The sequence below is a fragment of the Homarus americanus genome, unplaced genomic scaffold, assembly GCF_018991925.1.
Source record: "Homarus americanus isolate GMGI-L3 unplaced genomic scaffold, GMGI_Hamer_2.0 scaffold46583, whole genome shotgun sequence".
Lineage (NCBI taxonomy): Eukaryota > Metazoa > Arthropoda > Malacostraca > Decapoda > Nephropidae > Homarus > Homarus americanus.
Window position 1 is genome coordinate 714,122 of NW_024731675.1, and position 135,025 is coordinate 849,146.

At 43.5% G+C, this 135,025-nt stretch overlaps 5 protein-coding genes and 2 long non-coding RNA genes across 16 annotated transcripts in view; 1 reads left to right on the plus strand and 6 right to left on the minus strand.

Annotated features, from left to right (window-relative positions):
- Positions 1-13,174, minus strand: part of LOC121867702 — a 74,094-nt gene extending 60,920 nt beyond the window's left edge. Inside the window, exons 1-2 of one of the 2 annotated variants that reach the window (XM_042367731.1) lie at positions 13,158-13,174; positions 11,575-11,668 (exon numbers count right to left, since the gene is read on the minus strand). The gene's annotated coding sequence lies outside the window, so the exon portion shown is untranslated. Of the gene's footprint in view, positions 1-11,574; positions 11,669-13,157 lie in introns of those variants that run through there. The other variant, XM_042367729.1, reaches the window with a different exon arrangement.
- A 4,751-nt stretch (positions 13,175-17,925) lies between these two features.
- Positions 17,926-26,444, minus strand: LOC121867703. Of its 2 annotated transcripts, XR_006089222.1 has the most exons (5): positions 23,260-26,444; positions 21,488-21,568; positions 20,791-20,905; positions 19,810-19,867; positions 17,926-19,379 (listed from the first exon to the last, which is right to left on the minus strand). It is a non-coding gene; the product is annotated as an uncharacterized LOC121867703 (long non-coding RNA). The 2 variants fall into 2 exon arrangements; XR_006089223.1 differs by lacking the exon at positions 21,488-21,568 and having other exon boundaries at positions 23,260-26,439.
- A 10,847-nt stretch (positions 26,445-37,291) lies between these two features.
- On the plus strand, positions 37,292-87,084 carry LOC121867704 (centrosomin-like). Of its 5 annotated transcripts, none has more exons than XM_042367732.1 (14): positions 37,292-38,034; positions 63,109-63,173; positions 67,054-67,253; positions 68,649-68,822; positions 70,049-70,247; positions 71,159-71,391; positions 72,028-72,183; positions 73,775-74,002; positions 74,625-74,822; positions 75,539-78,415; positions 78,965-79,949; positions 80,262-80,768; positions 82,834-82,851; positions 85,318-87,084. In XM_042367732.1, the coding sequence occupies exons 1-14, from the start codon at positions 37,835-37,837 to the stop codon at positions 85,548-85,550; spliced, it is 6,273 nt and encodes a 2,090-aa protein (XP_042223666.1). In that variant the 5' UTR covers positions 37,292-37,834; the 3' UTR covers positions 85,551-87,084. The 5 variants fall into 5 exon arrangements, with proteins under 5 accessions (XP_042223666.1, XP_042223669.1, XP_042223667.1 ...); XM_042367735.1 differs by having other exon boundaries at positions 37,292-37,825; XM_042367734.1 differs by lacking the exon at positions 37,292-38,034 and adding an exon at positions 60,695-60,824.
- LOC121867707 lies at positions 82,979-85,168 on the minus strand. Its single transcript, XR_006089224.1, has 2 exons — positions 85,134-85,168; positions 82,979-85,046 (listed from the first exon to the last, which is right to left on the minus strand). It is a non-coding gene; the product is annotated as an uncharacterized LOC121867707 (long non-coding RNA).
- Positions 86,931-98,334, minus strand: LOC121867706 (cytochrome P450 302a1, mitochondrial-like). Its single transcript, XM_042367738.1, has 10 exons — positions 97,725-98,334; positions 95,808-96,045; positions 94,833-94,926; positions 94,374-94,473; positions 93,623-93,830; positions 92,601-92,790; positions 92,150-92,257; positions 89,975-90,115; positions 88,111-88,305; positions 86,931-87,378 (listed from the first exon to the last, which is right to left on the minus strand). The coding sequence occupies exons 1-10, from the start codon at positions 98,002-98,004 to the stop codon at positions 87,244-87,246; spliced, it is 1,689 nt and encodes a 562-aa protein (XP_042223672.1). The 5' UTR covers positions 98,005-98,334; the 3' UTR covers positions 86,931-87,243.
- A 4,750-nt stretch (positions 98,335-103,084) lies between these two features.
- LOC121867709 lies at positions 103,085-108,517 on the minus strand. Its single transcript, XM_042367743.1, has 5 exons — positions 108,477-108,517; positions 107,267-107,383; positions 106,603-106,723; positions 105,490-105,645; positions 103,085-105,016 (listed from the first exon to the last, which is right to left on the minus strand). The coding sequence occupies exons 2-5, from the start codon at positions 107,273-107,275 to the stop codon at positions 104,922-104,924; spliced, it is 381 nt and encodes a 126-aa protein (XP_042223677.1). The 5' UTR covers positions 107,276-107,383; positions 108,477-108,517; the 3' UTR covers positions 103,085-104,921.
- Positions 108,518-109,345: 828 nt separating this feature from the next.
- Positions 109,346-114,753, minus strand: LOC121867708. 4 transcript variants are annotated; one of them, XM_042367742.1, is made up of 4 exons: positions 113,718-114,753; positions 111,995-112,159; positions 109,897-110,007; positions 109,346-109,854 (listed from the first exon to the last, which is right to left on the minus strand). In XM_042367742.1, the coding sequence occupies exons 1-4, from the start codon at positions 114,421-114,423 to the stop codon at positions 109,685-109,687; spliced, it is 1,152 nt and encodes a 383-aa protein (XP_042223676.1). In that variant the 5' UTR covers positions 114,424-114,753; the 3' UTR covers positions 109,346-109,684. The 4 variants fall into 4 exon arrangements, with proteins under 4 accessions (XP_042223676.1, XP_042223675.1, XP_042223673.1 ...); XM_042367741.1 differs by having other exon boundaries at positions 109,346-109,833; positions 109,876-110,007; XM_042367739.1 differs by having other exon boundaries at positions 109,346-110,007.
- Positions 114,754-135,025: the final 20,272 nt, after the last annotated feature.

The window sequence follows — 135,025 nt, forward strand, 5'->3', positions numbered from 1 at the left end:
CGCGGTTTAAACTGTCCTACCGCGGTTTAAACTGTCCTACCGCGGTTTAAACTCTCCTACCATCGGTTTAAACTCTCCTACCGCGGTTTAAACTCTCCTACCGCGGTTTAAACTCAAGAGTCTAGGTAATAAAAGCAAGTGATGGAGGACAAATCCATTGAGGCGCGTGGTGTAGTGTATCAAGGGTCTGTGTGGCGGTTAATGGCGTGGTAGTGGTGTTTTAAGGTGGTTTGTACTGCTCTAAGGCGGTTTATATCGGTTTAACACGGTTTATACTGATCTAAGGCGGTTTATACTGTTTTAAGACGGTTTATACTGTTTTATTACGGTTTATACTGTTTAACACGGTTTATACTGCTCTAAGGCGGTTTATACTGTTTTAAGACGGTTTATGCTGCTTAAGGCGGTTTATACTGTTTAACACGGTTTATACTGATCTAAGGGGGTTTATACTGTTTTAACACGGTTTATTTACGGTTCATACTGTTTTAACATGGCTTATTCTGTTTTAAGGCTGTTTATACTGTTTTAACACGGTTTATACTGCTCTAAGGCGGTTTATACTGTTTTAACAAGGCTTATTCTGTTTTAAGACGGTTTATACAGCTTAAAGGCAGTTTATACACGGCATACAACACACTAGTCAACTGCACTGGCTAACCATTACCCCGGAACACGATCTACAAATCGATTAACACCCGGGTCCCCAATTACTGCTGGGTAGACAGAGGCAAATGGCGTAAAGAAACTTGACCATTGATAACAGTCATGTAACTCACACACACACACACACACACACACACACAAACCAACACACCACAGTCTCAAGATGTTATGGTCTTCCTCTCTGTGTGAAGGTCAAGATGGATTTGCTTCACTAACCTAACCTAACCTAACCTAACACTAACCTAACCTAACCTAACCTAACACTAACCTAACCTAACACTAACACTAACCTAACCTAACCTAACCTAACCTAACCCAACCTAACCCTAACCTAACCTAACCTAACCCTAACCTTAACCTAACCTGTGTAACGTGTTAGCTTGCATATTAAACTAACCTGTTAAGCTGGCGGTCGTGACTCCCTCAGTAGCAAGACAGACTTGATCCATCCCCAGAGTAACTTAACACGCACATGTACAATAAAACAGAATGTGTGTGTTTGTGTGTTTATCATTTTAATATAATTTACTCGTATTTCATCACGTCTAAGAAAACATTAGACTATTGACAAGAATAAAGCGCAAACAACTTAGCTGTACCTGAGAGAGAGAGAGAGAGGGGTAGGTCTAACACGAGACTGAACTCATTAATACGCAACCTTGATTCAAGATCACGTGTGTGTGTGTGTGTGTGTGTGTGTGTGTGTGTGTGTGTGTGTGTGTGTGTGAGTTACATGACTGTAAACTATGGTCCAGTTTCTTTACGCCATTTGCCTCTGTCTACCCAGCAGTAATTGGGGACCTGGATGTTAATCGATTTGCTGATTGTGTTCCTGGGTAATGGTTAGCCAGTGCAGTTGGTGAGTTGTCCGGTCTTCTCGGACTATTCCTTGACACTGGGTCATGCAGCTCGTTAACTCAGGGTGTGGTTGTTGTGTTGGTGACAGCTTCTACATTAAACAATGGGTCATGCAGCTCGTTTACTCAGGCTGTGGTTGTGGTGTTGGTGACAGCTTCACACCTTAAACACTGGGTCATGCAGCTCGTTAACTCAGGGTTTGGTTGTTGTATTGACGACAGCTTCACCTTAAACACTGGGTCATGCAGCTCGTTAACTCAGGGGTGGTGGTTGTTGACGACAGCTTCTACACCTTAAACACTGGGTCATGCAGCTCGTTTACTAGGCTGTGGTTGTTGTGTTGGCGACAGCTTCTACACCTTAAACACTGGGTCATGCAGCTTGTTAACTCAGGGTGTGGTTGTTGTGTTGGTGACAGCTTCTACACCTTAAACACTGGGTCATGCAGCTCGTTAACTCAGGTGTGGTTGTTGTGTTGGTGACAGCTTCTACACCTTAAACACTGGGTCATGCAGCTCGTTAACTCAGGGTGTGGTTGTTGTGTTGACGACAGCTTCTACACCTTAAACACTGGGTCATGCAGCTCGTTAACTCAGGGGTGGTTGTTGTGGGTGACAGCTTCACACCTAAACACTGGGTCATGCAGCTCGTTAACTCAGGGTGTGGTTGTTGTGTTGGTGACAGCTTCTACACCTTAAACATGGGTCATGCAGCTCGTTAACTCAGGGGTGGTTATTGTGTTGACGACAGCTTCTACACCTATGCACTGGGTCATGCAGCTCGTTAACTCAGGGTGTGGTGGTTGTGTTGACGACAGCTTCACACCTTAAACACTGGGTCATACAGCTCGTTAACTCAGGGTGTGGTGGTTGTGTTGACGACAGCTTCTACACCTTAAACACTGGGTCATGCAGCTCGTTAACTCGTGTGGGTTGTTGTGCTGGCGACAGCTTCTACACCTTAAACACTGGGTCATGCAGCTCGTTAACTCAGGGTGTGGTTGTTGTGCTGGCGACAGCTTTACACCTAAACACTGGGTCATGCAGCTCGTTAACTCAGGGGGTGTTGTGTTGGTGACAGCTTCTACACCTTAAACACTGGGTCATGCAGCTCGTTAACTCAGGGTGTGGTTGTTGTGTTGGTGACAGCTTCTACACATTAAACAATGGGTCATGCAGCTCGTTTACTCAGGCTGTGGTTGTTGTGTTGGTGACAGCTTCTACACCTTAAACACTGGGTCATGCAGCTCGTTTACTCAGGCTGTGGTTGTTGTGTTGGCGACAGCTTCTACACCTTAAACACTGGGTCATGCAGCTCGTTAACTCAGGGTGTGGTTGTTGTGTTGGTGACAGCTTCTACCTTAAACACTGGGTCATGCAGCTCGTTAACTCAGGAGTGTGGTTGTTGTGTTGGTGACGCTTCTACGCTTAAACACTGGGTCATGCAGCTCGTTAACTTGGGGTGTGGTTGTTGTGTTGGCGACAGCTTCTACACCTTAAACACTGGGTCATGCAGCTCGTTAACTCAGAGTGTGGTTGTTGAGTTGGTGACAGCTTCTACACCTTAAACACTGGGTCATGCAGCTCGTTAACTCAGGGTGAGGTGGTTGTGTTGGGGACAGCTTCTACACTTTAAACACTGGGTCATGCAGCTCGTTAACTCAGGGTGTGGTTGTTGTGTTGGTGACAGCTTCTACACCTTAAACATTGGGTCATGCAGCTCGTTAACTCAGGGTGTGGTGGTTGTGTTGACGACAGCTTCACCTTAAACACTGGGTCATGCAGCTCGTTAACTCAGGGTGTGGTGGTTGTGTGTCTGACGACAGCTTCTACACCTTAAACACTGGGTCATGCAGCTCGTTAACTCAGGGTGTGGTTGTTGTGCTGGCGACAGCTTCTACACCTTAAACACTGGGTCATGCAGCTCGTTAACTCAGGGTGTGGTTGTTGTGCTGGCGACAGCTTCTACACCTTAAACACTGGGTCATGCAGCTCGTTAACTCAGTGTGTGGTTGTTGTGTTGGTGACAGCTTCTACACCTTAAACAAATTCACGCCTAGGTGGCCCTTGGGTTAGGTTAGGTTAGGTAAAGTTAGGTTTGGTTAATGATAGGTTAGGTTAATGTTAGGTTAGGTTAAAGAATCTTGGAAATATAAGCAGGAAAAACGATTCTAAAAATAGCTTGAGTGTTTACAAACATCAGCGAGTGTTTCTGTGCGACTCGCCTGCTGGCGTAAGGAAGCCGTGACGTCATCAATGTAAACAAACCGCCATCTTGGATTTGTAGCGCTTGGAGCCAGTTTTTATTTCAGTGGAACCTCGATATAACGGACGTCTCTCTCCATATAAGCCGTTAAATAAAGGTCTCACTGTATCATTATATCGGAACATCGAGAGGTGATGTATGGGTGGCCGGTAATAAAGTCACAGGAAAAAAGTCACAATTAATTTATGGTGGCCGGTAATAAAGGCTAGGTTAGGTTAGGTTAGGTTAGGTTAGGTTAGGTTAGGTTAAGTTGACATATTAACCTTAAAAAATGTGAGAATTCTATAGTTAACTTTTCTTTTTTTCCTGCGACTTTTTTCCTGCGACTTTTTTTCCTGACTTTTTTACCTGTGACTTTTTTACCTGGATTCGATGTATGTATGTATGTATGTATGTGTATATATGTATGTATGTATGTAATAATATTAAAATAATAATAATTAACGGTTTATTGAAAAAGTTCGGTAGCAGGAAGGCTGAAAATATACATTGGACAAAAATGACTTATACATACAAAAGACACTTGTAGAATTGGGTGGGTCGTTTAACATGGGGTGGAGTGGGTCGTTTAACATGGGGTGGGTGGGTCGTTTAACATGGGGGTGGGTGGGTCGTTTAACATGGGGTGGGTGGGTCGTTTAACATGGGGTGGGTGGGTCGTTTTAACATATAGAATTGGGTGGGTCGTTTAACATGGGGAACTGGGTGGGTCGTTTAACGTAAATTCGTTGGGTCGTTTAACATGGGGTGAATTGGGTCGTTTAACATGGTAGGTGGGTCGTTTAACATGGGCTGGGTGGGTCGTTTAACATGGGCTGGGTGGGTCGTTTAACATGGGCTGGGTGGGTCGTTTAACATGGGCTGGGTGGGTCGTTTAACATGGAGCTGGAGTGGGTCGTTTAACATGGGCTGGGTGGGTCGTTTAACATAGAATTGGGTGGGTCGTTTAACATGGGCTGGGTGGGTCGTTAACATGGGCTGGGTGGGTCGTTTAACATGGGGTGGGTGGGTCGTTTAACATGGGCTGGGTGGGTCGTTTAACATGGGATGGTGGGTCATTTAACATGGGCTGGGTGGGTCGTTTTAACATGGTGGGTGGGTCGTTTAACATAGAATTGGGTGGGTCGTTAACATAGAATTGGGTGGGCCGTTTAACATAAATTGGGTGGGTCGTTTAACATATGGGGTGGGTGGGTCGTTTAACATAGGGGTGGGTGGGTCGTTTAACATAGGCTGGAGTGGGTCGTTTAACATGGGCTGGGTGGGGTCGTTTAACATGGGGAATTGGGTGGATAGTTTAACAAGCTTTCATTGCACTGAAAGGAGAAGGAACAATATGAGGTGTGTGTGTGTGTGTGTGTGTGTGTGTGTGTGTGTGTGTGTGTGTGTGTGTGTGTGTGTGTGTGTGTGTGTGTGTGTGCGAAACAATAGCACAAGTGTGGAGGGAAGTTAAATCATCATACTCAAGGTGTTAAATCATCATACTCAAGGTGTTAAATCATCATACTCAAGGGGTTAAATCATCATACTCAAGGGGTTAAATCACACTCAAGAGGTTAAGTCATCATACTCAAGGGGTCAAATTATCATACTCAAGGGGTCAAATTATCATACTCAAGGGGTCAAATCATCATACTCAAGGTGTTAAATCATCATACTCAAGGGGTCAAATTATCATACTCAAGGGGTCAAATAATCATACTCAAGGGGTCAAATCATCATACTCAAGGTGTTAAATCATCATACTCAAGGTGTTAAGTCATCATACTCAAGGGGTCAAATTATCATACTCAAGGGGTCAAATTATCATACTCAAGGGGTCAAATTATCATACTCAAGGGGTCAAATTATCATACTCAAGGGGTCAAATCATCATACTCAAGGGGTCAAATCATCATACTCAAGGTGTTAAATCATCATACACTCTATTATTTAATAACAATAAGACTAAAGCATTAAGGTTGGTAGGCAGGGAGGTACTGGGAAGATATTGGAAGCATAATGTGTTGTGTAATGGTAGACCCTGCTGCCATATGTGACCAGGTTGATGATCTGACTTTCTGCCTCATTTACACACAGGGTCTCAATTGTTTCTCTTACTATTGACAACACAATATTCATATATCGTTTCTCGCTATTGATCTTTTTCATTTATTTATTCTTTATTTATGATTATGATTATTATTATTATGATTATTATTATATTTTCGCCCCCCAGTCCCTCATGTGGGTCATTGAGTTGTAACCTGGTGGGCTAATCCCGTAAAAAAAAAGACAGGAAAATTATTATGGTGTCTATACTTACTGAAAACAAAAGAGGAGTGGAATAAGTAACAGAACAATTATTATGGTGTCTATACTCAATTAAAACAAAAGAGGAGTGGAATAAGTAACAGAACAATTATTATGGTGTCTATACTCACTGAAAACAAAAGAGGAGTGGAATAAGTAACAGAACAATTATTATGGTGTCTATACTCAATGAAAACAAAAGACGAGTGGAATAAGTAACATAACAATTATTATGGTGTCTATACTCAATTAAAACAAAAGACGAGTGGAATAAGTAACAGAACAATTATTATGGTGTCTATACTCAATTAAAACAAAAGAACATCGCCGATCACAAAGGATCTTGGGAATACCACGACACTGTAATTTTTACGACCTGGATTTCGTAATGTTTTGGTGATGTAACAATTTTTGAGGAGTGATATAGCAATCTTTGTTTGTTTGTTTTCTCTCTCTCTCTCTCTCTCTCTCTCTCTCTCTCTCTCTCTCTCTCTCTCTCTATATTTCCTTCATTTTCTTCCAGTTTATCCTATTTTTTCATTCCCTTTCTGTCAACCTTTCAACTTTTTTTCTTCATATTCCCTTCACTCTCTCTCTCTCTCTCTCCACACACACACACACACCATGATAAAACCACCACATGGATGGAATTTCCCAAGACTTCCCCCCTACTTACCCCCACCTCATACCCCCTCTTCCCTTCCTCTCCCCCCCTTCCCTCCTCCTCTCTCCTCCCTGTCCCCTGCTCACCCTGAACCTTTCGTCCCCCTGATAAAACACAGAGATGGGGAGGAAGTGGGGAAAAAGACAACCTCTACACCTACCCTGGCCTCCTTACCTCCCTCTCTCTCTTCCCTCTCAAGCTGGTTATTCCCCTCTCATCGACCCTCTCCTTGTGTGTCCTACCTGCCCACTCATCGCTAAATACACCTGACCCAGCCTAGGAATTAACCTAACCTAATCCTAACGTAACGTAACCTAGTCTAACCTAACCTAGTCTAACCTAACCTCACTTACCATCACCTAACGCCCCCAGGTAGGTTAGGTGTGTGTGTGTGTGTGTGTGTGTGTGTGTGTGTGTGTGTGTGTGTGTGTGTGTGTGTGCTCCTGCCACAACATAAATCAACTCACACACAGTCATCAAAGACCCTATACCCCTAGAGTCCTACGGTGACGGGGACAGGCAGAGATGACTGCCGGGAGTCTCTCGTCACAACTCTACAGCCCCCTCCGCTCATCCAACAGTAACTCCCGAATTAAAGACGAAGAAGGCCTCCTTCAGTGCTGGTCTCTCAGCATCCAGAGCTGATCCACCTCAGCTATCCTCTATCCCTGCATGAGGTAGCTACTGCCATCAAACAGATGAAAAATAACAAAGCCTCAGGGCCTGATGATATCCCAGCCGAGGTGTATAAAGCAGGAGGACCTCTGCTTACCAGCCGTCTCCACTCTCTCCTGAAGAATATGTGGGAATATTTATAAGAACAAGGGAGACCGGTCAGACTGTGGCAACTACCGTGGGATCTCACTGCTGTCTGTAGCTGGCAAGATTATCGCCCGAGTCCTCCTAGACAGACTTCTTCCTGAGGAGGAAAACTTTCTCCCAAAATCTCAATGTGCCTTTAGACCATCACGTGGCACCACTGACATAATCTTTGCTGCCCGCCAGATACAGGAAAAGTGCAGAGAACAGCATCGTGACCTGTATATGGCTTTCATCGACCTAACCAAGGCCTTCGACTCGGTCAGCACTGAAGCCCTCTGGTGGACCCTCAGCCGTTTTGGCTGCCCACAAAAATTCATCGCCATTGTGAGGCAACTCCACGATGGCATGAACAGCAGTGTCCTGCACAATGGCACCCAGTTAGAGTTCTTCCCCATCCAAACAGCGGTTAAACAAAGATGTGTACTGGCACCAACTCTCTTTTCCATCTTCCTGGCTGCCTTCCTTACTCGTGCCAGTGCCAATTTAGCCGGCGGAGTGGACATATAGTACCAGATGAAGGGTCATTTTAACATAAGACGACTCCAGGCAGGAACAAAGGTGTCGGCAGCTTCTATTACTGAACTTCAGTGTGCAGACGACCTCACCCTTGTTGCTCACACTGAACACGACCTACAGGAGATCCTGAACACCTATACTGATGCATATGCACACTTCGGCCTTGAGGTGAATGTATGTGAGACTCAGATTCTCTTTCCACCTGCCCCTGGTTCAGCCACACCTCCACCTTCCATCCAGCTTAACAGTACTACCCTCTCTAATGTTGCCCACTTTCAGTATCTCGGCTCCCACCTGTCCACCACCGCGGACACCGATGAAGAGATTCAGCACAGGATCGGATGTGCATCTCAAGCCTTTGGCAGACTCCGTACCCGTGTCTTCAGCTGCAGGGAGCTGAAATTATCTACAAAGTTACACATATATCGAGCAGTGGTCCTCCCCACCCTGCTATATGGCAGTGAGACATGGGTCACATACAGGAGGCACCTCATGGCACTTGAAAACTTTCACCAACGTTGTCTACGTTCCATCCTCCGAGTTCGCCGGGAAGACAAGAGAACAAATGCCAGTATTCTTGCTGACACCAACTGTAGGAGCATCGAGGCTACCATTATCCATGAACTACGCTGGACTGGCCATGTTGCCCACATGGACGGCAGTAGACTGCCAAAGCAGCTACTTTACAGTCACCTAACGAATAGTAAACGTAACGCTGGCGGCCAACTGAAAAGGTATAAGGATAGTCTTAAGACAAACCTGAAAAGGTGCCAAATGGACCCCCTCATCTGGGAGACGATTACTGCACACTGTAACGCTTGGAGGAGCACCACACGAGGTGTCAATACTTTCGTGTTAACCCGACTGTATACCGAGGCAGACAAGTGCCAACGCCAGAAAGACGCTGCCGCCGTCCCTCCCGCACTAGATGTAGCCCCCCACATGTGCAACATCTGTGGACGACTCTGCCGGTCCCGTATCGGCCTCTTTAGTCACCCCAGAACTCACCAACCTACTGTAGGTGACATCCTTAATAACTCATATCATTGTATCATAGCTGGATGATCGTCAGCCTCGATTACCAGTGACGGCAAAGTAGTAGTGTGTGTGTGTGTGTGTGTGTGTGTGTGTGTGTGTGTGTAATAAAATAATAATAAACGGTTTATTAATAGAGTTGCAGCCTGTGTGTGTGTTTATATATGTATGTATGTATGTATGTATGTATGTATGTATGTGTGTGTGTGCGTATGTATGTATGTATGTATGAGTGTATGTGCTTGTTAACAATTCCATTCACGTCAATACAGGCAGACATGAAGGAATTCAGTGTACACTTGTGAGTCATGCTGTAATGTAGTAGTACAGTACTGTAATAGTGTTGGATATTCTGTAACTCTCTGTAACTGTACTTGTATCTGTAACGTTAAATCAGTACAGTACAGCTCAGCTCAGCACAGTACAGTACAGTACAGTACAGTACAGTACAGTACAGTACAGCTCAGTACAGTACAGCTCAGTACAGTACAGTACAGCTCAACACAGTACAGTACAGCTCAGTACAGTACAGCTCAACACAGTACAGTACAGCTCAGTACAGTACAGTACAGTACAGTACAGCTCAGTACAGTACAGTACAGCTCAGCACAGTACAGCTCAGTACAGTACAGCTCAGTACAGTACAGTACAGCTCAACACAGTACAGTACAGCTCAGCACAGTACAGTACAGCACAGCACAGTACAGCTCAGTACAGTACAGTACAGCTCAGCACAGTACAGCTCAGCACAGTACAGTACAGCTCAGTACAGTACAGTACAGCTCAGTACAGTACAGCTCAGCACAGTACAGTACAGCTCAGTACAGTACAGCTTAGCACAGTACAGTACAGCTCAGTACAGTACAGCTCAGCACAGTACAGTACAGCTCAGAACAGTACAGCTCAGCTCAGCACAGTACAGTACAGTACAGTACAGCACAGTACAGTACACTACAGCACAGTACAGTACAGTACACTACAGCACAGTACAGTACAGTACACTATCGTTGCCAGAAGCGTCTGTGTGAACGTGGAAACTCCCGCGACCTGAGTGGAAAGTTCCCAGCTTTCGGCCAATCACAGGAGAGCGATGGTGTGTGTGTGTGTGTGTGGCTATAAATGGCTATTCTAAAGTCAATTTTGTTAATGTTTAAATACAACCTTTCGCCTTTTAGTGTTAAATTATTGTTATTTGTGTTATAGACAGACAGACAGGAAGTGACACGTCTTCATTACTTGTGTCTGTCTGTCTGTCTGAAGCGTGTTTATGTTTCGTAGCACCTTCTTCCCCACCACAACCCTTAAGTCGATTTATGTCTATATTTAACATCTTGGGTTTAGTCCTTATTAACAATGTCTGGTGTGAATTTGGTATTTACGATGTCTAATGGGTGTATGGTGGTCTTCTCATGCCTCACATCACACCATACACCACACCCCACCACATCACACCATACACCACACCCCATCACACCACACCATACACCACACACCCCACCACACATCACACCATACATCACACCACCACACCCCACCACCACATCACACCACACACCACACACCATACACTAATGTAAAATAATACCTAATACAATTAAATAATCATCAACATACACACAACAAAATAAACTACTACATATATTGAATTATGCCTACAAAACAAATACCAATTCTATACAGCATTACTTCTACTCCAAATTCCGGTCTTTTTTTTATTAATTCTCAAAGATAAAATAACTAATTCAACTTGATAGTGAGGCAGTAATTACCTATTTTACAAGAACTAAATTATAAAATACCAAAATGCTACAATAGTTAAGTTATTTAGATCATATACAAGTATTATTTTCCCTATAAGACTTCTGTTAATAAATATAAATAATATAGTATAATATTACTCCTATGAGCGTACACATTGTAGGCCTATGTACCAGACCCTATGTAGGCCTATGTACCAGACCCTATGTAGGCCTACTGTATGTATCAAACCTTGTGTAGGCCTATGTACCATATATTTTATAGGCCTATGTTCATATATTGCGTAGGCCTATTTACCAGACATTGTGTAGGCCTATGTACCAGATCTTGTGTAGGCCGTCTACTAAGTAAGACATGGAGAGAGAGAGAGAGAGGCGGGGGGGGGAGCACAGCGGATGTCATTGGCGGGAATTCTACATCAACTCACCACAATAGTACCATCAACACCCGCTACGAGGCGCCACCTTACTGTACGCTGCTTAGATTGATAGATAGATAGATAGATAGATAGATAGATAGATAGATAGATAGATAGATAGATATGGATATTATGTAAGTATATAGCTGCGATATACAAGTGGTTAGGTTAGGGTGTCTAATCTTCAGGTGAAATAAACTAGGGTGTCTAATCTTCAGGTAATCATGTTTTCTCTTATGTCAAACACCGTAAAGAAGCATTATACCTGGCTAAGACTTACCTTTAAACGGCGTCATTAATTATCTTATGCAAATTAACCCTTTGATGACGACAACTTCAATCATCGTTAAAGAACCGGACATTATTAAGCGAATCTGTAATATTAAAACAAAATAAAAAAAGTTATTAATTTAATTTCAGTTGTTAGTTAGAAAGATTTGGTTTGGTTAGGTTTGGACAGGTGATTCAACATAATTACCAAAAAATAGTTTAACCAGGAATGGCTCTATCAAATTTAACTAACTAATAAGAATTAAAAGAAAAATGACCAAACGAACTACAAAATTTCCTTTATTGAATATTTAATTAGACATTAATATAGAAATTCAAATACAGTCAGGAGTATTAAGTTGTTCATATTAAACTTCAATAATAATTCTCCTACTTTGAAGACAAGAGTAAGATTATGCAACTGTTTTCCTGAGGGTCTCTTTCACTGGGATGTCTTCAAAAGCTAAAACCAGCTAAAAAAACCTTTCAATGTTATATACTGAAGGTGGACCTCTTAATACCCTGAAAGCTTTTAAAACATTAGCAAAATATTTGAATAAAGATGTTAAATATTTTTACATTTTGAAGTCAACACAGAAATCATCGTATCGAAAACTGCATTTATTTCCTTACAATAATATGAATACAAATTATACCTAGAGCTAGAGGCTGTTTCTTTGGACGGTGAATTCTCTTAAACTCTTCTTCAATATCAATATTTTCTTTACAAAGTTTAATGCAGCCTCCACAAATATTTTTCTAAGTTGTTAGCATCACCACGTATTGACTGAAGTATTTTCAATGTCCACCTCTCAACCAATCACACTACAGCCTTCATTAATACATATTTTACCCCAAGATCTTTATACATTTATTGTGTTTTACCTTAAAATAATAATAATAATTCAAAACCAAGAAGCTGATGTAAAAATTTAGGGGACACAGCCAGTGGATATTTTGCCATGATCGGCTAAGTTCCTACTAAGGCTATTTAACCGTGAACACACTCTGATTGGCCAAAGAACCCAATAGAAACTGACCTAACCAACCAAAGAACCCAATAGAAACTGACTTAACCAACCAAAGAACCCAATAGAAACTGACCTAACCAACCAAAGAACCCAATAGAAACTGACCTAACCAACCAAAGAACCCAATAGAAACTGACCTAACCAACCAAAGAACCCAATAGAAACTGACCTAACCAACCAAAGAACCCAATAGAAACTGACCTAACCAACCAAAGAACCCAATAGAAACTGACCTAACCAACCAAAGAACCCAATAGAAACTGACCTAACCAACCAAAGAAACCTAACCTAACCTTATCTAGCCAATCAGAACACACTCACGGTAAAATAGCCTTAGTAGGAACTTAGCCAATCACGGTAAAATATCCACTACGAGTAATACGAAATAAATAAATTTCTTGAATGTTACGAAATATTTCTCATCATAATTCTTTATAGACTTTATTTAACACCAGAATATATCGTAGTAGAGACTTAGGAGAGTGTGAGGTCTAACAAGGGCAGGATATAGTTTAGAATGACCTCACTAGTCGTAAAATAAGAGTAATTAAGAAATATCTACCTTGTTGCCTCTATGGGTGTTTACCTGTTGCTACATGATGGACGATGTTAAAAAAAATTATACAAAATTTTTTTACGGAAAACATGTTTTTAAAGGATAAAACTATTCCAAAAATAACCTAACTCATTTTGAAAATATAATTATTAGTTAGATAAGGTAATAGTTTACTTTTTATCTACTTTGATAGTAAAAATATTAATAATGAGTCAGGAATATTGTTCGTGGTATTTATCAAGCATTAGTCATCTTACAGCATGACGTAACGTTATACATGATGGTAAACTTAACTATTTATCTTTATCTCTATATACTGTACTTTGAATAATTTGTTTCCGGTTAAGTTAATAAATGCCCCTCCAACTACCTGTCTATCTAACTATCCGTTTATCTCAACCCATCTTTCTATACCCATATATCTATCTTGTCAATCACTCTAACTGTAAATCAATATACAGTATGTTATCTGTCTAACTTTGGAATCAATATAGGGAGAATATTTTAATCACGTTAATTAATATTACAAAAGGTCTGGTTAAAGTCTCCCTTACGCCCTTGTCATTTTTTACGACTAAGAGATATGTAAGTTTACTGTAAATATCTATATCCATTGATGCAGTCAAAGCTATTCAATACTTCACCTTGTTCACTCAATAGATCATAAAACATAAAAAAATTAGTTATGGATTTACCGAATTTTTTAGTATATTGTGATTTACAGATAAATAACATTGTAGTGGATTTCTCCCCTACAAATTTTTTTTGAAATCTGAACACTTCTTTGGAGAATTCTGAAGCCATATGCAGTTATATTGAGGAAATTAGAACATTGAAAATTTTTAATTAACTGTATATTTATTGACAGTGTACAAATTCCCAACACACACACAAAAGTGAGACATGACTGGAGTCATTCATGTGGTTTCAAGTCGACCAGCCCTGATATGTGGAGGCCCCTGGGCAGCTGCCCACTTTGCCCACTCCTGAATCCGGCCCTGGTGTGACCCACTTGTATTATGGGAGGGTGGGGGGTGCCTCGCTCCCCACAGATACTTCAATATGTCATAAATGGTAACTACATCAATCAGAATGTAAAATTCCACTAAAAGTGACTGAATTAAGGTTGTAATAATGTCCGTGACTCTTCCTCCAGGCGCTGTCTGTGTTGTCACCACTACCAAGGTTCGGTAGCCATCTATGGGCAAGATGGTCTTTGAAGGGTGTTTTTAATATGGCGAGATTAGAATGTGAGGACAGGAACACCGTGCTAAGACGCGCTGCATCGAGTCTACCCCGGGCACTACCATGTAACTAAGTTATATGTGATTGGGGATAATTAGCAGAAACATAATTGTCCCAAGTTAAGTATTGAAATCAAACACTTGGCTGTTGCCAGTGTTAATACCTGTTATATGTCATGCCCAAGGTGAAATGTGGAAAAGTTTTATCCTCTTCACCACTGATCGGCTCGTTAGCCGCTTGGTCACGTCTCTGTCGCACACTGTTGGCAAGTACTGGGCATGTACTGGCTCCTGAATGTACCTGAACCTGCTCCAGTGTTGGTCAAGTCTGGTCTTGAAACAGCTCACACTCGGTGCCGTCACAACACTCTCTGGCAGGTTGTTCCAACAGTTCACAATTCTTACTCCAAAAAAGTTTGCCCTCACAGTTTTCTGGACTTGTGGCTTCTTCAACCTTGAGCCGTGACCCCTTGTGGGGCGAGCGTCCGCCAGCTCCAAGTAAAGATGCCAGGTTGCTCATTCTCAATGACATGATGTTGTAACAAATGATTATATGTCCCTAAGATATCAATACTTCACAGAGGAGAAATATAGGATAGTTATTAGGACTCACCGTATAATACCAAGACACTTATAACACATCAACCTTTCTTAATAAGGGACGGATGAATTAGAACTCTTATTAACGGTTACTGTATTTATTGAGTTAAGGTTTAACAGCTACACTTCAAAATAATAAACCAATGTTCCTAGCTAGTTAAACGGGGACCATGTATCTCACAACAAATGGGAACTTAAGGATTTACCAAATAGAATACACCCAAATAGCTGCCATGTAGCCACCACAGACATCCCACACCTCACTACAGCACAGCCCTAAGGCTTTCACACTATTGGCTAGAAATTGGCGGGAACTCCCGGGTGGCGGGAAACTCACGACATTGTTACAATGTAATTAATGTGGAAATATCTATGATATTGACAAGAGTGTAAAATAACCATCTTGTTTGTCAAAGAAATAATTTTACAGTTGTTTAATATTATAACAAGTAAGTGAAGATCTATTTTGTCAATTGTAAAAGAAAACCTTAAGTGGTCCAGTCTTGTCTGAGTGTATTTAATTAACATCTTGTTCACTCCTAAATTTAATAAATATTGAATTAATAAACTACGAGTATTACCGCTCATTACCTCAGAAAGTAACTACTGTACCTCATGTGCCTAAGCTGCCCTACAGTGGATAATAGTCTAACAAAAGCCTGGGTGGTGGCAGTCTTCCTCTCAACATGTCACCTCATAGCCAGTGGAAAGTTACAGAGGGTGACAAATCAAATGTAATTAACCCATTTATATAATACTTCTGCCTATAAGACTAGGGCTATATATACAGTACATAGAAAAGAAACAACACAGAACATAATATAAATAGAAAATTATAGAGAAATCTAAAATATAATATAGAGAGAAGATAAATAAAAGCACATGTATAGTTTGACCAGAACATCACAACCCAAAGCCACATTTTGGGTAGTATCCCCTAGTTAAGACGTCGTCCCCACCCTCTCCCTCCTGAAGCCACACCACACAGAGTCCTCCACCGCCACCCGTCCTGTGGACCGTCAGTGACTAAGTGTGTTAACCTGGGTTGTTAGCCCCGTGGAAATATCATGTGTGGATGCCTGGTTGCAACAAGAGCAATCCAGGCTGGCCTATCAAACCTACAGTAAATGGTTAATCAAGTCACGCTTAGAGTTCTCCTGCACGACACCCGTCTACAGTGACCGTGATCGACACGAGACTAAGTGTGTTAACCTAGGTTTGTTATCCCCGTGGAAATATCACGTGTGGAAGCCTGGTTGCGACAAAAGCAATCCAGGCTGGTCTATTGAACCTATGTGGTTAATCAAGTCTCACTTACCAGTTCCCCTTGCTGCGACAACCGTCTACAGAGACTGTCAATGACGAGAGACTATGTGTGGTAACCCAAGAGTTCCTTTTTGTTGTTATTCCCTGTGAAAGAAGTTCTTGTGTGGATGCCTGGTTGTGACAAGAGCAATCCAGGCTGGCAGTAAATGTATCACTTGAAGAATTAAGGATCTGTTAAGTCATACCCATAGTAGAGTAATCACATGTGTTCCCAAGTTGAAAATTCCCTCTTTTAGAAGATGAATTTTATTACAGCGTGAACGTGAGTGACTCATATATCCATGCAAATTGTAAATCATTGTATGGAAGCTTGACAAATAAATTTAAGTGCAATTATCTGCCCGTATCTGTGATCCTATCTTATTATTACTAAAGGTAATGACTGATTGGTTATGACAAAGTATAACCAATAACTTAGATGGATGTTGGAAATTAATGGAACTCACTAAATCATCATTTATTAAGTATAAATCATGGAATGTCGGGCGGTGGAGTGAACTTCTACGTAGATACACCATAACCTCCTGTAAGTAACCAGTGTGAAGGTGTCCAACTCTACGGTAAGAAATATAAGAAACACAATATATTATAATCTTTATATAATATAATCCACACTTAGACCATTACCATAAGGCATAAGGACACAATAGATAGGAAAATTGAGATGTGAAAACCATAAGAATTCAAAGTGAAAATAAAAAATTGGAAACTATAGGCCTAACCTCAGTGCGAGAGGCGAGGCGCTAGGCCCCAGTCGTGCCCCGCTCTTCAACCAAACAGGTCAGTGAACTCCATCGTGCTCTATCCAGCCCTAAATAAAGACTTATTTAGCAGTTTTTACATCTTAAAACCTTGCCTGATGTTATAAAGTGAAGTAATAGTTGTACTAGTGTGTGGTGATAATAGCCCATTATACTTAGTCGTGCCTCGCTCTTTGGTACCAGGCGTTCAGAGCGTCGGCACTGTGAGGGATGCACCGGGTGTGGTGTGTCTACTTACGGCCATTATGCTCCTCCACTGTGAACCTGTGCATACCCTACATATCACCACCCAGGATAGGAGAAGATAATTGCGTGTTTGAGAAGTTTCGCGGTCGCTACTTGGGGTGACCTAAGGATACCAGACGTGGAAACAGTACTGGTATGATTGCTTGGGAAGTATCCCATCAACTCAGCAAAAGTAGAGTGTACCCGGGATGTGGTGCTGTAATGTAACATGTGGTGGTTTACTCTAACAGGTGGAGCAGCCTGATGTGTTGGGCGTTATGGATGACCGAGGTAAGGAGGTCAGTGAATGTTATGAAGATGGAAATAGTGCTTAGTTGACGTGTATTGAGGTGAAGTGTAATGAACATAATAGTGGTTCTCCTGAGGACGGCCAACTCTTCTTGTATTGTGACGGGATGCCATATGTTTTATAAGGAATAAATTAGTTAAGTCATGATTGATGTTTCACCCTTCTTCCCACTATCAATTTGGTCAATGAAAAACCCAACCCAATGCCTAGCTTACTCTGCCCACTACCTAACGAGCTACATACTGCCCAGAGGGGGACTGGTGGCAGCGACCTTAAATTTAAGACTATAGCTACGTTATCCCCTTAGACTTAGTGACCCCAGAATCTGGCAGTATACTACAACCCTAACGTAAACAGCTGCAACTTCTCTGGCATCTTCAATGTTTCCTTTGATAAATGCTTCCCCCTCAAGACTAAGGTATTAAAAACTGCCCAAACCCTACAGTACATTAACAGTGAAATAAAGGCAATTATAAAATAAAAACACAAACTCCAAAGGAAATTTGCAAAAGACCCATAACTTTAGGTGATGCTTATCAAGGTAGCAGAAATAGAGTAACTCAAGCAGTTATAAATGTTAGGCATAGTTATTATACAGAAAACCTGTAGTATCATCAGTTCTCTTCACTCACCTCTTACAATAAATGATTCCCATATATATATCGTGTCTCACTAGTATTGATTTTTCTTAATTTATGGTTCTTTATTATTATATTTTTATAATTTTTAATTTATCTATTTTATTAATTATTATTATTATTATTTTTATTATTATATTTTTGCCCCCAGACATTGGTGTGGGTCACTGACCTGTGCTCTGGTGGGCTAATCCTGTAATAAAAGTGACCACATTAAAGGGTAGTACAGTATAATAGTACAGTTGTGTAAAAGAGTAACTTACTTGTTGAGTGATCAGAGAAATCCCAGGTGATAACAGACGAAGGTTGTCAACCATCAGCATTACACACAAAGGTTACTGGTACACCATCTTTCACTTCCCCACAACCATTGTTCAACTGGTCTTTAACCCTGATCTTAACATCCACTGGAGGCCCTGAAGAAAACTCTTCATTAATGCACAATAATAATAATGGGTGGCCCTCGCAGCCCTACTGTCACCAGGGCATGATTTTTTTTTTTTTGAAGGTACAGAAACTTTCATCAACCTCAGCCAATGTTAGCAAGCTGTGAACCCAGTGTCGGGGAATAATCCAAGAGGACTGGACAACTCACAATTACCCCACAACACAATCCACAAATCTATTAACATCCAGGTTTCCATTTACTGCTGGGCAGACAGAGTCCTTGAAGGAAACAACTTACCTATAGATCTGACCCGCCCGGGGATCACTTCCTCTGAGGCTGACCTTTACACCACAGGTTGCCACAACACACACATGCAGTTTCATAAACAATATCGTACCATCTTTCAACCCCAGAAACAACCTCTTAACCCTCCCCGCTGTACATTGTCCCGCAAAGTCATTAATGTTTACTTTCTTCTGCCACGCCACACCACACCACATCTAGGTCTGGTTTGGTTAGGCACTACTCAGAGTACAATACTGTCCCGTACTCACATATCATATCAAGTGTGATGGTCTTGCTCTGTTTACCGACGGCTTCTGTGCAGGTGAATTTACGGTGGAAGTCATCTCGGGTCAGACCAGATAACCAGAGTAGCCGTCAACACAAGTCTGCGTCTGCTCCTCCGGCACTTATCTTGACCCTTCATACCAGGTGAGGTCTGGCACATTCTGACCTTTTAAAATGATGATGAGGTTATGAACAACAAACTACAATAGTAAATCAATAGTAAAGGGACATCTTAGCCCCGTTAAAGCATCTCTCTCTAAAGGTTCTCGGGTACTTAAGTCCTGTCCAATATTATACACACACTACCTGTATACTGACTGTTTGACTCTATTATGGTGGGCAAAATAATAATGAAAACACATTAGTAGGTTTCCTATAGATACTGAACTTAAAGATGTTACCTACTCTGGATCAGACAGTCTAGTAATGGTAATTTATAGTTTAATCTTACATCAAAAGAGGCCAAGACCCAAAAACAGTGCAATTATGTTTTCCAGAACCCTTCATAAGGTAAATTGTTTCTCCCAAACCAATTATAGTGTACAGAGCAGCACAGAATATACCTACGACAACAAACAGGATATTAGTCCACTTACCACTCAATCTTGGCTCACATCTCATGATGCATGGTGTCCATCATGTTGTAAGCAGCATCTTTTGGGTTAAGACATTAATTAATAAGCTATTAAATTAGTCAACTAAGTCTACATTATTTAAAAAAAACAGAATTTGATATGTTGGCATGTACACAGTTTAGTGAAGCATCAACTACTGTATTTAGACAGTTAATTCCTATAATGGTTCCTGCTGGGTTACTTGGCTTGTTAGTGCAGCATTAATGAGACCAAGCATGAAGGGCCATTAATGAGGACAGGCATGCAGCATTATTGAGACCAAGCATGAGGGGCCATTAATGAGGACAGGCATGAGGGGCCATAAAATCATAGATCATATATTGAAAGCACAACACCAGGAAGCATTTCAACTACAGGTACAACACCACAGACACATTTCACTAAGAACAATTAAGCCAAAAGGGAATACAAGTATATGACAACATCAACATAGATCTGAGACTACTGTTTGATGAATATTTCTGAAGAGTTTTCATCTTTTCATGGCTCTGCCCTGTGAACTACTGAACACCTCAACAAGAAGCATCTGACCTTTCTCACATTTACCCAAGTGACAGAGTGGAGTTTACATCTCAAAATTAACAATTCAAGAGTCAGGCAAATGCACTGATGCCACATTTATCAGAAACTACTCCAATGGATCTTTTGAACATCATTTACACATATTTTGAACAATATAAAACTGATGTAGCTCTGAAGATTTACTCAAACTAACTACAGTACAAATGACCTGCGTTCACCACTCTAACACGGCTATTATATACATACCGTACAATAGAAAATAACAAACTCTCTGGACCAAGACACTGATATTGACCATTTAAGAAGCATCTATAATAAACAGAGTAACTCATGTCCACGAGCAAATTCCAAGTAGTATCATGATAACTTGTTAGTAAAATGCAATATACTGTACTGTAGTGAAGAGAGTGTTATACTTACATCCTGGTACTGTACTTTAATGTTGCAGGAGAGGTTAACATTATCATCAATGGTCGGGTCTTATCCTTAATCTCCATGTCACTGTCACTTTCTGAGATGAAGACACTGCCAGCCCCTGTAGTGAACGACAAGTAAACAAAATACTGTATTAAACTGTAAATATTTGACCCCTCATCAGAAATAACCCCATAAATAATGACAGATAACAGTAATAATGATAGTACTGTACAACATCAATAATTATATGGTTAACAGTAAAGGTCATTTGAGTTGATGGCGGCGAACCAACAAATGTCGGCTAAATCACATTCTCGTCTCAACAGGATTCCCGACTCTTTCTCTACCCAATAGAGGAGCCGTTGGTCACTATCTATGGGAGCACCTCATCTGTAGTACTTACTCTGGGGGTTAATGTGGGAATGGTTGGTGTAATATACAGAGTATATGATAATATAAAAACAGAAAATATTACTGTATCAATTATATCATTTACTAAAATATAAGAAGCATTTGCAAGAACATTTTATGCAAAGTAAAATAGGTTTTAAAACTGTTAATATATTTATCACACTTATGTACTGTATATTGTTTTTCATGGACTTTGAGCTTCATAAAATACTAAACCTAAAATTTGTGGTAGCTCAATATGCAAATCATCATACAGTATTTAAAAATGTATAAACAAACAAACACTTACAGATAGATTATGAGATAGACAGATACTGTAGATAGATAATGGTTGTCCCCCGGGTACGAGGATGGCCGGTCCAAGGGCTACCTAGGGGTGAATTTGTTTAAGGTGTAGAAGCTGTCACCAACACAACAACCACACCCTGAGTTAACGAGCTGCATGACCCAGTGTTTAAGGTGTAGAAGCTGTCGCCAACACAACAACCACACCCTGTCACCAACACAACAACCACCCCCTGAGTTAACGAGCTGCATGACCCAGTGTTTAAGGTGTAGAAGCGAGCTGCATGACCCAGTGTTTAAGGTGTAGAAGCTGTCACCAACAACAACCACACCCTGAGTTAACGAGCTGCATGACCCAGTGTTTAAGGTGTAGAAGCTGTCACCAACACAACCACCACACCCTGAGTTAATGAGCTGCATGACCCAGTGTTTAAGGTGTAGAAGCTGTCGTCAACACAACAACCACACACTGAGTTAACGAGCTGCATGACCCAGTGTCAAGGAATAGTCCGAGAAGACCGGACAACTCGCCAACTGCACTGGCTAACCATTACCCCGGGACACAATCAGCAAATCGATTAACATCCAGGTCCCCAATTACTGCTGGGTAGACAGAGGCAAATGGCGTAAAGAAACTTGACCATAGTTTCACCCTGTCCGGGGACCGAACCTGGGACCAGTCACTTGTGAGGCGAGCATGCTGACCACTACACTACAGGCCGCCACGAGATACATAAATAGGTAGATAGACAGATCATAATATTTACTAAGTTACAGTAAACAGAACCATAATACAGTAGCTGAAATACAACAAACCTTTCACTATTTTATGCCAATTATTTCACACTAAACAAAACTTGAAATACAATCAAATTAGGCTCAATATGTCACTCATGTAAATAGTATCCATTAAATTGGTGAAGTTTCTCTGTACTAATAATAAATGTAAGTGTTATTAAACCTCATTGATGATCTACAGGTATACTCCTTGACTCCTCCTATATACAAAGGTGATATACTGTACACAATAAAACTGGTCTCTTTCAAATGGATAAATGTTGACCAGCTTATAATAAAAGGCTATATACTGTACAATTTGTCCCAAGTTTCATTAATTCTTGGCCAAATATATATAACTATTTATATTATTTCATGCTTATTTCATCAAAGCTCGACGCATCTCCTACAAAGTTATAATAATGCCCAACACTATAAGATGCATTTTCGGGGCATATATTCTTATGCCGCTGACCAACACCTCCCGATACACATCATTGTGCATTTTCAATTTTACACTTGTGATACATTAATATGCCACTAACTACAGTCATCCTTCTGCACCATTTCATATACCGTGATAGTTTTATAGCATGTTTATTAGGGCTATGAAACACTATAGTCACCCACATAGTGACAGTATTATCACCGATCATAACACGAGTTTACTTACACGTACGGTATATAATTACGGCAGGGATTGATAATTAGTTTACGCATCTATTACAATCTTTTCAATACATATACAGTATCATCAGCAAGTGTCATCAGTTATAAACTTCTAATTTATTACTATTCTATCACTCAAAAATCAGACACTCACTCCAAGCTGAAAGACAGGGAACAAACGCCCGTCTCCTGTGAAGTACTTTGACCAGTAGCATCAGACTTATGTCATCAAGAACCAATCACAGCTCGAAAAGTCTTCTATTTGGCAACACCTAGGAGGGAATACTCTCTTGCCCAGGGCAGAATAACATAAAATAATCTATACTGTACCTGAGCTAATTCCTGGATCATTTATTTCCTTAGTTAATGCACCGGGAACCAACACAGACCTGTAGACAAGGCTCAGCCACAGTCAGACCTGGGGAAAATAAACAAAGTGTAAAGGAGGGAGTTATTTGATGTATTTTCTTATTAATTTATCCCATTATGGTTAACTTTTAAACTCTTCAAACTTTTTCCTTCTTTCTTTTTCTTATTTCATAAAGTATAGAAAGTAGTTATAGCTTAGTTTTGTTACTTCATACAGTTACTCCATAACTGAGGGTTATGACACGTGGGTATACTGTACTGTACTGTATCAACCAATGGAAAAGAATGACGGTAAAATAGTACGTTACTGTACACTTGGATGTGTCAAACTGAGACTACCAACTCATTTCCATTTCCTAAGGTTTGCTTCTCAAACTACACTCTGACTGAGCTGTTGAAGACAAGAATTAAATTGATTTCAAGGTTGAGGATGGTAGTCCCTGGTGGGCGGAGCCTAAGAAAAGCAGTATCGGGTTACACCCGTTAGATTCTCAAAGATGCCTGGTCTGACAGTTCCTTTCAGGTTAATTAATTACTTTCATAATTAACATCCTGACAACAATTTCACCATGAACATCAGGTTCTCTGATGTTCATGTGTGTAAAAGAGGTAACGTCAGCCTAGGTCAACAATCACTGGCATCTCTAGGGCCGACGTCAACGATACCTTACTCTCACTGCCGACTCTACCCTGACTTATATTGACAATTACGTTAACAGTAAACACAATTGAAGCTTTAAACATCAGTCACAACGGATCTTGAATGCTTCATTTGTAATTAGACATCTCTAAGTTGACGCAAAGCAAGGGTGTTCCCTCACCAATTCAAATTTCATGAACACCCCGTGTGGTATTTTGGATTACCTGAGTCTTTCCGGTAATGCGACACAGAAAACAGAGGACTCGGGTCTCCTGAAGTGATTAGAGAACAAATGTTTCAACTGGGAGACTCAAAAGGTTTACAGGTTTGGTGGGCATGGAGCGTGATATGAATTATTAGGTTTTAACAGACCAGCCATGTCATTATGACCACGACACTGCTCCTCCCTTCCCCAAGATTCATATTAAGCAGTAAAGTTCACAAAACATGTACTGTAATTACATTGATTCCTTAAATAACTGTTATTTTCTGTTATTGGTTTCACGATATGGTGCACACACTGTGAGACGTTACAGATACAACATACTGTACCATACAATAAATCATGTTACATATTACAGAATACACTTTAATATTGGAAGATAAAATGCACAACCAAATACATTAAATTACAGAACACACATTTCAATGTTCACAAGCACAGGAAAGTTTCTCTTAGGCGTTGGTCAAATGCTTACTGAACACCCTGAGATTTAACATAGATTTCTCAAACTAGGACATAGATGACCGGACCCCATCGAGCCGGAGGAATGATTTGTTTTACTCTATTACGAAGAGTCATGTCACACTCACGAGATGGAGCAACATCGAGGGAGCCCGAACGAGCGGAGATATTCCCAGGAATCCTACGCAAAATGAAACCGTCCTTATGGGAACCCAACCAAACCAAGGAGTGTCTGTTACTTATAGCATTAACCATGTAGCGGTATCAGTGCCGAGCTTCCATACCCGGTACTACTGACAAGCCACAAACACCACACCTACAGTATACACCAACAACAGGACTTGAGATCTCACACCTGGTATCTTTACTCACTCCAGTAACAGATACCCTTCAGATGATTGTACACTTATGCCAATCCATCGTACAATCTCTATGTCCTTACTGCATCCTTGACAATCCCTCTACAAAATACTTAAAACAATTCTCAATTCTCTCACTTTCTTCTAAAAATCACCAAAAGCCACGTACAACACAACAAGATCGTGCACTTCACCATGGCACATCAACAACCAAGAAGGTCCAGTTTAAAGCTCTACAACCCTTTGAAGATATCTCGACAACACTGATGCCGGTGTCTCTCATTAACTAGTACAAGAGGCATTCCTTACTCTTCTTCCCTCCTACACCTTCCTGTCCATCAGACCGTTCTCCTGATGAGACAACTGGTGGCTGCCCTGAACTGTCCCCTTGTGACGGCCATCATGCCTGGAGGTCACAACTCACTGTAACTACACAACACAACACAGTGGACGCCTTCAAATACATAAAAACACCTGAAATACTGCTCAAATTATCCATCACCACCACTAGTGATAATACTGGATGTGAGAACTTTTACTTTAAGGCTTCACAGGTGAATACATGAGGAAAATGTATCACTGTATTCTTTTGTCACTTATCAGGACACACTTACTGTACACACTCAAAAACAATGGTAGTAACAATGGTGCAACACTGTGTGAACCATTACTCTGTGCTGTACTCACACAATTGATCGTCCTTACATGTAATTTCAACAATCCATTTTCAAAGATTGTATTCTTTTGAAGGTGTCCATTTCACTAAAGAGTCTCCAACCCAATCAATGCAATTGCTGATATTATACATGTATTAGTTCTCAAATAATATAGTACACTTACTGACAATGCCTGGAAGTCTATACTGCTGGAAACTCACGCCCTATGCATTAAAATTATTAGCTAATAGAAACAACACAAAAATACAATAATACCAAATATAAAACTAAACTCGTGTTATATTGATAAATTAAATTGTCATAAACTGACGTCGACCGAGAGCTAAAACACTTTCTACTTAGTTCACGATTACGGTCACCAGCACTGAAAAAGTAATGAAATAAACACAAAATTATATAACACTCAACTCGGGTTATACAAAGTAAATTCAATACAGTAATATGAAAAAAAATACATCGTGAGAATTTCAACACTTCATATTGAATTAACAACAAAGACATCAAATAAATGTACCAGTCACAAATAAGATTATATTACATAACCTTGATACGTATAATACTTCTGGCGATACTCCGTAATGAACCACTGGGCATTACTCTCGTGTCTTGGCTCGAACATATACCCACTGTCTGTAGTAAGTAATAACACAAGCTGGGATAAACACATTGGGGCAGATTGTCACTCATAAAAGAACTTCAAGTATTAATGAACCTTATCTAAACTTGTTAAATTCACAGGCCAATAATGTTGTTAAGCAATGGTTAGGCAGTTGGTGTTAATTTTTCAGACAACTATCATTACTCTGAATATTTCATGTTTCCACACAACAGCATTACAAGTACAATTTATTTTAAAAAAGATTTATATTTTTCTTTGAGGCAATTATTCTAAACTAACTTCAAGTGGACCGGTATTTACTTTAAACTGTTAATTCATTTTATCTATAAAACCACAAAAAGAAAAATTCTGTACATTTCCTTAACACTGTGTCCACTATACAAAATTGGGACCAAATGAAATAATTAGTCCCTACTTAATTAGCACAGAATTACATACTATACTGTACACTGAAAAATATGGTACAAATTATTAGGAATCTGAAATAATCATTTGTTACAGATAAATGGTCATTAAGTACCTGTACAGATAAATGGTCATTAGGTACCTGTACAGATAAATGGTCATTAGGTACCTGTACAGATAAATGGTCATTAAGTACCTGTACAGATAAATGGTCATTAGGTACCTATACAGATAAATGGTCATTAGGTACCTGTACAGATAAATGGTCATTAGGTACCTGTACAGATAAATGGTCATTAAGTACCTGTACAGATAAATGGTCATTAGGTACCTGTACAGATAAATGGTCATTAGGTACCTGTACAGATAAATGGTCATTAAGTACCTATACAGATAAATGGTCATTAAGTACCTGTACAGATAAATGGTCATTAGGTACCTGTACAGATAAATGGTCATTAAGTACCTATACAGATAAATGGTCATTAGGTACCTGTACAGATAAATGGTCATTAAGTACCTGTACAGATAAATGGTCATTAAGTACCTGTACAGATAAATGGTCATTAAGTACCTATACAGATAAATGGTCATTAAGTACCTGTACAGATAAATGGTCATTAAGTACCTATACAGATAAATGGTCATTAGGTACCTGTACAGATAAATGGTCATTAGGTACCTGTACAGATAAATGGTCATTAAGTACCTATACAGATAAATGGTCATTAGGTACCTGTACAGATAAATGGTCATTAGGTACCTATACAGATAAATGGTCATTAAGTACCTGTACAGATAAATGGTCATTAAGTACCTATACAGATAAATGGTCATTAGGTACCTGTACAGATAAATGGTCATTAGGTACCTGTACAGATAAATGGTCATTAAGTACCTATACAGATAAATGGTCATTAGGTACCTGTACAGATAAATGGTCATTAGGTACCTATACAGATAAATGGTCATTAAGTACCTGTACAGATAAATGGTCATTAAGTACCTATACAGATAAATGGTCATTAGGTACCTGTACAGATAAATGGTCATTAAGTACCTGTACAGATAAATGGTCATTAAGTACCTATACAGATAAATGGTCATTAAGTACCTGTACAGATAAATGGTCATTAGGTACCTGTACAGATAAATGGTCATTAGGTACCTGTACAGATAAATGGTCATTAGGTACCTGTACAGATAAATGGTCATTAAGTACCTGTACAGATAAATGGTCATTAAGTACCTATACAGATAAATGAATATTAAGTACCTGTACAGATAAATGGTCATTAGGGGTACCTGTACGAATAAATGGTCATTAGGTACCTATACAGATAAATGGTCATTAGGTACCTGTACAGATAAATGGTCATTAAGTACCTATACAGATAAATGGTCATTAGGTACCTGTACAGATAAATGGTCATTAGGTACCTGTACAGATACCGGTAAATGGTCATTAGGTACCTGTACAGATAAATGGTCATTAAGTACCTGTACAGATAAATGGTCATTAGGTACCTATACAGATAAATGGTCATTAGGTACCTGTACAGATAAATGGTCATTAAGTACCTATACAGATAAATGGTCATTAGGTACCTGTACAGATAAATGGTCATTAGGTACCTGTACAGACTTAGATAGAGACTGAAGAAGCCATAGGTGGGTGGAGGGGCCTCTGCTGTACCAAGATATATATTAAACAAACCATAGATAACATTTCTATAATTTTCTTCATTAATTAAGGAAATATAAGAAAAATTATAAACCTCTATGACTTTAAATAACAATTAATAGGTTAATTATATCACAGTTTATACACATACTCTCTGGACCAATCAGAGTTTATACACACTCTCTGGACCAATCACAGTTTATACACAAACTCTCTGGACCAATCACAATTTATACATACAAACTCTCTGGACCAATCACAGTTTATACACACACTCTCTGGACCAATCACAGTTTATACACAAACTCTCTGGACCAATCAGCGAACAGTATCATTCGAACCGCTGTGTTTACAAACTCATCAGGGTGGTGAAGGTCTCGACTCTCCTCATCATTATCATCATTATTAACCTCTTCTGAGTGTTAATCTGACTTAATTAACCATGACAGATAAACACCATGACTTTGATGTTAATAGAGCTTTAATTATGCTGATTTAATAAGGAGATTATCGATAAATCAAGAGAATTATCAGACTCACTCCCCGTCTTCCAGGCCATAATGAAGAACCTCCAGCTCACAGGTACTAATATATCACTTTATTATTATTATCTCTACTTTAACCTCTATAACACCAGCCATTAACACTCTATGACACTTAACACGAGCCATTAACACTCTATGACACTTAACACGAGCATTAACTATACTAACACGAGCCATTAACACTCTATGACACTTAACACGAGTCATTAACCTCTATGACCTTAACACGAGTCATTAACACTCTATGACACTTAACACGAGTCATTAACACTCTATGACACTTAACACGAGTCATTAACACTCTATGACACTTAACACGAGCCATTAACACTCTATGACACTTAACACGAGCCATTAACACTCTATGACACTTAACACGAGTCATTAACACTCTATGACACTTAACACGAGCCATTAACACTCTATGACACTTAACACGAGTCATTAACACTCTATGACACTTAACACCAGCCATTAACACTCTATGACACTTTTGGGTTATATTACGTTAACCACAAAATTCTGTTAATTCACTACATTAAGGTGAAAGAATTATTTATGATATGAATTTCTTTGTATTATGTTAGGAGAGGTAAGACATTTTGTATTAGATTATGTTATTGATGTAATCTGTAACATTACAGTATAGTACAGTACAGTCTAGTACAGTGCAGTAAAATACAGTATAGTACAGTACAATACAGTATAGTACAGTACAATACAGTATAGTACAGTACAATATAGTATAGTACAGTACAATACGGTATAGTACAGTACAACACAGTACAGTGCAGTCCAGTACAATACAGTGCAGTGCATTGTAGTACAGTGCAATACAGTATAGTGCAGTGCAATACAGTATAGTACAGTCCAGTACAATACAGTGCAGTGTAGTACAGTGCAATACAGTACAGTACAGTGCAGTGCAATACAGTATAGTACAGTACAATATAGTATAGTACAGTACAATACGGTATAGTACAGTACAACACAGTACAGTGCAGTCCAGTACAATACAGTGCAGTGCATTGTAGTACAGTGCAATACAGTATAGTACAGTGCAGTACAATATAGTATAGTACAGTAAAATGCAGTATAGTACAGTATATTACAGTACAATACAGTACAGTGCAGTACAATACAGTATAGTACAGTACAATACGGTATAGTACAGTACAACACAGTACAGTGCAGTCCAGTACAATACAGTGCAGTGCATTGTAGTACAGTGCAATACAGTATAGTACAGTGCAGTACAATATAGTATAGTACAGTAAAATGCAGTATAGTACAGTATATTACAGTACAATACAGTACAGTGCAGTACAATACAGTATAGTACAGTACAATACGGTATAGTACAGTACAACACAGTACAGTGCAGTCCAGTACAATACAGTGCAGTGCATTGTAGTACAGTGCAATACAGTATAGTACAGTGCAGTACAATATAGTATAGTACAGTAAAATGCAGTATAGTACAGTATATTACAGTACAATACAGTACAGTGCAGTACAATACAGTATAATGCAGTACAATATAGTACAGTGCAATCCCAGTACAATACCAGTGCAGGTACGCCAGTACATTGCAATACAGTACCAGTACAGTGCAATACAGTATAGTACAGCACAGTGTGGCTCCCTGTACACTGCACGGTGGATCAATACGAATGCAGCACAGTGTGGCTCCTGTACACACTACACTGGTGGATCAATACTGTACAACACTCACTGCTGGTTAATATAGTCCTCACTTAATGTCGTGGTTACGTTCTTGAAAAACACAACGTTAACGGAAACTATAACAGAATAAATTTTCCCCATAAGAAATAGATAAAATACGCTAGTTACGTTCCCCAGCCTCCCTTTGACCCATAAAATACATTACATATATAGAAATTCAATGTCATTTTTATAGAGAATAGTGTATATAAATAAACAAAGTCATTTAGTATTGTACTCAGTGATGGACGGAGCGAGTGTGTGGTGGGCGGCGGCGAGTCACCCAGACCTGGCTCCTCCTCCCGGCTTAAAACCTCCATTTTCGTAGGAAGGCTAATGGTCTTAGGTTGATTCTTCACAACACTAGGATCAGTATCATTGATGGTGTCTTGGAAGCTATTTTGATTGGTTAGAGTAAAGTATTAAGAGCAAAATTACTTCAACACACACCAACTCTATGGAAGCCTAACAAAGACCAACGACGCTAGAGAGGCAAGACGAGAGGGTGATGCGGCGTAAAATGTCGTCCGCGGTGACGCTAAAAACGACGTTATCTCGAGTCGTCGCCACGTTAACCGACTAAGTATCTAAAGAGTAGCGTAGCTATAACAAAACACCGTTATCGGGGCAACGTAACGAGGATAATAACATAAACCCTCTTACTGTAGCTTTATCTGGTATGTGTTTTATTGTTTTAACTTTGAATTATTTAATACTATTACTGTGGTAACTTGTTCCAGTAAAGAAGAAAGTGTTTATCAGTTGACACCAGGTATGTTGACTCCCTCTAGTAACCCGTACAAAGTTTATTGTTAGACCTCTGGGCACAGTCAGTTGCTTCACTCTATCTGCCACACTTAACATGTTCACTGATTGGCCAACGTGATCTCCTGCTATCATGTCCTCGCCGCCTGGTTTGTAGCTTGTGTGTTAGGGCTGAGTGCTGTACCATGATGAGTAGGAATAGTCCCAAGTGACACTGTGAGTGCCAACCAAAGGGTTATTGATCAAAGTCATGTAGCAAGACTAGAAACATTTGATCCTAGCATTACTTTTATTAATTCACCAGACCAACAAGAGTCAAGAGTTAGTCCCAGGTATGTCACTGAGCCTACAGGTGAGATGGTTCATCCACACACACACAGTACAGTGAATTCATTAACCTTTGAGTTTTGTTTCTGATCATAATAATATTGTTTCAGTGTTAACCAGATGTAGGGATAATTTGTTGTCTTTGAGCCACTGTTTACATAAGAACATAAGAACATAAGAAATAAAGGAGTCTGCAATAGGCCGGTTGGCCTGTGCATGGCAGCTCCTGTCGAGAGTTACTACCACTCTCTATCATCCATGAATCTATCTAGCCTCCTTTTGAAACTTTCCAGAGTTCCCGCACTTACTACAAAGTTGCTAAGCTTGTTCCTCGTCCACCACCTATTTGTGAACCAGTTTCTTCCTATCTCCCTCTAAACCTAAACTTATCAACTTGAATCCGTTGCTCAAGGTCCTATCCTGCTCGGATATTATAGAACTTTATCTATATCCTTTATTGATTCCTTTCACACTTAAATACTTCTATCATATCTCCCGCACTCTTCGTCTTTCTAGGGAATGCAAGTTAAGTTTCTTTAACCTATCCTGATATGGAAGGTTTCTAAGTCGAATCATTTTTGTCATTCTTCGCTGCCGACTCTAGTGAATTTATATCCATTCTATAATAGGGCACCAGAACTGAACACATGTCGAGGTGCGGCCTAACTAGCGCAGATATAGTTGCAATAAGACCTCTACTCTTGTTACTTACATTCTAGATATAAAACCCAATACAGTGACCCTAGTTTAACGAACACCTCGTTAACGTAATTTCGATTAACGAACTGCCTTCCATAGGGATCTTCAATTCGGTTAACGAAAAATTCGGTTAACGGTTCTCCTGAACCAACCTCAAAATTTTTTTCGCTTGCACTGACGAGCAACCAGCTTTAGTATCAGTCCGCCAATACATTAATCGGGTTCTAGGGCTTAAATTCCTTACTATTTTAGTAAATATCAAGAAGTTTATACTATTCAATAATTTTAAAAGTTTAATATTCAATTTTAGTCATTTTAACAATTATTGAACATAATTGAGTAAAGTGACAAGTTTAATGCACGGCATCCAGCCTCTTAACACAGCAAACAGGAGTTAGTCTCTCTCTGTTTTTCACTGGAGGTAACATCTTGCTTGAGACTCTCTTCAACTAAACGCTTTTCTGTGTTTCCAAGCAAATTATGGTCATTTTGAAATATATTTACATATTGACAATATATAATGCAGCGCCGTGTTGATATAAAAGAAAATAATCTTGAAATACACCAAGAGAACTAAAATTTTATGGATGAAATGGTGCCATGGGGTGACTTCTCTACTCAATGCCTTCTTCTTCCTTCTCCTCCACGCCATTCTAATTCCATCATCATCATCATCATCATCATCATCATCATCATCTCATCATCATCATCATCATCATCCAGGGCCTTCTACATACACACCTCAAATTAAGTGAACTTTTCTACCATTTTTGTTGAATTTAGGAAATTTTCGGTGAGCTGGAACCAATTACCCAAAAACCCATTGAAACAATGGTTTCGGTTAACGAACTTTTCGGTTAACGAACGACCTTCTGGAACGGATTGAGTTCGTTAATGGAGGGGTCACTGTACTCTGTTTGCCTTATTTCGAACATTAACGCACTGTTTTCTAGGCTGTAGGTCCGGGCTTACAAGTACCCCTAGGTTCTCTTTCTCATCGACTTCTCTAGGTTGATGTTGTTAAGGCTGTATACATTATAAGCATTATAAGTTTGCAGGACTCCACTTCAGGTGATAACTTATCACCTGTATAATTTACCTGACACTGTATTTGACACTACCTGACACTGTACCTGACACTGTAATTGACTCTACCTGACACTGTACCTGACACTACCTGACACTGTACCTGACACTAATTGACACTACCTGACACTGTACCTGACATTACTCAACACTACCTGATGCTGTACCTGACACTGTAATTGACTCTACCTGACACTGTACCTGACACTAATTGACACTACCTGACACTAATTGACACTACCTGACACTGTACCTGACACTAATTGACACTACCTGACACTGTAATTGGCTCTACACCTGACACTGTACCTGACACTACCTGACACTGTACCTGACACTAATTGACACTACCTGACACTGTACCTGACATTACTCAACACTACCTGATGCTGTACCCTGCACTGTAATTGACTCTACCTGACACTGTACCACCTGACACTACCTGACACTGTACCTGACACTAATTGACACTACCTGACACTGTACCTGACGCTAATTGACACTACGGACACTGTAATTGACTCTACCTGACACTGTACCTGACACTAATTGACACTACCTGACACTGTACCTGACGCTAATTGACACTACCGGACACTGTACCTGACACTACCTGACACTGTACCTGACACTAATTGACACTACCTGACACTGTACCTGACATTACTCAACACTACCTGATGCTGCCTGACACTGTAATTGACTCTACCTGACACTGTACCTGACATTACTCAACACTACCTGATGCTGTACCTGACACTGTAATTGACTCTACCTGACACTGTACCTGACTACTCAACTGCAGTACTGACATTGTAATTGACTCTACCTGACACTGTACCTGACACTAATTGACACTACCTGACACTGTAGGACACTGTAATTGACTCTACCTGACACTGTACCTGACACTAATTGACACTACCTGACACTGTAATTGACTCTACCTGACACTGTACCTGACACTAATTGACCTGTACTGTACTAATTGACACTACCTGGCCTGTAATTGACTCTACCTGACCTGTACCTGACACTAATTGACGCTGTACCTGCACTAATTGTCTACCTGACACTGTACCTGACATTACTCATCACTACCTGATGCTGTACCTGACACTGTAATTGACTACCTGACACTGTACCTGACACTAATTGACACTACCTGACATTGTACCTGACACTGTAATTGACTCTACCTGACACTGTACCTGACACTGTAATTGACTCTACCTGACACTGTACCTGACACTGTACCTGACACTACCTGACATTACTCAACACTACCTGATGCTGTACCTGATTCTGTAATATCAGGTCTCATCCCGGCTTTTATTAGTTTATGAAAGGGTTCCAGGTCTGCAAACTTCCTGGTAACTCAAAGTTCTCATAAATCCAGCCTTGGTAACTCAAAGTTCTCATAAATCCAGCCTTGGTAACTCAAAGTTCTCAAATCCAGCCTTGGTAACTCAAAGTTCTCATAAATCCAGCCTTGGTAACTCAAAGTTCTCATAAATCCAGCCTTGGTAACTCAAAGTTCTCATAAATCCAGCCTTGGTAACTCAAAGTTCTCAAATCGGCCTTGGTAACTCAAAGTTCTCATAAATCCAGCCTTGGTAACTCAAGTTCTCATAAATCCAGCCTTGGTAACTCAAAGTTCTCATAAATCCTGCCTTGGTAACTCAAAGTTCTCATAAATCCAGCCTTGGTAACTCAAAGTTCTCATAAATCCTGCCTTGGTAACTCAAAGTTCTCATAAATCCTGCCTTGGTACTCAAAGTTCTCATAAATCAGCCTTGGTAACTCAAAGTTCTCATAAATCTGCCTTGCAACTCAAGTTCTCATAAATCCAGGGAACTCAAAGTTCTATAAATCCAGCCTTGGTAACTCAAAGTTCTCATATCCAGCCTTGGTAACTCAAAGTTCTCAATCCAGCCTTGGTAACTCAAAGTTCTCATAAATCCAGCCTTGGTAACTCAAAATTCTCATAAATCCAGCCTTGGGAACTCAAAGTTCTCAAATCCAGCCTTGGTAACTCAAAGTTCTCATAAATCCAGCCTTGGTAACTCAAAGTTCTCATAATCCTGCCTTGGTAACTCAAAGTTCTCATAAATCCAGCCTTGGTAACTCAAGTTCTCATAATCCTGCCTTGGTAACTCAAAGTTCTATAATCCTGCCTTGTGGTAATCAAATTTCTCATAAATCCTGCCTTGGTAACTCAAAGTTCTCAAATCCAGCCTTGGTAACTCAAAGTTCTCATAAATCCAGCCTTGACTCAAAGTTCTCATAAATCCTTGCCTTGGTAACTCAAATTTCTCTAAATCCTGCCTTGGTAACTCAAATTTTCTACTCAGCCTTGGTAACTCAAATCCATAGGAATATATGTATTTATTTATTTATTTATTTATTTTGAGTTTTGGGTAGGTTAGGTTAGCATTAGGGTTGGTAATCTTCAGGTGAAATAAGCTGGGAGGTTATCTTCAGGTATATAAGCTGGGAGGGTTAATCTTCAGGTGAAATAAGCTGGGAGGGGTTAATCTTCAGGTGAAATAAGCTGGAGGGTTAATCTTCGGGTGAAATAAGCTGGAGGTTAATCTTCGGTGAAATAAGCTGGGAGGGTTAATCTTCAGGTGAAATAAGCTGGGAGGGTTAATCTTCAGGTGAAATAAGCTGGGGAGGTTAATCTTCAGGTGAAATAAGCTGGGAGGGTTAATCTTCAGGTGAAATAAGCTGGGAGGGGTTAATCTTCAGGTGAAATAAGCTGGGAGGGGTTAATCTTCAGGTGAAATAAGCTGGGAGGGTTAATCTTCAGGTGAAATAAGCTGGGAGGGGTTAATCTTCAGGTGAAATAAGCTGGGAGGGTTAATCTTCAGGTGGCAATGGGGGATATAATTGATTATCTTGAAACAATTCCATGATTTAAGTGTGTGTGTTGTGTGTGTGTGTGTGTGTGTGTGTGTGTGTGTGTGTGCGTGTGTGTGTGCGTGTGTGTGTGTGTGTGTGTGTGTGTGTGTGTGTGTGTGTGGTACAGGGCTGCGGCGACAGAACAGTCATCTAATTTTATCCCAACTCTCACACACATGGCCTTGGGGGTGAGGGAGGGAGGTGTACCTTATGCTCACTCCAGCGCCTTCACCACCTCACTCTAACGTTCCATATACATTAACCTTTATTTAAATGTTTATATAATACAGAACTATATATTATACTTAAGGTAATTAACCCTCCATCATCTGGTTAATGTTTGAGGTTAATTTAGATAGATATTGGATGTATAATTTATTCAGTTAGGGGTTTATTCTATGTTGGGCCCCGTCAGGAGCTTAACAGTGTTGTTTCTCGCTAACGCTCAATCGGTGGCCTCAGTTTCCTATACATTTCAGGGACTTTGTTTTGTAATTCTTCTGTAATAAATTATCGTGTTTCTGTAATTTACTGATAATTGTGAATTATTTTAATATTTACATGTTTTAAATTAGCAATACTAGTTTAATAAATTCGCTCTATATCAGAATTTATTATAAAAACTCTAATAATCCTTTAAAATAATTATTATAATCCTAAATTATATATAAATTATCGATAGATTATAGAAATTATTAGATTTTTCGAGTAATGTTGAACGCTAGTGGAGAGAGAGAGGGAGGAGGGGCCCTAGAGTGAGCATAAGGGGAAGTGAGGGACGACGCCATTGATTGTGTGGGGGGAGGGGGAAGGGGGAGGAGGAGAGAGATGGGATGCTGTGAGGGGAAAAGGAGGAGGTGTCGCCTTAGTGTTGAGTTGAGTGCCGTGGGTGGTGGATGTCGATTACTTTTTTTGGGAGTCGTTCACCACCACCGCCTTATATTTTTTTTATTGTGTTGTGTCGTAGTTAACTTTTATTGATGTTTTAAAAAGTTGATTGGTGATGCGTTTACGAATTTATTTGTTGTTTTAATTGTAACTATCTACTCTTTGTATGGTGACCTGACCTGGCCTGACCTGACCTGGCCATTAGTTTCCGTGAGGCGAGTTTGTGTTTAAATGGTTCTTAAATTGATGTGGATATTTTAATAGTTTGTGAAATTTTGTGCCTCGTCAGCTTGAGTTCAGCAATTAGGTTTTTGCCACGGGTCAAACCAGCTCAAGTTCTCTTCAGGCAACAAGTTAAGCTAAGTTTACTCAGCTTTGTCCACCTATCATGTGGGTCAGCTTAACTCCCGCTTAGTCAAGAATAACCTGGATTTCATCACCCTGAGAAATTAAGCTTCACCGCCGCCATGATGCTGGTCAGCTTAACGCCAGCTTGACACCCGCCGTTCCCCTTCCTGGGTAAACAAGATGACGGTCTCACTGTTAAGCTTAGTGTTTTGGTCTGTAGTTCTTGCACTTGATCACTGCACCATAGCACTGTCGTTGCATCGCCTCTGCACGCCCGCCCACACGCCCATCACAGCATGTATGGCTTCCAGAGTGGGCGGCTGGTTACCACCCTCTGGACCAGCGCCGCCCACACCAATTGGTTACTCATTCTCTTTCAGGTAAGTTCTTTGGAGCACCTCACGCCCACAACCCTCACGCCCACAACACTCACGCCCACAACCCTCGCCCAAACCGCCCCCAACCCTCCGCCCACAACCCTCACGCCCTCAACCCTCACGCCCACAGCCACCACGCCCACAACCCTCCGCCCACAACCCTCCGCCTCAACCTCCGCCCTGCCCTCACCCCCACAACCCTCACGCCTCAACCTCACGCCCACAACCTCACGCCCACAACCCTCCGCCCACAACCCTCACGCTCAAAACACTCACGCCCCAACCCACCAAGCTCCTCGTCTTTGAGAGAGACGCACACACACAGACGTACACAGTTACACACACACACAGACGTACACAGTTACACACACAGACATACACAGTTACACACACACAGACGACACACAGTTACACACAGACGTACACAGTTTTACACAGGCGTACACATTAACACCAGACGTACACTGTACAGATGTACACAGTTACACACACACATACACAGTTACACACACACACGACGTACACAGTTACACACACACAGACGTACACAGTTACACACACACATACAGTTACTCACAGGGCCTTTTGTTACTCACACACACAGACGTACACAGTTAACACACACACAGACGTACACAGTTACTTACACACAGACGTACATAGTTACACACACACAGACGTACACACACACGAGAGCGTACACAGTTCACACAGACGTACAGTTACACACACACACACACAGACGTACACAGTTACACACACACACACACACACAGAGACGTACACAGTTACACACACACACAGACGTACGTTACACACACACACACACACACACGAGGCGTACACAGTTACACACACACACAGACGTACACAGTTACACACACAGACGTACACAGTTACACAGACGTACACAGTTACACACACAGACGTACACAGTTACACACACACACACACACAGACGTACACATTAACACGCACAGGCGTACACTGTTACACACACACACAGACGTACACAGTTACACACACATACACAGTTACACGCGCACACACACAGACGTACACAGTTACACACACACATACACAGTTACACGCACACACACACAGACGTACACAGTTACACACAGACGTACAGTTACACACACACACAGACGTACACAGTTACACACACAGACGTACACAGTTACACACACACATACACAGTTACGCACACACACACAGACGTACACAGTTACACACACAAAGACGTACACAGATACACACACACGACATACACAGTTACACACACACACACAGACGTACACAGTTACACACACAGACATACACAGTTACACACACACACACAGACGTACACAGTTACACACACAGACGTACACGTTACACACAGACGTACAGTTACACACACACAGCATTGCAGTTACACACAGATGTACACATTAACACACAGACGTACACTGTTACACACACAAAGACGTACACAGCTACACACACACAGACATACACAGTTACACACACACACACAGACGTACACAGTTACACACAGACATACACAGTTACACACACACAGACATACACAGTTACACACACACAGGCGTACACAGTTACACACACACAGACGTACACAGTTACACACACACACAGACGTAAACAGTTACACACACAGACGTACACAGTTACACACACACACACAGCCGTACACAGTTACACACACACACATCGGACGTACACAGTTACACACACACAGCCGTACACATTTACACACACACACAGACGTACACAGTTACACACACAGACATACACGTTACACACACAGACATACACAGTTACACACACAGACGTACACACTTACACACAGACACGTACACAGTCACACACACAGACGTACACAGTCACACACACACAGACGTACACAGTCACACACACACACAGCCGTACACACTTACACACACAGACGTACACAGTCACACACACAGACCTACACACTTACACACAGACTTAAACACACACGCAGACGTACACACTTACACACACAGACGTGCACACTTACACACACAGACGTACACACTTACACACACACACACAAACGTACACACTTACACACACAGACGTACACACTTACACACACAGACGTACACACTTACACACACACACAGACGTACACACTTACACACACACAGACGTACACAGTTACACACACACACAGACGTACACACACACACAAACGTACACTGTAATCTCTCATAGGAGTCATTTTGGTTTGTGCAGGACAATAAGACCCTTGTCGTTGACCCGATGAGTATAGTTGGGTCAAAAGCTGTTAAGGAACATATAACAACTGCTGGTACATGAGGTCACAGTTTGTAATATACAGAACATAATTACACTTATTAAAGTTGTCAGAGGATTGAACAGGTCACTGGGTCTAATATAATGTGTTGCCAGAGATAGGCTGTCCCTCACACAGCTCCGCCTTGTAAACAGCTTCTTCACTTAACATGTGTGGTCATAACATACACACACAGTCACACACACACAGACGTACACACTTACACACAGACACGTACACAGTCACACACACAGACGTACACAGTCACACACACACAGACGTACACAGTCACACACACACACAGCCGTACACACTTACACACACAGACGTACACAGTCACACACACAGACCTACACACTTACACACAGACTTAAACACACACGCAGACGTACACACTTACACACACAGACGTGCACACTTACACACACAGACGTACACACTTACACACACACACAGAAACGTACACATACACACACACACAGACGTACACACTTACACACACAGACGTACACTTACACACACACACAGACGTACACACTTACACACACACACAGACGTACACAGTTACACACACACACACACACACACACAGAAGTACACAGTTACACACACACACACAGACGCGTACACACTTACACACACAGACGTACACACTTACACACACACACAGACGTACACACTTACACACACACACAGACGTACACACTTTACACACACACACAGACGTACACACTTACACACACACAGACGTACACACTTACACACACACAGACGTACACACTTACACGGAACGTACACACTTACACACACACACAGACACGTACACACTTACACACACAGACGGCGCACGTTACTGAACGTACACACTTACACACACAGACGTACACAGTCACACAGACGTACACACTTACACACACAGACGTACACACACACAATATACGTCAGTTAGTGTCTCCTTGGTTGGTCTTTGTGCGTCGTTTGAGACTACTGAATGACCTTGTTAACATCTGACCAGCTACCAGATGGTTGGCTGGTCAGTTGGGCCCTAACCTAACTACCACCATCACCACTGGCCTACACCATGGAGCACCACTAACACCGCCACCACTACCCACCACCACCCGCCACCACCACCCACTACCACTACCACCATCGACACCACTAACACCACCACCACCACCACCGCCACTAGCACCAACCACCACTACCACTTACCACCGCTACCGCACCACCACCACCACTAAACCACCACCACCACCACCACCACTAACACAACCACCACCACTACCACCACCGCTACCACCACCACCACCACCACCACCACTATCATCACAGCATGGTGTGTGTAGGTAGGGGGTGACTCAGCATTCCTATATTAAAGGTGAATCGCCCATCAGGTGTCCAGCCTTACTGAACCTAACCTAACCCGCCTGTCGGAGCTGCCTTGTTCCCGCTCTTATTCTACATACATACATACATACATACATACATACAGTACATTACATACATACATACATACATACATACATACATACATACATACATACATACATTCATACATACATACACAGTTGTGGTAAATCTTTCAAAGCTGATAACTCTCTCTCTCTCAGCATTATCATATGGTCAGAAGTTAAGCTGAGAGAGAGAGAGAGAGAGAGAGAGAGAGAGAGCCACAAGGCCAGTGCCACAGTGCCAATAGTCACCCAACAGGCTTGTGAAGGTAATGAAAGGTTCTGGCACTCTTAGACACGACTCGACCTGTTTGGCGGTGTCTTGGTAGTGCCAGATGCGGTTAAAGGTTAGGCTGTGTGGTGTAATGGTTAGCATGTTCGCCTCTCAAGTGACTGGTCCCAGGTTCGGTCCCCGGACAGGGTGAAACTATGGTCAAGTTTCTTTACGCCATTTGCCTCTGTCTACCCAGCAGTAATTGGGGACCTGGATGTTAATCGATTTGCTGATTGTGTTCCGGGGTAATGGTTAGCCAGTGCAGTTGGCGAGTTGTCCGGTCTTCTCGGACTATTCCTTGACACTGGGTCATGCAGCTCGTTAACTCAGGGTGTGGTTGTTGTGTTGGTGACAGCTTCTACACCTTAAACACCGGGTCATGCAGCTCGTTAACTCAGGGTGTGGTTGTTGTGTTGGTGACAGTTTCTACACCTTAAACACTGGGTCATGCAGCTCATTAACTCAGGGTGTGGTTGTTGTGTTGGTGACAGCTTCTACACCTTAAACACTGGGTCATGCAGCTCTGTTAACTCAGGGTGTGGTTGTTGTGGCGACAGCTTCTACACCTTAAACACTGGGCCGCGCAGCCTGTTAACTCAGGGTGTGGTTGTTGTGTTGGCGACAGCTTCTACACCTTAAACACTGGATCATGCAGCTCGTTAACTCAGGGTGTGGTTGTTGTGTTGGCGACAGCTTCTACACCTTAAACACTGGGTCATGCAGCTCGTTAACTCAGGGTGTGGTTGTTGTGTTGGCGACAGCTTCTACACCTTAAACACTGGGTCATGCAGCTCGTTAACTCAGGGTGTGGTTGTTGTGTTGGCGACAGCTTCTACACCTTAAACACTGGGTCATGCAGCTCGTTAACTCAGGGTGTGGTTGTTGTGTTGGCGACAGCTTCTACACCTTAAACACTGGTCATGCAGCTGTTAACTCAGGTGTGGTTGTTGTGTTGGCGACAGCTTCTACACTATAAACACTGGGTCATGCAGCTCGTTAACTCAGGATGTGGTTGTTGTGTTGGCGACAGCTTCTACACCTTAAACACTGGGTCATGCAGCTCGTTAACTCAGGGAGTGGTAGTTGTGTTGGTGACAGCTTCTACACCTTAAACACTGGGTCATGCAGCTCGTTAACTCAGGGAGTGGTTGTTGTGTTGGTAACAGCTTCTACACCTTAAACACTGGGTCATGCAGCTCGTTAACTCAGGGAGTGGTTGTTGTGTTGGTGACAGCTTCTACATCTTAAACACGGGGTCATGCAGCTCGTTAACTCAGGGTGTGGTTTTTGTGTTGGCGACAGCTTCTACACTATAAACACTGGGTCATGCAGCTCGTTAACTCAGGATGTGGTTGTTGTGTTGGCGACAGCTTCTACACCTTAAACACTGGGTCATGCAGCTCGTTAACTCAGGGTATGGTTGTTGTGTTGGTGACAGCTTCTACACCTTAAACACTGGGTCATGCAGCTCGTTAACTCAGGGTTAACTCAGGGTGTGGTTGTTGTGTTGGTGACAGCTTCTACACCTTAAACACTGGGTCATACAGCTCGTTAACTCAGGGTGTGGTTGTTGTGTAGGTGACAGCTTCTACACCTTAAACACTGGGTCATGCAGCTCGTTAACCCAGGGTGTGGTTGTTGTGTAGGTGACAGCTTCTACACCTTAAACACTGGGTCATACAGCTCGTTAACTTAGGGTGTGGTTGTTGTGTTGGTGACAGCTTCTACACCTTAAACAGTGGGTCATACAGCTCGTTAACTCAGTGTGGTTGTTGTGTTGGTGTGCTGGCAATACTAGGTGTACAGCTCGTTAACTCAGTTATTGGTTGTTTGTGTTGGTGACAGCCACTAAACACTGGGTCATGCAGCTCGTTAACTCAGGGTGTGGTTATTGTGTTGGTGACAGCTTCTACACCTTAAACACTAGGTCATGCAGTTTGTTAATTTAGGGTGTGGTTGTTGTGTTGACGACAGCTTCTACACCTTAAACACTGGGTCATGCAGCTCGTTAACTCAGGGTGTGGTTGTTGTGTTGGTGACAGCTTCTACACCTTAAACACTGGGTCATGCAGCTCGTTAACTCAGTGTGTGGTTGTTGTGTTGGCGACAGCTTCTACACCTTAAACACTGGGATTTACACACATACACAGACTCTTGTATAATAGAGAGAAAGAGAGTGAGAGAGAGATTTAACTGACGGAGGACTGCTAAGCTGGTTTGACTCCCTCCTCACACACACACATTGTTAAAACCTTCTCTATGTGTGTGGACGGAGACTATTATTATTTACCTTTATTACTCTTGTATAATCTCATAACTACAATAAAAAAAACTCACTAAAATTGGGTTTATTAAGAAATTATTTTGCTTACAATATTTCACCTTGGCTGCCATTTTAGATAAGGTTAAATATATGTGTTTTGGCGCGATATTGGACTGGTGGTGACATCTGACAGACCAAGACGGATACATCCTCAAATACCAGCTCTAATAGTCATAATTCTCTCATTATCTCCTCTAATTGATGTTGAGGTGAGACGTTTTGACGATAGTAACACGTGATAAGAGTGAGGGAAAGACGCGCCAGGATATATTATAATGGTATTTGATAAGGTTAAACGAGACCCCGTCATGATTTAGGGTTTAAATATTTCATCTAACTATTTCAATTATATTACAATCCAAATAGCAGACAGATATTGATTATTTTGTTGTATTTATTGTTATTATTTTATTACCTATGTTTGGACGCAGCTCTCAAGGTGACAACTATCCTCGAATTTTGCAAGGGTTGTAGGGAGGGGGTGACGGTGTGGCAGTCTCAATACGTTATAATTTTCTCTTTCACTGTTATTATGGCATTTAGTGAATTAGCTCTTATTTTTATTGGTATTATTATTATTATTGTTGTTGTTGTTACTATTATTATTATATTAATTGTTTTTTCCTTTCTCTCACAGGTAAGGTGGAGGTATAATCAGAGCTGGTAATTAAGGTAACTCTTCAATACCATAAGTGTGTGCGTGTGTTGTTACAAGTTAGCTAGTTAACTTAATATAAGGTCCACCCATAGAGGCCAACTCGTAACAAAGGTAGGGTAATATAAGGAAAATTCCAGGGGTGGACATTATACAAAGGATGAGTTTTTTTTTTTTAATATTTAATAACAATAATGACTAATAATAAATACAATCCTAACCGCTAGCCTTACTCCAGTGCCTTAGCTAAACATATAAATATCTTTACTATATACAATTAAAATATCTGGGACAAGAATAAAGAGGAACCAGAGAAAAACTTAGGCCATCTACTTCTCTCCGGGATGAATGTTATGGTACGTGGCTGGGGTGAATGTTATGGTACGTGGCTCTGGGATGAATGTTATGGTACGTGGCTCTGGGATGAATGTTATGGTACGTGGCTCTGGGATGAATGTTATGGAACATGGCTCTGGGATGAATGTTATGGTGGCTCTGGGGACTGGAGTTAAGGCCGTCACTTGAAACACAGGGCAGGAAGGTAGAGTCATAGGGAGCAGAGTCACTGTTCCAGAGGATGAGAGTAAACTAACTGCCTTGCTGGAATACTAAGACTAGAGGTGACGTGGCTGTGTTGTCATTGGTGGTTCACAGGGGCTAAATTGATGTGTGTTGTGTTAATTTGGTTCTGAGGCCCCGAGGTGATATTAATGGTTGTCATTGGTGGTTCTGAGGCTAGGGTGACGTGGCGTGTTGTCATTGGTGGTTCACAGGGAGAGGCTAGGGTGACGTGGCGTGTTGTCATTGGTGGTTCACAGGGAGAGACTAGGGTGACGTGGCGTGTTGTCATTGGGGCTTCTGATCTTGCAGGAAGGTAGTGGTGTTAATTTGCCGACCACCAGATGGCGTTGACCCAGGGGGAGGGACGTGACAGTGTGTTCTGACCTTGCAAGAGGAAAGGTGACGTCAGACTTAGCTCCCGGGGATTAATTCTCACAGTTACCAACACCTCTTCCCTCCCTGACCAGATATCCCTGCTCCTAGTGACAGGCCTGGCATTAGGGACCTGCCACACTTTGCGATAAACAGATGAACTGTACCGAGAACTTTCCCTCAACACACTCATCATTCTGTCACTTTATGTAACTTGCTGACAAAACCCATGACCCTTCAGGCTTTTACGCCCTTAATGCATGAGTCATAAAGGCAAGCATGAACTACGCATGCTTCCCAGATGGGCGCTGTAAACGCTTCTGCGCTTCACCTTGCACAGGATGTAAGGGGGTGCCCAATAAACTAGACCCCTCGGGGGTAATAAATAAATAATTATCAGTAATGGCCAGTGTTACTTGTGAGCAGGACTGTTCCCTTCTGAGGGCCGAGTTAGAGAGGCTGAAGGAAGAAGACACGAGACAAGGAAAGACCGTGTGTGACGAAAACTGAGGTGAAGGTGAGGAGACGGACGACCATAATGGTGGTGAGAAAAGACATCAAGGAAACGACAACAGCAGCCAACTGTAAAAACTTTTCAGTCCTTTGATAGACGAATTGGACGTTACCATAGTCAGGGACAGGGCTGACAAGGAAGGTACGCAAACCTTAATTGTTGGCGACTCCCAGGTACGGTACCTGGACAGGGCCTTTTGTGGTAAAAATAAAAATAGGATGAGGGTGTGTTTGGCAGGAGCTGGGGTGGGGGATATAGTTGACAGGATGGACAATATCTTGTCTGGTAATGGGAACAAACCCATTATCTGCCTCAGTGCAGGAGCGAGGAGCTTCTTGATAAGTTCAAGACAGCTATAGAACGTGTTAGGTCTAAGAGAGGGATCCCTATCATATGTGGTGTCCTGCCTAGAAGGGGAGTTGGCAAGGGCAGTTGGTGTCAACGGCCATCTTGACAGATATTGCAAGTCAATATCAGTCCCATTCATTGACAACTGGGACAACTTCTACGGCAGAAGGGACCTTTATGCTAGGGATGGAGTGGCTACCCTGGCTGGGGCTCTAGAGGGGGCAGTTCAAAAGATGTCGAAGTCTTTAAACTGCTTGGGGAACATATTGACACAGGGGTGGAGGAGACTGCAGTGAGAGCGGGTAAACAAAGTGAAAAGTTACAGGGAAATAGTGTTAGGAATGATGACAAAACTAAATTAAACAGGGAGTTTAAAACTAAACGCGGTAAAGAGAGGACTCAGATCACGACTAACTTAAATGTATACTACGCGAACAGTAGAAGTATGAGAAACAAAATGGATGATATTAGGGCCTTGGTATGTACCGAAAAAATCGATATAATAGCATTCACTGAAACATGGATCAACGTAGACTCGTGAGTTACCGGTCGAATACCAAATTGCGGGTTGCAAATTGTTCCATACCGATAGGCAGACCAGGAAAGGAGGCGGAGTAGCAATCTATGTTAGGGATAATCTGAAGTGTGAAATAAATAAGGAAATAAAAACTGATCTAAATGAAGAAACAACTTGGATAGAATTAATCGATGGTAGGGAAAAATTAATCACAGGAGTAATATATAGACCTCCTATTCTTGATAGAGTTAATGAGCGACTTATCTGGGATGAAATGCGCAGGGCTTCCAGACAAAGCAAAGTCTGTATAGTAGGCGACTTTAACCTTGGCCAAATAGATTGGATTGACCTTACAGGTAACTCAGAATCAAAGGATTTTCTTGAAACAGTTCAGGACTGTTTCCTAAGCCAACACATAACCGAACCCACCCGGGGTAATAATATACTCGATTTAGTTCTGTCAAACAGAGAAAACCTCATTAGTAATGTCGAGGTAGGGAACGAACTTGCTAACAGTGATCACAAAGAAAGAAGATTTCAATTGGAATTTAATGGCAGCCGCAAGGAAAATAACATTAAAGTCCCAGATTTCAGAAGGGCAAACTTTGATAGGTTGAAAAGGCAGCTGAGAGAAGCGGTATCACGTTTGGGGGTGAATTACATGACCTCACACAATGTACCCGCAGAGGGCGACCTCACCTTGCCTGGAGACCTGACGGTTAAGGATGACCTGATCACGAGAGCTGAGGTTGATGAGTTTCACAACAATGTAAATAATGAGTTACTTAAAGCACAAAGGCAGAACATACCACACAGAAAACTCAGATCAAACAACAATGACCCTAAATGGGTAAACAATTATTTAAAGAACGTTTGGCTTAAAAATAAAGCATGTGAAGCACGAAAACTTACAGATCAACACAAGATGCGCGAATATTTCATTTCCACTAAAACATTTTATGGGCCAGTCACTCGTGGCGCAGCCCCCCTCCGCTCATCTGACGGTAACCTCATAATTAAAGACGGTGGAGGCCTCATTCAGTGCTGGAAGGAGCACTACCATTCATTGCCCAACTGAAACACTGCTGTGGATGTCCTGACTACCCAGCAGGTCCCTCAGCATCCAGAGCTGACCCACCTCAGCTATCCTCCGTCCCTGGATGAGGCAGCTACTGCTATCAAACAGATGAAAAATAACAAAGCCTCAGGGCCTGATGGAATCCCAGCCGAGGTGTATAAAACAGGAGGACCTCTGCTTACCAGCTGTCTCCACTCTCTCCTGGAGAATATATGGGAAAAGGAGGAAATCCCCCAAGCTCTTAAAGACGCCGTGGGATCTCGCTGCTCTCTGTAGCTGGCAAGATTATCGCCCGAGTCCTCCAAAACAAGCTTCTTCCTGAGGCGGAAAACTTCCTCCCAGAATGTCAATGTGACTTTAGACCATCACGTGGCACCACTGACGTGATCTTGTCTGCCCGCCAGATACAGGAAAAGTGCATAGAGAACAGCGTTGTGACCTGTACATGGCCTTCATCGACCTAACCAAGGCCTTCGACTTGGTCAACAGGGAAGCCCTCTGGTGGACCCTCAGCCGTTTTGGCTGCCCACCAAAATTCATGAACGGCAGTGTCCTGCACAACGGCACCCAGTCTGAGTTCTTCCCCATCCAAACAGGGGTTAAACAAGGGTGTGTACTGGCACCAACTCTCTCTTCCAAGTTCTTGGCTGCCTTCCTTACTCGTGCCAGGGCCAATTTAGCCAACGGGGTGAACATCCAGTACCGGGTGAAGGGTCTTTTCAACATAGACGACTCCGGGTAAGAACAAAGGTGTCGGCAGTTTCCATTACTGAACTTCAGTATGCAGACGACCTCACCCTTGTTGCTCACACTAAACACCTAGGCAGACTCATATGCACACTTCGACCTAGAGGTAAATGCACATATAAGACTCTGATTCTCTTTCCACCTGCCCCTGGTTCAGCCACACCTCCACCACCCATCCAGCTTAACGGTACTACCCTCTCTAATGTTGCCCACTTTCAGTATCTCGGCTCCCACCTGTCCACCACCGCGGACATCGATGAAGAGATTCAGCACAGGATCAGATGTGCATCTGAAGCCTTTGGCAGACTCCGTACCCGTGTCTTCAGCTGTAGGGAGCTGAAATTATCTACAGAGTTACACGTATATCAAGCAGTGGTCCCGCCCACCCTGCTATATGGCAGTGAGACATGGGTCACATACAGGAGGCACCTCATGGCACTTGAAAACTTTCACCAACGTAGTCTACGTTCCATCCTCCGAGTTCGCTAGAATGAAACTGTGCCGTGTGCTTGCTGGGCTGTGTATACCCACATGGACGACAGTAGATTGCCAAAGCAGCTACTTTACAGTCACCTAACGAATAGTAAACGTAACGCTGGCGGCCAACTGAAAAGGTGTTAGGATAGTCTTAAGACAAACCTGAAAAGGTGCCAAATGGACCCCCCTCACCTGGGAGACGATTACTGCACACTGTAACGCTTGGAGGAGCACCACACGAGAAGGTGTCAATACTTTCGAGTTAACCCGACTGTATACCGAGGCAGACAAGCGTCAGCGCCGGAAAGACGCTGCCGCCGCCCCTCCCGCACTAGATGTAGCCCCCCACACGTGCAACATCTGTGGACGACTCTGCCGGTCCCGTATCGGCCTCTTTAGTCACCTCAGAACTCACCAACCTACTGTAGGTGACATCCTTAATAACTCATATCATTGTATCATAGCTGGATGATCGTCAGCCTCGATTACCAGTGACAGCAAAGTAGTGTGTGTGTGTGTGTGTGTGTGTGTGTGTGTGTGTGTGTGTGTGTGTGTGTGTGTGTGTGTGTGTGTGTGTGTGTGTGTGTTGGCACTGACCCATCACCAACACGGAAACGTACCACACCACTCCTCCACTGATGGACCCCTCGAGAACAACACCTGTTATCTACCACATTTGAAACCTTCTGAAAACGCCACACCGACCATTGAGAACCAAAAGGTAGAAAAACACTGAGAATTAGAAACCGGTTTTTTTTTAGTTTTCTAACTTAACCTAACTTAACACTAACATAACACTATCCTAACACTAACCGAACCTAACACTAACCGAACTACTACTACCTAAACCTAACACTTACCTCCTAACACTCATAACACTAACATAACTAACCTAACACTAACCTAACCTAACATTAACCTAACACTAACCTATCACTAACCTAACACTAATACAACACTAACCTAACATACAACCTAACATTAACTAACACTAACTAACACTAACCTAACCTAACTAACATCAACATTAACCTAACACTAACCGCACTTACATTCTACCTCCACTAACAACTCATTAACCTACACTCTCATTAACCTAACCTACCTACTAACTAACCTAACCACTACCTCACTAACCAACAACATTCCTTTTACCTAACACTAACCCAACCTAACCTCCTACTCCCAACACTAACTCTACAACACTAACCTAACACTAACCTAACCTAACGCTAACCTAACATTAACCTAACACTAACCTAACACTAACCTAACACTAACCTAACCTAACACTAACTAACATTAATCTAACACTAACTAACACTAACCTAACCTAACACAAACCTAACACTAACCTAACAGCTGAACATTTAGCTGAAGAAGTTATCGACTCAAGACCTTTGGATCGATACTCTCTCAGTTAAATCTATCCTTCGCCGACCCTCATCCTCCCTCACCACGCCCACACGCCCACGTCCTCTATACCACGTCTGCGCCCCACGTCCTCTATGCCCCTACGCCCCACGTCCTCTATACCCACCACGCGTCTCTATCCCGCCCATACGCCCACGTCCTCTATACCACGCCTACACGCCCACGTCCTCTATACCACGTCTGTACGCCCACGTCCTCTATGCCGCCCACGCCCACGTCCTCTATACCGCCTACGCCCCGTCCTCCCGCCACGCCCATCGCCTCTGCGCCCACGTCCTCTATACCACGCCCACGTCCTCTATACCACGCCCACGCCCACGTCCTCTATACCACGCCCACATCCTCTGTCCGCCTCTATGCCACGCCTACACGCCCACGTCCCTATGCCGCCCTACACGCCCACGTCCTCTATGCCACGCACACGCCCACGTCCTCTATGCCACGCCTACACGCCCACGTCCTCAGCCACGCCTACACGCCCACGTCCCCATGCCACGCCTACACGCCCACGTCCTCTGTGCCACGCCCACACGCCCACGTCCTCTATGCACGCCACACGCCCACGTCCTCTATGCCACGCCTACACGCCCACGTCCTCTATGCCACGCCTACACGCCCACGTCCTCTATGCCACGCCTACACGCCCACGTCCCACGCCTACACGCGCCCACCTCGACCTACTTAGGAGTAGGTAAGGGCGTGCGGGCGTGAGAGAGGGCACGTGTTAAACTGAGGAGGTACCGTTGGCTCCTCTTCCTCCTTCTTCTCTCCTCCTCTTCTTCTTCTCTTCCTCCTCTTTTCCTCTCTTTCTTTCCTCTCCCTCCTCCTTGCTCTCTCTTACCCCCTCTCTCAGTGTGATGGAGGGAGATGAGGGGGTAGGGGGAGGTATAAGGGGGGAGGGGGGGTAGGAAGGAGGAGGGTAAGGAAGAGGGAGGGGTGATGACGTTGAGGTTGACGGGATAAAGCAGTTGTTTACACCAATGGTAAACACACGCTCACCGGTCAACGGGAATAAAGTAACAGGAAAAAGGTAAAAAAAAAAAATTGGCTAGGAAAAAAAGTCAGGAAAAAAATGGCTAGGAAAAAAGTCAGGAAAAAAATGGCTAGGGAAAAAAGTCACAGGAAGAAAATGGATAGGAAAAAAGTCACAGGAAGAAAATGGATAGGAAAAAAGTCACAGGAAATAGGTAAAAAAAGGTCAGGAAAAAAGTCGTATTTGATTTGAATATCATTAATAGTTAAAGTAATAAAAAAAATAGTTAAGGTCACTCATTAGGGTAAATTCTTTTTTTTTCTGACTTTTTTCCCCCTTGATTCCACACACCCGCCACCACCCACTAACGCTCCCCACCACCGCCCACCACCACCCACCACCGCCCACTCCTACCAACATAACTTTATTTGTTGGGTCGTCATGGCGAGTCGTCACTCCACCGGAGGGCGTGACGTCATGGGTCTTACTCGGTATTCTAATAACTAACTGCCGCTGTGTGTGAGGCAGGGTCAGGGTGCAGCTGTGTGTGTGAGGCAGGGTCAGGGTGCAGCTGTGTGTGTGAGGCAGGGTCAGGGTGCAGCTGTGTGTGTGTGAGGCAGGGTCAGAGATGCAGCTGTGTGTGTATGAGGCAGAGGTCAGGGGTGCCTTTAAGGTGAGGCAGGGGTCAGAGGAGTGCAACTGGCTGTGTGTGTGAGGCAGGGTCAGGGTGCAGCTGTGTGTGTGTGAGGCAGGGTCAGGGTGCAGCTGTGTGTGTGTGAGGCAGGGTCAGGGTGCAGAGGTCTGGGGGTAAGCGTCCTGGAAGCCGCTCTGCCCGGGACTGCTGCAGGTGTTCCCATTACAGCCTCCAACAGGGACCTACTGGCGTTAAAGCTCACAGTGACTCGCCTTAACCTTCTCAACACCCGTGTATGGGATAGGGTCGGCTGTCTAGTGCCTGTGTCGACACAATCCTAACACAACAGTAGCTTCCTTCCTTCCTTCACCTGTAATCTTCCTTCACCTCTCCTTGCTATAGCTTCCTTCCCTCACCTGTAATCAGTACCAGGTGTTTGACGGGTCATACTTGTCATCAATATTAGTCGAGCACATATTGACCCTTGTTGGGTAATGCTATGCCGTTTAGAGGCTTTCGTACTAACACTTTATGTATTCCCGTTTATTATCAGTTAAATACTACACGTGGCTACAGAAAACAGCATTACTTTTTCTCACACACAGAGGGGTACCAACCACGTAATCCCGGCTTCTGTACCAGTGATCGTTACGGGGGTGTATCAGAGCCAAGGGTGCCTAATTATTTTTTAGCGGCTGTACAAAGACAAAAATCGTATCGCAGGTTTATCTTAAGATTAAATATAACTGGTGAAACATTATAAGAGCCCCCTACCACACTCATTATAATAGGCACGGTACAGGGAGAGACACACACAACAGAATTAAAGAACAAACCTTTAAGTGTGAGTGTGGTAATCCTGTGTTGTAGCGACGAGGAGGAGGTCCAGAGGTCCTTCTTGGTGGAGGTTCGTACTCTGGCGTCCCGGTGAGGTGAGGTCATGTGTTAGGGAAAGTGTAAGAACCACGACTTCTCTCTCTCATTCACTTAATAATATTTATACACCACAAAAATCTCACCTTCCTCCCTCCTCCTCCTCCTCACCCTCCCTCCTCCCCTCCCTCCTCCTCCCCTCCCTCCCTCCCTCCTCTCTCTCTCCTTCCTTCCTTCCTCCTCCCTCCCTCCCTCCTCCTCCTCCCTTCCTTCCCTCCTTCCTTCCTTCCTCCCTTCCTTCCTCCCTTCCTTCCTTCCTTCCTTGTTCTCTCCCTCCCTTCCTTCCTTCCCTCCTTCCTTCCTTGTTCTCTCACATCATCTCTTCTCTCCTTATCCCTCCCTCCCCACTTCTCCATTCACTCAGGAAATATTAGTAAATGCTGTGACTTTTGATATACTGATGGAAACACAACCATAAACACGCTCTGTGTGTGTGTGTGTGTGTGTGTGTGTGTCTGTGTGTGTGTGTGTGTGTGTGTGTGTGTGTGTGTGTGTGTGTGTGTGTGTGTGTGTGTGTGTGTGTGTGTGTGGAGTGTGTGTGTGTGTGTGTGTGTGTGTGTGTGTGTGTGTGTGTGTGTGTGTGTGTGGTGTGTGTGTGTGTGTGTGTGGGTGTGCGTGTGTGTGTGTGTATGGGTGTGTGGGTGTGCGTGTGTGTGTGTGTATGGGTGTGTGGGTGTGTGTGTGTGTGTGTGTGTGTATGGGTGTGTGTGTGTGTGTGTGTGTATGGGTGTGTGGGGTGTGTGTGTGTGTGTGTGTGTGGGGTGTGTGGGTGTGTGTGTGTGTGTGTGTATGGGTGTGTGGGTGTGCGTGTGTGTGTGTGTATGGGTGTGTGGGTGTGCGTGTGTGTGTGTGTATGGGTGTGTGGGTGTGTGTGTGTGTGTGTATGGGTGTGTGGGTGTGTGTGTGTGTGTGTATGGGTGTGTGGGTGTGTGTGTGTGTGTGGGTGTGTGGGTGTGTTGTGTGTGTGTGTGTGTGGGTGTGTGGGTGTGTGTGTGTGTGTGTGGTGTGTGTGGGTGTGCGTGTGTGTGTGTATGGGTGTGTGGGTGTGCGTGTGTGTGTGTATGGGTGTAATAATAATAATAATAATAATTAACGGTTTATTGAAAGAGCTTGGCAGCCAGAAGGCTGAAAATATACAGTTACATATTTGGGGAATGGGTTACGAATTACAAATAATATACAAGTAACATAAGTGACACAAATAAGATATATATTAACTAGATGTGGAAAAGCTCAAACTACAGTTCATTTCAACATTGTGACAGTGTAAGGAGTAGTGTTTACTGGGAGTGAATACACTGATTTATTACAAGTTATTGATAATTTTTACAATGGTTGGGACTGGGCTGTTCTTATAGCGATCAGTTCGTGCACGTATGGGCTGGATGCGGTTGTGGTGTCGAACAGCAATTCTCGGGCTAGGGATCTCAGGTGGTAGTAGGAGCCGGTGTCGAGGATGGTGTAGAAGCTTCTTCCCAAATTTGCAGATGAGGTCGTGGTGATGGTCAGTGAGAGTCGAAAGGGTCAGTGTGTTGAGCGCTTCTTGATATGTGGAGTAGGAAGGGGAGAGAATAATCTTGCATGCCCTCTTTTGCACTTTTTCTAGGTGTTTACGTTGTGTGGCAATTAGGGAGGAAGACCAGGTGGGGGAGGCATAGGTGAGCTTGGGAAGTATGAATGTTGTGTAAACACTGAGGAGCTCGGGGGCAGGAACTCTGAGGGACTTGAGTCGGCGGAGGAGGTGGAGACGGAAACTGGAGGATTTGACAACTTCACTGACGTGTGGCTTAATTTAGTCTGTTATCTATAGTGACGCCGAGGAGCTTAGTGGAATCTACAACCTGGGTGTGTTGGGGCCTAGGTAATGGAAGGGGGTGGGACAACGTCGGAGGGTTGATGAGCATAACCATGGTTTTGGTATGGTTGATGGTGACGTGGTTGTTGGTGGCCCAGTTTTGGAGACTGTTCAATAAATCCTGAAGGGCGGTATAGTCGGGAGCAGAATTATTGACGCTGATCCCAATAGTGGAGTCGTCGACATATTTCCAGCGAGCAGGGGTTTCTCTTAGGGCATCATTGATAAGCATAAGGAAGCAGAGTGTGTGTGTCTCAGTAGTAGCACACGTCAGACACACCACCTCTCTTATCTCTCACCAGTTCCTTCTCAACCTTATGTCTCTCAAGGGCCAACACACCATAACACATACTTGGCACTCAGGACAAGACAGTGCCATCTGCCCTGGTTGGCACCCCCTCACGCCCTCACAGTGTTTATCCACCAAAAAATATCTCCACACATCCCCTGGTGGGTCTTTACTTCTTCAGGTGGGTCTTTACTTCTTCAGGTGGGTCTTTACTTCGTCAGGTGGGTCTTTACTTCGTCAGGTGGGTCTTTACTTCTTCAGGTGGGTCTTTACTTCGTCGGGTGGGTCTTTACTTCGTCAGGTGGGTCTTTACTTCGTCAGGTGGATCTTTACTTCGTCAGGTGGGTCTACTTCAGGTGGGTCTTTACTTCGTCAGGTGGGTCTTTACTTCGTCAGGTGGGTCTTTACTTCATCAGGTGGGTCTTTACTTCATCAGGTGGGTCTTTACTTCGTCAGGTGGGTCTTTACTTCGTCAGGTGGGTCTTTACTTCGTCAGGTGGGTCTTTACTTCGTCAGGTAATTGAGTTCCGCCACGTGTAATTAGCGCCCTGAGGTTTACACACACACACACACACTAAAATACAAATAAATTTATTATTATAACCAAAAGAAACAACCTAACCTAACAAAGGAAGTTAACAACAGCTAGAGTGTGGGGGTGTGGCAGACTAGTGTGGGGGTGTGGCAGACTAGTGTGGGGGTATACCCGAGGCGTTACCTTATTAAAGATGGTGTTTTGTACTTCGGTAAAGGTAACTCCACCTTGATATAGCTGCGGTAATTACACCAAACATTATCATAACAAGCCAAGGACATGATATAGAGAGGCTAACATTGACACAGGACATGATGGTGGTAGATGGTAGTAGTGGTGGTAGATGGTAGTAGTGGTGGTAGATGGTAGTAGTGGTGGTAGATGGTAGTAGTGGTGGTAGATGGTAGTAGTGGTGGTAGATGGTAGTAGTGGTGGTAGATGGTAGTAGTGGTGGTGAGATGGTAGTAGTGGTGGTAGATGGTAATAGTGGTGTAGATGGTAGTAATTGGTAGATGGTAGTAGTGGTGGTAGATGGTAGTAGTGGTGGTAGATGGTAGTAGTGGTGGTAGATGGTAGTAGTGGTGGTAGATGGTAGTAGTGGTGGTAGATGGTAGTAGTGGTGGTGAATGGTAGTGAGTGGTGGTGGATGGTAGTAGTGGTGGTAGATGGTAATGGTGGTGGTAGATGGTAGTATGGTGGTAGATGGTAGTAGTGGTGGTGGTAGATGGTAGTAGTGGTGGTAGATGGTAGTAGTGGTGGTAGATGGTAAGTAGTGGTGGATGGTAGTAGTGGTGGTAGATGGTAGTAGTGGTGAATGGTAGTAGTGGTGGTAGATGGTAGCAGTAGTGGTGGTAGATGGTAGTAGTGGTGGTAGATGGTAATAGTGGTGGTAGATGGTAGTGGTGGTGGTAGATGGTAGTGGTGGAGGTTGATGGTGGTAGTGGTGGTAGATGGTGGTGGTGAAGGTAGATGGTAGTAGTGGTGGTAGATGGTAGTAGTTGTTGGTAGATGGTCAGTAGTGGTGGTAGATGGTGGTAGTGGTGGTAGATGGTACTAGTGGTGGTAGATGGTGGTATGTGGTAGATGGTATGGTGGTGGTAGATGGTAGTAGTGGTGGTAGATGGTAGTGGTGGTGGTAGATGGTGGCAGTGGTGGTAGATGGTAGTAGTGATGGATGGTGAGGTGGTGGTGGTGGATGGTGGTGGTGGTGGTGGATGGTGGTGGTGGTGGTGGATGGTGGTGGTGGTGGTGGTTGGTGGTGGTGGTGGTGGATGGTGTGGTGGTGGTAGATGGTTGGTGGTGGTTGGTGGATGGTGGTGGTGGTTGGTGGATGTGGTGGTGGTTGGTGTGGATGGTGGTGGTTGGTGGATGGTTGGTGGTGGTTGGATGGTTGGTGGTGGTTGGTTGGATGGTGGTGGTGGTTGGATGTGGTGGTGGTGGATGGTGTGGTGGTGGTGATGGTTGGTGGTTGGTGGTTGGATGGTGGTTGGTTGGTGGTGGATGGTGGTGGTGGTTGGATGGTGGTGGTGGGGTGGATGGGTGGTGGTGGTGGTGGATGGTGGTGGTGGTGGTAGATGGTGGTGGTGGTGGTGGATGGTGGTGGTGGTGGTAGATGGTGGTGGTGGTGGATGGTGATGGTGGTGGTAGATGGTGTTGGTGGTTGGTGGATGGTGGTGGTGGTTGGTGGATGGTGGTGGTGGTGGTGGATGGTGGTGGTGGTGGATGGTTGGTGGTGGTGGTTGGATGGTGGTGGTGGTTGGTGGATGGTGTGGTGGTTGGTTGGATGTGGTGGTGGTTGGTAGGATGGTGGTGGTAGATGGTGTGGTGGTGGTTGGTAGGATGGTGTAGTGGTGGTGGATGGTTGGTGGTGGTTGGTAGATGGTGGTGGTGGTTGGTAGATGGTAGTAGTGGTGGTAGATGGTAATAGTGGTGGTGGTGGTGGTACAGGCAGAGGGGTTGCCAGCTTCCTGCTAATTTTACCACCACCAGCACTCTCTCTCTCTCAATTGTAAACATGAGGAAAGAGCTCTGACTGCCCTCCCTATCTGAGAGGATAGCTCTACTTAACACCATGTTTTGTCCAAGTTTTGATGAACAATGGTCATCAAACTGAGTTGATGTTCTGTCTAGGTAATCCCGACCATCTCGCCAACCTTCACAAAAGACTCTTTGGGCGTGGCTTCATAAGTGTTGCAGATCTCTTGAAACTGAATGACCCAATCACCCCAGACGAAGCTATTAATGCCATTCCTCCTTGGCTGGATATATCAGTTCCTATTAATTACACTCCTGTTGGTAGTAAGCAAATGTTAAACACCGATGTGGTGAGATGCGTCACACTATTAACAGCCACATAGAGAGTATTAAGTCAAGTGAATGTTATGCTTTTACTGATGGTTCTGTGCAGACAAACTACCACCACTACTACCATCTACCACCATCATGTCCTGTGTCAATGTTAGCTTCTCTATATCATGTCCTGTGTCAATGTTAAAGAAAAACAGATGATAGTGTCAAACAAGCAAAGGCTGAACAACTGGGCCAGCACAACACAAACTGAACTAACTGGAATCAACTTAGCCACAGACTACCTTAAAGAAAATGGAGATGGGATGATATTCTGTGACTCTCAAAGTGCTCTATGTCTAAAGTTCCATGTGATAACTGCCAATGAGAACAACTTTAGTATCGAATATTGTGTGGATTCCGTCCCATGTTGGCATTAGGTATCATGACCGTGCTGATAGACTGGCCAATGAGACATGTAAGAAAGAAAATATTGACCGTGACCTTGACCTGTCCAATGCTGTAATTAAAAACATTCAAGTCAGAATCATGAACTCTGATCTAAAAGAAGTGAGAAATGCAGAGACCTGACAGTTGTAGCATTAGTAAATATGACAGATTTCGTGACAAGAGGTACCGGTGTGGCCAGCATAAGGACAGAACCAGACAATGTGATGTAGTCGTGGCCAGAATTAGTCTAGGATACAGACACCGGAACACTCAACATGTAAACTTGGTGATAAACATTTAAAGAATACACTTGAACACTATATTATTGAATGTCACACTACGCATAAATGTTTTGGTATGTATGAATTATTTATCCTTCCTTCCTTCCTTCCTTCCTTCCTTCCTTCCTTCCTTCCTTCCTTCCTTCCTTCCTTCCTTCCTTCCTTCCTTCCTCTCTCCTCTCTTTCCCTCCTCCTCACTACTACGTGTCAGAATTAAGTAGAAGAAAACGGGACTTACTTGGCCTCCATATTTCAGGGGAGACTTCAAGAAATTCACTTTAAATGGGGGGTGGGGGTAGGTTAGGTTACATTACATTGGAGTTACGTTAGGTTAGGTTAGGTTAGATTAGGTTTGTGTTAGGTTAGGTTGGAATTGTGTAAGGTTAGATTAGGTTTGTGTAAGGTTAGATTAGGTTTGTGTAAGGTTAGATTAGGTTTGTGTAAGGTTAGGTTAGGTTAGATTTGTGTAAGGTTAGATTAGGTTTGTGTAAGGTTAGGTTAGGTTAGATTTGTGTAAGGTTAGCATAAGAATGTTTAATTATCAGGTGAGATACATGGGGGGAGGGGTTAATGAGGAGAGAGACACGTGTACAGGTGGTGATAGTGTGTGTGTGTGTGTGTGTGTGTGTGTGTGATGACTGCCTTCACCTGCAGACAGCTTGGCACCCTACACAAGGTGCCACCCGAGTCTTGAGTGCCAGCATACTGTACTAGCCTTTGTCAACCCACCCACTCCCCTCACCCTCTCTCCTCACCACTCCCTCCCTCCCTCCCCCTCACCCCCTCCCTCCCTCCCTCCCTCCTCCCTCCTCTTACCCCCCACCCTTCACCTCCTCACACTCCCTCCCTCCCTCCCCTCCCTCACCCTCCCTCACCTCTCCCCTTCCCCTACCCCCCACCCTTCACCTCCTCACCACCCTCCCCTCACCCTCTCCTCACCACCTCCCCTCACTCCCTCCTCACCCTCCCTCACACCTTGGTGGCGGGTGCTGGAGGTGTTTGTTTCTCTACATCACCTGGTCACCTGGTTCACACTACCTCATTACCTGTGTCCGCTTACCTGTCTCTACCGCCTTATTGTCCTCACCCTTACTGTCCACCCTTAACTCCCTTATTGTCCTCACCTAACCTAACCTTAATCTTACCTGCGACACTCTTGAACTATTGGTGGCACTGATTGACCGAGGGAGTGTCATTCAGTGCCAAGGTGTTAAAAATACAAGGTGGTGGGTGGGTGGTGGGTATAAGGGTGGGTAATAGGGTGGGTGGGTGGGTGGGTGAGCCAGACTGGGTGGGTGGTGGTGGTGGGGGGGGTACACTACACTATATATACAGGGGCCAGGACGCCAAGTGCCTCAGAACGACAATAACACGACACCACCGCCACCACCACCACCTCCTGAAGCTGTGCCCTCTACGCCATCATAGTGACCATTATGTGCCGGACTTGTGGTCGTCGACATAATTCATTCGTGCAGGCGTGAGTAGATGGTCTTAATTACTGCTGACCTGACCTGACCTTACCTATCCTAAACTATCCTGACCTTACCTGACCTAACCTAATCACGTAATAGTCAGGTTGTTCTGTAATTGACTGGGTGGTTGAAATTACAGCCAATGGGAGATGGATGGTGGTAGTTGTTGTTGTTGTTGTTGTGGTAGTTGTTGTTGTGGTGGTTGTTGTAGTGGTGGTGGTGGTAGTTGTTGTTGTTGTGGTTGTTGTAGTGGTGATGGTTGTGATTGTTGTTGTTATTGTTGCGTCACGTGAATATAACAATGCCTTGGGTAGAGTTCCGTGGGCACTGGAGGGTATGACAGGAGGGTAACAACCTTGGGAGACACTTACAGCTAGTTAAGGCGTGTGTGTATGTGCGCGCGTGTGTGTGTGTGTGTGCGTGTATGTGTGTGTATGTGCGCGCGTGTGTGTGTGCGCGCGTGTGTGTGTGTGCGGGTATGTATGTGTATGTGTTTACCAAAATAGAAAATGGAGATATAAACTTTAAATACAATGTAATAATCTTTAATATAGACATAAGTTATATTTAATTATATTCCATTCATAAAATATGTTAAATAAATTCCTCATTGTATTTTTATTTATTTATTTATTTATTTATTTATTATTTTTGCGCGGGAGAGAACAGGGAATGGTCTGCTTCCACCAATCACCAACCGTTTTATGTCCCGGGGTGAGAAACAACCAATCAGATGGGAGGTTACAAATATCCCCAACAACTTTGTAAACACTAAAAAAAAAAAGTCGATTATTTTAGTCTTTATTGCTTGTTATAAAGGACAAAACTTACATATGTATTTTATTTTTAATTTACGTAATTTTTTTCGTGTAAACCATATTTTTTGAGGTTTTAATTATGAAATATGGGAAATAATTACTGGCCGGTATGACGAATAGGTATATAAACTCGCCTCTGATTGGTCACTAGAAATTTTTTATAAAACGTTTCCTGATTGGTTGATACAATGTTGATGGCTGCGGCTTAAGGATCACATGAAGATTAGCCCTCCTTAATATCTTCAGCTGATGATTAAACACCTAACCAAATCGTCTAATTGGGCTGTTTATGTAAGGGTGGTTTGGCTTGTCCTGGTGTTGGCATCTGTCTCGTGCTCATAGCCAGACCCGACACCGAAATAACGCCAGGATAGTGGTATGGTGCCAGCAGGAGAGGAGGGGGCAGGGGGAGGAGGGGGGCAGGGGAGGGGAGGGGGGCAGCTGAGGGAGGGGGTCAGCAGAGGGAGAGAGAGGGGGCAGCAGAGGAGAGAGAGAGAGAGAGAGGGAGTCAGCAGGGGGAGAGAGAGAGAGGGCCAGCAGGAGAGAGAGAGAGGGGGGGTGTCAGCAGGGGAGAGAGAGAGGGGTGTCAGCAGAGGGAGAGAGAGAGGGGGGAGGGGTCAGCAGGGGGAGAAAGAGAGAGGGGGGTGTCAGCAGAGGGAGAGAGGGGGGGTTACAGCAGGGGGAAGAGAGACAGTTGGCAGGGCAGGGGGTGCCCTGGCAGCTTCCTCACACATGCTGACGTCTTTTCACCTTGGCTCACGTGGGACACATTACCCATACTTACACAACCTCCCACGTCATTCAATCTGTGTGTACATGTATGTGTGTATGTATGTATGTTTGTGTGTGTGTATGTGTGTGTGTGTGTATGTATGTATGTGTGTGTGTATGTATGTGTGTGTATGTATGTATGTGTGTCTAATCTTCAGGTAAAATAAGCTTGGGGTGTCTAATATTCAGGTAAACAAGCTTGGGGTGTCAAATCATCTGGTAAAACAAGCTTGGGGTGTCTAATCTTCAGGTAAAATGCTTACGGTGTCTAATCTTCAGGTAAAACAAGCTTGGGGTATCTAATCTTCAGGTAAAATAAGCTTGGGGTATCAAATCTTCAGGTAAAATAAGCTTGGGGTGTCTAATCTTCAGGTAAACAAGCTTGGGGTATCAAATCATCTGGTAAAATAAGCTTGGGGTATCAAATCTTCATGTAAAATAAGCTTGGGGTATCAAATCTTCAGGTAAAATAAGCTTGGGGTGTCAAATCTTCAGGTAAAACAAGCTTGGGGGTCAAATCTTCAGGTAAACAAGCTTGGGGTGTCTAATCTTCAGGTAAAACAAGCTTGGGGTGTCTAATCTTCAGGTAAAACAAGCTTAGGGTGTCAAATTTGTCATATTTTCTGCTGTAACAAAAATTTTAGTTGATGTGTTTGGAATGTTTTTGTTGTTGACGTCACCATCTTCTTTCTTTCCACAGTGGAAGTCCAGCACAAGTCCAGGATGCCAACAGTCTGGACTCTTCTGGTAGCAGCTCCATCCCCTGTAAGTACGGCTACATTAAACCTGACCTGACCTGACCTGACCTGACCTGACCTGACCTGACCTGACCTAACCTAACCTAACCTTACCTTACCTTACCTAACCTAACCTTACCTTACCGAACCTGACTTTACCTGACTTGACCTTACCTAACCTAACTTAACCTAACCTGACCCTACCTGACCTTACCTGACCTAACCTAACCTTACCTTACCTCAACAGCCTGAACCAACACACTCCCCTCACCAAAGCCTGGAAAGACATAAACACAATCAGAGGTAAAAACAGAAGACACGTCTCCCATCCAAACCCTCTGCAAAAGGCGAATGAGCTAATAACAAAGTGGGCTCATGTGTCGAGCTATGACATGTTACCAGCTGGGACTCGGGGACTCCTTGATGCGAAGTCTGTAGAGAGAAGTAATCTTATTAACTTTATGATGGGCAAACAGCACGATGAGTGTGATGTTCCATATACTGAGTGGGAGCTTGACGCCGCCCTCGCCAGGGGTACAGTGGGTCTACTGCCCCTGGAGAGGACGGAGGTACACCACATTTCTTGACCTAAAAGCTGTTTTTGATATTGCCAGTAGGTGGAGTACTTAGCCCCAATTTGTTCTATGTTCTTATGAATGAATTATTAAATCCAACACCAGACAACCCCAGCAATATCACAATCAGCTGTGCTGGTGATGTTCTTATAGTCCAGTACATACTGAAACTCATTGTGAAATGCAAGCCACCCTGAACCATGTATAATGAAAAACAAAAGCCGTGTCGGGAAATTTGGTGAAAACATATGCCAAAGGTCTAAACTTTTGGTCCGCTCTGCCTTGTGGTAGGGCTCTTATAATGTTTCACGAGTTATATTTAATCTTAAGATAAACCCGCGACACGACTTTTGTCTTTGATTGTACACACAGCCTGTGAGAACTCGGTCTTATTGTCTCCACTGAGAAAACTAAGGTGTTCAACACACAAGCTGGTAAACGGCCCTGCCAAGAGGTAACAACATTATTGACTATGTTCCTTCTTTTAAATATCTTGGTGTCTCCGTCCCTTACCTGCCATACAACAGCTAACTCACCATGTACTGACAGACTGAGACCTCTTACAAGTGTAGCGGGGTACAGCCCACACTATGGTGCTAATATTAGAATTGTTAAAACAATGTACCTAGGCTATATAAGATCTCTGATAGATTACCACGCACCAGTCCTGGTCCTTCGTGACAGGAGAGGCGTTGACAAGCTCAAGAAAATGAAAAATAAAGCCCTCAGAATTATCCTAGGATGTCCCATGAGCACTAAAGTACTTAATATGAGGAAAGAACTAGGTATACCGAGTGTCAAAGATAGAATAATTGAAGTCAACCTCATGATAGCCCTGAGGCTTCTGCGTGGTGATCCAGGTAACATTGTTTCCTTAAAATTGCTAGAATGTATGAATCAAGGGACTACTGAGTCTAAATGGATCCAAACTACAGCTACACATATGAAGATGTTTGGACTAGACCATCTGTACAAAGTTGAGACACAACAGCGCTTCCTGCCACCCTGGCGGACAGTTCCCTTCGATATCACAATACCAACATATCCGCTTCAAAAATTAATTGTACAAAGCATTTATCTCCAACACACTGCCAAATTGAGAGCTCTTGAACACATACACACTCTACAGACTGATGATAATATCACACAGACCATCTACACTGATGGATCTCTTAACACCGCCTGTGGGAGGGCTGGAAGTGCTATTGTTGTGACTCAACCTGACGGTAATATAATTGAGAAAGGAGTTAGAATTAACAAATGGGCATCCACTCTACAAACTGAATTAGTTGCCATACTCACAGCTATTAGATTCTTTGAAACCACTGTTACTGACAGTCTCATCATCACTGACTCTATCCTCACTACTTGCCCTTGACACCCTTAACTCAAGTTGTCACGAGCTTGTCTCTGAAGCCAGACACAAATACTGTACTGTATGCGTACCTTGTTGACCGGGGTGTCAAGGTCAAACTGTTGTGGATCCCCTCTCACATAGGCCTCATAAAACATGACAGAGTTGATGCCCTCGCCAAACTCGCGTCTAACAAACACACCGTTGAATACAATCTGGGTCTGTCAAAAAGAACCCTTAAAACTGTAATTAGGAAAGAACTTATTGATGAATTTGATGCAAGTAGACAAGTGCAAACAGGCACTAGTCGATCCATAGTTTACCATGATGAGATGTATCAAGTGAAACATGTATATGGAGCAAGTAACAAGATCACTAGATTACAAGATGTTATAACCGCTAGATTAAGGTTAGGATATAAGTACCTCTGGCAGTATGTTCCTCAAGCAGATGTGAACAAGACTAAATGTGTGGCCAGACATTAATATTGTATCCACTTTTTTACACTTAGTAACTATATCAGTTCTCATGTATATAACCAAACACATAATGTACTTGAACACTTCTCACGCAAATGTGAATAACAAAGTGTGCGGCCAGACATACTGCCTCACACTCCTGTACTCACGCATTTGTGAATAAGTTACCCTTTATGTATAGAGCTAAACAAATAATGTCATTGAAATACTGTGTAACATTCAGTGCCATAATATCCTGACAACGGGGGTTAATTATTACGACCCTTTATGAACACTACTCTGTAATCCTTTTGCTCTACCGCTCACAGGAGGAGTATAAGATGCACAACAAACTAGCTACTGTAAGTGGCAAAAAAAAAAACCTAACCTACTCTACTCTAACTTGACATGACTTCTTAACCCAACCCAACCCAACCCAACCCAACCCAACCCAACCCAACCCAACCTAAGATCATATATAGTACTGTATTGAGCTTGTATTCTGGTCCTTAAGTACCCATTAGGTTTAAAAAAAAATTCCAACAAATTCAGAAATCCACAACTTTTTTTGGGTCAAATGTCCGAAGAATTTTCACGAAATTTGTCCTTTAAAAATTTTTGTGAATCATACTGTTGATTTTTTCACGTGTTCAGTATTTAAGTTGTTCTTTTGGGGGGGTCACACTGTATCAAATATTTTTCAAGTGTAATGTATAAAATATCATCCAGGTATGCTTGTAATGTATAAAATATCATCCAGGTATGCTTGTAATGTATAAAATATCATCCAGGTATGCTTGTAATGTATAAAATATCATCCTGGTATGCTTGTAATGTATAAAATATCATCCTGGTATGCTTGTAATGTATAAAATATCATCCAGGTATGCTTGTAATGTATAAAATATCATCCAGGTATGCTTGTAATGTATAAAATATCATCCAGGTATGCTTGTAATGTATAAAATATCATCCAGGTATGCTTGTAATGTATAAAATATTATCCTGGTATGCTTGTAATGTATAAAATATCATCCAGGTATGCTTGTAATGTCTAAAATATCATCCAGGTATGCTTGTAATGTATAAAATATCATCCAGGTATGCTTGTAATGTATAAAATATCATCCAGGTATGCTTGTAATGTATAAAATATCATCCAGGTATGCTTGTAATGTATAAAATATCATCCAGGTATGCTTGTAATGTATAAAATATCATCCAGGTATGCTTGTAATGTATAAAATATCATCCTGGTATGCTTGTAATGTATAAAATATTCTAATTGCTGTATGATTATTACTTGGACTGTGACTTCTTCAAATAATCAGTGATGTTACGTATTATTCAAGTCAGTATTTTTTATTATCATTCTGGACGGTGTAATACGGGCCTATAATTACCTTGTAAAGTATAATCATCACATTTTTATCATTCTCATCACCTTATCAATTACTATTATTAATTATTATCATGTGTATTATTCCTGTTATTTATTTATTATCATTCTGGATGGCGTAGTCTCCCTGGGTCTGCGGTCGCCGGGGAAGGTATCACCCCTGCGAGGACGGACCATGAAGGAATATGAAGAGCAACTGGGTAACCTGAAGAAGGAGAACTTCTCCCTCAAGCTACGCATCTACTTCCTGGAGGAGAGGATGGACCAGAAGTACGACAAGGAGGACAAAGATGAACTGTATAAGACCAATATTGAACTGAAGGTAAAGATTAACTGTATAAGACCAATATTGAACTGAAGGTAAAGAATAACTGTATAAGACCAATATTGAACTGAAGGTAAAGAATAACTGTATAAGACCAATATTGAACTGAAGGTAAAGATTAACTGTATAAGACCAATATTGAACTGAAGGTAAGAAATTAACTGTATAAGACCAATATTAGACTGAAGGTAGATTAACTGTATAAGACCAATATTGAACTGAAGGTAAAGATTAACTATATAAGACCAATATTGAACTGAAGAGTAAAGACTAACTGTATAAAGGCCAATAATGAACTGAAAGTAAAGGAGTGCTTTGTATAAGACCAATATTGAACTGAAGGTAAAAATTAACTGTATAAGACCAATATTGAACTGAAGGTAAAGAATAACTGTATAAGACCAATATTTAGACTGGTAAAGATTAACTGCTTATCACAGGCAAACAGACTGAAGGTAAGATTAACTGTATAAGACCAATATTGAACTGAAGGTAAGATTAACTGTATACAGAACCAATATTGAACTGAAGGTAAAAAGATTAACTGTATAGGGCCCAATATTGAACTGAGAGAGTAAAATTAACTGTATAAGACCAATATTAGACTGAAGGTAAGATTAACTGTATAAGACCAATATTAGACTGAAGGTAAAGATTAACTGTATAAGACCAATATTAGACTGAAGGTAAAGATTAACTGTATAAGACCAATATTAGACTGAAGGTAAAGATTAACTGTATAAGACCAATATTAGACTGAAGGTAAAGATTAACTGTATAAGACCAATATTGAACTGAAGGTAAAGATTAACTGTATAAGACCAATATTGTGAACTGAAGAATTTAAGATTAACTGTATAAGACCAATATTGAACTGAAGGTAAAGATTAACTGTATAAAGACCAATATTGAACTGAAGGTAAAGATTAACTGTATATAAGATTAATATTGAACTGAAGGTCTGTTTTTGGCAACCAGTGGGAGAGTGGCTAGTGGTTGTTACCAGCACTGTATGGTGAAATTTGCCTGTAATGGTAGTTTAACCCTTTGATGGTGGTTTAACCCTTTGACGATAATGGTTTAATCCTTTGATAACAATGATTTAACCCCTTTGACGATGTTGCTTTAACCCCTTGATGATGATTTAACCCTTGAGGTCCCAAAGGGTTAAACCAGTAATAAGTTCATTATACTGTACATTGTATTATAGTCAAGAGGCTATCTAGGGTAGGTACAATCAGTAATTTCACTTCATTTATTAATTTACAGTATTTATTTATATACTGTACTGTACAACACACACACACACACACACACACACACACACACACCAGTTAAAACACCCCCCCCTCCCCCCACGATTATTTACAACACATGATGTTTTGTTGACAGGTGGAAACAGAGGCACTGAAGCAAGAGTTGTACGACAAGCAGGAGTTGGTGCGTCAGGCATCCACGGCTCTGTCAGGGCTAGAGCAGCAGTTTCAGGAGCAGGTGGCACAGATGAAAGATCAGCACGAGCAGGAGAAGGAGAAGCTGCACACCCACGTTGAGCAGCTGCAGAAGGTCAGGGGTCTTTATTTAGGTCTGAATTCGCTGAGGGGGTCTTTATTTGCTGGAGTCTTTATTCACTGGGGTCCTCTCATGTGGGGGTTTCACATCTAACAGACCCTTGATATAATGGACTTTCCTTTCCATATAGTTCATTAAATAGAGGTTACACTGCATTTCATTGTCCCCTTATGTATGAGAGGGTGAGAGGGAGGGAGAGTGAGAGTGTGAGGGGAGAGAGAGGAAGTCCCACTCATTTGAACATAATTTTAAAAGTGACAACCTGTAGTGAAAGGATTTAAAGACAAAATTAAAGGTAATGTAATGCAGTACAGTATATAGATATGAAGTTGACAAAATACAGTATGTATGTAGTCCGATACAGTATCTATCTAATATACTATAGGACTAGGTGTGTGTCTGTTCTGGGCAGCCGAAACGGCACAATTGTTTTTCATCAAACTTGGTGGAAAAATCGTAAAAAAATTCGTACAGTGGAATAAACCTGGTCCCACGTCGATGGTTTCTTTAGGAAGGCATTAATTAACCATTTTATTTATGCTGGAAAACGATGCAAGTGTACGGACTTGGCGCACCCTCATTCGCTGTACGCTCGCCAAGCACGAGTGTTCAAACTTTCACTGTCGATCACATGTATATATGTAGTCTACAAGATACAGTGCCTATTATATAGTCTACAGTAAACAGAACTGATCTTGTGAAGCTTTATGATATCAGTGTAAGCAAAATAATACCTTGTGCTCAATGTGGTTTTTTTTTTTTATATAATTATTGAGTCGACATGTGGAGAGTTGTTGTTATGTAGGGAACACAGGGTAACAGTGTGTTTGACTTGATTGATTGTTGGTCAGGCAGGTCTCAGGTGCTAATAGACACCAATATAACCTGACTAACTACTGGACTATGGACCTTTAGATTAGGACCCCCCTCCCCTCTCAATAGGACTGTCTTCCCCCTCCCCTCTCAATAGGACTGTCTTCCCCCTCCCCTCTCAATAGCACTGTGCCCCCTCCCCTCATAATGGGACTGTCCCCCTCCCCTCTCAATAGGACTGTCTTCCCCCTCCCCTCTCAATAGGACTGTCTTCCCCCTCCCCTCTCAATAGGACTGTCTTCCCCCTCCCCCCTTCCGTCTTAAAAGTTAGGTCAGTACAGAACTAAGTACGGCAACAATTGCTGCTCGGTCAACCACATCATCAACGACTTATCTCCATCTCTCAGGAAGTCGACGACCACGTTCATCGTTTCCGGGAAGAGAGAGGCCGGCTGGGGGAACTATCTCAGCTATGTGGCCTGGCGTTCAGCACAGAGGAGGAGATACCCGAGACCCTGCAAGTGGTCCCTCCCTCCAAGGATAACCTGAGCCTGCCGCTGAATCTTGCTGGCTTTAATAACTTTGCCACTAAGTCACCTGTGCAAGGTACTGAATAATTATCTCTTGAACACCTGCTGTGATTAATGCCCAGTAATACCACATGTTTCCCCAAGATATGACTAATTACACATCTTAGTCATTTGAAGATTAGGCTATTTAGTTTATTTCATATTATTGTTTAATGACCAGGAGAGGTTAGGTTAGGTTGGTGTTATGGCAGTTAATCTTGGGGGTGAATTAAGCTGGGGTTAGGCTGGTGTTATGGCAGTTAATCTTAGGTGAAATAAGCTGGGGTTAGGTTAGGTTGGCAGTTAATCTTGGGGGTGAAATAAGCTGGGGTTAGGCTGGTGTTATGGCAGTTAAGCTGGGGAGTTGGAGTTGGTGTTATAGCGGGTTTAATCTTAGAAGTGGAATAAGCTAGGAGTTAGGTTGGTGGCAGTTAATAGGGGTGAGAATAAGCTGGGGTTAGGCTGGTGTTATGGCAGTTAATCTTAGGTGAAATAAGCTGGGGTTAGGTTAGGTTGGCAGTTAATCTTGAGGTGAAATAAGCTGGGGTTAGGTTGGTGTTATGGCAGTTAATCTTAGGTGAAATAAGCTGGGGTTAGGTTGGTGTTATGGCAGTTAATCTTGGGGTGAAACAAGCTGGGGTTACTAAGCTTGATGTGACTTCATTTACTTCATCCTGTTCCACGTTAATCATCTGTTTACCTTCACTCCTGTGTGCACTGTATACTTACATTGTGTGTGTTTACTCGTATGTTGAAACTGTATATGTGATTAGTTTATACACACGTACAGTACATGTGCATTATAGAACTCTCTCTCTCTCTTCTTAATTTTCTCTTTCTCTTCTTAACTCTCTCTCTCTCTCTCTCTCTCTCTCTCTCTCTCTCTCATTTACCTTTTATTAATATATAATTGTAATAATATTTCCCTTTTATATTTCTTTCGTCCAGGATTGTTCAGCATGCCGACCACGATGTCACAAACGGCTGCCCTCGAACAGTGTCGGCCCGAGGCAACGACCGACGTCCAACCCGCCCAGGAGTCGGCCGAGGAGAAGGTGTCGTCACTCAAGGCCCGGGTGGTCGAGTTAGAGAGCCGAGTGACTGAGCTCGAGGGTGAACTGGCGGCCAAGGAGGAGACGACCTGCATACTGGAGGGGGATATTGCCAACCTGCAGAAGGAGGTGAAGGAGGGATTACTCTGGGTTAGGTTAAGGTTAGGTTAGTTTAGGTTAGGTTAAGGTTAGTTTAGGTTAGGACATTTAAATCACACGAAAGGAAGGTAAATCACAGGGTAAAGAGGTGTAAATCACACTAAAAAGAGTTAAATCACATATCAATAATTAAAAAAAAAAATCCAGTTGTATTTGTATCTGGCTCAAGTTTGTTTAACCCTAATGGAAAAAACCTAAGGAATAAATAAATAAATACACTTTACCATCACCTGCGGGTCGTCGATTTACAAAAACTAATTTAAATCCAGTTTGAGTAAATAATTGAATTTAATATGAAGAATTTTTTTTTTTTTATCATAACCGTATAAAAATTTCTCTCCCGGACTTTAAACGATTTTCATAATTAAATGCAACGTCTCGGTAATCAATTTTAAAACATAGGTGTTAAACACACACACACACACACACACACACACACACACACTCACACACACACACACACACACACACACACACACACACACACACACACACACACACAGGTGATTAGACCAAAGAAGAGAAATGTAAATAAAAGTGACGGAGAAACACTAAAAAAAAAAATCACCGGAGACACGACACTTTATTATATTCAATGTTTTTCAGTTGGAGGACAAGGTGGAGAAGATCGCCGACTTGGAGGTAGAGGTGACGGAGAAGGACTTGAAGATTGATGACGTGATGCAGGAGTTGGAGACCAGGCACATAGAGATGCAGGCTAAGGACGATCAGATACAGAGCCTCCATTATGACCTGAATAAAGTATGTTAAGTGTGTCTGAGTAACTTAAGTGTGTTTGAGTAAGTTAAGTGTGTTTACAGCTGAGAAATAGGTCATTCATATAGCCCAGGTACAGTCCACCTTCACTAGTGTGTTTACAGGGGCTCGTCATATAGCCTAGGTACAGTCCACCTTCACTAGTGTGTTTACAGGGGCTCGTCATATAGCCTAGGTACAGTCCCCTTCACTAGTGTGTTTACAGGGGCTGGTCATATAGCCTAGGTACAGTCCCCCTGCACTATTGTGTTTACAGGGACTCGTCATATAGCCTAGGTACAGTCCACCTTCACTAGTGTGTTTAGGGGCTGGTCATATAGCCTGGGTACAGTCCTTTCACTAGTGTGTTTACAGGGCTCGTCATATAGCCTAGGTACAGTCCCCTTCACTAGTGTGTTTACAGGGGCTGGTCATATAGCCTAGGTACAGTCCCCTTCACTAGTGCGTTTACAGGGGCTCGTCATATAGCCAAGGTACAGTCCCCTTCACTAGTGTGTTTACAGGGGCTCGTCATATAGCCTAGGTACAGTCCCCTTCACTAGTGTGTTTACAGGGGCTCGTCATATAGCCTAGGTACAGTCCCCTTCACTAGTGTGTTTACAGGGGCTGGTCATATAGCCTAGGTACAGTCCCCCTTCACTAGTGTGTTTACAGGGGCTCGTCATATAGCCTAGGTACAGTCCCCTTCACTAGTGTGTTTACAGGGCTCGTCATATAGCCTAGGTACAGTCCCCTTCACTAGTGTGTTTACAGGGGCTCGTCATATAGCCTAGGTACAGCACTAGTGTGTTTACAGGTCATATAGCCTAGGTACAGTCCCCTTCACTAGTGTGTTTACAGTCATATAGCCATCCCCTTCACTAGTGTGTTTACAGGAACTCGTCATATAGCCTAGGTACAGTCCCCTTCACTAGTGTGTTTACAGGGGCTGGTCATATACCCTAGGTACAGTCCCCTTCACTAGTGTGTTTACAGGGGCTGGTCATATAGCCTAGGTACAGTCCCCTTCACAAGTGTGTTTACAGGGGCTTGTCATATAGCCTAGTTACAGTCACCTTCACTAGTGCCACTTGAGCCAATTCACTGTCGGATGACACGTGCAAAGCCTTACACACACACACACACACACACACACACACACACACACACACACACACACACACACACACTTTCTCTCTGTCAAATTATCCTCGTGACTTCAACTTCGTGTACACAGTAAATTGATATGAAGTGTTGTAAATCTCTTTGGAGGTTAAAGATATGCTTTCTGTGTTGGAGGGAGAAAAAATGTGTGTATGTGTGTGTGTGTGTGTGCCTAGGTATTACAGGCTCTTGCTCACTACACATACCTTGGATTACTTTACACTGTCATTCCTCACCTCATGAATCCCTCCTCCTCCCTCCTGATAGACACATAGGAAAAGGGAAAAACACACAATGTTCCCAAGTGCTTTCGTGTAGGTAATTCACATCTGGGGGGGGGAGGGGAGGGGGGGCATTTCTCTCTATAATCCAGGTATATTTAATCCGAGTATTTAATCCATGCATATTTAAATGTAACCTCCCGTCATTTCAGGTCGAGCCGGAGATAGAGGTTAAGGTTCAGGAGATCATCGAACGTGACCGAATCATCGAGGAAAAAATAGAACAGATTGAACAGCAGAACAAGATATTGGTGGAGATCCAGATTACCCTGGACGAGAAACAGAAACAGATCGCCGACATGGAACACAAGATCACCGAGTCGAGCGAGAAGATCAAGAAACTCACCGAAGACCTTGATAAGTCCTGTAAAGTCATCCAGGTTAGAGATCTTGAAGGGGTGTGTTGTATCTTGAGGACTTGAAAGGGTGTATCTTGAAGCCTTGTTTAATTGGAGGGGGTTGCCATGGAAATCTGTAAAGCAGTGTTTGTATGTATGTGTGTGTGTGTGTGTGTGTAAATTTTGTCAAGACATCCTGGGAAAAGTTAGTGTTTATCCCTGTCATGCTTGGAATCACAATAACAGAGATCGTAATCACAGCTGAAATGGATCGGCACCTTACTTGAATGTGCTCGAGGTGGCAGTGAAAAAAAGTAGGGACTGGTGCATTGTTTGTGTGTCGGTGGTTGAGAAAACAGAGGAATAATGCGAGACCTTTTGGGGTAGGTACTGAGTGTGTGTCAGAGGTCAAGTATTTACCATAAGGAAATTAATGCTCTCTCTCTCTCTCTTTCAGGATTCTTTCAGGTTAGCCAAATAAGATTTTAAATAGTGTCGTCCCCTATAGTGAAGGGGTTAAAGAAGCGCCATCTTATCTCCACTTTACCACAATGAAACCATATTTTATGGTAAAGCGATGTAGCTTAGATTTTTTTTTTCGCCTTTGTCATTTGCAAAGTTATATTATATTTTGGGGGGTATTTATAAATATTTTCCCTTACAGACTTTTGCTGAAGAAGTTCAAGCTCGAGATAAGGAGATCGCGGCTCTCAGGAAGGAAGTAAAGCGCAAGGAGAAGAAGATCCGGGACCTGGTGGCAGAGCTGAAGGAGGCTCTCGACATGCTCAACAAGGCCAAGTGGGAGGCGGAGACCAGCGGCGGCGAGGACGGCGTCAAAGAAATGGCAGAGGAGGAGAATGAGGTAAGACGCCATTACCGGTGTGCTGAAGATGTGACCCCAGCCAGTACAGTGTGGGAGGAGGCTCACCAACCAGCCTTGTATGAGCAGTTACACAAACCTGCCACTACTGCAGACTGTTATCAGAGTGGTAATGATAGTTATTATTTGACCCCACCAACCAACCCCTGTGAGATGCAGTTCACACCTGCCACACTACACCACAATCTTAGGTATCAAGTTTTACAAGACACTTATGATCTCTCTTGAGGCTCTGGGTGTGTGTTAGCTACTTCTTGTTTTGCTCTCAACTGTAATAATGTTCAGTGAAATGTACAGTACAGTACGTGTTAATTATTCTTATTATATGGCCACCCCATCCGCCTCATAATGGGAAATTGCCTATAAGAATGAAAAATATAAACTTGGTAATAATATTCAATAAATAATGTTGTCTTTGTGTTTGTAATTGATGTTTAATATTTTTTTATGCAAAATAAACTTTGCTTTTTATTTTTACTTTTTTTTTATGAAGCCTTTGTTGGGTAATATTATTGGTGAGTTGTGTGTGAGGGAGCTGGTGGCATGACCCTGATGTTGAGTGTCACACTAACAACATGGAGGTCAAATATATTCAGGTGAGCAACTTTAAACTATACCTCACTTACTCTTGGAAAATTGTAATTTAAGGAACACTTTTCTATTACTTGTTAACAATACCGAAACTGTCTGGTTTACAGCGGCTGTGGGCCGAATTGGAGTCGCGCAAGAATGAGGTTCTGGCAATAAGGGCGGAACACAAACACTCTCTCTCGGAGGCCGAGGAACGCGTGAACCGACTACAGAAACAGTTGGATGAAAAAATTAAAGTCTTAGAAGGTCAGCAAGGTAAACACGACAAGGAGACCGAGGAGAGGGAACTGCGTCTGCGAGAACAAGCCCAGCAGGTGGCACATCTGGAGGGAGAACTTGAGGCACTCCGCGGTGACATGTCAAGCAGGGAAGGACTACTGCGTACCAATCAAGGACTCGTCCAGGGTCTTGAGGAGGAGTTAACAGCAGCCAAAGACCAACTGAAGGAGAAGAGGGCAGAACTGGACATTCTTCAGGAAGAACTGAAGAAGAAAAATGCCGACATGCAGGACTTGGTGAATCGTGAATTGTGGGAGAGGAACAGGGAGGTGGAACGTCTGCAGGAAAAACTCGGTGCCTTAACGTCGGATCGTCGGCAGCAGATTGAGTGTCTGAAGGACGAACTGGAGACCAAGAACAGCGAGTTACGGAGACTGAAGTCCCGACTAAACTGCGATAATACCGAGAACGTCGACGGCAACAAAGCTGCCGTGTGTCCGCCGCCGACCGCCAGCCAGCCGGCGGTAAACACCCTAACGACCGACCAACCCAAGAATGCCGCCCACCTGACGGTAGTTACGGGCTCGGGAGGCGCCGACGCGGTCACCGTGAACCGGCCGTTACACCTGACGTTCACCGACGACAGTTCGGCTTCCGTGCAGATGCTGTATCTGGAAATGAGTAAAGTGAGAAGTGAAGCACAAGCTCTGCGCCTGGAGAGAAGTATGTTGAATGATAAACTCTCCAGTTTACAAGGTCTGTATGACCAAGTATGTCAAACTAACACTCCAGTAACCACTATTGAGCTACATGAACAAATGGGTTCTGTGAAGAAACAGCTGGAGGAGACCAAAGAGGAAAACTTACTAAAGGAACGTAAGCACGGAGAAATAGTCAACGATTTCCAGTCTCAGGTACAGGTCCTGCGAACAGAACTAAATAATGCAAAGAAGAAGATAAACCAACAGCTGACAGAAGTTACCGTGCGCAAATACCAAGAGGCTCTGAAAAGACACAAACAGGAAATTGCCTCACTGAGAAAGAGGCTCGCAGACTCCCACAACGCGTGCGATCTCCTTCGAACTCGACTGGAAGAGTTGGCAGACTTCTTGGAGCGTATATTAGAAATGGAAGAAAAGGGACTTATCAATTTAAGTCAGTTGTCTCCAAAGCAGTTGGCCTCGCTACACAAAACGCTGAACGAGTCTCGTGCGCTCTCTCGCTCCCTGTCGCAGTCTCTCATGATCGGTATGGACTTTACCGACCACGGTGACGACACGCACCTCTCCGGCTCGATGAGTTCCGTCTCTTCGTGGAGCCTGCAGAGAGATGACAGTCTTTCCGAAACGCACGATTACCTGGGAGCCAGCAGTCACGAGGCCATAGCCAGTCTTCCCGACGAGACGATGTTACAACCCGAGGACTCCCACGACCCGGCTGTTCAGGCGCTGGCCACACAACTCAACACTCAGATCGATCAAAAGGCGAGAGAAATTGACGCCATCGCCGAGAATGTATCGGTACTCAGTGAAAAGCTGGCAGAGCGAACACAGCAAGTAGAACAACAAGCCGGGGTAATTGGGGAGTTAAGAGGGCAGGTGGGACGCCTTCAAGATGAAGTACGACACAGAGATCTCCAGCTTCTGGAGTCTAGGGCCGAGCAGAATAAAGACAATGGTCAACAAGCTCTACACAGTTCTTGGCAGAGTAGTTTAAACCCTCTGGCAGCTTCATCTCAGAGTACTGTACATGCTATGTCCCCCCAGACAACAGTACACACTCATGATTCAAGTAGTCAAGAGAGCCTTCACAAGTCTGCAGGTAACTGTTCTGACACATTACCTCCACCCCCTCTTCACCTCCTCCAGGACAGTGAGTGTGAAGTTAGACCAGATATTAGGGAGTTGGAGATATGTCATGCATCGGATCGCAGTAGTCTGAGTGCCGTCAAGAGTGCTTATTCTACCGACGCGGCGATAAAAGCCTACAGCGGACACCTGGGTTATTTCCAGCAGCACGTAACGCCCGGTGAGAAGACCCGCGTGGAAGGACGCAAGCCTTGGGGAGAGAATACAAATGGCGCTGCTGGTAGTTGTGTGGTGCCTGAACAACCTTGGCAACCAGTATCACCATCTGAGAGTGAAGCATGGAGTGAACCTGACAGAAATGTGTCTTTAGCCAGAATTGGCCTTGATGCCTGCACCCTCGGAGGTGCCCCAGACAGAGCTCTGTCGCGCTCGCGTCAGCAGAGGACGTCGGCTGCCATCACCTCAGAATCTGACGGCGAGGCGGCGCACGAGGACACCGCCACCTGCACTGCCAACACCGCGCCCACACAAGGAAAGGTCTCCAAGCGACGATCAGATGTTGCAGAACTGCGGAAAGTGTCCACAAAACTTCGCGCCGTAGAACAACTGAACGACACCCTCCGTGCAGAACTGAACATATACCAGACACTGAGTCAACAGATGGGTCATGAACCACAAGATCAGCAACAGAGACCAATGACTAGTGATAAGAGCGTCGAAACACACAAGGGCGAGACTGTGGATGCCTCCGTGGGCGCCGAAGAGGTGCCCGCGTTGCCGCCTCCTCCACCGACGTTTGCAATTCCCGCGCCTCTGTTAGACGAGATCCGTGCTCTCCGCCTTAAGCTAGAAGAAGCGATCGCCAATAATGATCATCTTCGTGATCAACTTGAAGCAGCACTGACAGCTCATCCACAAGATGAAGCAAGGTTCTACCACCTTACTGCTGCTTTACAGGTCAGTCACTTTCTTTGTTCCAGTTTTCAAAAATGTGAAATTTATAAGTCTGTACTTATCAATATTTAATTTACCTGTCCCTCTTGCAAGTGACCTGTGACGTAGAGCATTAATTGAGAAAATGGAGGTACTGTATTTATTACAACAATCTGATCACCTGTAGATATAATCTGTATTTTATCATATATAATCAGTTTAACATTATGTGAGAAGGAGCTTCAGTAAGGAAGATTCATATCAACTTTAAACTATTTTGGACACACTGATGGTAGAGTATGTACTGCAGTACAGTACAAGATGCTCCCAGCAGCAGTCTTCACAGTTTACATCACAGGCAGTAAAGTTAATAACACTTGCACATACTTGTATATTGTTACTTACAGTATTCTGTATCTGTCAGTCCTCAAGTGTACACTTGTTTGAGGTTTAAGTCATGGGATTATTGTAGTGGTAAAAGTTTAGAAATTATTTTTCTTGGAAATACTTTATTGTGGCCTTTGCAAACATGTGACCACTACAGTGTAACAAATCTCACTCACTTATTTTCAGACGGCTCAAGAGGAAATGCGTGAAGCACGAGATAGATTACAGGGTTCTCAGGAAGCAGTTCGGGAGCAGCAGGAAAAATATAGCAAGATAGAACTTAAACTTCAAGAGTGTGAGGGCCATCTAGCACACTGTCAAGTACAACTGGAAGCTTCTCAGACTGAAGCATCAGCTGCAAAAGCTGATTTATGTAAAGCTCATCAACTTTTACAAGAGAAAGAGTCACTGATAAAGGAACGTGATGCACAGCTGGCAGAGAAAGAGCAAAGTATCAGAGAATTGGTAGATAAATCTGATCAACTTGAAAAAGATGCTGCAAACAACCCAGATAATGATGAACAGCTGCAGAAATTACAGTTAGAACTACAGAAGCAAGAATCACGCTTATTGCAGGTCAACAAAGAACGCCTGTCTCTCGTCGGGGAGCGGGCCTGCCTTCAGGCACAGTTGGCCTCGGCCTCCACCCACGCTCGTCTGCTTCAGGACGTGGAAGGAGCGGGAGAAGAGCACATTTCCGTTCTTCAGCAACTTGAAGCCGAACGTGCTACGGTTGTTACTCTGCAACAAGAGCGAAAACAGCTGCTGACAGACAAGGAACATTTTGAAAAGGAAATGCAAGTCCTGCAGGAGGAAGTGGCAAGTTTACGAGCCAGAGTCGAACACCTGATGTCTCGTCAGGCTCACGTCGCTCAACAGGCAGACAGTGAGAAAAAGAACACGAGAGAGTTAAGAAATGAACACACGGCCTTACAGCGAGACCACAGCGAACTACAGTGTAAAGCTCAAAATTTTGAGGTAGAATTGAGAAACCTGAGAGAGAAGCAGAAAACATCAGAAGACTCACAACAGTGTATAAGTGAACAAACAACACTGGTGAAGCAACTCACTGCAGAACTGGAGTCAGAACGCTGCCTCACCTCAAACCTTCAGCTCCAGCTTGAGGTTGTTCGAGGCAGCACATCACCAACTACTTCACAGTGTGATGATTGTAAGTATATACTGTACTATACACCTCCAGTTATGTTAGAGCTAAGAACTATGAGGCCATGAGAGTGAGGATGGTTGCTGCTTCTTGGTGACACAGTGAATGTTGCCAGAACACTTGTATGGTGTTAGGTAAAGTGATGGAACAGCAGGAAGGAGATTTAGTTATTTTTTTTTTTTATTCTGTAAACTGGACTGTAAGTTTTAGTATTTATACAAGACAGGCTTAAGAGCAGAGTAATAGTGACTAGAAATTTTAAATTAAACTTTTGTATTTTTTCCAGTTTTATTTTAACATTGTCATCTTTCTCAACAGCTGTAGTGCCACATGCGAGTGACAGCCGGGCGTCACATGAGAGTGTGACCAGCATAGAGTTCTTCCACCCATTACCTGATCCAAGCGTACTGTGGAAAGGTAGAGAGACCTCACTCAGTCCCTCTTCTCGTGTAGATAAAGAAAAAGGACGAGAGCGTCGTGCCTCGAGCAGCAGTCGCAGACGAGACGGCAGTAAACGGATGAGCAGTCACCGGAGCGAGGATAAAGAGAACCTCCACTGTACGACCACTACAGTGACCACTGCTGGCAACAGCAGCAAGAGAAACAGACGTTCTCACAGTGGCAACTCTGGTGAAGGGGTGTTCGCTGCCCAGCCACTAGTGCCTGAAGAAGAGGGTGATGGGGGTACAACTTCTGGGGAATCACCTGACCTGGGGATTGGATCAGACTATCACTTTTCCAGCTTGGAGAGAGGGACCCGCACGCTCCGCTCTATTGTACACACCGCTCGCGATCTCCCGCCGCCTCCATTGTGCTCCCAACCCAGTAAGTCACGTCTTGTATTATGTTATTCGATGAATGTTCTCTTCCCAGACCAAAGCCACTTAACTCGTTAATAGGTTTTATTATAAAGCTTAATCATTATCATTTGACTTGTACAATAGCATTTAAAAGATATTTAAGTAACAAGTATGATTTACTCCGGTCATCAGTAAAATACTGTAATGCTAAGCATATATATATATATATATATATATATATATATATATATATATATATATATATATATATATATATATATATATATATATATATATATATATATATATATATATATATATATATATATATATATATATATATATATATATATATACTTAGTGTGCCAGCTTGCCTTCGACTCTGGTAAACCACTACAGCACTACCAGGGTTATGTTAAGGTTCATCCAAAAATTGTAAAAGTCATAATGGGGTTTTTCTTGAGTCTGGTGGAGAGCTTCACTGTACAGCAATAGTGTATTACTAACACACCCTCTGTCCTTACCCACTTAAAGAACCAAGACTGATTATAAATGATTTAGTTTTATGACATCTGAGATGTTTGTCTAGTTCAGTACTGTACTGTACAGCATTTTTAAAAATACCTTTTATTTTTAAACAAAACCCCTGCCCAGTGTACAGTCAGTAAAATAATTACAGGTATCCCTCACTTAACAGACGGGTTAGGTTCCTTGAATCTATTCGTTGGGTGAATTTTCCTGATCTTGAATAACATGGGAAAAATAGGGTTTGCTTCCTGATGATAAGAAAACCCTATTATCATACTCCAAGAACTTGAAATCAATTCATGAACAACAAAATGATCTAGCTAACTACAGTACAGGTACTGTAATTTACTACCTAACACATTAAACAAATATAAAATACAGTACAGGTATAATGTAACTTTGGTATATCACCTTGAAGGCAGTGAGGGATCATCACAAGGTGGGCTGCTCTTTGTAGGTCCCTCACCACATTCAGGATGCCTTATTACCTCAAGCTTAGTCTTATGCATTTTCTGTAGCCAAAGAATCAGCAGAACACTTGAATGCCATGATGAACAGAATATGAATGATGGCACAAATACAGGCATAAAAAAATATGACTTCCCACATACAAATGACGAAACAAAAGATGGGGGGAGGTGGAGGGAGGGGGGCTTATAATGATGGCCACCCTATGACTCCTGGGGGCATGTGATTTTAATTTTTCCTGAGGCCAAAATTTGTACTGTATATGAGGGAAGCTTTTGTTAAATAAGAAAGAAATATTCAAATAGAAAAACCGTGGATTTTCGTATTTCAAATGTTCTTAGCCCGAGGGATACCTTTATCGACCACAATAACAAGAAGCCACTGATGCCGAAAACCGCAGATTTACGTTGAGTTATCGCACGGTGGTCGATACTTTATTTATTGGCTGTACCTGTATATAGTATATGTGTATCCTAAGCTTATCACAGCCCTTATAAATTTTGATCTTTGGCATCAGTACTTATGTTACTCCTGGACCAAGTCTTTGTTTTTAGTTTCTGGTAATTAAATGGTCAAATTATCACGAATTATGCACAAAATATAGATGAATTTTACCCTCTTGCTACCAGGCCGACCGGGAAATTTCAAACCATTCGTTACCAGATGACAAAACTTTCATCATCCAATATTATGTTATGGTTATTATTCAACTTGCCCACAGAAAAATTATACATATGGGACTACTTAACATAAATTAAAGGGAATAAATTTTTTAATGCGCTGGAGTTAGGGGGCTTCACTTAACTGTTTCCTCGTGTCGTGGAACGGGTGATACGTGATCGTCCGGCAGCGAGGGGGTTAATATTACGTGAAACAATGTCCAAGTTTGGCGCATTGTAGAGTTTATGTTTTAAGATCCACAGATCATTAAATCAAGACTAATGGTTAATATATTTGTGGAGGATAGAGGTTAATGCCTGAAGGTGTCCCGGGGTTATATAAAGTACTGGTGTCGAGGATAAAGTGTACAGTACAGGTGTTAGTTTATCACCACCACATAACACCAAGCTGATTGTTCTCTTGTATGGCTGCAGGTCTCCAGCAGTTCCTGAGTGAGTACCCAATAAATCTGATCATGTCATCTTGCACAGTACCAGTATATTAAGGGTTGATCCAGTCAGGTTTGGTTTTTTACATCGAGGATTAAAAAACGTTTTAGGAATTATTTAATCAATGATAAAAGTTTTATTTTCTTAATTGTTCTGACATAATATTTGTCATCAAAGCAAAACTCTATAATGCTTTTCCTATTGTTGTTCACAGTATTAAATTTTTCTTTGCCAACAACATTTAATCAGTTTAATATCTTAATTTGTTCTTACCTGATTGCTTTTAAATATTTTACATAGAATTTAAGATGAATTACGTTGATGTTTTTCAATTAAGGTTTTGATACGAAAATGTTAATAGGATACTGACCGTGATTAATGATTCCAAGACCGGGTAAATATTTGTGATCAGGTGATAGATTCTTACTGTATAACCTGTGTATTTTACCATAACTAAAAGGCTACCATCTGGATCTCCCTGTTATGAGTGGCATGTCTTAGTGTTGTGCCTGGCATGTAGAAGGCTTATGAGTTACAGTACAAGTATTGGCTTATGAGTTACAGTACAAGTATTGGCTTATGAGTTACAGAATTATACCTTCCTTCCCTGACTGAGTGATCAACAACTAGGATGGTTAGCTATACTCTGCATCGTTAATTTTATGGTGTTTAGTTTTCACAAGTTATTTTCAGTTTTATAATTTTATGCATTTCATTAAGCTGAGTTTTACTTTGTGGCAAAACACCAGGAAATAATATATTACAAAATCATTCAGGAACTGCTATTTTATTTTATTCATTAACCATAACTGAGTTTCTATGTCTGGCTCCTGTTTTATCTTGACAATAATGATCATATTGAGAAGTGTTCAGTAATATACAGTGGCTAAAGTGGTTCAGGTAAAGTTAGATTGTCGTGTGTCTGCCTCGGGTGACGGGGCCCCACTCAATGTCTCGTAGTTTAGAATTTCACGACAGACAGAATGTAATAAATGGTTGACTGCCAAGATTTATGTCTGGTTTATAATAGACTTTGTTTATAATTTATACACTTAGTTAATAGTTGACTCTTTATGTGATTTATTCTCATTTTTAACTGCCTTCATTTCCACTGCATTTTGCCTTTGCATGAATTTTACTTTGAATGTTTTTTTATTTTGATTTGAAAAGTTTGCATTTGCTCACGAGAATGAAACCAGTTGCATTGATTATCATTTGCTGTGCCATAAAGGTGTTGCAGTAAAGCTTTGTGAGGGAGGCACTGTGTTCATCATCTGGTGTCATAGTTGAGCCGCCTACAACACAGAGGACAGTATATACAAAGTTTAGGCCATGTGAAGGTTGCTGCTCTGTCATTCTTATTATGGACAGAGGAACAGATAAGTCTCATTTTGTGTAGTGTCAGAGGTCCTCATCTGGCCACGTTACACTATTTTCAGGTGTATATTTTACCCCAGATAATACCTCAATTTATGTACTGTATTATATCCAGACACTAAACTTTTTTTTGGGGGGGGGGGAATTAGATATTTTTATTTAGTGGCAGGTACAAGATTTAAGGTGTAACCCAGAGAGTGTCAGTCACTGTGTTAAGTGGATGTCATAGGTCAGGTACCATAGCAAAATTAACTTTTTTTTTTTCCCCCCATCTTCCGTTTAAGAGAATCATGACAAGTCAAGAAAATTTGGCAGTGAGGACCGATTGAATGGCCATCGAGGTCTCTGGGCTTTCAATTTCTAGGACGATCTTGGTGGATGACAGAGTTTAGGTGACCCCAGAGGAAGAAATTGAAATGTGAGGTCCAGAAACATAGCGGGCCGTTCAATTGGTCCTCGTCTCCAAATTCTCATTGATGAGTTATTTCCTCACCTGAAGAAGACAAAAAGATGACATTAATTTTCCTTTAGTGCATGACCTTATGACCCATTATTTCCCTCTAGTGTTATTGGTAATATTAATTAAGAGAAGTTCACCAGTGTAGGATGGATGAACTGTTGCTCTTTGTTTACAAGTGGAAGATTTCAGAGGCTGTGCATGACTTGGTCTTACATAGCAGAAATTGGTAATGGTATTACCTGTGACAATTGTCATGTTAGACTAAAGTACACGACACCCATACCCTACACTAACACCTTGATCACCTGACACACCCTACACCATGGTCACCTGACACACCCTACACTAACACCATGGTCACCTGACACACCCGACACTAACACCTTGATCACCTGACACAACCTACACCATGGTCACCTGACACACCCTACACTAACACCATGGTCACCTCACACACCCTACACCATGGTCACCTGACACACCCTACACTAACACCTTGATCACCTGACACACCCTACACCATGGTCACCTGACACACCCTACACTAACACCATGGTCACCTGACACACCCTACACCATGGTCACCTGACACTAAAACCTGGGACATACTGATAAGTTAATATATTCTTCAGGTCACAGCGTCTTAAGTGTGGAGAATCAACAGTTAAGGATGGAGCGGGATAACTTATCGTCCAAATTGGCGTCCACTAAAGAAACATTGGAGGAAGCTCTAGAGAAGTTGTCGAAAGCAAATCAGCGTAAAGAAAACGTAGAGAGAGCCATCTGTAAACAACTGTACAAGACACACAATGTACTGAAGAAGGCCAAAACACACCTCAAGCAAGCAAACTCCCTTCCCCAATAAATTTCATATCCAGAGTGAAGAGGATATTAGTTGTTAGTGAAATGCAAAATTTGTTTACCAGATCAGTGTGAAAGTTACTGTTTTAAAGGTAAAGAAAGTCCATAGTTGTGGTAGCCATTGGTCTGTCCAGTAGAGTAACTAATATCCATAATTACCACCACAGTTAGCTCAGTCTAAAACAATGTGTAGTGCAAGTGACAGCATCGTCAGAACTGAAAATGTCTACATGTGGTATTGAATGTACTCGTGGTGATGAGTGAGACAATCTAATAATGGCTGTATGACTCGTGTTGTGTGCCGTCCTCCGTGTTATTCTCACCCGTACAGTTTGGCAATAAGTGACGTAGAGCAAGGCATCGGGTATATTCCCCGCTCTGTGATAATCAATTGGATCGATCTTGGGGACGTGGTTTTTGTCCACTAGAACGGGATGGCATATTATTGTTGACAAATTTTCATACTGTACATCTTATTATACATAAATGTTCATATTGTATATTTGGTGCTGATCTGCGGGAGTCCATCCTAAAGTTTTTGATGTATAAATGGTATTGTCAATTACAGTACAGTACTGTATCTTACACTTATTATAACATGTTTGTGTCAGGTGATTTGACCAACACATATCAGGTTTATTCATGAACATTACTTAGTGTTAGAATTTATTGTATTGGTTCCTTATGGAAGCATTTATTCATCACAGGTTCTATTTTCTGTAGACATTCCAACTTCAAGGATCTATGAGTTAGTTATTGATATATATATTATCTTAAATGTTGATTATTTCAGTCTTAGATCTTATTTATTGATTTTTCTCATTGTTATACTTTAAACAATATAAGTTTTTAATGCAGTACTACATTTAAATAATGTACTTTATTGTCAACTTTAAACTAAGACTAATATTAATAAAATGCTTGAGATTTTCATAGCAATAATAAAGGTTAATGATAGTAAGTAACCTAACCTGGCGTTGATGGTTTGGGCTAAGCTGTGATGTTCTTATCGTGGTGCTGCCGTTGAGGACTCCGCCACCGTGCGTCTCTTTCTGTTTGGTACCAGAAATACGATGTGTACGCATAATTCTTTGTCCTTTACAAGCAACTGCCCGCGATTTCCCGCTCACAAATACCTCTGCCGCCAATCCAGTCTCTTGTATTCATTATTGTAATGTTTTTAGTACAGTAAGGACATGGTGAAAATAATCCTGTGATGAAGACTTGTTGACCTTTATAATCTTCCCTCATGAGTTACAGATGGAAGTGGTTATATAATTGGTTGTATTTTGGTACCTCACTTACCAGATGTGATTATTAAACATTAATTTGTATATTTAGTACATCAGGCATGTAAGAATAATGTATAATAATACAAGTGTGCTTGTATACAACGGAAATGTGTATATATTTTGTACCGAGATGGTCGTCTTCCATTATTAATTATGTACAAAGTAGGTTAAAAGTATGTGTACACAGGCCTCAACAACTGATATGTATTGTATAGATGGTGATCTGATATGAAGCTTAAAGTATCATTAATAATTTTATTTTATATTCCATCTATTATAACTTAAAAAATGACTATTATAAAAAATAGCAAATTAATGATGGTGCAACAGACAAAGTTCAGTATTAAATGTTTACTTTTATTTACTAAATAAAAGCAAACAACAAATAACACTCACACCTGTAGCCTAACTATACTGTACACCTCCAGCTGCCGCCCGGGGTAAAAATGTGAACTCCAGCGAAGCATCGGGCTCATTTATGAGGTTGGAGTAGCAGTCCAGTTCTCTGCCCAGCCATCCAATGTTGTACCGACCCACCAACTGTAGAAAATTTAATGCCATATATTAAATTATTACTATACAGTACAGTACATGGTCTCAAATATCTATTAAAACATATAAAACAGGGAGAAGCTGAGCTGCTTAGTACCAGTTGTAGCAGCAGCAGCCATTGCTTCAGCTGGGCAAGAAATCACCTACAGATAAAATACATATAAAGACAATATTTATATCAAATAAAATACTGTACCGTACTGTCAGAACTGTAACATCTATAACTAAATACCAGTGACCACAGACTCAGAGGCCACTGCCTGAATATTCCTACTGTTCGGTATTTTATAGTTATTTTGAGGAAAATAGAAATATTTTGTATTGTAATACTGTAGTTATAAGATAGAAAGATGAGATATGTTATAAAAATGTCATCAAGTAAGAACTGTGTCACCATCACTTCCCGCTGTGTGTGGCAGCTTCAAACAAAACATCTTTCATCAACACTCAAGACAACTCCCCAACTATGCTACAATGAAAGTTGAATGTGAGTATGTATAGTCTTCTGGTATTTTTATTTTATTGTTTAACCCATTTATTAAGTAACAATGGGTTTTTTTAAAAGGTGTTTTTTACCAAAATATGCCCACGTGGGGTTTTGGTGGGTCTTATAACGCCTGGGGTCTAAGGGTAAAACACTATCCATCATCCGTACACCACATAATCAACAGTCGGTGTCCTAACTTCAATTCATCTCTCACTGTGTAAGTTAATGTATACCTGTAGAACAGCAGTGTATAGATTCTGTTCTGCCGTCCTGCGGCCGATGCAGGCTCGTGGGCCATGGCCGAAAGGAAGAACAAGGAAGGGGTTTATGTTTTCTTTCTTCAACCAACGTTCGGGTAGAAATTTGTCCGGGTCTGGAAAGTACTCGGGAAGTCGACAAGAAACTTGATTTTGGGTCACCACAACTGTCTGTAAAATATGTGACTATTATTACTGTGCTGTACTTCTCTATTGGGAATGGGACAACTGGCTGCCGCCATCTGGCCGCAGCCCAACTGGCCGCGGGAAACTCGCCGCGGCCGACTGGCCGCCGCAGACTGGGGGTAAACTGCAAACGCCTATTTTTGCGCTCTATGTTAGGTTAGGTTAGGTTAGGTTAGGTTAGGTTAGGTTAGGTTAGGTTAGGTTAGGTTAGGTTAGGTTTGGTTTGGTTTGGTTTGGTTTGGTTTGGTTAGGTTAGGTTAGGTTAGGTTAGGTTAGGTTGTCAACAAAAAGTTCCATATGGCGGCGAGTTTCCCGCGGCCAGTTGGGCTGCGGCCAGTTGTCCTAGACCCTTCTCTATTGGATGAAATAATTTTTCTGACATATGAATGAGTTACACACATTGAACTACATCCTTTAATACTCAAAACTGAAAGAGTTAACCAAGAAATTAATACATGATCATCATTTTAGGGTTATTGTCCAAGGTTGTGTGTGTTAGCTGAGGTTATCTGATGGCAGCTCTTCATGGCTCTTGTAGTCTCTCTTGTCAGGCTCCTAACTCTTCTTACAACCTCTCCCCCTGTACTTGTTGACCTGCCCCTGGCTCTCCTACTCCTGCATCTCTTGACCCAGTTAGTCTCCTCAACCATCTCAGTCTGCCTCTACTCAGAGCTTCACCAACACTCTCAGTACTCAGCCACTCTCAACAGGACCTCCTCTCACAGTGTTACATCACACATCCACCTCACTGTTCTCATTTCAGCTTGTTCAAGTCTGTGTACATCATCCTCTTTAACTGCTTATGTTTCACTGTCACACAACATCACACTTTGCTTCTATACCATCCTTCCATTACTTTAATGTCTCCAGTGTCTCTACATTACTATCTGCTGTCACCACTAAGTCATCAACATACAACAACTCCAGTTCTTAAAGTTCCATAATGTTGCCTCCAGCACCATGATAAACAAAAGGGGCTCAATAAACCCCCACTTTCACCTCACCATTTATTCTCACAGCAGGTTTTGAGCCTTCATATAATGTCATAATAACTACTCCAACAAGACTCTCCTCGACCCTCAGCCTTTTAACTGTCCACTTGACCACCTCACATGGTAACCTATCAAATACCTTCTTCAAGTCCACCAAAACTTAGCAATATTTTCTCTCCTTCCCGAGACATTACCCTTGTAGTTACCTGGCCATAATTACTGCCTCTGTAGTCCCCAAACTCCATTTTGTTTATGTCCATTCTCTCCCTTACTAATTTCACCACCACTTTTTCTCAAACTTTCATAACCTATTCTAACAGCTTCAGGTCCTTCTGATTGACACGTTCTTCCTCCAGTTGACTGTAACCCATCATGAGTTTACAAAGCAATTCAGTCACCGTTGACACACCAACACCATCTTATGCTTTCAGTTTCCTGCAACCATTACAGAGCTTCCATTCTTTTTTTTGTCTATTACTTTCTTCACCCATTCTCTTCCAATCCTTATGTCTGGTTCCTGTACTGTTTCTACTGCTCCTAGACTGCCACTGTCCCATTCATAATCGTCATTCAGTAATCAATAACAGTATTTTCTGTAAGCATTCTCCATTTCCTCATTATCAACAAACATGGCATCCACTGATTAATCAACTTTAGCTTACATCTTTAGGTATCCTGTAGCCTCGTATGACAACGTCCTCTTGAATGATTCGCCCCACACCAATGGAAACGGGCCTAAGTCTGTAGGTCTCCTTCAGCACCGCCTTCAGATAGCGAGCTTCTGACAGCACTCTCGACGTCACCTTTGAGCAACACACAACATGAGACTCAGTAAACATCGTAAGACATCTTCTATGAGTGTACCTTAAGTAGTATTGTTCTTCTGTGGTGTGGGTGGACAGCAGGGAGGTTATCTTGACCACAAATAAGATCGCTCATAATTTTAACCTTTCTATATCACCTGAGTATACATTCATACATAGTAATCAACAATATACATCTATACACAAGCAATCAACAATATACTGTACATACATTTTCTACTTGCATCTGCCTTATACAAAATTAATCCTCAACTTCCACGGATCGACAATTAATAATAATAATAATAATGACATCTTCAATAAAATTATCACATAGGTTTACAATTTGATAGGCCTGTATTAAACTATGCATGAATATAGACAAATGATTGATTGATTGTGGTACTGGAGATGCAACAGCTTAGGTCATATGCCACAGAATCTGAATAAAGACACATGTAGGTGAACGGTGCACATAGGCCGTGGGAGTGTACAGTTTCCTACGTGCTGAGACATTGTAGGTAAACAATAATGGTAAACAGTAAGACATATGACTAAGGATGTTTCAATTCTCTTAAGAGACGTGAGTGAGGGGCGACCTGATTGAGGTGTATAAATGGAAGTCAGGGCTAAACAAAGTGGGACATGACAAAGGTACTCAAACTATCCAACCAGGAGCGAACTCGTAACAATGGTTTTAAATTAGACAAATTTAGATTTAGGCGCGAGATAGGTAAACAATGGTTTGGAAACAGAGTAGTGGATGAGTGGAAAAAGTTACCAAACATCATCATTAACTCTAATACGCTGGATAGCTTCAAACAGAGGCTGGATGGATATATGAGCGATAGGGGTTGGGTGTAAACAGGACTGACCAGTATAGACCCGCTGCTGTTTCCTCCATTCTTATGTTCTTATATCAAAACTCAAAAAGGTAAATCGAGAATCTACGTACTACTGCTATTTCATTTTTCTTACTCTATAAATGTACCTAACGATTGGTCACATTCTCAGCTGCAGGAAGTGGTTGGGTTATAAAGGCACAGAGGAAAATGAACGACGAATAATAATAAAAACATTCAAGTATCAACAAAATCGTAATAACACTAGTGAAATTTTCGAGTCTTGTGATAATTTTATTTCTTAATTGTCATTTCATTATTTATCAGTTTACTAGCCATTCAGGTCTGTTTTTTGTTACTCTGATATGACCTATAGCATCTTGTGTTACTACAGGAGGAAACCGTAGGACAGTAACCGGAAAAAACCCGTCATGTTTGGTAGTGTCCCAAAGGATAACACCCTTCTCGAATCTGTCTTGGGCCGGGGATTGAACCCAGGACACGGTATTTATCTCCTGTACCAAAGACCATTAGTTCACACCCAAGGCATCCCCAGTTGACCCAGCTGTGAATGGGTACCCGAGTTACTTGAGAAAATGAAGACTAAAATACAACCCTGGTAACACTTGCCTCTATGTGTACCACTGTACCTAATGGGCTGTTAGAGCTGAGGCCCTCAAGACATACTTACATGTTACCATAACTTGTTTACTTCAATTAATGTCAAGAGTGAAATGGAAAAAGAGACTTATTCGCTTTGACTCGTATTTTATCCATAAAGAAAATATATAGTACAGTATGTCATGGGCTGAATATATAGTACAGTATGTCATGGGTTGGAGTCTTCCTCGGCCCAGACACATGCGGGTGTTATCCAGTATGACTCACTACCAAACATCACAGGCTTCCCACACACTAGTTTCCCCTGTACTAACACTAGATAGACCAAATGGCAAGTGAGCTGATAAATGGTAAATAAAAGCATTATGTTATCTCTGTATTAATGTGAAGTGACTGGAGGACCAAAATAAATTCAAGCAAGAAGGTTAGGTTGGAGTTAAGCCTCAAGGATAAACTGCCTTTCAAGCTTAAATGTACAGCTTCAACTTAACTGTACAACTTCACTAATGTGTGTGGCTTTTGTTCATAATCCACAGCAAGACACACAATTGTGGGTATTGTCACGACTAACCTCGCCCCCAGACCTGGCAAGTAGCGTCCGAGCTTCAGCCGCCAGCAACTCCTGTTTGTCTGGATTGGTCGCCAGATTGTGCAGCACGTACGACATTGTGAAGGCTCCCTGAAACAACATAAACCATTAACTCGCATTATCATCAATGGAGGTCCCGAGTGAGGTCTTAGGTACTGCAGACCAACACCCCAACAAGGGACAATATTTCTTGGTGTTATTAGGATGGTGATTCTCCTTAAATTAATCCCCCCATTTTATTTACCTACCTACTTGAATCATCTTATGGTCACACACTCTAGATGTTTACAAATAAAAGTTCGTTCATAATGTACACAGAGTAAGTCGATCAGTCGCAGTCCAACAATTCGTAGCTATTTGAAATTCTCGATCTAGGAATATGTGATGATAGACCTAAAAAAATAAGGTATAGACAGATAAAAGATTAAATTACCGTATCAATGCCAGCCAATAGGGTATCACAGACAACACCTAGTATATCCTTCTTATCCAGACCGCTCTCCAGGATGAAATACTCCAGGACGCTGAGAGGTCGGTCGTTGTCCTCGTCCACTCCTCTCTCTCTCCTGTCTACTCGTTTCCTCAGTTCCTCTTCCTTGGCTTCCACGTATTTTAGCGCGATTCTGGCAATAGTTGTTTGTTAAGGTGTTTGATGATATGTTATGGTAGGGATGGTTTATCTTTTTCTCGTAACACATACACACACACACCCATAACACACACATGCATGCATACATACACCACACTACACAATCCCCACACACACACACACCCATAACACACACATGCACGCATACATACACCACACTACACAATCCCCACACACACACACCCATAACACACACATGCACGCATACATACACCACACACACACACACACATTAATTACATATTTCAACTTACGACTGAGTGAATAAACGACCGGTACACGAAGAGTGCATTTACTCTCGTCTGTGGCAGGTGACCAGTAAAAGACTCAAAAGAGGAACAAAAACATCCATACAATAAACTTCCTGGACAGCTTATACAAATTCTGTAAATTAAGGATATAAATAAAGTCATATTTCACATTTACAAAGTATCATCCAATCAGTCGTGAGAAAGAATCCCGCCTCAGCCATTGATATCTGGAGTCTTGGCTAGTGAAGGGTAACTGACCATGTGACACAGTACAGTACCACCCCCTTCCAATACCTCTCACCCCTCATCCACTCTGTAATTCACATCCTTAATTCTCTCTACTGTCCCACACACATTTTATCTTACTATTACATATATAGAATGATATATTGAACACGACAAGAGGTACACAAACTCGAAACTAATCCACCTGTGAGGAGTCAGATCAAACAAACTAATTATCTCCGTTGTATACCTGCATAGTTTATATACATGCTTATCCAACTGTAAACCTGCAAGACAATTTTACTGAGAAAACATTATTATTATTATTACCTATAGATGGTGTCTTGGCCTCGCACCAGCTGCTTGTATAGCGGAGTATTGAAGTACCTCCATAGCTGTAATCCATTGTCAGTGTGAATGATGCAGGAATTGGAGGCGTGAGCTGCGTGTAGAAGGTCCTCCGCGTCTTTGTTGACGATGTTTAGAGACGACCGGTTGATGCAGCCCAGTCGCACATCCACCGTAGCGACCATCGTTACTGCCGACACATCCACCGTTGGTTGTTAGACGTGTGAAATACTTATCCGATAGACGATACGCTTCATATACTTGGCCAATACATCATAAAATATGTTATACACAAAAACTTTTTAATGTGAGAGTATATACAGAGGATGAAGTGTATAAAGTATGTTCTGAATTCTGTATAGGTTAAGAAATACTATATAGTACAGCATTTTTCTTACTAGTTAATACTGTAATACAACATAATGGAGACTCAGAAGACTGTAATCATAGGAATACAGTACACATTTATCTCTTGAAATTTATCATCGTAATTGGTCAAGCTGCGAGCCTCTGAAAACTACACACACATAAATAAGTTTTTTAATAAAGTTTTCCCTGAATGCTCCCAGATATTAATGCTTCTCTTTCAACACATTAACTTCAGATTACAGGTAGTGATTCTAATTTACAGCAATACTGAATACATTACAGTTTTGTTTGATGGAATAAAGAACGCCATATTAAAATTATTTCTTCGTGTTTGAGTATTATTGACGGGTAGTATTTTACTTACACTCGAGAAATAGCCGTCGTTCAAGGTCAAGGAAATTGGATATTAGGCCAGTCTGGGGACACCGCACACTGTCTATAAGGTCGTTGAAGTCACGGGTCACCTGCAGAGAAATTCATGTACAGTACTTGACATCACTATGCCAAGGTCTGGGGTTATGGAAGAGGATAGAGAGAGAGAGAGAACAAATATAGAGAGAATATTATATATACAGTATATGGATGTATTTTACGTTTTATATTCTGTATTATTGTGTATTAAAACTTTTCTTTTGGAAGGCACAGCTGCAAGAATAACATGAAACTATTTGAGGACATCTGAGCAGGAGTGTTATGCTTATAGGTACACAACACAGGTGACTTGGGATGGCTGAGTTCTACATACAATATGGTTCTGTGTCATATATATCTTCACCACAACTTAATGTAGTTACTATGTGATGGTATGCAAGATCACACTCACCTTGTTAATGTGTGGAAGGCGGGTCAAGACGCTCTGTACACGACTCAACACCTTCTGTGCCCGACGCCTGATATCCCACCACTTCTGGCCATTCCTGGAAGAGTGTTTAAGGCACAGATGAGGGAGAGGTTAGTGTTGTCAGGGTAGGTCGGTGGTACAGCGGAGGGAAAGTGTGTGTCTTCAGGTGAAATAATCTAAGGCAGGGGTGTCAAACTCATCTGCCAAGGCGGGCCAGATTTAATATGAGTACACAGTATGCGGGACAAGTAATATAATCATGAGCACTTCGCAATCACTTCTTAGGCGAGTAGCACGACAAAATAAGAAAGGTGGATTTAGTCTGCGCTCGTGGGAAACCCTTAACAACAAACAAATCAAGGTTAGGTTATTGTTTGCTACTGCTGCTTCCTGATAATTGGCGCCTCTTGGTATGGACCAGTGCATCAAAGACTGAGCTGTTGCAACCTTCAGTATTGAATTAAGGTGCGCATCAGTAAGTTGAGACCGATGCCGAGACTTGTTCACGTTCATCACTGACAAATGTACTTCCGAACATTGGCATAATCTTTGAGGCAAAACATTTAATCCTGGGATAATTTGGTCTAAAATATTGATAAAATGTGACAACATCAACGCTCGAAAACTTGCTCCTCAACACAGACTCACACTGGAGCTCATTGGTGATGTTGATTGAGTATATTGTTCTAGGAAACAGCGGACTATTTTATTCAGCTGAGGGATACACTCACTATTTAGTTTTAGCTCCTCAAGGTAAGGCTGGAGCAGCAAATGGGCCGCGTGCAAGAATGTGTCGGGCTGCATGTTTGACACCCCTGGTCTAGGGTGTCAAGGAAAGTACTCACCTCCAGTCACCAGTGTTGTAGTACTCAACTCAATACCCACACAGGAGTCCGTCAGCATTACAGAGTTAGTTGGTACCTGCACTGACAAATGGCAGAGTCCACCAGTACTCACGTAGGTAAGAGTCCTCCCGTGTTATACATGTGGGGTCGGTCTAGACGGTACTTCTCCAGAGCGGTGTGTGAACGACGCATGGGGTAGCGGCCTTCAGTGGAGTACATGGTCTCTATGTCCCTCGGGTCGAACAGGAGGAGCAGAGTCACGTCACCAACCAGCCTCTCCCGCACGATGGGTCCAAACTGCTTCAGCTTCAGGAGGCCGGTGTGGTGCAGCCGGCTAAACGTATACTGTCCTGGGGGGTGTAAGATAGGAGTATTAAACCTCATTCTTGCTTCAAACTTCAAAATATCTAACTTCATTCTTGCTTCAAACTTCAAAATATTATCTGTCCTTGAGGTTAAAACACAGGGAAATATAACTTCACTCTTGCTTCATACTTTAAAAAATCACATAACTTCACTCTTGCTTCAAACTTCAAAATACTGTATTATCTGTCCTGGGGATAAAACACATTAACTTCACTCTCGCTTCAAACTTATCAATGAGACAAAAACCCGCTCTCCTCAATTAGATCGCCTTAATTAACGAATAACAATGTCATACTCTGTTTATTAAGGCACCATCACTAAAAAGGTTGAGTAGTGAGATAAACAAATATCACCATACAACATCCCTCCACACAAGTCGGGTCTAATCCCCAGGTGAAATAAACTAGGGTGGCTAATCATCAGGTAAAATAAACTAGGGTGTCTAATCCCCAGGTGAAATAAACTAGGGTGTCTAATCCCCAGGTGAAATAAACTAGGGTGTCTAATCCCCAGGTGAAATAAACTAGGGTGTCTAATCTTCAGGTAAAATAAACAGGGGTGTCTAATCTTCTTCAGGTAAAATAAAACTGGGGTGTCTAATCTTCTTCAGGTAAAATAAACTAGGGTGTCTAATCTTCAGGTAAAATAAACTAGGGTGTCTAATCAGGTAAAATAAACTAGGGTGTCTAATCTTCAAAATAAACTAGGGTGTCTAATCTTCAGGTAAAATAAACTGGGGTGTCTAATCTTCTTCAGGTGAAATAAAGGTGTGTCTAATCTTCAGGTAAATAAACTAGGGTGTCTAATCTTCAGGTAAAATAAACTAGGGTGTCTAATCTTCAGGTAAAATAAACTAGGGTGTCTAATCATCAGGTAAAATAAACTAGGGTGTCTAATCTTCAGGTGAAATAAACTAGGGTGTCTAATCTTCAGGTAAATAAGGAAATTAGTGGTTTTCAAGGAAATAACGATTTTTCCATTTTTCCATTGACTTAAGATTGCCCTTGGAAATGAAGGTTAAATTTACCGTTAACACTAAATTACCCCAGAAAAATAGGTTTTCAAGTTAATAATACCAAACAAACCTTTATAACACTAATCTAACCTACAAACAAATTAAAAAGTCGGTTTAAGAGTTAATGGTATCCCCCTTCACCTGAACACCGAAAACTACATTAACACCCAACAAGACTAAGGTAAGTACAGTAGTTGGGTTTTTTCAGGTGTATTTAACCTAATTTAACCTCCCCCCCACCACCACCACCACCACCACCTGTAGCGTTAGGGTGTTTAATCATCAGGTAAAATAAGTTTGGGAGCCTAATTTTCAGGTTATCCTAAATTGAGACTAAATTAGATTATAAAAACATGTATCTATCATAATGGCATCTTGTTAACAGGGCCTTACCGATAACAGGGCCTTTCCGATAACAGGGCCTCACCGATAACAGGGACTCACCGATAACAGGGACTCACCGATAACAGGGACTCACCGATAACAGGGACTCGCCGATAACAGGGACTCACCAATAACAGGGATTCACCAATAACACGGACTCACCAATAACAGGGACTCACCGATAACAGGGACTCACCAATAACAGGGCCTTACAGATAACAGGGACTCACCAATAACAGGGCCTTACAGATAACAGGGACTCACCGATAACAGGCAAATAGTGATATAAAGTTCCGATAATTGGCAGTGAGCGAGGGCCGGGAATTTCACCAAAAGGTCGTATCTCATCCTGGGTTGGTGGAGCTCCATTGCCCTCCTCCGCTTCCCTCCCAGTTGACCCTGAGGAAGGACTCTCACTGACCGTCTGACATTGCCTGCTGCTGAGTGTGTGTGGTGGTGACCTTGAGGAACACCATACCCATTTACCTGTTAATCGAGATGTTAACATATTGTCCTGTATTACTTTTATCAACTTAATGGACATAATTTTGTAGTTACTCAGTTCTATGTAGTTCTCACGTATGTATCAATATGTTTGCCTTTACAGTGTGTAGATAATGTTTTCTGTAGATTACACATAACACCTCTACAGTAACACAGTCTGAGGGGGTAGGAGTGTCTGAGTTACTCCTACCACGGCCCGGAGATGAGTGAGGAGAGTCCTTCAGACGCCCTACAGATGGAGGTTGGTAAGAAGTATTAATCCTTCTAATTTATACAACAAATCCTCCAGAATATATATTTTAGCTAATGTATTCATCATGGTTACAAGTCCTTTTCCCTATAGTCTACGATTACTAATACAGTATAATATTAAACTAGTTACATTAAAGTGTGTTCCTAAAATAATATTCAGCTTGTAGGCTACATAAGTTGAGTAGGCCTATGGCAGTTATCTATAGTAAAAATATGATTCTTAAAATATTAAATTCTGAAGTAAAATTTATATAATACAGAGAATGTGAGTTTACATTGATATATTGTATCCCTTGAGTACAATAAGTTGACCCCTTGAGTACAATAAGTTGACCCCTTGAGTACAATGAGTTGACCCCTTGAGTACAATAAGTTGACCCCTTGAGTACAATGAGTTGACCCCTTGAGTACAATGAGTTGACCCCTTGAGTACAATGAGTTGACCCCTTGAGTACAATGAGTTGACCCCTTGAGTACAATAAGTTGACCCCTTGAGTACAATAAGTTGACCCCTTGAGTACAATGAGTTGACCCCTTGAGTACGATTTAAACCCCAGTGAATTTATCGTACTCAGGGGGTCAGATCCTGTGAGTAAGAGAAGAACCATGAAAATGTTAATTTTTCTCGGTTTATTTAATGAAATATATAACAACGTTGTGTCTCAAGGTATTATAAAATATACTCCATATTTTGTGTTTATTTCATCTTAGATAAGTTACCCCATGTTAGACACTATTCTTCGAGACGTGAAACACCAGCTGGGTGACCTCTGTGTCCTGGCATGAGGCTTAAAATAGACATCTTATCTGACACAATCACAGCCATTGTCTCATGAGTCTTGCTGTCTCCGCCATGTTGAAGCGCCTCGACGGTCTTAATAAAATATTATATAGCCTTTAATCTCATCATATTTAGATCATTTAAAATCTAAATACATATATTAATTGTACATAAAAAATATTTATGTAAAATAGTGTATAATAAAGCGTGAATGTGATATTATATTGTTATTTGAAGTGTGTTAGATAATGCTGGAACATGGTTGAAGGGGGGGGGGGGAAGAGGTCGCTTATGACGTACAGTAATGGATCATATTCAAGCTCCTTATCCCTTATCTTACCATAATTTCCTTGATATTATTTATAAAGAATGATGAACTCTTCCACTAATTCCTCCTCGCCATTGCTGATGTATATTAACCCCAATATTAAGATAAAGTTGTTTAACACATAAATTAACACGATAATACATAGAACCTGACCTAACAGTCCCCTAGGTTGGGTATATTATATCAGGTTCTGTGCAATGTCGTTACCATTTTTGTGTTTAATATATTAATGTGTAGAAAATATTAAAACAATTCCTTCTGGTGGTCACCCTCTAATACACCTTTACCCTATTTACAAATTAAGTTAATTAGATTCAAAGTTGTTTCCTGACTGCCCATTGTGGTCAGGGTAGTTTATCAACCCAACAAGTAGTTACTGAGGTTAATCCAGGTCATTGAATACTGTACTAAGTTAACTCAGTTCATAGTGGAGTTTGTGGTAGGAATAATTAGTGGTGGTGGAATAATCTAGGGGGCTAATTTTCAGATTATCTCAAGTTTGCTGTTTTGAGGAGTAAATAAGCATTAAAAGATCATAATATAAACTAAATAAATTAACATAGATGACAGTTGATGTGTTAACTACGGAGTGTAACCGACCTAACAACCTCTATAATATATATGAATCATGTAACAGTAAAAAAACAACTTTAATATACCTCACCTATTAAACCCTTTATAAAAACAAATAAATATTATAAATTAAACAAATAACAGACATTTAATAAGGTAAATAAATATACATGTAATTATAAAATAGATAAATGACTTCATATCTTAACTACATAACCCGGTGTTAGTAGAGATCAACATCAACAAAGACTGACCCTATCTCACCTCAGTAACTATTGATTGTGTTCTAACAACCAATTAAACCAAGACTAAAGGTATGTCATCTTAATTAGTTATCATAAAGAGTAAGTTTAATGATATTGAGGAATTATATGGTGTTATTAATGTGAGATAATGGATGATTTAGGGTAAGGTGGGTTGGGTCATGGGTTAGTCGTGCTGTCATTGGGTTAGGTTAGGTTAGGTTTAGGTTAGGTTAGGTTAGGTTAGGTTAGGTTAGGTTAGGTTAGGTTAGGTTAGGTTAGGTTATTGTATTATCGTTTTGGTCATCCAGTGATATTTAGGATGGTAGGTTAGGTTTAGGTTTAGGTTAGGTTAGGGTTAGGTTAGGTTAGGTTAGGTTAGGTTAGGTTAGGTTAGGTTAGGTTGGGTTAGGTTAGGTTAGGTTAGGTTGGGTTAGGTTAGGTTAGGTTAGGTTAGGTTAGGTTAGGGGTTGGGTTAGGTTAGGTTAGGTTAGGTTGGGGGTTAGGTTAGGTTAGGTTAGGTTAGGTTGGGTTAGGTTAGGTTAGGTTAGGTTAGGTTAGGTTAGGTTTAGGTTTGGGTTTAGGTTAGGTTAGGTTAGGTTGGGTTAGGTTAGGTTGGTTAGGTTAGGTTAAGTTATTGTATTATCGTTTTGGTCATCCAGTGATATTTAGGATGGTAGGTTAGGTTTAGGTTTAGGTTAGGTTGGGTTAGGTTAGGTTAGGTTAGGTTTAGGTTAGGTTGGGTTATATATCCCTCCACAGCTGCTGCCATCAGTATCATAGTAACCATTTATCTCCATCATACCCTCCCCTCCCTCCATATTTGTCTGTATCTCAGACTAAACAGCTTTAATTTCCTTAACCTCTCTGGGTGTGGGTTAGTTTTGCAGCCCAAGTAATTGTTTAACAGATCTTCATTGGACTGCTTCCATCTTTTCAATTACAGTATTATTATTATTATTTTGTGTAGGGACTCCATACTGAGCTCACACAATTGAAGTATGAACCTTAACATTGATTTGTACTAAGGTATGAATGTTTTTCTTATGATTCCCGTCACTAAATTTGTTTTCTTAGCTTTTCTTTATGTTCTTCAAATTGCATCTTGTTAATTATTACTCTAATTTCTTTCTCATGAGACTACTTGTAGCTGTGTCTCATAGTTCTTCTGCTTCTCTGTCTATATGGTGGTAATGGTGGTATGGTGATAATGGTGTACAAGTATTTACATTTCTCAGGGTAGAATTTAAGAAGTCATTCCACATTTTATTCATCCATCTTATTAACGTTTTCTTGTACTCTATCTTGGTCTTTTTAGCTGTTTATTACAGTGATAATTATTGTATCATCCACAAGTAGGAAGATGTTTGTGTTTATTATTTCTGGGAGATTATTTATATTACAACAAGTAGGGATCCTAAACTGCCTCCTGTGGGATACCTCATGTCATTTTGTCTTCCTAGCAGCAATAAACTTGTTGTAGTCTGCCTATTAGACAATCTTCCATCCATCTGCCTAGTTAACTTACTATACCATTTTTTCTTAAAGTCCTTGGTGTGGCATCTTATCAAATGCATTTTGAAAGTCGAGATATATTACATCAACAGACATTTCATTTTGCTGCATCCCTCAGTATTAAAATCAACATAAAATTCTGTGATTGTGACTACCTTTTGTTAACGACCATCACAGGTCAGGAACTTTGCTTACCTGGGATTTTTATGGGAAAAGTTAGATAAACATTTTAAAACATTAAGATTTATTGTGTCTCAATTCATAGGTCACTTGTGTTCCTCTAAATGGTGATGGCAACACCTGTCCTGTGATGTCATAATTCCTGTCACCTCACCTCATATGGGAAGGTAGAGGCAGGACCTGTGACCACCTGTACGATACTAATACCCCCCCCCAACTCCTATAATCTGGTGTCTGTGGCGGTAATATTTATCAAGTTAAGTCATAACTGCTACCCCTTCCTCCTAACTTTCATACTAGATCTGTTTCTAGAGCTGATATCATTACTTCTATCAATGCGGATCTGTGCAGCATCTCTGAATGGGGAGGTACAAACTTGGTTAAGTTCAATAGTAATAAAACTCAATATTTACCAATTACACTTTCCAAATTAGATGTTCTCCCACCAATCACATTTCAGGATGCATTCATTCTGCTGAGTTCTAAAATAGATATGCTAGGCCTCACCATTTCCTCTAATATGTCATGGAAGCCACACATCTTCAACATTGCTAAAGCTGCCTCCCGATAGTTGGGAATGCTGTACAGATGCCGTAGCTACTTCACTCCTGAGCAGTTGCTTCAAGTTTATAAGGGATTCATTCATCCTAGCTTGGAGTACTGCTCTCATATCTGGGGTGGCTCTTCAACTGTTAGATAGGGTGGAATCAAAGGCATTTCGTCTTATTAACTCTCCTCCTTTAGTTGATAATCTTTCTTCCCTTTCTCTTCGCCTCATTAAATTGACAGATTTCGTAAATCAGATTTTTTTGTAAGTCGAGTTTTCATAAATCAAGTTATGTCAGAACAGTATTGTACAGTAGTATGTTTGAAGCTGTTAATGATAACTCTGAATATGTGTTGAAAATTTGCCAAGACCCGGTGTGTGTGTGTGTGTGTGTATGTGTGTGTGTAATAATAATAATAATAATAATAATAATAATAATAATAATAATAAACGGTTTATTGAAAAAGTTTGCAGCCCGAAGGCTGAAAATATTCATTGGACATAAATGACTTATTACATACATTGGTGGTTTAACAAAAGCCTTCATTAGAGAAAGGTAAAGGAACATACAGTGAACATACAGATTAATGTTTACACACGTAGATCATGTTAGCTGAGGTGTTGAACAGCAGACACGTAGTGTAGTAACTCCCTCACAGGTGGTGTTATGAGGGGCTTGACGTGGTGTAGTAATTCCCTCACAGGTGGTGTTACGAAGGGCCTGATGATGTAGTAGTTCCCTCACAGATGTGTGTGTGTGTGTGTGTGCACACACACATGAGTGCATGTGCACACAGAAATACAGGATAGGTATAGGTCTCCCAAAATATATTTAGGCCTACACTGCCTTACAGATTTTCATGGCAATTTTAGGAATGTTTGTAGCAAGTGAGAACAATGTTGATAATGTAATACAAAACTCACCCTGTCGCCCATAACTCTGTAATGCGGTGCGTATACATTTTATTGAGACCGACGCCCAGTATTTCATCATTGGGTTTTCTGTCATTGTTTAGGTAGGAGGCACGGAGAAGAGGCGAAGACACCGGGGGGCAAAGATGACGTGGCTGACAGACTGTAACCTAACTCTGTGACTATGAGGGTACAGTGACTATGATGGTACAGTGACTATGATGGTACAGTGACTATGAGGGTACAGTGACTATGAGGGTATAATGAAGAAGTGAGATCTGGTATATATGGAGGTAAATTTGAGATTAATACTAACTTTTTCTAATATCAGATGAATATTCCGTCGTATTTACATATTATGATCGGCAAATGGCTGCTAATTGTTGAGGAAGATTAGAGAAATGACCTAATTTCTCCCCGTAACAATTTGAAGTGAGTCGTTAGTTGAGTCTGTTTATTTCTCCGGCAGTCATTTGTACCGGCGGTTGTTCTGTGTGTCTGTACCTACGTTGTGTATAGTGAGGTTTAATATTTATTGCCACATCCGTAAATTAAACTAAATAAGCTAGGTCGTGTCGTGGGTTAAGGAGGCCCGAGGTAAATAATGACCACCAGCGCCATCTGTGATCTGTAGTATCTGTCTATGGCTACAAAGTTTCTATGGGATTAGTACGCATTTCTCCGCACTTTACCGTAGACTAACCAACAAATGTGACCTGACTTGACCCGCTAGGAACTGAACCTTCCTTAGTTACATGGTTTAGATGGGAAAAATTGTCCCGTTAATGACTTTTATAAATGAAAGCCCTTATGAGTTACAAAGACCCACTGTATAACACACTCTCTCTAATGCACACTATAACATGTACCCTATGACACACGCACCCTATGACACATGCACCCTATGACACACGCACCCTATGACACATGCACCCTATGACACACGCACCCTATGACACACGCACCCTATGACACACGCACCCTATGACACACGCACCCTATGACACGCACCTTCCACCCTCACTCACCCTTGATGCCTCTGATTCAACATTGACCAAACACTGTAAATAAGCAAAGTAAATTAACTTATATAAATACATTAGTTTATTGATAAGAAAATATATATAAAATGTATAGTATATATATAGATAAATTATTCTATAGGAGATCAGTACATGTATATTGATTGATGTTTTGTAAATTGTTTTTGTAAATTCTCTTGTAAATGAAGTTTTTTGTAAATAATTTGTGTGTTTTTGGTCATACATTATAGTGGTGCCTTTGTAACAGTAAACTTGTAAATTATTAATCATTATTTGCTGAGCTGGTTATCTTACATAGTGAGTACAGTATATTGATGCAGAATACTAACCTAACCTGACCTCAACACTGTATTTATTTGTAGTGTTCCTGATACAGCACAGAATACAGTTACAGGAAGGTCAAGATAAATTACAGTGTATTTCATATAGTCGTACTGTACAGAGTGACAACAGGTTACTTCACATACAGTACAGAGTGACAATAAATACAAGAAATATTTTACTAACTTAACAAAATAACTAATACTTTAACACTAACAGAGGTTTAGTATTGTATCACATTATAGACTTTAGTATAGTTCATTTTAGCAAGAGTATTGTTGGTAGAATAACTGGAAGCCTTGACCCGTGTATGAGCCGTCACTGGTGAACTGAACGATGAAAGGCCCATTGGTCGTGTCTAGGGGAGAGAAGGTCATTCGTGAGAGGGATCTTTTAATACTCGACACAACGCAGTACTCTACTATGATAGCAAGAGTGATGGATGAAAGAATGGAATCGCGCCCCAATTAAGTGTGGACGATGATGATTATAATGATCTAATGCAACACTACAAGAATGACAATTTTAGGATTTTTTCAGGCACGGATCCCCTTACCTGTACCGAGGAACACCTGTATTGTACTGAAACACTGTATTTAAATGATGGGCAGTTAATGAGTGTATGTTCAGGAAGCAGGGGTATTTGATAGTGAACTTGACCCGGGATAATGGTCAGAGGAGTGAAATGGCTTTGAGTGTTTCCAAGTAATGTGACCTTTCTAAACACGTCAGATTTACCCCGGTTAATGAGTCGTAAAGAGAAGAAAAACCCCCACAATATATAAGACTCACTATTAATCTTGGTAATGGAGGAGTATTATGGTTTATTACCTGTGATGGGAGCGTTATCAGTGGGCTGTGGACTAGAGCCATCGTTGAGTCGGTGGCCACACAGTCTGGTCCCCGCCATGATCAGGTAATCGTCCACACATTGGATGAGGCCGACTCCCGCCTCTCCTGTGGACACGGTGGGATTGACCGCACCCGCTGGAAGGAACAAGGACAGTGTTTGGTTAGGTTATCTGTGGCTAGTGGCTGATGTATCTGGCTAGTGATGGCTGTATGTATGGCTAGTAACTAGTAAATGAGCATTCTAGTGTACAGAAAGAGGAATCATATAAAGAATAGGCATCCTTTAGTTGATGATCAAATACCCTCATGCTAAAACACACACACACACACACACACACACACACACTGTATACAGCTTCAATAATCTCACCTATAAGTTAACATTGATTTTATTAACAGTCTTTCACTCATTTTTCAGCTCATAAATACTGTAGGTTCATACAATGACACACATACACTACCTTGATTAACATAAAGTATTTGTAAACTTTTAACAGTGAAATAATATTATTATTACGTATCCTGTTATTAATTTATTATTGTTACGTATACTGTTTTTAATTTATCACTACTGTACAGTATTACAGTATTAAGTAATATCTCTGTTAGTCAGAATCCCCCAAACCGGGAACTCTCCGATAACCAGAATTGAAATTTTCTCTAAAAATCATTCCCAAAGTTGGAATTTTCCGGAAAATAACGGCTATGGGAGCGATTTTTGAAGGGCACATTTTCTGGAAAATTTTGAGATGGGGATGGGGGAGTTTATTCCGTGTTTGAGAGATGATGTAATGCACAATTTCTGTAACTTCGGAGAACATTTTCCCGTTACCTGGAAAATTCTTGGGGCGAGGGATTTTGTTTCCGGCTTTGAGAGAGTCGCCTCATTACCCGGAATATGTCCCTCCCAGAAGTGTTCTGCATCAATTGTTCCGGCTAACAGAGATATCACTCATTATTATTATTATTATTATTATTATTATTATTACAGTATTATTTTTATTTTTATTGCTACAGTATTATTAGTAGTTTTAGTAGTAGTAGTAGTAGTAGTAGTAGTAGTAGTACAGTACAGTATTATACTACACTTACCAGAATCCACTTGGAAGTTGACTATTTCGAATGACTTCTCGTTTGTTGGAAGAATGTTATTGTACACAACGGAACAGAAGCCTGCCTCCTTCCTCAGACAGATGGCGTAGTTCAGGTTATTCTAGGGGAAAAATAAAGTATTGTATTATTGTATTAACTTGTATTTACATTTTTAACCTGTTGTTGTTGTTGTGGGAAAGATTAATGCCTGAAACATCCATATGAGGGTTTCACATCTAACGGAGCCTCGATATAATGAACTTTCCTCTTGTAATAGCCGATTAAATAGAGGTTTGACTCGACTGTATTAGTTCGGGTTATTGTTGTTGTTGTTGTTGTAAAAAATAACTACTGTATTAGGTTGTTGGATTATTAAAATTAATGTTGTATTAATTTTAGTTAGTGTATGAATGTATTTTAGTGAATAAATGAAGGACTTATTCAACTCTGGTTCATCTATACACATACAGTATTTATGAATGGGAAAAGTATTAATTTAACGTTCTATAATATTAATACAACAACTACCTATAATTTACACACTTTTACACCTGATATAATGTAAATACAACTCTTATACACCTGCTATAATGTAAATACAACACTTATACACCTGCTATAATGTAAATACAACTTATACACCTGATATAAGGTAAATACATACCAGGTACATAGAATCAGCATCGGAGTCATAATTGAACGAAGAGAATAGACCCTGTGTCCCGGTGTAGTACTGTAGGCAATTAGCAGGTGGCCGATGGGGCGACTGACACTCTATCTGTAGCGGGGAAAATATACGGTTAGGTTAGGTTAGGGTATGGTGTTCTCTCTATATAAGGGTGCCGTTCAGTTGGTGTATGGTGAGACCTGGATATAATGGACTTTGTTTCATCTCTATAGGGACTGTTAGATAGGGTTTTATATCTAACGGACCTTCGTTATAATGGACCCTTGATATAATGGACTTTCTTTCATCTCTATAGGGACTGTTAGATAATGGATCCTTGATATAATGGACTTTCTTTCATCTCTATAGGGACTGTTAGATAGGGTTTTATATCTAACGGACCCTCGTTATAATGGACCCTCGATATAATGGACCCTCGATATAATGGACCCTTGATATAATGGACTTTCTTTCATCTCTATAGGGACTGTTAGATGGGTTTTTATATCGCGGACCCTCGATATAATGGATCCTTGATATAATGGACTTTCTTTCATCTCTATAGGGACTGTTAGATAGGGTTTTATATCTAACGGACCCTCGTTATAATGGATCCTTGATATAATGGGGTCTTTGATAGAATGGACCCTCGATATAATGGATCCTTGATATAATGGACTTTCTTTCATCTCTATAGGGATTGTTAGATAGGGTTTTATATCTAACGGACCTTCGTTATAATGGATCCTTGATATAATGGGGTCCTTGATATAATGGACTTTCTTTCATCTCTATAGGGACTGTTAGATAGGGTTTTTATATCGGACCCTCGGTATAATGGATCCTTGATATAATGGACTTTCTTTGTCTCTATAGGGACTGTTAGATGGAGGTTACGTTTGGAGTGCGTTGTGTAATGTGTACAGAGTGTTGCATGTCTGAGAGAGGAGAAAGAAGCAGGAGGAGGAGAAGGAGATGGAAGGAAAGGAGGAGGAGGAGGAGGAGGAGGGAGGAGGAAGAAAGAGCAGGAGGAGGAGGAGATGGAAGAAGGAGGAGGGAGGAGGAGGAGGGCTTATTAATCAACTTAACTAACCATACCTTAACCTAACCATGCCTAACCATGCCCTAACCTAACCATAACCTAACCTAACGCACCTAACTAACCATAACCTAACTACCCATACCCCTAACCTAGCTTGCTTACACGGGACACCTTGATCTCCCAGCGGCGGGTAAAAAGTCTCCTCCATTGGTCCACGATCATTCAACTGTACACGGCTCGTACACTGTCACGTCCGCGTACACTGTCGGAGGTGTTCATGGCGTGTGCTTGACAGGTGTGTGTGTGTGTGCATGTGTGTGTGTGCATGGCACATGTGTGCAGGGTGTTGTGTGTATTGTATTAGCGACAGGCCATGTGTGTGTGTGTGTGTGTGCGTGTGTGTGTGTGTGACGGGTCTGTGTGTGTGTATTAGTATGTACAGTGATTGATGTATGTAATGTGTGTGTGTGTACTGTTCATATGTGCGTATTAGAACAAATGGTGTGTGTGCTTTGGTGTGTATTGCTTGACGGGTGTGTGTGTGTGTGTGTGTGCGTGTGTGTGTGTGTATTTTTAGTATGTACAGTGATTGATGTATGTAATGTGTGTGTGTACTGTTCATATGTCGCGTATTAGAACAAATGGTGTGTGCGTGTGTGTGTGTATTATAGTAATAAACGTGCAACTATATACACATAGATAACCGGCTGCAGGGGACTCACAGTGTTGTCAGAGTTTTTTGTCCGCCCAGAGTGTAGAGGACTGAGTTGAGGTTTGACCGGACTGAAACAAATAATCTTTGGTACAGCTCCTTCCTCTGGCCTGCTAGCTGTTGTTGGGTCATTAAAGAGTCCAAGTCTGGGGTAGTTAGTGGTCAAGTGGGATTTGTTGGGGTGAAATTAGGATTATTGAGATCAAATTATGAGGTTGTTGGGAATGAAGTGGGGTTGTTAGGGTGATGTGGAGTAGTTAGAGGTCCATGATGGGGTTGTTGGGGTCAAATTGGGATTGTTGGGGGTCAAGAATTGAGGTTGTTAGAGGTCAAGTGAGGTTGTTAGAGGTGATGTGGAGTAGTTAGAGGTCAAGTGAGGTTGTTAGAGGTGATGTGGAGTAGTTAGAGGTCAAGTGAGGTTGTTAGAGGTGAAGTGGGGTTGTTAGAGGTCAAGTGAGGCTGTTAGATGTGAAGTGAGGTTGTTAGAGGTGAAGTGAGGCTGTTAGATGATAGGTCAAGTGGGGTTATGCATTGTCTATATACATTTTAAATGACTGTTAACTATCTATCAATCTATCTATATTTTTTTTTTACTTATTGGTCATTGTAGAGAAGTTTTGGCAACATATTTCACTACAGGAATATTTATAAAGATCTACAGTTACAATACCTTAAACTGTAGGAGATCCAGCCTTATAAAACAGACCGAGGGAGACATTTTCCTGATGCGTAGAGTACATGTCCTGCCTCCTGTAGCATCAATCCTGCCTCCTGTAGTGTCAATCCTGCCTCCTGTAGCATCAATCCTGCCTCCTGTAGCATCAATCCTGCCTCCTGTAGCATCAATCCTGCCTCCTGTAGTGTCAATCCTGCCTCCTGTAGCATCAAGGTTGGTGGGGGATGGTTCAGTAGACACCCAGTATGTTTTGTTGCCTTGTGTCTCAGTTCCACATGTTGATATAAAAGCTGGAAAGATAAGAACAACTTCTCTTTGGTTGAGTGGATCTATTAACATATGAATGGAGGAAACAGCAGCGGGTCTATACTGGTCAGTCCCGTTTACACCCAACCCCTATCGCTCATATATCCATCCAGCCTCTGTTTGAAGCTATCCAGCGTATTAGAGTTAATGATGATGTTTGGTAACTTGTTCCACTCATCCACTACTCTGTTTCCAAACCAGTGTTACATATCGGTCCTGGTTGGATAGTATTGTTTGTTTGTGTACCTGTATTGTTTGCATTACCCTCATTAAATATATTTGTGTTTTTATTTTAGGACAGTCAACCCTGATGCGTTTTCTGTAGTGCCGACCGGAAGAAAACGTGAGGTAAGCACAGTATGAGTTAGTTACCCCTCTACTACCTGTTAAACACCCCCACTACCTGTTCATCCCTACACAACCTAAATAATTATCTCGTATAAAAAGTATTTCCTGGTAACTAATAATAATAATAATAGCGGTAATGAGGTGAACTGTTACCTAATTACGAGTAATCAGTCGCGCAAACCTGCTTAATAACGCCCTGTAATGTATTGTAACACTTTGTACCATGCTGTAATGTTTTGTAATATTCTCTGTAATATTTTGTGGGTTAGGTTAGGTTTTGTATGGTTTGGTTAGGTTAGGTCCCGTGTTCATGCGGTTACTGGACTCCATCTTTACACCACCCAGTCCCCAGTTCACCTGTAGAGTCACATAGATCATATTCCTTAAGTGAACATAATGTGAGCTGCCGTGCTGTTGTGTCATCGGTAGTAATAGTTAGAAGGGAATTAAACTGTACAGATTTCCAACAAACCCAGAAAGAAGGAAAATATGAGTAAATAAAGTCAGTAATCTGGATTGTAAACCGTCTTCACCATGTTATTTGTGTTACGTTTGTTTTACCATACACTAGGTGAGAAGCTCGCTCTTATTTTCCATATAAATCAGTATAAAATATAAAAGACACATAAGGAATAAGGACAGATGAAGAATCCGTGTAGCTTATTAAAAGTTACACGAGCGAATTCTAGTTGTTGATTATGCTTCATTTATTTCCCTTTTATATAAACTGTGTCCTTGTGTCATTCTCGCCTGACTGAAATATTACCTACATCAACCTTCTAATTGGCATAACACTATATTACCTACATCAACCTTCTAATTGGCATAACACTATATTACCTACATTAACCTTCTAATTGGCATAACACTATATTACCTACATCAACCTTCTAATTGGCATAACACTATATTACCTACATCAACCTTCTAATTGGCATAACACTATATTACCTACATCAACCTTCTAATTGGCATAACACTATATTACCTACATCAACCTTCTAATTGGCATAACACAATATTACCTACATCAACCTTCTAATTGGCATAACACTATATTACCTACATCAACCTTCTAATTGGCATAACACTTTGAGGGTGATCGATTTAAGAGCAAGTGAGTTGATGAGACACGGAAGGTTAGGGTAGGGTTAGTGCTGGGCTAGGGTAGGGTAGGGTAGGTGCTGGGCTAGGTTAGGGTAGGGTAGGTGCTGGGCTAGGTTAGGGTAGGTGCTGGGCTAGGTTAGGGTAGGGTAGGTGCTGGGCTAGGTTAGGTTAGGGTAGGGTTAGTCTTCGGCTAGGTGAGGGTAGGAGTAGAGGTGGGTGCTGGGCTAGGTGAGGTTAGGGTAGGGGTTAGTGCTAGGCTAGGTGAGGTTAGGAGTAGGAGTTAGTGCTGGGCTAGGTGTGAGGTTAGGGTAGAGTAGGTGCACTGGGCTAGGTGGGGATTAGGGTAGGGTTGGTGTGGCTACTAGGTGAGGGTTAGGGGTAGGGTAGGTGCTGGGCTAGGTTAGGGTAGGGTAGGGTAGGTGCTGGGCTAGGTTAGGGTAGGGTAGGGTAGGTGCTGGGCTAGGTGAGGTTAGGGTAGGGTAGGTGCTGGGCTAGGTGAGGTTAGGGTAGGTGGTGGTGGGACAGTATCCTTACCTATACAACAGGAGGCAAACCCGAAGGTGCAGGAGGAGGAAGGTGTCCCCCCGGCACTCCTACACTGTGGCCGCAACATACACACGCCCACACGCCCCTCCTGGTCCACACACCCTGCATCAGCTCCTGCCGTCAGCATACGGAACAGTCGGTCCAGTGGGAACCCTGAGAGTCGGTCCAGTGGTTAGTCATCTGTGTGGACCTGTCAGCTGATCCTAGACACACACACAGACACACAGACACACACACAGACACACACACACACACACACAGACACACACACACTACATCCTTGACCACCGAAGGGTCAAGACGTACCTGGCGCTCCTCTCGGAGCAGCCAGGTCAACTGTTATGTTGGCCCATACCAACTCCCTCCCCTGAACCCTCCTCCCCACCGGAATATCAACAAGTTCACGCCAGAAGTTACTATTTCATTTAGGAAAGAAATGGAACCAGTGTTAAACAGAGGTGAACAGTGGTGAACAGTGCTTAAGTCAGTGAGAACAACTCAACAGTAACAGTGGTACCCAAGTTGACCTTTCACACAGTGAGGTCCCAGGTACCCAGTGATAACGGCCCGTGAGACCCAACTACCAGCGATGTGTTAATCCGTCTACGATAGGAAGGCCTGGAACCACACCTCACTCATATAACACCATCTGTGAGGGAATTACTACACCACGTGAGGCCCCTCATAACACCATCTGTGAGGGAATTACTACACCACGTGAGGCCCCTCATAACACCATCTGTGAGGGAATTACTACGTCAGGCCTCATAACACCATCTGTGAGGGAGTTACTACACCACGTCAAGCCCCTCATAACACCACCTGTGAGGGAATTACTACACCACGTCAAGCCCCTCATAACACCACCTGTGAGGGATCTAGTACTCCACGTGATGCCCCTCATCACGCCATCTGTGAGGGAATTACTACACCACATCAGGCCCCTCATAACACCATATGTGAGGGAATTACTACACCACGTGATGCCCCTCATACACCATCTGTGAGGGAATTACTACACCACATCAGGCCCCTCATAACACCATCTGTGAGGGAATTACACCGTGAGGCCCTCCTGCTTTCATCTGTGGGGAATTACTACCACGTGAGGCCTCATAACACCATGTGAGGGAATTAATACACCACGTGAGGCCCCTCATAACACCATCTGTGAGAATTACTACCTACATGAGGCCCCTCATAACACCATCTGTGAGAACTACTACACCACGTGAGGCCCTCATAGCACCATCTGTGAGAATTAATACACCACGGCAAGAGGCCCTCATAACACACCATCTGTGAGGAATTACTACACACCACGTGAGCCCCTCATAACACCATCTGTGAGGTGTATACACTGCATGGGAGCCCCTCATAACACCATCTGTGAGAGTGCACTACACCACGTAGAGCCCCTCATAACACCATCTGTGAGAACTACTACACCACGTGAGTCCTCCTAACACCATCTGGGAGGGAGTTACTACACTACGTTTTTGCTGTTCAACACCTACATTAATCTGTATGTTCACTGTATGTTCCTTTACCTTTCTCTAATGAAGGCTTTTGTTAAACCACCAATGTATGTAATAAGTCATTTATGTCCAATGTATATTTTCAGCCTTCGGGCTGCAGAACTTTTTCAATAAACCGTTTATTATTATTATTATTATTATTATTACACACACACACACACAATAATACTCACATCTTGGTGTTCTCTCTGGGCTGTTGTTGTAGATAAGGTCACGAGGAGCTTGTAACACGGCTGGGTCCTCTGCCAGTGGGGTGGGTGGCGGGGCGGTGGGTGGCAGGGTAGTCATATTCCAGGCTGGTGGTAGGAGGGGCGTTGATGGTGGTAGTGGTAGTAGTGGTGGTAGTAGTGGCGTTGGTAGTGGTGGTAGGAGTGAGTTCTGTCTCACCCACCATTTATCTCTCGCTCTTTGTCTCTCCTCTTCCTTCCTTCTCTCCTCGTCCTTCTGTCGTCTCCGGTCTCCAGTATAATTATCAAGAGCTTGGAGACTCACAGACCACTTGGAGTAATCCCTCAGTCTCCAAGGGGTCCTCACTCTCCATGATCTCCTTCGGTAGATATCCTGAAGGTGCCGAAGTTGTCGGTGTAGGGGCGCACTCCTGTCGGGGACCTGGGCTATACTCTGGGTGACGGGCGGATAGGACTCAAGGTAGGACCCATGGAGGCTATCTTGGGGGGGCGGGGTGGTGGCTGTGGGCGGGGTGGTGGCTGTGGGTGGGGTGGTGGCTGTGGGTGGGGTGGTGGCGGTAGGGGTGGTGGCTAGGATGTGGGTTGCCGCTATTAGGGTGGCCAGGGACATAAGCCAACCCTTAAAAGAGCGTGTGGGTGGTTTCGTGGGCGGCGTTATCCACCCACTACCACCCACTGTCATAACTAACATGATTAACTCAGTCAACTATACAATGGGTGGATAACCTAACCTAACTTACCACTAATCTAACCGAACTAAACTTAACCTAACTTAACTAACTGGTCAAAAACTTAACATATATATAAAAACAATTTTCATAACTTATGCTTCAATATTTCTCTACGATATTTCTCAGTCTCTTGTATTTCTCATCTATACTTATCTTCTATCTCTCTCTATCTCTATTTCTCATCTGTAATTACGTTTCCATATAGCGTAGGAATTGGTCGATAGCTTAGGTTAGGTTGTGGTTACGTTAGGTTATGGTTAGGTTACGTTAGGTTGTGGTTAGGTTAGGTTAGGTTATTAGGTTGTGGTTAGGTTGTGGTTACGTTAGGTTATGGTTAGGTTACGTTAGGTTGTGGTTAGGTTAGGTTAGGATTAGGTTGGGTTAGGTGCTTCATGTTCCGAGATGCCAGTTGAGTTGTGCCCTGAAAGAATGAAAGAAATAAGTGAAAAAAATAATGACGATGTGAAAGATGAATGAAAAAAGGGGTTAAATCATCGTCCTCAAGGGGTTAAATCATCGTCCTCAAGGGGTTAAATCATCGTCCTCAAGGGGTTAAATCTCCTTTGACATTTGCATACTATCAGTTCAAGGTCCACACACACACACACACACACACACACACACACACACACACACACACACACACTCTTGTTAGCGGTGACGTCAACAGCCTGTAACACGTGTACACAAACCGCCCTAATGTTTACAAACACTGGTCAGGTGGGAGGGAGGGGGTGGAGATTGGTCGTAATAATTATCTACTGTACCTCCCCTCCACCCACCCACCCCACCACCCACCCACCCACCCACCCACCCACTTTCCCTCTACACAGTAAGGCGTCCTCTCCTCAGCTGTCACGCCCTTCATGTGACTGCTGAGAGACCCTGTTAACGGTACGGTGCTGTAGGGTAGTGTAGGATTTTCTAGGATGTCGTAGGATGTTCACAGGATGTCGTAGGATGTTCAGCATTTAAGGAGGTTTCAAGATTTATTTATTTCACCCCCCCACGTACATCAGCTAGTTTATTGTGCACCCCATACGTATCCTGTAGACTGTGGCTAGTTTATTGTGCACTTCGTTACTCATCCTGTGGGCTGTAGCTAGTTTATTGTGCACTTCGTATTCATCTTGTGAGTTGCAGCTAGTTGGATATCATGTATTCTCACTGACACACACACACACACACACACACACACACACACACACACACACACGCCCCTGATTGGTTGGAGACAAACGATTACTTCACAAGGCTGCTTTTATTTCCTGGTGTTTTGATTGGCTGAGTTTAGTCGTCAGAGAGAAATAAGTTATATCTTGTGTGTCTCAATTAACTCTCCCCTCCCCCCTCCCTCCCCCCCATTATCTGCTACAAGTGGTGTCATCTGGTGATAAACTTGAGCATTAATGAAGTGTTGACTGATAGTTTTGGCGCGCAATTTGTTTGTTGACACGGCGGGCGGAGAGTGAGAAAGGAGACTCAAGCCCACAGCCCCCAGCCCACACCACCCAGCCCACCCCACCACCCACCCACCCACCCACCATCGTCTCTTACCGTAACGTTTTGCTAAATTAACATTAACTCGAGGGTGTGATTAGTTAATATGCTGAAGTTGTTGATCTAGTGAGGTGTAAACGTGGTTAGGTTAGGTTGAGTGTTAGGTTAGTGTTAGTGTTAGGTTAGCAAGTTTGCGGATGACACCAAAATAGGGCAGCAAATTAATTCAGGGCAGGATGCAAATGCCTTACAGGAGCATCTAAATAAACTGCAGGAGTGGTCTGAAAAATGGCAAATGAAATTCAACACCAGCAAGTGCAGCGTACTTAATATTGGAAGAACAAATACTGTCAATGTATACAGCCTGAACAACATCAACCTAGAAGTCGACTTGTGAAAGAGACCTGGGGTACTTATAGCCCGGACCTACGGCCTAGAAAACAGTGCGTTAATGTTCGAAATAAGGCAAATAGAGTATTGGGTTTTATATCTAGAAGTGTAAGTAACAAGAGTGCAGAGGTCTTATTGCAACTATATCTTGCGCTAGTCAGGCCGCACCTGGATTATGCGGTTCAGTTCTGGTGCCCTATTATAGAATGGATATAAATTCACTAGAGTCGGTGCAGCGAAGAATGACAAAAATGATTCGGGACTTAGAAACCTTCCATATCAGGATAGGTTAAAGAAACTTAACTTGCATTCCTAGAAAGACGAAGGGTGCGGGGAGATATGATAGAAGTATTTAAGTGGGTGAAAGGAATCAATAAAGGAGATATAGATAAAGTTCTTATAATATCCGAGCAGGATAGGACTCGAACAACGGATTTAAATTTGGATAAGTTTAGGTTTAGGAGGGAATAGGAAGGAACTGGTTCACAAATAGGGTGGTGGACGAGTGGAACAAGCTTAGCAACTTTGTAGTAAGTGCTGGAACGCTGGAAAGTTTCAAAAGGAGGCTAGATAGATTCATGGATGATAGAGTGGTAGTAACTCTCGACAGGAGCTGCCATGCACAGGCCAACCAGCCTATTGCAGACTCCTTATTTTCTTATGTTCTTATGTTCTTATGTTAGTGTTAGGTTAGTGTTAGGTTAGTGTTAGTGTTAGGTTAGTGTTAGGTTAGTGTTAGGTTAGGTTAGTGTTAGGTTAGGTTAGTGTTAGTGTTAGTGATTATCTAAGGAATAATTTATTTTTTTTAATTACTTGTTAAATATGAGTTGTAATTATTTGACATTCGGGATTACTGTTAAGTCACCGTCCTCAAGGGGTGACTTATGTTGACAAGGTGTTGGCACAGGCAGAGGTGGCTGATGAGGGAAGAGGTGGGTGAGGGGTGTGGGGTGTGGGGTGAGGGTGTGGGCGTAGGGGTGGCTGTGGGGTGTGGTTGAGGCGTAAGGGTGGTGTGGTGGGATATAGTTTGGTTAGGTTGGGTTTAAGGTCCCTAGCAACCTAACATAACGCTAACACTAACCTAACATAGCAATCTAACTAACACTAACCTAACCTAACATAACTTAATCTGCTAACACTAACCTAACCTAACATAACCTAACTAACACTAACCTAACCTAGCACTGAAAAATCACAACACTAACAACCTAACATAACAATCTAACGCTGACCTAAACCAACCTAACGCTGCAGCCAACTGCAATCACAACTGCCTAACCTGACATGGCAATCTAGCGCTAACACTAACACCAACATAGCAATCTAACGCTAACACTAACCTAACCTAACATAACTTAATCTAACGCTAACACTAACCTAACCTAACATAACTTAATCTAACGCTAACACTAACCTAACCTAATCTACCTTGATTTAATCCCTCAACACATTATTAAGAGATTCGAACACGTGTCCATTATTTTGGTAGGCGAGTAATTTGAGCCACTGAGCCACTGAGAGAGAGAGAGCAGGGACCACCATTGTACCGGACACACGTCAAAAGTTGTCTACACTGGCCGGTTGACTGGATTGTTTGCTTATCACGTGTATACAATAGTTGCGTAAGGTCAGAATATATACATTGATACGCTTTCATTCATACGCACATGTGTACACCAAGTGACGTACAGCGGAACCTTTATATAACGGACTTTCATCTCCATATGGTTCGTTGAATAGAGGTGTACAACACACACACACACACACACACACACACACACACACACACAGACACACACACACACACACACACACACACACACACACACACACACACACACACACACACACACACACATGGTTGTTGATGTAGTAGTATCAGGTTACAGATGGTGACAAACAGCCTCTCCATCTGGCCATGTTGAACCAGCTGGCGATACTGACAGCTGGTGCAGGTGTGTGTGTGTGTGTGTGTAAACTTAGGTGGGTTGACAGCATAGCAAACACACGCTGACATGTTGGCACCCCTTCCCCTCCTCCCCCTTCCCTCCTCCCTTTGACGTGTTGGTTCCCCTTCCCCTCCTCCCCCTTCACCCCCTCCCCCCTCCCCCTTCCCCCCTCCCTTTGACGTGTTGGCACTCTGGCGGTCTCTGAGTGACATAATCGGCCCCGTTAGCACTGTTTATGGCGGGAGGGTGACCAGGTGTGTGAAGGGTGCCACATGGTGCCTGCTGGGTGGCATAATGGCCGCCCCTCCTGCCAACACTCTCTCTCTCTCTCTCTTCTTAGTGAAATGCAGGCAGGCTCTCAGCGGGAGGAGAGACTTAAACACACACTGTACCTATAAGTATCACATTCTCGTTGTGTGTGTGTGTGTGTGTGTGTGTGTGTGTGTGTGTGTGTGTGTGATAAAATGAGCCCGCCCCAGACAAAATGTTACTTTCCCCTCCTTCCTTCTTTCCCTCTCCCCTTCCTTCTTTCCCTCTCCCTTCCTTCTTTCCCTCTCCCTTCCTTCTTTCCTCTCCCCTCCTTCTTCCTTCATTTCCCCTCCCCTCCTGAGAACATTTTAACTCCAGGTGTGTCCATTTTAGAGCTGGCCAGCGGTGAGGGGGAGGGAGATGAGGGCGAGAGGAGGTTGGAGGAGGGAGGGTGAAGAGGAGGTGGGATGAGGGAGGTTTTGGTGGCCAGTGCTGTCCCCCTCCCCCCCTCCGACCTCGTGCCAGAACCTCATACTCTTGGCACTGGTCGAGGAGGGGAAGGAGGAGACAGAGGAGGGGGAAGTGAGGAGGGAGGGAGAGTGAGGGAGGAGGGAGGAAGTGAGAGGAGGAGAGAAGGAAGGATTCGAACCCTCGGACTCTGGGCTTATCTGCTAATGCCTCACATTCCTACTGAGGATGAATACACTGAGCCCATTAACACAGGCCCATTAACACAGGGGTCCATTAACACAGGGCCCATTAACACAGGGGCCCATTAACACAGGGGCCCATTAACACAGGGGCCCATTAACACAGGGGCCATTAACACAGGGGTCCAACACAGGGCCCCATTAAAACAGGGGTCCATTAACACAGGGGCCATTAACACAGGGGCCCATTAACACAGGGGTCCATTAACACAGGGCCCATTAACACAGGGGCATTAACACAGGGCCCCATTAACACAGGGGCCCATTAACACAGGGGCCCATTAACACAGGGGCCCCAATTAACACAGGGGCCCATTAACACAGGGCCCATCAGCTCAGGGGCCATTAACACAGGGGCCCCATTAACACAGGGGCCCATTAACACAGGGGCCCATTAACACAGGGCCCATGCACAGGGGCCCATTAACACTAGGGGCCCATTAACACAGGGGCCCATTAACCGAGGGCCCATTAACACAGGGCCCATTAGGGGCCCATTAACACAGGGGCCCATTAACACAGGGGCCCATTAACACAGGGGTCCATTAACACAGGGCCCATTAACACAGGGGCCCATTAACACAGGGGCCCATTAACACAGGGCCCTCTTCAGGGCCCATTAACACAGGGGCCCATCAGCTCAGGGGCCCTAACACAGGGGCCCATTAACACAGGGGCCCATTAACACAGGGGCCCATTAACACAGGGCCATTAACACAGGGGCCCATTAACACAGAGCCCCATTAACACAGGGGCCCAGCACCAGGGGCCCATTAACACAGGGCCCCATTAACACAGGGGCCCATTAACACAGGGCCCATTAACACAGGGCCCATTAACACAGGGGCCCATTAACACAGGGGCCCATTAACACAGGGGCCCATATGACATGTGGCTGAGGCCGTGAGTAGTGTGTGATATGAGCACTTGTGGGGTGACAGGTGTGGTGATTACAGGTGAGGAGACCTTGTGGTTGTTCTTGTTGTGGTTGTTCTTGTTGTGGTTGTTCTTGTTGTGGTTGTTCTTGTTCTTCTATTCCATACGTTCTTCCTCCTCCTCTTATTATCGCAATGCTATTAAGAGAATCAACCTAAACAACCAGCCCAGCCTTACATAACCTAACCAGCCCAGCTAACCTAACCAACCCAGCCCAGCCTAACATAACCTAACCCAACCCAGCCCAGCCTAACATAACCTACCTAGCCCAGCCTAACATAACCTCCTAACCCAGCCCAGCCTTACATAACTAACCCAGCCCAGCCTAAACACCTACCCAGCCCAGCCTAACATAACCTAACCCAACCCAGCCCCAGCCTTACATAACCTAACCCAGCCCAGCCTAACATAACCTAGCAACCCAGCCCAGCCTAACATAACCTAACCCAGCAGCCTAACTTCTTCAACCCAGCAGCCCAGCCTAACATAACCTAACCTAGCAACAGCCTAACTAACCCAACAGCCTAACTAACCCAGCAGGCCAGCCGCCCTAACCTAACTAACCTAACCCAGCTAACCTAACTAACCTAACCCAACCCAACCAAGCCTAACCTAACCTGACCTAACCTAACCTGACCTAACCTAACCTAACCTAACCAAACCAAAGTTGACCCGAGTTACCAGTCACACGTTTATTAACACAGTAAAGGTGACAGTTGTATCACCAGATGGCTCTCGTATTTTAACACCATCTTAATGTGCCCACCTGACACTTGGGCTCCTTAGATCTGACAGCTGGTTGACCCGGAACAGAGGGGGTCTGTCTGTTGGTTGACGGGACGAGGGGGCGTCTGTCTGTCTGCTGGTTCCAGGAGAGGGCAGGGAAGTGGCAAGAACATAAGAAAACAAGGAGTCTGCAATAGGCCGGTTGGCCTGTGCATGGCAGCTCCTGTCGAGTTACTACCACTCTCTATCATCCATGAATCTATCCAGTCTCCTTTTGAAACTTTCCAGCGTTCCAGCACTTACTACATAGTTGCTAAGCTTGTTCCACTCGTCCACCACCTTATTTGTGAACCAGTTCCTTCCTATCTCCCTCCTAAACCTAAACTTATCCAACTTAAATCCGTTGCTTCGAGTCCTATGCTGCTCGGATATTATAAGAACTTTATCTATATCCTCTTTATTGATTCCTTTCACCCACTTGAATACTTCTATCATATCTCCCGCACTCTTCGTCTTTCTAGGGATTGCAAGTTTAGTTTCTTTAACCTATCCTCATATGGAAGGTTTCTAAGTCCCGGAATCATTTTCGTCATTCTTCGCTGCACCGTCTCTAGTGAATTTATATCCATTTCTAAATAGGGGCACCAAGAACTAAGCATAATGGAAGTGCGGCCTAACTAGTATAAGATATAGTTGCAATAAGACCTCTGCACTCTTATTACTTACACTTCTAGATATAAAACCCAATACTCTGTTTGCCTTATTTCGAACATTAACGCACTGTTTTCTAGGCCGTAGGTCCGGGCTAACAAGTACCCCTAGGTCTCTTTCACAAGTCGACTTCTCTAGGTTGATGTTGTTAAGGCTGTATACATTGACAGTATTTGTTCTTCCAATATGTCTGTCTGTCTGTCTTTCTGTCTGTCTGTCTGTCTGTCTGTCTGGTAACTTAATCAAACACTACCTAATATTTGAAGGATTGTACGTCTGTATGTATCTCGTTAATATCTTGTATAAGTTAAGTTATTAGTGATTTTCCTCCATTTTGTATCGAGTTATGAGTTATTTTGTATTCATAATGATCTTGTCCTCGCAATAACTTGAGAAATTATTAATCGAATTTAATAAGGTTTTATATATTGGTGTAAAGTAACTTAATCTTGGTTGAGTTTGATAATTGGTGTTATTCTTCCATTTTGGTGTGAGTTGTGGCCAGTTTTGTAGTGGTGGTGTGAGTTGTGGCCAGTTTTGTAGTGGTGGTGTGAGTTGTGGCCAGTTTTGTAGTGGTGGTGTGAGTTGTGGCCAGTTTTGTAGTGGTGGTGTTGTAATTTTGTCCATCTAAATACCTTAATATTATCACCTGAAACCTAACCTAACCCAATGTAATGTAACCTACCCTAACCTAACCAAACCTAACCTAACCTAACCTGCATCCTCTATACCTGTACCTGGTTGGATGGCTCAGGAGGACAACCTAATTAGGACAGGTGACTCAGTACAGGTGTAATGCGTGTTATTCACTTGTTATTTCTGGTCTTGGGGGAGTGAGTAATGGCGCCCAGGTGGTGAGGAGAAGGTGAGGGAGGGAGAGAGAAGAGAAGAGAGAGAGAATTGGAGGAGACGAGAAGAGAAAGAGAATACAGAGAGAGAATTGGGAGATGAAAGGAGGAGAGGAGAGAGAGACAGATAGAATAGAGAGAGAGAGAGAGAGAGAGAGAGAGAGAGAGAGAGAGAGAGAGCACAAAATGGCTCCGGACGTTTGCCAACTTTCTGACAGAGTTTTTGTCCCAGCTTGTAGTGGTGATATTTTGGTGTGTGTCTGTCTGACTTTGCCTTTGTCTGTGTGTGTGTGTGTGTGTGTGTGTCTGTGTCTGTGTACATGTGTCTGTGTCTGTGTACATGTGTCTGTCTGTCTATTTGTGTTCTCCCAAGCTCTTAAAGACGCCTCCATTGTCAATATTTATAAGAACAAGGGAGACCGGTCAGACTGTGGCAACTACCATGGGATCTCACTGCTCTCTGTAGCTGGCAAGATTATCGCCCGAGTCCTCCTAGACAGGCTTCTTCCTGAGGCGGAAAACTTTCTCCCAGAATCTTAATGTGGTTTTAGACCATCACGTGGCACCACTGACAGAATCTTTGCTGCCCGCCAGATACAGGAAAAGTGCAGAGAACAGGATCGTGACCTGTACATGGCTTTCATCGACCTAACCAAGGCTTCGACTCGGTCAACAGGGAAGCCCTCTGGCAGACCCTCAGCCTTTTTGGCTGCCCACCAAAATTCATCGCCATTGTGAGGCAACTCCACGATGGCATGAACGGCAGTGTCCTGCACATTGTCACCCAGTCAGAGTTCTTCCCCATCCAAACAGCGGTTAAACAAAGATGTGTACTGGCACCAACTCTCTTTTCCATCTTCTTGGCTGCCTTCCTTACTCGTGCCAGGGCCAATTTAGCCGGCAGGGTGGACATAGAGTACCGGGTAAAGGGTCATGTTAACATAAGACGACTCCGGGCAAGAACAAAGGTGTCGGCAGCTTCCATTATTGAGCTTCAGTATGCAGACGACCTCACCCTTGTTGCTCACACTGAACACGACCTACAGGAGATCCTGAACACCTACACTGATGCATATGCACACTTCGGCCTTGAGGTGAATGTATGTGAGACTCAGATTCTCTTTCAGCCTGCCCCTGGTTCAGCCACACCTCTACCATCCAGCCAGCTTAACAGTACTACCCTCTCTAATGTTGCCCACTTTCAGTATCTCAGCTCCCACCTGTCCACCACCGCGGACATCGATGAAGAGATTCAGCACAGGATCAGATGTGCATCTGAAGCCTTTGGCAGACTCCGTACCCGTGTCTTCAGCTGTAGGGAGCTGAAATTATCTACAGAGTTACACGTATATCGAGCAGTGGTCCTCCCCACCCTGCTATATGGTAGTGAGACATGGGTCACATACAGGAGGCACCTCATGGCACTTGAAAACTTTCACCAACGTTGTCTACGTTCCATCCTCCGAGTTCGCTGGGAAGACGAGAGAACAAATGCCAGTATTCTTGTTGACACCAACTGTAGGAGCATCGAGGCTACCATTATCCATGAACAACTACGCTGGACTGGCCATGTTACCCACATGGACGACAGTAGACTGCCAAAGCAGCTACTTTACAGTCACCTAACGAATAGTAAACGTAACGCTGGCGGGCAACTGAAAAGGTATAAGGATAGTCTTAAGACAAACCTGAAAAGGTGCCAAATGGACCCCCTCACCTGGGAGACGATTACTGCACACTGTAACGCTTGGAGGAGCACCACACGAGAAGGTGTCAATACTTTCGAGTTAGCCCGACTGTATACCGAGGCAGACAAGCGCCAACGCCGGAAAGACGCTGCCGCCGTCCCTCCCGCACTAGATGTAGCCCCCCACACGTGCAACATCTGTGGACGACTCTGCCGGTCCCGTATCGGCCTCTTTAGTCACCCCAGAACTCACCAACCTACTGTAGGTGACATCCTTAATAACTCAGATCATTGTATCATAGCTGGATGATCGTCAGCCTCGATTACCAGTGACGGCAAAGTAGTAGTGTGTGTGTGTGTGTGTGTGTGTGTGTGTGTGTGTGTGTGTGTGTGTGTGTGTGTGTGACCTCTCACACACAGAAGGAGAGAGAGAGTCATTAATCCACTTTACACCTGGATGACAGCCCTACCCCCACCCCAATCGTTGTAATCTAACCCCAGTGTTGAGGTCAGGTTCTGTCTGTCTCTCTGTCTCCTGTCTGTATTCATCTATCTCAATATATCTATCCGTCCGTTTGGAGAGAGAGGTTGTTTTGTTTCAGGGATAATTTGTAGTGAAAGTGTTCTTAAATGTTCATAATTCTTAAGACAATGCTGATGGTCCTTGTATTGTCTCTGGGTGGGTGGGTGGGTGGGTGGAGTGTTGGTGGGTGGAGTGTTGGTGGGTGGGGGTGGAGGTGGGTGAGAGGTCTGGGTTGTGGGAACATTGCCAAATTCACTATGTAGTAATCTATTGTTCACTCACTCACTCACTCACTCACTCACTCACTCACACACTCACTCACTCACTCTCTTATTGGAACACCTGAAGATTAGCCTCCCTATCTTATTTCACCTGATAATTAGCACCCAAATCCTACCTGGGTGGTTAGGTTGGGTTTCTTCAGGTCAGTTCAGTCAGTAGGTCAGGTCCAGGTCAGGTTGGCAGTCATTAACTCATTACACTTTCTCTCCTCCCTCCACCGCCCTCCCACCCTGCCGCCTCACCACCCCTGCCCGCCTCACCCACCCCCCCGCCCTCACCCACCCCCTGCCGCCTCACCCCACCCCCTGCCGCCCTACCCACCCCTTGCCGCCCTCACCCACCCTGCCGCCCTCACCCACCCCTGCCGCCCTCCCACCCACCCCTGCCGCCCTCACCCACCCCTGCCGCCCTCACCCACCCTGCCTGCCCTCTTCCACCCCTGCGCCTCACCCACCCTGCCGCCTCACCCACCACTGCCGCCCTCACCCCACCCCCTTGCCCCTCACCCACCCCTGCCGCCCTCTTCCCACCCCTTGGCCTCACCCACCCTGCCCTCACCCACCCACCCGCCCTCACCCACCCCTGCCGCCCTCACCCACCTGCTGCCTCACCCACCCATCGCCCTCCTTCCCACCCCTGCCGCCCTCACCCACCCCCTGCCGCCCTCACCCACCCACTGCCGCCTCCTGCCCCACCCCCCCTGCCCGCCCTCACCCACCCCCTGCCCTCACCACCCCTGCCGCCCCTACCACTGCCGCCCTCACCCACCCCCCTTGCCCTCACCCACCCACTGTAGCCCTCATACCCTGCCGCCCTCACCCCCTGCCGCCCTCACCCACCCACCTGCCCCACACACCCTGCCGCCCTCACCCACCTGCCGCCCACCCACCCTGCCCCCACCCACCCTGCCGCCTCACCCACCCACTGCCGCTCACCCACCCACCCGCCCTCACCCACCCACCCACCCTGCCCACACCCACCCTGCTGCCCTCACCCACCCACCGCCCTCACCCACCTGCCGCCCTCACCCACCACTGCCGCCTCACCCCACCCCTGCTGCCCTCACCCCACCTGCCGCCCACCCACCCCTGCCGCCCACCCACCCCTGCCCTCACCCACCCCACCTTTACCCACCCCGCCGCCCTCACCCACCCCTGCCGCCCTCACCCACCCACTGCCCGCCCTCACCCACCCTGCCGCCCTCACCCCTGCCTGCCCTCACCCCCCCTGCCGCCCCTCCACCCACCCACCTGCCGCCCTCACCCACCCCTGCCCTCACCCACCCTGCCCACCCACCCCTGCCGCCCTCACCCACCCACACCCTCCCTCACCCACCCACCGCCCTCACCCACCTACCCGCCCTCACCACCCCCTGCCGCCCCACCCACTGCCTCACCCACCCCTGCCGCCCTCACCCACCCCTGCCGCCTCACCCACCCACTGCCGCCCTCACCCCACCCCTGCCCTCACCCACCCACTGCCGCCCTCACCCACCCTGCCGCCCTCACCCACCCACCGCCCTCACCCACCCTGCCGCCCTCACCCACCCCACCGCCCTCACCCACCCTGCCGCCCTCACCCACCCACTGCCGCCCTCACCCACCCCTGCCGCCCTCACCCCCTGCCGCCCCACCCACCCTGCCGCCCCACCCACCCTGCCCCCCCACCCTGCTGCCTCACCCACCCACTGCCGCCCTCACCCACCCCTGCCCTCCCACCCTGCCCACCCACCCCTGCCCTCCCACCCACCCCTGCCGCCCTCCCCACCCCCCCTCTGCCTCACCCACCCCTGCCCTCACCCACCCACTGCCGCCCTCACCCACACTGCCGCCCTCACCACCCCTGCTGCCCCTCGCCACCACTGCCGCCCCACCACCACGGCCACCACTGCCCCACCCACCCTGCCGCCTCACCCACCCACTGCCGCCCTCACCCACCCCTGCCTGCCTCCACCCACCCACTGCCGCCCACCACCCACTGCCGCCCTCCACCCACCCCTGCCGCCCTCACCCACCCACTGCCGCCCTCACCCACCCCTGCCCCACCCACCCTGCCGCCCTCACCCACCCCTGCCCTCCACCACTGCCGCCTCACCCCCCTGCCGCCCTCACCCACCCCTTGCCGCCTCCCACCCCCTGCCGCCCACCACCCCTGCGCCTCCACCCACCCCTGCCGCCCTCACCCACCCCTGCGCCCTCACCCACCCCTGCCGCCCTCACCCCACCCTGCTGCCCTCACCCACCCACTGCCGCCCTCCCCACCCCTGCTGCCCTCACCCCACCCTGCCGCCCTCACCCACCCTGCCGCCCTCCCACCCCGCTGCCCACCCACCCCTGCCGCCCTCACCCACCCTGCCGCCCTCACCCACCCTGCCGCCCTCACCCACCCACTGCCGCCCTCACCCCACCCTGCCGCCCTCACCCACCCCCTGCCGCCCCCACCCACCCACTGCCGCCCTCACCCACCCTGCCGCCCTCACCCACCCCTGCCGCCCACCCACCCCTGCCGCCCTCACCCACCCCTGCCCTCACCCACCCTGCCGCCCTCACCCACCCCTGCCGCCCTCACCCACCCCTGCCGCCCTCACCCACCCCTGCCCTCACCCACCCCCTGCGCCCTCACCCACCCCGCCCTCACCCACCCCTGCCGCCCTCACCCACCCCCTGCCGCCCTCACCCCACCCCTGCCCGCCCTCACCACCCCCTGCCCTCCACCACCCCTGCCCTCCACCCACCCCACCCACCCTCTTCCCACCCCCTGCCGCCCTCACCCACCCCCCTGCCGCCCTCACCCACCCCCTGCCGCCCTCCACCCACCCCCGTGCCCTCACCCACCCCTGCCGCCCTCCACACCCACCCCCGCCTCACCCACCCCCTGCCCGCCCTCACCCACCCCCTGCCGCCCTCACCCACCCCCTGCCGCCCTCACCCACCCCTGCCGCCCTCACCCCACCCTGCCGCCCTCACCCACCCCACTGCCGCCCTCCACCCACCCCACCCTGCCCCCCCTGCGCCCTCACCCCACCCCTGCCCGCCTCACCCCACCCCTGCCGCCCTCACCCACCCTGCCGCCCTCACCCCACCCTGCCGCCCTCACCCACCCACTGCCCTCACCCACCCCCGCCCTCCTTACCCCTCCCTCCCCTCACCCCACCCCTGCCCCTCACACCCCTGCCGCCCTCACCCACCCCCTCCCCGCCCTCACCCACCCCTGCCGCCCTCACCCACCCTGCCCCCTCCCCACCCCTGCCCTCTCACACCCCCTCCCCACCCCCTGCCCTCACCCACCCACTGCCGCCCTCACCCACCCCTGCCGCCCACACCCACCCCACTGCCGCCCACCACTGCCCTCACCCACCCTGCCCGCCCACCCCTGCCGCCCTCACCCACCCACTGCCGCCCACACACACACAGGAAGTATTGTGTAATGTGATGATGGTAATTTTCCTCCGCCCATTAGTTATGGTGACGTAATTGCCACCATTAACACCGACACCTGGTTGTAATGGTTGTTAATTAATTATCGGTAAGATGAGATGCACATGTCGTAACGTGTGTGTGTGTGTGTGTGTGTGTGTGTGTGTGTGTGTGTGTGTGTGTGTGTGTGTGTGTGTGTGTGTGTGTGTGTGTGTGTGTGTGTGTGTGTGTGTGTGGTGTGTGTGTGTGTGTGTGTGTGTGTGTGTGTGTGTGTGTAAGGAAAATCAGTGAGAAAGTGAGTCAGGAGAAAGCAGGAAGGAGAGAGAGAGAGAGAGAGAGAGTGAGGAAGGAGGCAAAAGAAAGAAAGAAGAGAGAGAGACTAGGACACGTTTTCTTTACTATTTTATTCAAGGGGATGACCAGTCTCTCTCTCTCTCTCTCTCAGTAAACCTTTTCATTAGAATGTGTCAGGCGAAGTTGCTTTCTCTTCCGGGTAAAGGTAATCTTTGTTTACATCCGGGTTATGTTGTTTATATAAGGAGAGAGAGAGAGAGAGAGAGAGAGAGAGAGCCAACTAGACGAGACAGACAGACGGGCAGACAGCCAACAGACAGACGAACAGACAGACAGACAGACAGCCAACCAGACAGACAGACAGACAGACGAACGGACAGACAGACGGAGCAGACAGAGCAGCCAGCAGCAGACAGACAGACAGACGCAGACAGGCAGCCAGCCGGGACGAACAGACAGACAGACAGCCAACAGACGAACCAGACGGACAGACGCAGACAGCCAGACGGACGGACAGACGGGCAGCCAACCAGACAGACAGACGAACGCAGACAGACAGACAGACAGCCAGCCAGACGGACGACAGACAGACAGACAGCCAACCAGACAGAGGCAGACAGACAGACGACCAGACAGACAGACAGCAGCCAGCCAGACAGACAGACAGGCGAGCAGACAGACAGACAGCCAACCAGACAGACAGACAGACAGACAGACGAACAGACAGACGAACAGACAGACAGCCAGCCAGACGAACAGACAGACAGACAGACAGACAGACAGACAGACAGCCAGCCAGACAGACAGACAGACAGACACCACTACAGGTCATTCTTCCTTTCCAAATTTGTTCCCTAAACCATCATAAACTTTTCTTAGGTAGTGAATAGGTTTTTAGTTCACTACCTGCTTTCACTCTTTGATGGTGACATTATTAGTGGTATAGTGTGGTTGTGTAGTGTGGTATAGTGTGGTATAGTGTGGTATAGTGTGGTGGTGTAGTGTGTGATGGTGTAGTGTGGTGGTATAGTGTGAGTGGGTATAGTGTGGTATAGTGTGGTGGTGTAGTGTGTGTGGTATAGTGAACTTAAGTATCTATGTATAGTGTTATACCTTTGTAGTTCACTATATAGGTGTTATAGTGACACACACACACACACACACACACACACACACACACACACACACACACACACACCTTGCAAAACAACATTATGCAATTGATATATCCTTCATAGTCATCTGGTAAATGTATAGTGAATGACAAGCTGTTATGGATGGTGTTATGCATGACAGGCATCTTGTGATTGTGTTATTGCTGTTTATTGCTGTGTTATACGCTGATATTGCTGTGTTATTGCGGTGTTATTGCTGTGTTATTGCGGTGTTATTGCTGTTGTCAACGTACTCTGTTAATACGTTGTACTCAGTAGGATAATACAATGTGCTCAAAGTGTGTGTGTAGAGAGATAATAATAATTAAGGTTTATTGACATGACAGCCAGAAGGGTGACAATATACAGTTACATAATTGGTGATATGGGTCACTTGATTGACCAATAATATAAGTGATACAAATATAATAACTAGGTGGAGAGAAGGTCACTTTTTGACCAGTTCAACAAGTGACTGTACAAAAGGTAGTGGGGAGGGTCATACACGAGCCAGTTCAACATGTGACAGTACAAAAGGTAGTGGGGAGAAGGTCATACTACAGGCCAGTTCAACATAGTGACGGAACAAGGTATTGGTGGGAGAAGGTCACACTGCAGGCCAGTTCAACATCAGGTGACTGTACAAAAGGTAGTGGGGAGAAGGTCATACTACAGGCCAGTTCAACATAGTGACAGTACAAAAGGTAGTGGGGAGAAGGTCTTTTACAGGCCAGTTCAACATAGTGACAGTACACAAGGTAGTGGGGAGGGTGCTTTTTACAGGCCAGTTCAACATGGTGACAGTACAAAAGGTAGTGGGGAGAAGGTCATACTACAGGCCAGTTCAACATAGTGACAGTACAAAAGGTAGTGAGGAGAAGGTCATACACAGGCCAGTTCAACATAGTGACGGTACAAAAGGTGGTAAGGGAGAAGGTCATACTACAGGCCAGTTCAACATAATTTGACAGTACAAAGGTAGTGGGGAGAAGGTCATACTACAGGCCAGTTCAACATAGTGACTGGCCGCAAGGTAGTGGGGAGAAGGTCATACTACAGGCCAGTTCAACATAGTGACAGTACAAAGGTAGGGTGTACAGGGTGGGCTTTTGGTTGATTACAATTTGTTGATAATATTCACAATGGTTGGGACTGGGCTGTTCTAGCGCTAGCGATGTGTGTGGTCGATCCCGGGCAGGGGTGAAACTATGGGCAAGTTTCTTTACGCCATTTGCCTCTGTCTACCCAGCAGTAATTGGGGACCTGGATGTTAATCCGTTTGCTGATTGTGTTCCTGGGTAATGGTTAGCCAGTGCAGTTGGCGAGTTGTCAGTCGTATGGACTATTCCTTGACACTGGGTCATGCAACTCGTTAACTCAGGGTGTGGTTGTTGTGTTGGCGACAGCTTCTACACCATAAACACTGGGTCATGTAGCTCGTTAACTTAGGGTGTGGTTGTTGTGTTGGTGACAGTTTCTACACCTTAAACACTGGGTCATGCATCGTTAACTCAGGGTGTGGTGGTTGTGTTGTGACAGCTTCTACACCTTAAACACTGGGTCGCTGGCAGGCCAACTCAGGGTATGGTGGTTGTGTTGGTATTGGCTTCTACACCTTAAACACTGGGTCATGCAGCTCGTAAACTCAGAGGGTGTGGTGGTTGTGTTGGTGACAGCTTCTGCACATAAACACTGGGTCATACAGCTCGTAAACTCAGGGTGTGTAGTTGTTGTGTTAGCGACAGTTTCTACACCTTAAACACTGGGTCATGCAGCTCGTAAAGCTCAGGGTGTGGTGGTTTGTGTTTGACGACTTCTACACCTTAAGCACTGGGTCATGCAAGCTCGTAAACTCAGGGTGTGGTGGTTGTGTTGGTGACAGCTTCACACTTAAACAAATTCACGTCTAGGTGGCTCTTGGGCCGGTCATCCCTAGTTACACGAGGACATATAGTATTGTAAACAGAGTGGGAGAGTAGACACCCCCTTGAGGCACCCCAAAAAATCAATAAGCAAAATCCAACCAAAATAAACCACTTACTTGATGTGGATGTTTTATAAAGCTGCTTAATAATGTTGCTTTTACTACAGGTTTAGTTTTAGGGTTTAAACCACGTGTGTGAGACGGTAATGAAGGGAGAGAGTTAGTCCGTTTCTGCCTGTGTCTCGATATTGACTGCCACAGGCACTGGCTTGGCAGCTGGCCTGGCTGGTACATAGAGAGCAGGGTGGAGACTTGTATGCTGCATGACTTGGATTCGTCGTGGGGGAGGGGTGGAAGGGGGTAACTTTCCCTTGCCGTGTGTCCGGGAGGGGTGGGGAGGGGGTGGTGGGGGAAGGGATATCACCTTCTCCACCTCCTCTTCCCTCACCTCTACTATCAGTACTATTTCCACTACTATCATCATTTTCCGTGTTCCATGTATACATAATCCACACACACACACACACACACACACACACACACACACACACACACACACACACACATACACACACACACACACACACATACACACACACACCTGGGCAGATCAAGATTAAAAATCAAAAGGATCACATGAGGTTAGGTTAGGTTAGGTTGGGTTAGGTTGGGGGTAAGTTTAGGTTAGGTTAGGTTAGCTGGGTGCCTAATGTTCAGGTGATCCTATATGTGTGTATTCTCTCACCACACACAATCATCACTACACATTTTCTCCCCCCCTCCCTCCACTCTTTCCTCTCTTCTCCTTCCTTCCTTCTGTTCCTTCACTTCCTTCCTTCCTTCCTTCCTTCCTTCCTTCCTTCCTTCCTTCCTTCCTTCCTTCCTTCCTTCCTTCCTTCCTTCCTTCCTTCTCTCCCCCGTCACCTAACTCACCTGCTAACCTCAAACCAAAATATGGCTTGGGTGACATAATGACTTGGCACTTATGTCCTTTTTTACCTGTGCTATGTGTGATGTTGGCCAGATGGTGGTGTAGTTAAGTCGCTAACCCTTCATAACTACCCCCGTAACTACCATGGCTCAGCTCATAGTTAACAGGGTAGTTAGGTCATTTCTACCCCACAGGCAGTGGTTTGACGTCACTTACCATGTTAAATATTGCACTTCCAGGTCTGTCTGTATCCTGGGATTTGGCTGTCTGTCTGAAGTTTGTCCTGGGATTTGTCTGTCCTGTCTGTCCTGTCTGTCCTGTCCTGTCTGAAGTTTGTCACCAATCTGTCACTGTCTGTCTGTCTGTCTGTCTGGTTGTTTATTTGTCTGTCTGGTTGGCTGTCTGTCCTGGTTGTCTGGTTGTCCTGTCTCGCAGCTCTGTCTGTCTGTCTGTCTAGTTTGTCTGTCTGTCTGTCCTGTCTGGTTGTCTGTCTGTCTGTGGTTGTTTAGTTGGTTGTCTGTCTGTCTGGTTGTCGGTGTCTGTCTGTCTGGTTGTCTGATTGGCCTCTGTCTGTCGTTTGTCTGGTTGTCTGTCTGGATTTGTCTGTCTGTCTGGTTGTCTGTCTGTCACCATCTGTCTGTCTGGTTGTCTGTCTGTCTGGTTTGTCTGGATTTATTGTGGTTGGCTGTCTGTCTGTTTGTCTGGTTGTCTCTGTCTGGTTGTCTCTGTCTAGTTGTCTAGTTTGTGTCTAGTTGTCTGTCATCTGTCTGAGTTTGTTGTCTGATTTGTCCTGGTTTGTCCTGTCTATGTCTAGTTGTCTAGTTGTCTCATTGTCATCTGTCTGGTTGTCTGGATTTGTCTAGTTGTCTGTCTGTCTGGTTGTCTATCTGTCTAGTTGTCTGGTTGTAATGGCTGTTTGGTTTGTCTGGTTGTGTGAAGTTTGTCAGTTTGTTATCATCACACACACACACCTACACATTTAGGAAACTATAATAATTTCACGAACAAAACTTTCCCTGAATTCGTGAAAATTACCTTGAGAATTTACATGTGGGGTAATGGTGGAGGAAGGTTAGGTTAGGTTAGGTTAGGTTAGGTTGGGTTAGGGGGTTAGGTTAGGTTAGGTTAGGTTGGGGGTTAATGTTCAGGTGATTCAGTGTGTGTGTTGGTGCAGTGAAAGTGGCGAAACACACACTGCAGAAAATACAGTCTGTCCCATTGCTATGTAATTTGGCCTACTACTATTACTGCTACTACTATTACTACTACTACACTAGTACTACTACTACTACCTTCCTACTTTTTTTTTTAACGTGACTCCAGCCTTCCCAATAGTCACACCTTCGCCGCCATTTATTTACCTTAATATTAAATATCTAATACATAAGTAGCTATCCTATCTGTGTTGAGTTAGTTGAGCCGCAGATCTATACGGCATTCAGTGACTGTTGCCTCATAGTCAATATCTGCAGCAGTTGTCAGGAGTAAGGGGCAAGAAGCTCCTCCGTTCCCTAGGGGGCAGGAGCAAAAGCCAGAGCCTAAGGAGAGAAGGACAGTCGACATCATCCAGGCTGTAACATAACTTCTGGGCTGCTGCTTCTGTTCAGAGATCACCTCAACACGGGCTTCGTTAGATGTGTTTGAAGAGTCTTATGTTGGAGTATCTCACCGTCAAAGGAAGGAGGGTCGGTTCTACCATGACGTAGCAGATTTCCTTCAACATATTTGCTGTGAGGTTCCTTACCTCGTCATGCCTCATGCATGTAAACCCCTTTTCTTGCACACCATGGCGTGATCGACGTCATAGGAAGAGCCACACACACGCATTGGAGGGCAAACCTTCTACTTACAGCCGACCGTACTTATAGAGCAATGGCATCTACTACTACTACTACTACTACTACTACTACTACTACTGCCGCCCTTCAGAAAGTTATCATGACACACACACACACACACACCTGAGGCTGTCATTGATTACGATTGCATCTCGTGAGTGCAGGGAGGCTGTCACGATCTTACCCAGTGACCTAAACTCTCTCTCTCTCTCTCTCTCTCTCTCTCTCTCTCTCTCTCCAGACTTACAGCCAAACCTAACCTAACCTAACCCAAATTGTGTCGACGCACCCTGGAGAGTGTGTCAACGCACTTAGAACAGAAAGACTCACTTTAACGGAGAGTGTCCAGCCGTATCAGTGAGGAGAGAGGGAATATTATCACCCCTGTGTGTGTGTGTGTCTCCATACACTTAAGTCTAGTCTGGCCACACTTTCTCCTGTAGTGTGTGTGTGTGTGTGTGTGTGTGTGTGTGTGTGTGTGTGTGTGTGTGTGT

What these genes read in the sequence shown, in the direction of transcription:
- LOC121867709 (XM_042367743.1), bottom strand. An exon ending in CAACTTCCAAGTGGATTCTG is followed by an intron (nt 105,646 to 106,602) that starts GTAAGTGTAGTA and finishes TGTTCCTTCCAG; the next exon opens with CGGGTGCGGTCAATCCCACC. An exon ending in TGATAACGCTCCCATCACAG is followed by an intron (nt 105,017 to 105,489) that starts GTAATAAACCAT and finishes TCTCTCCCCTAG; the next exon opens with ACACGACCAATGGGCCTTTC.
- LOC121867708 (XM_042367739.1), bottom strand. Translation starts at nt 114,423, where the DNA reads ATGTTAGTTATGACAGTGGGTGGTAGTGGGTGGATAACGCCGCCCACG. An exon ending in CCCAGAGAGAACACCAAGAT is followed by an intron (nt 112,160 to 113,717) that starts GTGAGTATTATT and finishes ACCGACTCTCAG; the next exon opens with GGTTCCCACTGGACCGACTG. An exon ending in GTTTGCCTCCTGTTGTATAG is followed by an intron (nt 110,008 to 111,994) that starts GTAAGGATACTG and finishes ACCAAAGAGAAG; the next exon opens with TTGTTCTTATCTTTCCAGCT.
- LOC121867704 (XM_042367732.1), top strand. Translation starts at nt 37,835, where the DNA reads ATGACGGTCTCACTGTTAAGCTTAGTGTTTTGGTCTGTAGTTCTTGCA. An exon ending in TGGCAGAGGAGGAGAATGAG is followed by an intron (nt 74,823 to 75,538) that starts GTAAGACGCCAT and finishes TCTGGTTTACAG; the next exon opens with CGGCTGTGGGCCGAATTGGA. An exon ending in ACCTTACTGCTGCTTTACAG is followed by an intron (nt 78,416 to 78,964) that starts GTCAGTCACTTT and finishes ACTTATTTTCAG; the next exon opens with ACGGCTCAAGAGGAAATGCG.
- LOC121867706 (XM_042367738.1), bottom strand. Translation starts at nt 98,004, where the DNA reads ATGTCCATTAAGTTGATAAAAGTAATACAGGACAATATGTTAACATCT. An exon ending in GGCCAAGACACCATCTATAG is followed by an intron (nt 92,791 to 93,622) that starts GTAATAATAATA and finishes AACTATTGCCAG; the next exon opens with AATCGCGCTAAAATACGTGG. An exon ending in TATACACTGCTGTTCTACAG is followed by an intron (nt 87,379 to 88,110) that starts GTATACATTAAC and finishes AATTTTCTACAG; the next exon opens with TTGGTGGGTCGGTACAACAT.